The following is a 137,500-nucleotide window of genomic DNA, read 5'->3' as shown; positions in this document are numbered from 1 at the left end:
CATTAAGTTCAGACTTGGGTCCAATACATGAGGAATTTGATATGAATGGCATCAGCAGACACAGGGACAGAGAATGTAGTCAAATCAAATCTAATCTAATTTTATTTGCCACATGCGCCGAATACAACAGGTGTAGACATTACAGTGAAATGCTTACTTACAAGCCCTTAACCAACAATGCAGTTTTTTAAAGAAAAATGTAAAATAAAAAAGTGTTAATTAAGAAAAATACAGAGTCAATGTGTGGGGGCACCGGCTAGTCGAGGTAATTGAGGTCATATGTACATGTGGGTAGAGTTAAAGTGACTATGCATAAATAGTAAACAGAGTAGCAGCAGCGTAAAAGAGGGGGTGGGGTGTGGGGGCAGTGCAAATAGTCTGGGTAGCCATGATTAGCTGTTCAGGAGTCTTATGGCTTGGGGGTAGAAGCTGTTGAGAAGCCAATTTTTAGGGCCTTCCTCTGACAACTCCTGGTATAGAGGTCCTGGATGGCAGGAAGCTTGACCCCAGTGATGTACTGGGCCATACGCGCTACCCTCTGTAGTGCCTTGCAGTCGGAGGCCGAGCAGTTGCCATACCAGGTGGTGAAGCAACCAGTCAGGATGCTCTCGATGGTGCAGCTGTAGAACTTTTTGAGTATCTGAGGACCCATGCCAAATCTTTTCAGTCTCCTGAGGGGGAATAGGTTTTGTCGTGCCCTCTTCATGACGGTCTTGGTGTGTTTGGACCATGATAGTTTGTTGGTGATGTGGACACCAATGAACTTGAAGCTCTCAACCTGTTCCACTACAGCCCTGTCGATGAGAATGGGGGCGTGCTCAGTCCTCTTTTTTTCCTGTAGTCCACAATCATCTCCTTTATCTTGATCACGTTGAGGGAGATGTTGTTATCCTGGCACCACACGGCCAGGTCTCTGACCTCCTCCCTATAGGCTGTCTCATCGTTGTCGGTGATCAGGCCTACCACTGTTGTGTCGTCGGCAAACTTAATGATGGTGTTGGAATCATGCCTGGCCATGCAGTCATGGGTGAACAGGGAGTACAGGAGGGGACTGAGCACGCACCCCTGAGGGGCCCCCGTGTTGAGGATCAGCGTGGCAGACGTGTTGTTACCTACCCTTACCACCTGGGGGCGGCCCGTCGGGAAGTCCAGGATCCAGTTGCAGAGGGAGGTGTTTAGTCCCAGGATCCTTAGCTTAGTGATGAGCTTTGAGGGCACTATGGTGTTGAACGCTGAGCTGTAGTCAATGAATAGCATTCTCACGTAGGTGTTCCTCTTGTCCAGGTGGGAAAGGGCAGTGTGGAGTGCAATAGAGATTGCATCATCTGTGGATCTGTTGGGGCGGTATGCAAATTGGAGTGGGTCTAGGGTTTCTGGGATAATGGTGTTGATGTGAGCCATGACCAGCCTTTCAAAGCACTTCATGGCTACAGACGTGAGTGCTACGGGTCGGCAGTCATTTAGGCAGGTTATCTTAGTGTCCTTGGGCACTGGACTATAGTGGTCTGCTTGAAACATGTTGGTATTACAGACTCAGTCAGGGACATGTTGAAAATGTCAGTGAAGACACTTGCCAGTTGGTCAGCACATGCTCGGAGTTCACGTCCTGGTAATCCGGCCTTGTGAATGTTGACCTGCTTAAAAGTCTTACTCACATCGGCTACGGAGAGCGTGATCACATAGTCATCCGGAACAGATGATGCTCTCATGCATGCTTCAGTGTTACTTGCCTCGAAGCGAGCATAGAAGTGATTTAGCTCGTCTGGTAGGCTTGTGTCACTGGGCAGTTCGCGGCTGTGCTTCCCTTTGTAGTCTGTAATAGTTTTCAAGCCCTGCCACATCCGACGAGCGTCAGAGCCAGTGTAGTACGATTCAACCTTAGTCCTGTATTGACTCTTTGCCTGTTTGATGGTTCGTCGGAGGGCATAGCGGGATTTCTTATAAGCTTCCGGGTTAGAGTCCCGCTCCTTGAAAGCGGCATCTCTACCCTTTAGCTCAGTGCGGATGTTGCCTGTAATCCATGGCTTCTGGTTGGGGTATGTACGTATGGTCACTGTGGGAACGACGTCATCGATGCACTTATTGATGAAGCCAGTGACTGATGTGGTGTACTCCTCAATGCTATCTGAAGAATCCCGGAACATGTTCCAGTCTGTGCTAGCAAAACAGTCCTGTAGCTTAGCATCTGCGTCATCTGACCACTTTTGTATTAACCAAGTCACTTGTGCTTCCTGCTTTAGTTTTTGCTTATAAGCAGGAATCATGAGGATAGAGATATGGTCAGATTTGCTAAATGGAGGGCGAGGGAGACTCTGTGTGTGGAGTAAAGGTGGTCTAGAGTTTATTTTCCTCTGGTCGCACATTTAACATGCTGATAGAAATTAGGTAGAACGGATTTAAGTTTCCACTCTAGTGATGTCATCAGACAGATCTAAAGTTTAAACAATGTGGTCTAGTAGAAGAGGACCAATGGAAACTCCCCTTTGTCCAGGTGCCTCTGATGACCACAGCACTACAGCAAGTGCAGCTTTCCCAGTTAGCCCAGAAACAGTCAGCCTTTAAAGCAGTAGGAGAGCACCAGTTCTTCTCCTAAAGTAGTCTCTCTCTCTCTCTCTCTCTCTCTCTCTCTCTCTCTCTCTCTCTCTCTCTCTCTCTCTCTCTCTCTCTCTCTCTCTCTCTCTCTCTCTCTCTCTCTCTCTCTCTCTCTCTCTCTCTCTCTCTCTCTCTCTCTCTCTCTCTCTCTCTCTCTCTCTCTCTCTCTCTCTCTCTCTCTCTCTCTCTCTCTCTCTCTCTCTCTCTCTCTCTCTCTCTCTCTCTCTCTCTCTCCTCTTTTCTCTCTCTCTCTCTCTCTCTCTCTCTCTCTCGTTGGTTCCACCAGGCTTCCCCTCCCCTCCTTCTAAGTTCTAATACGAGGGTATGAATTCTCCTGCAGGGTGTGAGATCTGTGTTATGTTCCAGCATGCAGGCCAGGGGCCAATCAATGAAGAGGTCCTCTCCTATTGAGCACGTATTGATTATGAAGCACAAGAGTGATATCATCCTGGAACAACAATCCATAACAGTACACCCTGAGGGGCTGGACACACACACGCGCACACACACACACACACGCACGCGCTGAGAACAATGGAGGAACCACCTCACCCACCCTGCCATGAGTTATGAGACAAAGGGACCCCGGCAGGTTTCGGGCCAATGTGTGTGTATGTGTGTGTGTGTGTGTGTGGGGGGGTAGAGGGCAGTACTAATTTATTAGCTGAGACAGCAGTGGTCTCTAAAGTGGGAACAGGAACTAAGATGTCGTAAATCTTGATAAGACACAAGATACTGTACCTCTAGATCACTCTCTCTCTCTCTCTCTCTCTCTCTCTCTCTCTGTCTTTCCTTCTATCTTTACCTATCTCTTTCCATGTCTCCCTCTCCCTCCTTCTCGCTCTCTCTCCCTCTCTCCCTCTCTCCCTGCCTTTACATACTGCTGACTGAGTCACTTCACAACAACAACACCTGCTGTATATCTGTATGGCTGTGGGACTGTATGGCTGTATGGCTGTGGGACTGTATAGCTGTGGGACTGTATGACTGTGGGGCTGTGGGGCTGTATGACTGTATGGGTGTGGGGCTGTATGGCTGTATGGCTGTGGGGCTATATGGCTGTATGGCTATATGGCTGTATGGCTGTGGGGCTATATGGCTGTATGGCTATATGGCTGTATGGCTGTGGGGCTATATGGCTGTATGGCTGTGGGACTGTATGGCTGTGGGGCTGTGTGGCTGTATGGCTGTGTGGCTGTGTGACTGTATGGCTGTATGGCTGTGTGACTGTATGGCTGTATGGCTGTGTGACTGTATGGCTGTGGTCTGTATGGCTGTGGGGCTGTGTGACTGTGGGTCTGTATGGCTGCATTCTCTCTGTGTATTTTCAGTGCTTCTATGCTGTACTGTATCTTTACTCTCAAGAGCTTGTATTTTAATGTATTATTATTACATACAATTATATAAAAAACTTGATTTTAATCTATTTGCAAACTAATATATCCAGGACATTTAGTATAACGGATGGAAGAGGGTTGTCCCACTCTCTCACCGGTCATTACATGTCATTCCACATATTATGACATCAGACACCATCAATCAATGAATGTCTGTTTGCCCATGCCTGACACATCCTCAATAATGTGTCTGTGTGTCTATCTGATGAGGCTCATCAGTCCACCACTGGCCCAGTCAGAGTCAATTAAAACCTGATGGGCCGTAGTCCCACAGTTGAACAGACCACACACACACACTCACACGACACAAACTGGCTGAATCAACGTTGTTTCAACATAATTTGTTAAAGTATTGTGACGTGGAATCTATGTGTAAAATACATTGGATTTGAAAAAAGTCATCAACTGTTGTTTTGAGGGTGAAATTTCAACCCCAGGTTGGGGTTTTCAACAAACCTTGTATATAATATGCTGAATTTGTACCTTTGAAATTACGTTAGATCTGGGAAGCACCTCCTACTGGAGAATTAATCAATCTACAGCTACCCTTTGGTCTCCCATCCAGGGTTTTAACCAAGCCCTGCTTAGTTTTGTCACTGACTATTACCAACGTGCTATCGTGAGAATGATTATTGAGAATTCTCCACTTAAAAATTCTATAGATTCACGGTTGCTTTTGAAGTCAATTAAATTAAATGTAACCATACTTTATGAATCATATATCATCAATGATGCTATTTAGGCCTAGATCACATTTGAGAAGTCATCAACAGCTATTTTTTCAATTCAACCCATGATCCAACAAAAAAATAGACCTTGGGTTTCAAGCTTTGGTTGATTTCAAATTGTTTCTACAAATTAATCATTAATATGTTGGATTCACATCTCCATCTCAACCAAACATCTAAGTTAAAGAGTAGGACTAAATGTAACTTTATTTAAAGTGCATTTTAAGTTTGATTTGATTTAATCATATTCTTTCACTTAGATTTTTGGTTGAGATGGAGACGTGAATCCAACATATTAATTATTAATTTGTAGACAAACTGGAATTAACAGGCAGGTCGTTCAAGATTTACTTTGAAATCCTGAGGACGTCGGGAAATGCCTTGACAACCGACCACTAGGGGCAACAGTGAGCGCTATTACCATCAAGTAGGCCTGGGTTTAGTTATAATGTTCTGAACGGGAGTGGCGGATGTGTGTAATCCCAAGACTCCAGATCCAAAGGTTGTGTGTTCAATCCCAGTGGTAAACAGTCATTATTTTATATTTTGTTTGAACCCTATCCCAAAACCTTAACCCTTACCTTAACCATTCGGAATGTATGCCTAAACTTAATGTTTTAGTTTGGAGTAACTTCTAAATGTTATGTTTGGAGAAACGGAACGATGCGGAGCAGGAGAAGCAACCCAGAGTGTGAAAAACACTTAGAAATTTGACGTTTGGAGAAATGTGGATAAAGTCAGAATCGGATGTATATATAAAGGATATTATTTAAAAGCACCAGCTCACAGTCACCTAATAAACACAACATAGGACACCCTAGTCCCTCCAAAGGGCTCTGGTCAAAAGTAGTGCACTATATAGGGAATATGGTACCATTTGGGACTCATACATATACTGAACAAAAATATAAATGCAACATGTAAAGTGTTGGTCCCCTGTTTCATGAGCTGAAATCAAAGATCCCAGAAATGGTCAATTTCTCTCAACTTGTTTACACAAATTTGTTTACATCCCTGTTAGTGAGCATTTCTCCTTTGCCAAGATAATCCATCCACCTGACAGGTGTGGCATATCAAGAAGCAGATTAAACAGCACGATCATTACACAGGTGCACCTTGTATTGGGGACAATAAAAGGCCAATGTGTGCAATGTCACACAACACAATGCCACAGATGTCTCAAGTAAAGGGAGCGTGCAATTGGCATGCTGACTGCAGGAATGTCCACCAGAGCTGTTGCCAGAGAATTGAATGTTCATTTCTCTACTATAAGCCACCTCCAATGTCGTTTTCGAGAATTTGGCAGTACGTCCAACCGGCCTCACAACCGAAGATCATGTGTAACCACGTCAGACCAGGACCTCCACATCCGGCTTCTTCACCTGTGGGATCATCTGAGACCAGCCACCCGGACAGCTGATGAAACTGAGGAATATTTATGTCTGTAATAAAGCCCTTTTGTGGGGAAAAAGCCATTCCGATTGGCTGGGCCTGGCTCCCCAGTAGCCTCCCAGGCCCACCCATGGCTGCGCCTCTGCCCAGTCATGTGAAATCCATAGATTAGGGCCTAATTTATTAATTTAAATTGACAGATTTCCTTATATGAACTGTAACTCAGTAAAATCAATGAAATTGTTGCATTTATATTTTTGTTCAGTATAGTTTCCTGCTGCGCGTCATCTTGGCATTGGTCAACCGAGCATTCAGCATGCTCTGTCCATTCTCCATATTTATTCTATTAGCTGTGATCTATGGAGGTCAGCGGAGAGAAGACGGGAGAGGAGAGGAGAGGAGAGGAGAGGAGAGGAGAGGAGAGGAGAGGAGAGGAGGATGTGAGGTGAGGAGAGGAGAGAAGAGGAGGAGAGGAGAGGATGTGAGGTGAGAAGTAGAAAAGAGATGAAAGGAACATTAGGAGTTTTGTTCGTCTGCCCCTGCCATTGGCATATGGACCCTAGAGGTCAGCCAGAGTAGAGGTCAGACAGTGACACTGACCCACTAACAAAGCCCAGACTTCACTGATCAGTTGACATTGGTGGTCACAAAAATGCACACTGTTGTGCTGGTGCATTGCCAATCACATTAAGTTAGGCCTAATTTATAATTCTGAATGTCATGAATCTGCAGCTAAATCATGATATTAACAATTAATACCTTTAATGCCTTTATCAAACGCTGCAGAAAATGATTTCCATAAACGGGTCATGTGATGTGGGTGTAGAGAGAGAGACTCAGTCTGTGAGTGATAAATGTTACCAGAACACATTCTTTTACTGCCAGTAGCCTCGAGACGGCTCTCTGAAACTATAATTAGGAAAGTGTGTGTGCTGGCAGCCCTAGCTTGCTCAGTGCGTGCACAGGCAAGGCTCTCTCTCTTGTTGGGACTCTGTTACAGCTTAAAGCAGGGGTCTTCAATTTTTTCTTGCCCAGGGACCCCCTCCCAGGCAAAACGGCAACCCAGTGACCCCCATCATAAGTTAGCATTTTTTTAAAAATTATTATTAATGTCTTGACATCATCAGGTGAATGAAATGGTGGATAGTTTTTCATTATTGTGACCTCCACACATTATAATTGGAAGAGGAAGTGTAAACTCTAACATAACCTATTAGCTAGAAAGGTAACTCCAAACACACTTTCGCTAAAAGCAGCTGTTTAGCTGGTTAAACAAAGGTTAGGGTTACTTGCTGCACTGGTAGCCTATTAGCAGGTGCTTTTTCAAAGCCTGTGTCAGATACTCCAGTGAGTGTAATGGGCTCAATTGTAGGAGTTGAGAAGTAAAGTTGACATCATTAGAAAGAAGATATTCTCCTCTTTTCTACTGAAGGTATGTAATTCTAAATTCGTTTACTATGTTGTTGCTAGCGATATTCATAAAAACATTGAAATAAAAATATATTTTTTTCCACTTTAAAATGATTCCCAAAAAAATAAATGGACCCCCTGCAGTACTCCTGGTGTCACGGTTCAGACAGACGACAAGAGGACCACAATTGCGTCACACCAGAAAGTTTATTTAAACTTAAGGGGAAAGGGATGTAGGGAGTGAGTGAAGGCTCCAGGGGTTATCCCGTCCGATGTGCTGGGTCTGTGCCTCCCCCAGTGGCAGCGATGCGTCCGATGACGCCGGTGGTTGGTGGTCCAGAAGTCCTGGGGGGGGGGAGGAAACACAGACACAACGGGGCGGAATGAAACCAGGCAGCAGTACAGTTCAAGGGAAATCCAAAATACGTAGTAGCAAGGCAGAAGGCTGGTCAGAGTTACCGGGATTGAAGAGTAGTCAGGAGTCGTAATGGCAGAAGCAGGTCTGGATCTCCTGAGGCAGAAGAGTATCCAAAAAACAGGCAGGTCCGGGGTCACAAAACCAGGGTGAGCCAGAAGCGCGAGCAAACAGGTTCCGGGTGTGAGCTTTGCAGACGATCTGACAAAGGAGAGCTGAAAGACAGGGCTATAAATACTGGGAGAGGTTAGTGGGTAATGCAGCGCAGCTGGCAGAGTAATTAGAGCCGAGCAGAGCAGGGACAGGTGGAGCTAGTTAGGCTGAGTAGAGTGGTGAGCAGAGTGGAAGAAAATTAAGGTGGTAACCCGGTGGAGTGAGAGGCTCATGACACCTGGTTGAATACCACTTGCTTAAAGCTATAATCCTTAGTTGTTACATCAACTTTTTTTGACTTATAAACAGGGATGCAATTCATGGATTTTGGGCACTCGCCAGCTGGGCTAGTAGACTGCAATTTTTACTAGCCCGGGTCCAAAATATGTGCCATGCAATATTTGAAACGACAAAATGTCACTAGCCAGGCTAGCAGGTTATCTTAATTTCCATCCCTGCTTAAAAATGAATGATAGCCTATATACCCATTGATTCTTAAAGAATATAACTTAGAAATGCCTGATAGTTTAGTTCAACTCTCGTACCCCATCAGAACCGAAACTATAGCCTAAGTTTGTTTTACTCCAATGTTTGTGAACAAAGTAAACATAAACAAACACTGTATAGAAAAAATTGTTATAACTATAATTTTCATATCATGGATGGTCAGTCCTTGCATCCATAGCTCTGTCTATGAATTTGAGAGTGGTTACATTTCTTACATTTCTCCCTCAGCTTTTTACCAAAACAGAGAAGAGCGCTTTGTTATTGTTTCGATTAAGGCTTCTAGCTTTAAGGAATGTGCCAGATACACAATGATATCCATAAAATATTGTTCTGACTTCTGATAGTATTTCTGACACGTAGACTAGGCCTATATTCACCTCCAATCTCAAGACACAACTTTGGGTAAGAAATGTTGCCTACACCCCAACGCGCATCATGGGTGCCAACTTCATGTGTCATCATCATTGGAAAAGAGTGAATTTGAAGACAGTTTTTAACGTCCTCTTCCCCACACACACAGCGAATTTGCCAAGCTTCACACTCTATTGAGTTTAAATATGACACTTACTTGGCATTCTGAGTGCTCCAGATAATAGTTTCCAGTGATTTGGCGTAAGATGGTAACGTCGACCTAAATACCACAAAAAAGATCCAGAGGTAACACTTCAAGCACGCGACCCCTGTCATTCTCACAACCGGGAGATAGAGCGAGCCGATGAGAGCGTCGGACCGGCGTTGCGAGGGGCAGGGGAGCAGCCGCTATCTATCGCTTTCTTCTGTGGCTCGTGTGTTTGTCAGTCGGGTGCATGTGAGGTCGATGTTAGATACATGTCCCTCTGTCCGGTTTGTCTTCAGTACCTCGTTTAAACCTCCGCTTTCCTTGGTCGAACCGTCCGCAAAGCGCGCGTCAACAGCGGTTGGCTCTAAATTCCGGTTCTGAGAGGTTCAGGGCGGGAGAAAGCCAATGTGATCCCGTTGACCTGTAGCTGAGAAACGGGGGAATTCTTTCTTCTCGTCTTTGTCCCTTATGTCACACCGATTCGGTTCCTCGTTAAATCAGGTAGCCTATACCGAGGTCTCTTCGCAGGCTAGGCTATTATTGCGGTCAGAAGGGTAGCCTAACGGCCGAAGTCTTTGTCAGATGAATAGGATCTCCCAGCAACGCTCTCTCTACCCGTCGCTGTATTTCGTAGAATAGATGACAACACGCATCCATCAGTTAGAAGTCCATCAGCAGCACTCCCGACAGAAGACACTTTATCCGTCTCTTCCCCAGAGCAGGGAAACTGCGGTGAGTTAATGTAGTAAATATTTCATTTCCTCTCATCCGCTGCGCTCCCTTCTCCTTGTCTTTATTCGTCCTAGAACATTTGAGAGGTCCGATTGAGCTGGAGCCTGTATGCCTGCACGCACTGCCCGGATGCCCACCATGCAGCAGTTGGCCGGGCAGTAGCTATGTCCTCTTTGCCCCCGAGTCTAGAGTTACTTATTGTGCAGTAGGCTAGTAGACAAGGGACGCACAGTTAGAAGAGGTCTAGTCTACCAAGGGTCAGGACTTGCTTTCTCTTCCTCTGTCTCTCTCGTTCACTGCGTGGAGACCGACGTCCCCCGGTTTGCGCCTCTCCTCGAGCTAAACAGCTGTACCGTAACCTGACGCCCGGGCGCGCAGAGGACAGCCCACCATATCAGCCGCCGCAACCAATCAGATAGCTCGGTCCGAACTCCGGCAGCGGTGTGTGTGTTTCTCCAGTCCATTGCTCTGAAACCCATTTAAAACTTTCCCCCCTTAATAATTATACTGTACGTGTGAACATCTCAAAAGGAAACATGTAGGCTAATGCAATGGCCCACCCATTAGAAATCACATAGTGAAAAATGTGTACAATTACAACAATTTTTTTAATCTTTAGGCTATTTCAAGCATGTTTTATTCAAAAGGAGTGGTGTGAATTGATTCCCTGAATCTCAGTCTAGGCATCACAATGTCAGACAATGAACTTCATGGGAACCTATTATGTCAATACAGAACAGGGCAGGGTTTCCCAACTGGCGGCCCACACGCCGAATTTGGCCAACATGTGATTTCATTTGACCCGCCCCCCAATTTTTCGGAGAAAAATAAATCTGTTCCAAAGTATTCCCACGCATAATAGAGAGATATACACAACAATGCCAAAAGTATGTGGACAATCCTTCAAATTAGTGGATTCGGTAATTTCAGCCACACCCATTGCTGACAGGTGTATAAAATCGAGCACACAGCCATGCAATCTCCATACACAAACATTAGCCATGCAATCTCCATAGACAAACATTGGCAAGAGCTCAGTGACTTTCAACGTGGCACCGTCATAGGATGCCACCTTTCCAACAAGCCAGTTCATCAAATTCCTGCCCTGCTAGAGCTGCCCCGGTCAACTGTAAGTGCTGTTATTGTGAAGTGGAAATGTTTAGGAGTAACAACGGCTCAGCTGCAAAGTGGTTGGCCACACAAGCTCACAGAACGGGACCGCTGAGTACTGAACCTTGTAGCGCGTAAAAATCGTCTGTGCGTGGTTGGAACACTCACTACAGAGTTCAAACTGCCTCTGGAAGCAACGTCAGCACAAGAACTGTCCATCGTGAACTTCATGAAATGGGTTTCCAGGGCCGAGCAGCCGCACACAAGCCGAAGATCACCATGTGCAATGCCAAGCGTTGGCTGGAGTGGTGTAAAGCTCGCCGCCATTGGACTCTGAAGCAGTGGAAACGCGTTCTCTGGAGTGATGAATCACACTTCATTGTTCAGCATGACAATGCCCTCGTGCACAAAGCGAGGTCCATAAAGAAATGGTTTATCGAGATCGATTTGGAAGAACTTAACTTGCCTGCACAGAGCCCTGACCTCCACCCCATCGAACACGTTTGGGATGAATTGGAACGCCGACTGCGAGCCAGGCCTAATCACCCAACATTAATGCTCTTGTGGCTGAATGGAAGCAAGTCCCTTCAGCAATATTCCAACATCTAGTGGAAAGCCTTCCCAGAAGAGTGGAGGCAGTTATAGCAGCAAAGGGGGGGGACCAACTCCATATAAATGCCCATGATTTTGGAATGAGATGTTTGACGAGCAGGTGTCCATATACTTTTGGTCATATAGATCCTCCTCTCCACCCTCTCCGAGTTGGGCATCTCCGGCGCTGCTCACTCTTGGATTGCATCCTACCTGACAGGTCGCTCCTACCAGGTGGCGTGGCGAGAATCTGTCTCCGCACCATGTGCTCTCACCACTGGTGTCCCCCAGGGCTCAGTTCTAGGCCCTCTCCTATTCTCTCTATACACCAAGTCACTTGGCTCTGTCATATCCTCACATGACCTCTCCTATCATTGCTACGCAGACGACACACAATTCATTTTCTCCTTTCCCCCTTCTGATAACCAGGTGGCGAATCGCATCTCTGCATGTCTGGCAGACATATCAGTGTGGATGTCGGATCACCACCTCAAGCTGAACCTCGGCAAGACGGAGCTGCTCTTCCTCCCGGGGAAGGACTGCCGGCCTGTTCCTGTTCCTCGCACCAAGCCAGTGGTGCGCGTCGCCAGCCCGGCCCGGCCTGTTCCTGCCCCTCGCACCAAGCCAGTGGTGCGCGTCGCCAGCCCGGCCCGGCCTGTTCCTGCCCCTCGCATCAAGCCAGTGGTGCGCGTCGCCAGCCCGGCCTGTTCCTGCCCCTCGCACCAAGCCAGTGGTGCACGTCGCCAGCCCGGCCCGGCCTGTTCCTGCCCCTCGCACCAAGACAGTGGTGCGCGTCGCCAGCCCGGCCCGGCCTGTTCCTGCTCCCCGCACCAGGCCAGTGGTGCGCGTCGCCAGTCCGGTACGGCCCGTTCCTGCTCCCCGCACCAAGCCAGTGGTGCGCGTTGCCAGCCCGGTCCGGCCCGTTCCTGCTCCCCGCACCAAGTCAGTGGTGCGTGTGTCCAGTCCGGCACGGCCCGTGCCTGTTCCACCGGTGCCTGGTCCGGCACCGGTCAGCTGCTCCCCTCCGGAGCCAGAGCAGTCCGCTCCACCGGTGCCCAGTTCAGCTCCGGTCAGCGGCTCCACTCTGGAGCCAGAGCAGTCCACTCCACCGGTGCCTGATCCAGCTCCGGTCAGCTGCTCCACTCCGGAGCCAGAGCAGTCCGCTCCACCGGGGTCCAGTCCAAATCCGGTCAGCGGCTCCACTCCGGAGCCAGAGCAGTCCGCTCCACCGGTGCCCGGTCCAGCTCCGGTCAGCGGCTCCAGTCCAGACCCAGACGTCAGCCCCTCTCCAGGTTCGGGGTCTCCCACACCAGGGTCCAGACAGGGCTTGGTACTTCATGGGAGGAAGGAGAGGGGAAGCAGCGCGCCGAGGTCCAGACCAGACCAGGGGCACAACAGGGAGGCGGAGAGTAAGTGGTCGTCACGCCCTGAGCCGGATCTGCCTCCGAGGCGGAATGCCCACCCGGCCCCTACCCTGTTATGTTTATGTTGTGCGGTCGGAGTCCGCACCTTTGCGGGGGGGTACTGTCACGCCCTGACTCTGGGGACTCGTATTTGTTGAGTCAGGGTGTGTATTTTCTGTGTGGTATGTTTTCTAGGTTTAGATCTAGTACGTCTAGATCTATGTTGGCCGGTGTGGTTCCCAATCAGAGGCAGCTGTCGCTCGTTGTCTCTGATTGGGGACCATACTTAGGTAGCCTATTGGCACTAGTGGGTTGTGGGATCTTGTTCCGTCTTAGGTATTGTTGTTTGTGTACCTTGGACTTCACGTTTCGTTTCTTGTTTTGTAGTTGTTTATTCGAGTCAAATAAACATGTATGCATATCACGCTGCGCCTTGGTCCGTCCCGTCTGTAAACGAATGTGACAGGAATAGTATAACAGTAATCCTTCAAACCCCCCCATTAAAAAATTATAATTAAAAAAGGGTGGTGGCTGGCTATCCTAAGTTGAATGCACCAATTTGTAAGTCGCTCTGGATAAGACCGTCTGCTAAATGACTTAAATGTAAATGTAGTGTATGTGATCATATATAAATGTAAGCAAGGTTTGATTATTATTTTTTGGGTCAAATATTATATCTGTTTGGGCTTCTTGCGGTCAATTGACAAATTATTTGTAATTATGTTCCAGCCCCCTGACCATCCGCTCAAGAAAAAATTGGCCTGTGGCTGAATGTAGTTGATGATGCCTGCAATAGGCTCTGTCCATTGATGTTGAGGAAGAAATGCTAGACACTTAATTGATTATGTCTGTATCTGCGCCCCATTTGTGTCTATGTGTGTGTGTCTATGTGTCACTAGTGTGTGTTCACTATACGTTTGAGCCCATGCATTTTTATAATCAACGTTGCCCCCTAATGGTTGAGGAGAGATCAATTGATAGATCACCTGGAGAAAACAGACTAATTGTCACGATCGTCATAAACAGCGGACCAAGGCGCAGCGTGAGAGGCGTACATCTTTTAATGAGTACTATACACAAACAACAAAACGATACGTGAAGTCTAAAGGTTCACCAACGCAAACCTATACAGAACAAGATCCCACAATTAACTGTGCCAAACAGGCTGCCTAAGTATTGTTCCCAATCAGAGACAACGAGAATCAGCTGCCTCTGATTGGGAACCACCCTGGCCAACATAGATCCACACGATCTAGAACATAAACCTAGAAAACTAAACATAGAAGCTAACACCCTGGCTCAACATTAAAGAGTCCCCAGAGCCAGGGTGTGACACTAACATAATTGCAGAAGAAAGATAGCAGGAATTTACAGTTACACTGTAATATGTTTGGGGGATTAGTCATTGTATATTGAGTCCATAGATTTGTATTGTAGGTCTTCTACAGAGGGGCAAATCAAATTCACAGCAGGGCTGGAACAAAAGCCTGCACCTCTAGCTCTCCAAGACGACAGTTGACCACTGGATGCATCCCAAATGGGACCCTGCTGTTCCTTATTCCCTATGGGCTCTGGTCAAAAGTAGTGTTCTATTAAGGGAATAGGCTGCAATTTGGAACACAGACCTGTGGTCCACATTCTACATGAACAGAAACATGGTGCTACACCCCGAGACAGGTCTGTGGTTCTCTATCACATATTTACACTCAGCAAACACTGAAACTATGACCTCATCACTGCGAGACGTGGCCAATGCATGAGGTCAGCAGTAGCACAGTGAATAAAACCAAAGATATTCTAGTTTATTGCTTTCTGATAAAACCTATCCCAGCTGTCACTGGCCAGTCTCAGTAGCCTGTATACGTTTCTAGAAGGTTGATGTCTTACAGGTAATCCACTGTGCTGCTCATTGCATCACTGCTAGTATTCATATTGGTTTGTGCTATAGAATATGTGTTGTAGAAAGTTGTTTCCTAATCATCATTCTTCTCAGGACTGGAGTAGACAGATCGCTTCAAGCGGTTACCTTAACATCAGAAGCAGTAGCCTGAGACACTCGCTCAAATGTAAAAACTCTTGGTCAGCAACTCTTACTACTTGGTTAAGACATGATGTTTAGACAACAACGGCCTTCATCAGACAGACGAGTGGAGCCTCTCGGCATGTGTAGGGTCAAATGGTTAACCCCTCGTTATCTAGAGGAGAGGATTATGGGTAGGATGTGGCCTACTTGTGACTCACCCCTTCTAGCTGCAATCAATACCACACACACACACACACACAGTTGTTATTCGGGGGTTATGAGGCTCTGAAATTGTTGTTACAGTGATTCATGCAGCTTTGATTTCACCACAGCCACAATAAGAGTAAAATAAAACCACTTCCTGTTTAGAAGTCTGATTGCTGCCCAGACGTCCCCCTCTCTCACAGCCTCACTCATAATTGCTTCAGGAAGTATTCTTCTGATTTCACAGTTACTATAGTACCACCCCCAAAAAGTAACCTATTTATACAGTGGGGAAAAAAAGTATTTAGTCAGCCACCAATTGTGCAAGTTCTCCCACTTAAAAAGATGAGAGAGGCCTGTAATTTTCATCATAGGTACACGTAAACTATGACAGACAAATTGAGAGAGAAAAAATCCAGAACATCACATTGTAGGATTTTTAATGAATTTATTTGCAAATTATGGTGGAAAATAAGTATTTGGTCACCTACAAACAAGCAAGATTTCTGGCTCTCACAGACCTGTAACTTCTTCTTTAAGAGGCTCCTCTGTCCTCCACTCGTTACCTGTATTATTGGCACCTGTTTGAACTTGTTATCAGTATAAAAGACACCTGTCCACAACCTCAAACAGTCACACTCCAAACTCCACTATGGCCAAGACCAAAGAGCTGTCAAAGGACACCAGAAACAAAATTGTAGACCTGCACCAGGCTGGGAAGACTGAATCTGCAATAGGTAAGCAGCTTGGTTTGAAGAAATCAACTGTGGGAGCAATTATTAGGAAATGGAAGACATACAAGACCACTGATAATCTCCCTCGATCTGGGGCTCCACGCAAGATCTCACCCCGTGGGGTCAAAATGATCACAAGAACGGTGAGCAAAAATCCCAGAACCACACGGGGGGACCTAGTGAATGACCTGCAGAGAGCTGGGACCAAAGTAACAAAGCCTACCATCAGTAACACACTACTGCAGAGAGCTGGGACTCAAATCCTGCAGTTCCAGACGTGTCCCCCTGCTTAAGCTAGTTCATGTCCAGGCCCGTCTGAAGTTTGCTAGAGTGCATTTGGATGATCCAGAAGAGGATTGGGAGAATGTCATATGGTCAGATGAAACCAAAATAGAACTTTTTGGTAAAAACTCAACTCGTCGTGTTTGGAGGACAAATAATGCTGAGTTGCATCCAAAGAACACCATACCTACTGTGAAGCATGGGGGTGGAAACATCATGTTTTGGGGCTGTTTTTCTGCAAAGGGACCAGGACGACTGATCCGTGTAAAGGAAAGAATGAATGGGGCCATGTATCGTGAGATTTTGAGTGAAAACCTCCTTCCATCAGCAAGGGCATTGAAGATGAAACGTGGCTGGGTCTTTCAGCATGACAATGATCCCAAACACACCGCCCGGGCAATGAAGGAGTGGCTTCGTAAGAAGCATTTCAAGGTCCTGGAGTGGCCTAGCCAGTCTCCAGATCTCAACCCCATAGAAAATCTTTGGAGGGAGTTGAAACTCTGTGTTGCCCAGCGACAGCCCCAAAACATCACTGCTCTAGAGGAGATCTGCATGGAGGAATGGGCCAAAATACCAGCAACAGTGTGTGAAAACCTTGTGAAGACTTACAGAAAACGTTTGACCTGTGTCATTGCCAACAAAGGGTATATAACAAAGTATTGAGAAACTTTTGTTATTGACCAAATACTTATTTTCCACCACAATTTGCAAATAAATTCATAAAAAATCCTACAATGTGATTTTCTGGATTTATTTTTCTCATTTTGTCTGTCATAGTTGACGTGTACCTATGATGAAAATTACAGGCCTCTCTCATCTTTTTAAGTGGGAGAACTTGCACAATTGGTGGCTGACTAAATACTTTTTCCCCCACTGTATTTGTTGTAGGAAATGAGTCAGACAGCCTCCTCCTCTCTATCTGATCTCACATTGATGTGTTTTACACAAACAAATGTCCCTCCTGTGATGGCTTCATAGCCTGAAGGACTGTTTCCATTCTAGAGGAAGAATCTCTCACTCAGGCTACTGTCTGTCGTTAGGTCACTCAGGCTACTGTCTGTCGTTAGGTCCCTCAGGCTACTGTCTGTCGTTAGGTCCCTCAGGCTACTGTCTGTCGTTAGGTCCCTCAGGCTACTGTCTGTCGTTAGGTCCCTCAGGCTACTGTCTGTCGTTAGGTCCCTCAGGCTACTGTCTGTCGTTAGGTCACTCAGGCTACTGTCTGTCGTTAGGTCACTCAGGCTACTGTCTGTCGTTAGGTCCCTCAGGCTACTGTCTGTCGTTAGGTCCCTCAGGCTACTGTCTGTCGTTAGGTCACTCAGGCTACTGTCTGTCGTTAGGTCCCTCAGGCTACTGTCTGTCGTTAGGTCCCTCAGGCTACTGTCTGTCGTTAGGTCCCTCAGGCTACTGTCTGTCGTTAGGTCACTCAGGCTACTGTCTGTCGTTAGGTCCCTCAGGCTACTGTCTGTCGTTAGGTCACTCAGGCTACTGTCTGTCGTTAGGTCACTCAGGCTACTGTCTGTCGTTAGGTCACTCAGGCTACTGTCTGTCGTTAGGTCACTCAGGCTACTGTCTGTCGTTAGGTCCCTCAGGCTACTGTCTGTCGTTAGGTCACTCAGGCTACTGTCTGTCGTTAGGTCACACAGATTTTAGATTGGGGTAAGTGAGTGAGAGAGCGAGATAGAGAGGGGGGTGCAACGGGGTTGGAGAGAGAGAGGGTGGGATTTCAGCGGAAGACAGAGGGACGGAGGGGTTTGGGAGGGACAAAAGTGTGTGTGTGTGTGTGTGAGAGAGAGAGAGAGAGAGCGAGAGAGAGAGAGAGATATCGTACCTGTCTGAACCCACTTGCTCCCATCAGCTGTCAGGTCACTGTCCTGAGTCCCTGGATTAACGTCACTGTCACTGCCTGTCTCAGTGACGTCACTCCGGGACAGAACATAAACACACATACACATTTTACAGAGAGCACACACACCCAGGGACTAACTCTACATGTGAGGTTTTAATAAGAAGCAGAGGTTTCAGGGGCTCTCTCAGCTTCAAAGCACTCCTCCCCCCTCTCTCTGGTCCATCACCTCTAAAAACACCACAGAATAGCTTGGTGCATCTATCCCAGGTGAATAGCTTGGTGCATCTATACCAGGTGAATAGCTTGTTGCGTCTATACCAGGTGAATAGCTTGGTGCGTCTATACCAGGTGAATAGCTTGGTGCGTCTATACCAGGTGAATAGCTTGGTGCGTCTATACCAGGTGAATAGCTTGGTGGGTCTATACCAGGTGAATAGCTTGTTGCGTCTATACCAGGTGAATAGCTTGGTGCGTCTATACCCTGTGAATAGCTTGGTGCGTCTATACCAGGTGAATAGCTTGGTGCGTCTATACCAGGTGAATAGCTTGGTGCGTCTATACCAGGTGAATAGCTTGGTGAATAGCTTGGTGCGTCTATACCAGGTGAATAGCTTGGTGCGTCTATACCAGGTGAATAGCTTGGTGCGTCTATCCCAGGTGAATAGCTTGGTGCGTCTATACCAGGTGAATAGCTTGGTGCGTCTATACCAGGTGAATAGCTTGTGCGTCTTTACCAGGTGAATAGCTTGGTGCGTCTATACCAGGTGAATAGCTTGGTGCGTCTATACCAGGTGAATAGCTTGGTGCGTCTATACCAGGTGAATAGCTTGGTGAATAGCTTGGTGCGTCTATACCAGGTGAATAGCTTGGTGGCGTCTATACCAGGTGAATAGCTTGGTGCGTCTATACCAGGTGAATAGCTTGGTGCGTCTATACCAGGTGAATAGCTTGTTGCGTCTATACCAGGTGAATAGCTTGGTGCGTCTATACCCTGTGAATAGCTTGGTGCGTCTATACCAGGTGAATAGCTTGGTGCGTCTATACCAGGTGAATAGCTTGGTGCGTCTATACCAGGTGAATAGCTTGGTGAATAGCTTGGTGCGTCTATACCCAGGTGAATAGCTTGGTGCGTCTATACCAGGTGAATAGCTTGGTGCGTCTATCCCAGGTGAATAGCTTGGTGCGTCTATACCAGGTGAATAGCTTGGTGCGTCTATACCAGGTGAATAGCTTGGTGCGTCTATACCAGGTGAATAGCTTGGTGCGTCTATACCAGGTGAATAGCTTGGTGCGTCTATACCAGGTGAATAGCTTGGTGAATAGCTGCGTCTATACCAGGTGAATAGCTTGGTGAATAGCTTGGTGCGTCTATACCAGGTGAATAGCTTGGTGCGTCTATACCAGGTGAATAGCTTGGTGATGCTTGGCGTCTATACCAGGTGAATAGCTTGGTGCGTCTATACCAGGTGAATAGCTTGGTGCGTCTATACCAGGTGAATAGCTTGGTGCGTCTATACCAGGTGAATAGCTTGGTGCGTCTATACCAGGTGAATAGCTTGGTGCGTCTATACCAGGTGAATAGCTTGGTGCGTCTATACCAGGTGAATAGCTTGGTGAATAGCTTGGTGCGTCTATACCAGGTGAATAGCTTGGTGAATAGCTTGGTGCGTCTATCCCAGGTGAATAGCTTGGTGAATAGCTTGGTGCGTCTATCCCAGGTGAATAGCTTGGTGCGTCTATCCCAGGTGAATAGCTTGGTGCGTCTATACCAGGTGAATAGCTTGGTGCGTCTATACCAGGTGAATAGCTTGGTGCGTCTATACCAGGTGAATAGCTTGGTGCGTCTATACCAGGTGAATAGCTTGGTGCGTCTATACCAGGTGAATAGCTTGGTACATCTATACCAGGTGAATAGATTGGTGCGTCTATACCAGGTGAATAACTTGGTGCGTCTATCCCAGGTGAATAGCTTGGTGCGTCTATACCAGGTGAATAGCTTGGTGCGTCTATACCAGGTGAATAGCTTGGTGCGTCTATACCAGGTGAATAGCTTGGTGCGTCTATACCAGGTGAATAGCTTGGTGCATCTATACCAGGTGAATAGCTTGGTGCATCTATCCCAGGTGAATAGCTTGGTGCATAGCTTGGTGCATCTATACCAGGTGAATAGCTTGGTGAATAGCTTGGTGCATCTATACCAGGTGAATAGCTTGGTGAATAGCTTGGTGCATCTATACCAGGTGAATAGCTTGGTGAATAGCTTGGTGCGTCTATACCAGGTGAATAGCTTGGTGAATAGCTTGGTGCGTCTATACCAGGTGAATAGCTTTGTGAATAGCTTGGTGCGTCTATACCAGGTGAATAGCTTGGTGAATAGCTTGGTGCGTCTATACCAGGTGAATAGCTTGGTGCATCTATACCAGGTGAATAGCTTGGTGCATCTATCCCAGGTGAATAGCTTGGTGCGTCTATACCAGGTGAATAGCCTGGTGCATCTATCCCAGGTGAATAGCTTGGTGCGTCTATACCAGGTGAATAGCTTGGTGCGTCTATACCAGGTGAATAGCTTGGTGCGTCTATACCAGGTGAATAGCTTGGTGCGTCTATACCAGGTGAATAGCTTGGTGCGTCTATACCAGGTGAATAGCTTGGTGCGTCTATACCAGGTGAATAGCTTGGTGAATAGCTTGGTGCGTCTATACCAGGTGAATAGCTTGGTGCGTCTATACCAGGTGAATAGCTTGGTGCGTCTATACCAGGTGAATAGCTTGGTGCGTCTATACCAGGTGAATAGCTTGGTGAATAGCTTGGTGCGTCTATACCAGGTGAATAGCTTGGTGAATAGCTTGGTGCGTCTATCCCAGGTGAATAGCTTGGTGCGTCTATACCAGGTGAATAGCTTGGTGCGTCTATACCAGGTGAATAGCTTGGTGCGTCTATACCAGGTGAATAGCTTGGTGCATCTATACCAGGTGAATAGCTTGGTGCGTCTATACCAGGTGAATAGCTTGGTGCGTCTATCCCAGGTGAATAGCTTGGTGAATAGCTTGGTGCATCTATACCAGGTGAATAGCTTGGTGAATAGCTTGGTGCATCTATACCAGGTGAATAGCTTGGTGAATAGCTTGGTGCGTCTATACCAGGTGAATAGCTTGGTGCATCTATACCAGGTGAATAGCTTGGTGCATCTATACCAGGTGAATAGCTTGGTGCATCTATACCAGGTGAATAGCTTGGTGAATAGCTTGGTGCGTCTATCCCAGGTGAATAGCTTGGTGCATCTATACCAGGTGAATAGCTTGGTGAATAGCTTGGTGCGTCTATACCAGATGAATAGTTTGGTGCATCTATACCAGGTGAATAGCTTGGTACATCTATACCAGGTGAATAGCTTGGTGCGTCTATACCAGGTGAATAGCTTGGTGAATAGCTTGGTGCGTCTATACCAGGTGAATAGCTTGGTGAATAGCTTGGTGCGTCTATACCAGGTGAATAGCTTGGTGCATCTATCCCAGGTGAATAGCTTGGTGCATCTATCCCAGGTGAATAGCTTGGTGCATAGCTTGGTGCATCTATACCAGGTGAATAGCTTGGTGAATAGCTTGGTGCATCTATACCAGGTGAATAGCTTGGTGAATAGCTTGGTGCATCTATACCAGGTGAATAGCTTGGTGAATAGCTTGGTGCATCTATACCAGGTGAATAGCTTTGTGAATAGCTTGGTGCGTCTATACCAGGTCAATAGCTTGGTGCGTCTATACCAGGTGAATAGCTTGGTGCATCTATACCAGGTGAATAGCTTGGTGCATCTATCCCAGGTGAATAGCTTGGTGCGTCTATACCAGGTGAATAGCTTGGTGCATCTATCCCAGGTGAATAGCTTGGTGCGTCTATACCAGGTGAATAGCTTGGTGCGTCTATACCAGGTGAATAGCTTGGTGCGTCTATACCAGGTGAATAGCTTGGTGCGTCTAGACCAGGTGAATAGCTTGGTGCGTCTATACCAGGTGAATAGCTTGGTGAGTAGCTTGGTGCGTCTATACCAGGTGAATAGCTTGGTGAATAGCTTGGTGCGTCTATCCCAGGTGAATAGCTTGGTGAATAGCTTGGTGCGTCTATCCCAGGTGAATAGCTTGGTGCGTCTATCCCAGGTGAATAGCTTGGTGCGTCTATACCAGGTGAATAGCTTGGTGCGTCTATACCAGGTGAATAGCTTGGTGCGTCTATACCAGGTGAATAGCTTGGTGCGTCTATACCAGGTGAATAGCTTGGTGCATCTATACCAGGTGAATAGCTTGGTGCGTCTATACCAGGTGAATAGCTTGGTGCGTCTATCCCAGGTGAATAGCTTGGTGAATAGCTTGGTGCATCTATACCAGGTGAATAGCTTGGTGAATAGCTTGGTGCGTCTATACCAGGTGAATAGCTTGGTGCATCTATACCAGGTGAATAGCTTGGTGCATCTATACCAGGTGAATAGCTTGGTGCATCTATACCAGGTGAATAGCTTGGTGAATAGCTTGGTGCGTCTATCCCAGGTGAATAGCTTGGTGAATAGCTTGGTGCATCTATACCAGGTGAATAGCTTGGTGAATAGCTTGGTGCGTCTATACCAGGTGAATAGCTTGGTGCATCTATACCAGGTGAATAGCTTGGTGCATCTATACCAGGTGAATAGCTTGGTGCGTCTATACCAGGTGAATAGCTTGGTGAATAGCTTGGTGCGTCTATACCAGGTGAATAGCTTGGTGAATAGCTTGGTGCGTCTATACCAGGTGAATAGCTTGGTGCATCTATCCCAGGTGAATAGCTTGGTGCATCTATCCCAGGTGAATAGCTTGGTGCATAGCTTGGTGCATCTATACCAGGTGAATAGCTTGGTGCGTCTATACCAGGTGAATAGCTTGGTGCATCTATACCAGGTGAATAGCTTGGTGAATAGCTTGGTGCGTCTATACCAGGTGAATAGCTTGGTGAATAGCTTGGTGTGTCTATACCAGGTGAATAGCTTTGTGAATAGCTTGGTGCGTCTATACCAGGTGAATAGCTTGGTGAATAGCTTGGTGCGTCTATACCAGGTGAATAGCTTGGTGCGTCTATACCAGGTGAATAGCTTGGTGAATAGCTTGGTGCGTCTATACCAGGTGAATAGCTTGGTGAATAGTTTGGTGCGTCTATCCCAGGTGAATAGCTTGGTGAATAGCTTGGTGCGTCTATCCCAGGTGAATAGCTTGGTGCGTCTATCCCAGGTGAATAGCTTGGTGCGTCTATACCAGGTGAATAGCTTGGTGCGTCTATACCAGGTGAATAGCTTGGTGCGTCTATACCAGGTGAATAGCTTGGTGCGTCTATACCAGGTGAATAGCTTGGTGCATCTATACCAGGTGAATAGCTTGTGCGTCTATACCAGGTGAATAGCTTGGTGCGTCTATCCCAGGTGAATAGCTTGGTGCATCTATACCAGTGAATAGCTTGGTGCGTCTATCCAGGTGAATAGCTTGGTGAATAGCTTGGTGCATCTATACCAGGTGAATAGCTTGGTGAATAGCTTGGTGCATCTATACCAGGTGAATAGCTTGGTGCACGAATAGCTTGGTGCATCTATACCAGGTGAATAGCTTGGTGCATCTATACCAGGTGAATAGCTTGGTGCATCTATACCAGGTGAATAGCTTGGTGCGTCTATACCAGGTGAATAGCTTGGTGAATAGCTTGGTGCGTCTATCCCAGGTGAATAGCTTGGTGAATAGCTTGGTGCATCTATACCAGGTGAATAGCTTGGTGAATGGCACATACCAGGTGAATAGCTTGGTGCATCTATACCAGGTGAATAGCTGCATCATACCAGGTGAATAGCTTGGTGCATCTATACCAGGTGAATAGCTTGGTGAATAGCTTGGTGCGTCTATCCCAGGTGAATAGCTTGGTGAATAGCTTGGTGCATCTATACCAGGTGAATAGCTTGGTGCGTAGCTTGAACGCTATACCAGGTGAATAGCTTGGTGCATCTATACCAGGTGAATAGCTTGGTGCATCTATACCAGGTGAATAGCTTGGTGCGTCTATACCAGGTGAATAGCTTGGTGAATAGCTTGGTGCGTCTATCCCAGGTGAATAGCTTGGTGAATAGCTTGGTGCGTCTATACCAGGTGAATAGCTTGGTGCATCTATCCCAGGTGAATAGCTTGGTGCATCTATCCCAGGTGAATAGCTTGGTGCATAGCTTGGTGCATCTATACCAGGTGAATAGCTTGGTGCATCTATACCAGGTGAATAGCTTGGTGAATAGCTTGGTGCATCTATACCAGGTGAATAGCTTGGTGAATAGCTTGGTGCGTCTATACCAGGTGAATAGCTTGGTGAATAGCTTGGTGTGTCTATACCAGGTGAATAGCTTTGTGAATAGCTTGGTGCGTCTATACCAGGTGAATAGCTTGGTGAATAGCTTGGTGCGTCTATACCAGGTGAATAGCTTGGTGCTTCTATACTAGGTGAATAGCTTGGTGCGTCTATACCAGGTGAATAGCTTGGTGCATCTATACCAGCTGAATAGCTTGGTGAATAGCTTGGTGCGTCTATACCAGGTGAATAGCTTGGTGCGTCTATACCAGGTGAATAGCTTGGTGCATCTATTCCAGGGGTATAGCTTGGTGAATAGCTTGGTGCTTCTATACCAGGTGAATAGCTTGGTGCATTTATACCAGGGGTAACTACGCCATTCATTTCAGCCCAGATTTGTTTGGTGGAAAATAATAAAAAAATTTTTTTTATTTTTTTTAACACTCCAGGCCACACTTGAATGTCTGAAACTACACTGCTCAAAAAAATAAAGGGAACACTTAAACAACACAATGTAACTCCAAGTCAATCACACTTCTGTATATCAAAATGTCCACTTAGGAAGCAACACTGATTGACAATAAATTTCACATGCTGTTGTGCAAATGGAATAGACAACAGGTGGAAATTATAGGCAATTAGCAAGACACCCCCAATAAAGGAGTGGTTCTGCAGGTGGTGACCACAGACCACTTCTCAGTTCCTATGCTTCCTGGCTGATGTTTTGGTCACTTTTGAATGCTGACGGTGCTTTCACTCTAGTGGTAGCATGAGACGAAGTCTACAACCCACACAAGTGGCTCAGGTAGTGCAGCTCATCCAGGATGGCACATCAATGCGAGCTGTGGCAAGAAGGTTTGCTGTGTCTGTCAGCGTAGTGTCCAGAGCATGGAGGCGCTACCAGGAGACAGGCCAGTACATCAGGAGACGTGGAGGAGGCCGTAGGAGGGCAACAACCCAGCTACCTCCGCCTTTGTGCAAGGAGGAGCACTGCCAGAGCCCTGCAAAATGACCTCCAGCAGGCCACAAATGTGCATGTGTCTGCTCAAACGGTCAGAAATAGACTCCATGAGGGTGGTATGAGGGCCCGACGTCCACAGGTGGGGGTTGTGCTTACAGCCCAACACCGTGCAGGACGTTTGGCATTTGCCAGAGAACACCAAGATTGGCAAATTCGACACTGGCGCCCTGTGCTCTTCACAGATGAAAGCAGGTTCACACTGAGCACATGTGACAGACGTGACAGAGTCTGGAGACGCCGTGGAGAACGTTCTGCTGCCTGCAACATCCTCCAGCATGACCGGTTTGGCGGTGGGTCAGTCATGGTGTGGGGTGGCATTTCTTTGGGGGGCCTCCATGTGCTCGCCAGAGGTAGCCTGATTGCCATTAGGTACCGAGATGAGATCCTCAGACCCCTTGTGAGACCATATGCTGGTGCGGTTGGCCCTGGGTTCCTCCTAATGCAAGACAATGCTAGACCTCATGTGGCTGGAGTGTGTCAGCAGTTCCTGCAAGAGGAAGGCATTGATGCTATGGACTGGCCCGGCCGTTCCCCAGACCTGAATCCAATTGAGCACATCTGGGACATCATGTCTCGCTCCATCCACCAACGCCACGTTGCACCACAGACTGTCCAGGAGTTGGCGGATGCTTTAGTCCAGGTCTGGGAGGAGATCCCTCAGGAGACCATCCGCCACCTCATCAGGAGCATGCCCAGGCGTTGTAGGGAGGTCATACAGGCACGTGGAGGCCACACACACTACTGAGCCTCATTTTGACTTGTTTCAAGGACGTTACATCAAAGTTGGATCAGCCTGTAGTGTGGTTTTCCACTTTAATTTTGAGTGTGACTCCAAATCCAGGCCTCCATGGGTTGATAAATGTGATTTCCATTGATAATTTTTGTGTGATTTTGTTGTCAGCACATTCAACTATGTAAAGAAAAAAGTATTTAATAAGATTATTTCATTCATTCAGATCTAGGATGTGTTATTTTAGTGTTCCCTTTATTTTTTTGAGCAGTGTATATAGACAGTACGTGTAAATTATAATGGACATATATAACTGCCCTTTTTCTGGCCTGCAAATAGATTTTGACAAACAAATGGTAAAAAAACAAACATGAGGCCCTCAAGCCAAATGGTTTGCAAACCCCTGCTCTTCACAAATAAGCAGTTCTCTGAGAGCAATCTCTGACCCTCCTTTCCTCCTCCTCTTCTCTCCTCATTGTTTACATTTACATTTCAGTCATTTAGCAGACGCTCTTATCCAGAGCGACTTACAGGAGCAATTACGGTTCAGTGCCTTGCTCAAGGGCACATCGACATATTTTTCACCTAGTCGGTTTAGAACCAGCGACCTTTCGGTTACTGGCACAACGCTCTTAACCACTAAGCTACCTGCCTCCTCCACTCGCACATGCCCTGGGTCAACTACTCCCTCTCCTCTGTGTGTGTGACCTCTACCCCTTTACCTCACCTCTTCTGGACTTACAAACCTCACCTAGGCCTGTTGTGGTGACAGGATCCATCCACACACTAGTCTCTCTGCCAGCCTTACACAAGGACAAGAGTGGCTAATGCCCGTTTCACTCATTTACCAACTACAACGTCTATTCACCACACCTTCCTTTGCTCTAGCACTCCGTCGATACAGGGGGAAATGACTGAACACACCACAGGGTTCCCACGGCACAATATTGTTAGAACAGACATACTGTGGAATCCCTGACCTCTTCCTGCTTGTCTTCAGACTCAGTAAAACCACCTCTCTCTCTATTGAACAGAAATGCATTGATTCTTAGATTTAACATCCACGTCTGCTCTGATCCACAAAGTTTTTATTTTCTAATCCGCAAGATGTCTTTTTGTCTGTCTGTCTGTCTGTCTGCCAGCCTGTCTGAAGCCAGAGGAGACTAGTGAATATTATCTTCTCTCTGCCCTGACAACCCCAGCGAGATTACAACTGATTACTTATTTAATGATTTAACCCTTTGAGGTGCAGTGAGAGAGATTCTAGACGTGCACACACCAGAGCAGGGCAGTGAGAGAGATTCTAGACGTACACAGACCAGAGCAGGGCAGTGAGAGAGATTCTAGACGTACACAGACCAGAGCAGGGCAGTGAGAGAGATTCTAGACGTACACACACCAGAGCAGGGCAGTGAGAGAGATTCTAGACGTACACAGACCAGAGCAGGGCAGTGAGAGAGATTCTAGACGTGCACACACCAGAGCAGGACAGTGAGAGAGATTCTAGACGTACACAGACCAGAGCAGGGCAGTGAGAGAGATTCTAGACGTACACAGACCAGAGCAGGGCAGTGACAGGGATCATGGACACACACGTTTGAATAAATTCAGGGCTGAGAAAGGAACCTTTTTAGTTTCCCTACACAGCGGTACTTTGTCCTTCTGCAAGGAGGGATGAGAGAGATGTTTGATGGAAGGAGGACAGGCCTCTCCAGTACCGTATTGAATGGAACCCTTCCCTTTCTCCCTTCATATCCCTGTATCCCGCTCATCTCTTCACCCCTTTCCTTCCCTGCACCATTCACCAGATCACAGGCAGCAGCCGTAGCCGTAACGAGCAGCCATTGATCGGAGGTTCTTTTTAGCGCTGTGTTTAATATAGAGGCCTCCACAGCCTTTCATCTACTGCCAGACTCTCTCTTATAACAGCCACGGACTCCATCTCTCCCTCCACAGACAAACTGATTGCTCCCAGCATGGGAGAGCTGTGCTCTGCATAACTTGTAACTGTAGGTAGGAGATAAACAAACACAGGACTAGCACAACGTAGAAAGAAGATGGGAGCGCTACATGGAATGATACACTAGTTAGTAGAATACCAAAAGTGGGATTGAAGTTTTCTGTTGTTGAATCGACTCTGTTAACAGTAGCTAGGCATGTACAATATATACACTGAACACAGGCAACACAGGCTGCTCAGTCCATTAACAGTAAGACACACCATCTATATATACTGAACAAAGGCAAAGCAGCTCTGACACAGAGTCTCGTGACGGGGCCACCCTTCCAAACTTCGTCTCGTTGACTCATGAAAAGAACAAAACGTGAGACGCCTGGGCTTCAAAGGCTACTCTAACTGACACTTGATAAATTCATGCAACAAGAAAACCCAAACATTTTGGTGTCTGGGATTTATGTGCTTTCAAAATGGCCCCTTATTGCCTATATAGTCCACGGGGCTCTGGCCAGAGGTAATGTAGGGAATAGGGTGTTGTCATTTCTGAGGAGACATCACCCCCTTGTGGCGATGAGTAGCTGTGGTTAAATAAACTAAAATGGTTTATTTTCAAACAACGCTAACTGATTAAATAAATCACAGCACTCATGTCGACTTGGTTTACTTTTATTCAAAAAGTGACTGTCTCCAGACAAGTAAAAATCTGAGCGTGAGTGACAATAGGATGGGGAACAAACAATACCGCGGAAGTGTGTGTGTGTGTGCGCGTGTGTGCATATATTTATATATATGAGAAAAAAATTTAAACACATACATAATGGCCAAAAAGGAAAAACACAAATGAAAATAAAGCTTGATGTTTGTTTTATATACAGGAAGGTTAAAATAAAAGGAATTATACCAATGTAGTGGTAGTAAGTGACAAAACAAAAGCCACAGTAATTTTTACTCCAAAATATTTACTTACATAAAATAATAATTAGGTAAAAACACACAGGCTGTTATATCTACTTCATCAACGTCACATCTGGGCCATCTCTAATGTTTCCTGTCATCATAACAACCCCAATAAACACCTTTCATGGCTACCTCTGACATGGAAGAAAAGTAGTGAGAGAAAACGATTTAGAACCTGTCCAGAAACAACCCTTAGCACCCTAGTCTCATGATGCCATCCTTCCAAATCTCGTCTACAGGAGCTTTCCGAGGCTACCTCAACCCTAACCCCTAGGTGCTAGTGTAGATCTGAAGTAATCTGATGTAATCTGATGGGTATTAGCATTCCTATCAGATATACACACACAGGTGCCTTGGAGAGTCTAAGTATATAGGTATAGAATGACTAGAATGGGGAAAAAGCGCCCCTTAGACCACATCAATTTTATTCTAGCAATACAATTTCTATGGAGCTAGGGGCCGTTTCTAGAACAGGGCAGTTGATTTCCTTCCACTATAGCATGTTTAAGGCTCAGGCATGGAATGATTACAAAGTAGATAGATTTACCTCAGTAGACAAAACATTTCATTAAAACATTGACAACATAATAGTTCATGTAACATTTAAGCTTTGTCTAGCTGCCAGAGTGCTGCTACTGTTGAGAAATGTCCCAAATAGCACCCTATTCCCTATATAGTGCACTACTTCTGACCAGGGCCCTTAAGGAATATAGGCCCTGGTGAGGGCACAACAGGGAATAGGGTGACATTTGGGATGAAAACAATCTCAACCTTTCTATAGGATTATACTGATCACTGGCTTTAAGTTAGTTACACAGTTTTATATTGTGGAGTTTCACCACAGGACATTATTATTACTCATGATGTTGATGCTGTAAACCTTAAAGCTGAAATTTCATAAAGCCAGATTTTTTTTTCATGATGAGTCTTATCCAAACTAATTTACACGTAGGAAAAATGGTAGAAACCCCAAGACGTTAAGAAAAAAACAACATAAAAATACAAATTTAAAAATCTTCCGACACATGACTACCCATGCTTTTTATTTTAAACAGTTTTACTTACATTTCTGAAACCTTAACTTTTTAGGTTGAACATTTTAATTTAAAAAAAAGCACAGTTATAAAATCAGCACCGATTCATATATAACTTTATTTAAAATGTAGAGATAGCTATTTCAACACTAAATATGCTGGATTTGGAGAAATTTATTTTCTGTGTATTAACATGCTGCTTGCTTGTCTCTGAGTCAGCACAGTGGTGGCACTACCAGAGAGAAAATTGCCTCGCTGTCCGTCGGGAGAGAAGTCTCTACAGATAGGGAGAAGGGTCCAAATCTTTGGGTAAGCTTCGGGACTTGTGTGACAGCCTAGTTCCTTGTTAAACACTGGGGGGATGCGTCCCAAATGGCACCCTATATAGTGCACTACTTTTGAGACGCACCCTGGGCCTCTTCACAGCAACTACAGGGGTCCTCAGTCAGACTGAATAGAAACACCGGACCCACACACAGTCGGATATGACGAAGAGACCTTCAAGAAACTATCCTGAAGCATTTACAACAGTGTGGGGTTATTTCTACTCGTATGAAGGAATCTGCTCTTGGAAAACGGTTGGGCCCTTTACTTGGACCAAGGGTTGGATGTGTGTAGCTACATCCATTACCATTACAGCTGATCTATTCAACAGGTCACCAACTGAACCTCCAGCAGTTGTCATCACAACCACAGAACCAACAGATTCTACTGACACGGGGGAAAGGAAAACTAAAAAACAGAAAATAGCATAAAGACCATGTCCATCCACTACTACCACAGCACAGCTAGCTAGCTTTCTACTAACAATCTGTTTATAAATTACTACACCACACCGGGTTACTCACTATACTAGCATAGAGACAGGGTTAGAACACATTTAAAAATGAAAGGTTCTTACATTAGAACTCATTCCATCTCCATTTGGAAGAAAAATTAAACATTCTAGAATGATGGAACTTTCTTCAGACTAAATGTCTCGAGGATACCTCTAGGTTTGAAACTGGTTTGCCACCAACTGAAAAGGGAAAAGCTTACCCAAGGATTATAAAAGTATTTTGTTTTCATTCAGTCCCATCTGAGCAAACAACACTGTGTGTGTGTGTGTGTGTGTGTGTGTGTGTGTGTTAGACCATGGAGTATAAACCAGAGAAAGAAGACTTCTGATTTGCATCTTAACTTCTCCATGAATACAAAATGCCTCTCCTCTTCTCTCCGTCTACAAAGACCAGTTTAAAACATGGACACTCCAAGGACCTGCAGAGAGAAAAGGTGTAATTACACATCTGTAAAAGCACTTAGCAACAACATGTCTGTCTTATGCATTACTATAGTGAGGTTGAGCAAACCGTCCAGATCTCGTCTTGACTCGACTATTGGAAGTCTGGAGAACTTCAGTATTTGATTTCATGTTTGAATGTAGCGCCATATGTCACGCTTGTAATTGATTAGCTCTGAGTAGAAATTAAGCATTTCCTTGTTTTAGTCGGACAACATTTTAGTAGCCTATGCAGCGTTAGTTTAGTATCTTATGCATGCTAGCTTGTTGCATCACTAGACCACCGTACTCCACCCCTTTTTATCATCTTCCAGAGGAGAACTTCCCCAGGCTTTCCAACAGCAAACGTGAAAGGAATGTATTCAACCAAATGAGTCTTCCGCATTTAACCCAACCCCTCTGAATCAGAGAGGTGCGGGGGGCTGCCTTAATCGATGTCCACATCATCGGCGCCCGGCTCGTATATTCGAACCAGCAATCTTTCTGTTACTGGCCCAACACTCTTAACCGCTAGGCTACCTACTGCCCCAGAATGTGTAAAGCCTGGGCTTCCAAGGCTAATATTACTATAAAGCAGGGGTTGGAACCAACATTATTTTCGAATAATTTAGTTCTGAACAGAACCATAATATTTTTTTGTTACGTTCCACTGTTCTGACTAGCAAAATCAAGTTCTGAACCGGTTCGAAACCAAAAATAAATTAACGGTTTATATTGTTCCTTTCTGAAATATATATATATATATATTTTTTTTTACATATAGCGCAACATTAAATTACATCACCAATCATGCAGTTCGGATAGAGCAGCTTGCTATGGAGCAGACAAGCTATAGATCAGTGAGTTGTTTACATGCGTGATGGAAAGACAAGTGTCGGGCGCGAGATGCAACTGAAATGTTGTGGGTGAGGAGAGAGCGAGAGAGGGTGGAGGAGGTTTGGCTTGAAGCGCTGGGCATCTTGTTATGACATGCATTATCTGAATTAGGCCTACAGAGGAGCGGCTTCTATGAAGGAAATGTGAACGTCTTTGAACTGCCGAGAGTTGGCTTAACGTTGGACCAGAGCTAGCTGGCTAACAAGCTTGTGTACAGAGCGGCACCAGAATTAAATTAAAAACACGTCTTACATTTCTGTAGTTAATAAATCCAATGTGAAACGTGATAACAACAGTATCCTTAACTAGCATTGAAAAAGTGTATCCATTCTTCTCTAATTAAAACATTTCTGAACCACGCTTGTAACGTCAGTAGCCTACTGTAGCCTACGCTTTGGAGGGGCAGGTAGGGAAAGGGAGATACCTAGTCAGTTGTACAACAATGCATTCAACTGAAATGTGTCTTCCTCATTTAACCCAACCCCTCTGAATCAGAGAGGTGCGGAGGGCTGCCTTAATCGACATCCACGTCTTCGGTGCCAGGGGAACAGTGGGTGAACTGCCTTGCTCAGGGGCAGAACAACAGATTTTTACCTTGTCAGCAACCTTTCGGTTACTGGCACAATGCTCCTACCAGCCAGCCTACACACGCAATTATTTGCAGCTGGCAGGCAGACACTGGAAGAAGTTGAGTGACGGAGTGAGTTTTTAACCGGTTCTCATGCTTTTAAAATAACGGTTCTGTTCCGGAACAGTATAGATCATTCCCAGTTCTGATTCTGTTCCCTGAGCTAGGGCAAAAAACTAAACGTACACCCCTTGGGGTCCTGAGGACCGAGTTTGGGAAACCCTGCTATAGTGGATCGCCCGGACCGCATTTTACGCTCATAAACCATGTCCTGGGACGTTCTAAGACGTTAACTATTTGTTTACAATTTGTTCAGTCATGTTACCTCATTAGCTAGCTAACAACCTGGTAACTTTACAATAAATCCAAACATTTGGGGGCAAAGAAAGCAAGGAAAAGGAATAGCTTCTTCAGGAGATCAACGATCACAGCAATGAATCTCTTGCATGTCATCACAAACCTGACATTTTAAAGAGATAGTGTACAATTTTCTATGTAATGCATCTCAATAGGAAAATGGTGCTTTTACACAATGTAGAAAACAAATATTCTACAAATGACTTCGGAATTTCAATGACAGGTATTCATATCAACATTTGAGCTTTTATAATAAACTCTCTTTACATATTAGTTTATTTATATTTTTGAGCTTACGGCACATGGTTTGTTGGTTAAGGGCTTGTAAGTAAGCATTTCACATAAAGGTCTACACCTGTTGTACACCATGTGACAAATACAATTTGATATTCCCTGGCGGTCTCCCGTCTCAGTACTAACCAGGCCGATCCCGAACAGCCGTGTTTAGGGTGATGGCCACAAACGTAGTGGCGCCTCAGCACAGAGGTGCAGTGCTCGTTACCTGTTAGTTTCTAGGGCACAATATGTGCTTTAAACATAGCTAGAATTCATATAGGCTGTATCTAAATCAAAAAAAATTTAAAAGGATTTTCTGGTGCTCCTAAATTTCATGTGTTGTCCTAACTTTAAGTTGGGCGCACCAGTACTACCAATGAAAATGTTTAATTTAGAGCCGTGTATGTATAAGGAAGAGTATTACTACACAGTAATAATGGTGGAGTATAAGAGAAGAGGGAGTTACTTACAGACTCGTCCATGATGGAACCAGGGTCAAAGTAGTCTGGTTTCAGCTCGGATCTCTCTCTCCTGTTCTTAGAGGGGGGCTGGAGAAAGGAGAGAGAAACAAATATGAAATTATTTAAATTCTGCTTATATGAGCGGATTGTGATAATTATACACTGAGCAAAAAAATGTTACGCAACATGCAACAATTTCAAAGATTTTACTGAGTTCCAGTTCATATAAGGAAATCTGTCAATTTAAATACATTCATTAGGCCCTAATCTATGTATTTCACATGACTGGGAATACAGATATGCATTTGTTGGTGACAAACACCTTTACAAAAAAAAGGTAGAGGCGTGGATCAGAAAACCAGTCAGTATCTGGTGTGACCACCATTTGCCTCATGCAGCGTGACATCGCCGTCACATAGAGTTGATCAGGCTGTTGATTATGAGCTTTGGAATGTTGTTCCACTCCTCTTCAACGGCTGTGCAAAGTTGCTGGATATTGGCGGGAACTGGAACACGCTGTCGTACACGTCGATCCAGAGTATACCAAACATGCTCAATGGGTGACATGTCTGGTGAGTATTCAGCTCATGGAAGAACTGGGACATTTCTAGCTTCAAGGAATTGTGTACAGATCCATGCGACATGCATTATCATGCTGAAACATGAGGTGATGGCGGCGGATGAATGGCACGACAATGGGCCTCAGGATCTAGTTCCTCTGTGGAGATGGGAGAACCTTCCAGAAGGTCATCCATCTCTGCAGCACTTCACCAATCAGGCCTTTATGGTAGAGTGGCCAGACGGAAGCTACTCCTTAGTAAAAAGGCACATGACAGCCCGCTTGGAGTTTGCCAAAAAGGCACCTAAAGGACTCTCAGACCATGAGAAACAAGATTCTCTGGTCTGATGAAACCAATATTGAACACTTTGGCCTGAATGCCAAGCGTCACGTCTGGAAGAAACCTGGCACCATCCCTACGGTGAAGCATGGTGGTGGCAGCATCATGCTGTGGGGATGTTTTTCAGGGGCAGGGGACTGGGAGACTAATCAGGATCGAGGGAAAGATGAACAGAGCAAAGTAGCGAGATCCTTGATGAAAACCGGCTCCAGAGTGCTCAGGACCTCAGACTGGGGCGAAGGTTCACCTTCCAACAGGACAACAACCCTAAGCGCACACAGCCAAGACAACACAGGAGTGGCTTCGGGACAAGTCTCTGAATGTCCTTGAGTGGCCCAGCCAGAGCACGTACTTGAACACAATCAAACATCTCTGGAGAGACCTGAAAATAGCTGTGCAGCTACGCTCCTCATCCAACCTGACAGAGCTTGAGAGGATCTGCAGAGAAGAATGGGAGAAACTCCCCAAATACAGGTGTGCCAAGCTTGTAGCGTCATACCGAAGAATAATCTAGGCTGTAATCGCTGCCAAAGGTGCTTCAACAAAGTACTGAGTAAAGGGTCTGAATACTTATGTAAATGTCAGTTTTTTTTTTTTTATACATTTGCAAAGATTTCTAAAAACCTGTTTTTGCTTTGTCATTATGGGGTATTGATGAGTAGATTGATGAGGGGAAAAACAATTTAATCCATTTTAGAATAAGGCTGTAACAAAATGTGGAAAAAGTGAAGGGGTCTGAATACTTTCCGAATGCATTGCATCTCTGTGCATTCAAATTGCCATCGATAAAACTCAATTGTGTTCGTTGTCCGTAGCTTATGCTTGCCCATACCATAACCTCACCTCCACCATGAGGCACTCTGTTCACAACGTTGACATCAGCAAACCTCTCGCCCACACGACGCCATACACGCTGACTGCCGTCTGCCCGGTACAGTTAAAACTGGGATTCAGCGTGCCAGTGGCCATCGAAGGTGAGCATTTGCCCACTGAAGTTGGTTACGACTTCCAAAATCTCTAAAGCCGGGTGTACACTACATAATTTTGGCCCCGGTTGAGCTGTTCCAGACAAGTTTTTGAGATCAGAGACAAAATCCCCATGTCGTTGCCTACTCGGGGTGCGCGGCCGACACCGACGCTCGTTTAATGTGAGCAGGTCAATCTGAGGGCTACCGATCTCGTCTTTGAGCAGTCCCAGACGTCCAAATATTTTCAAACGTTTTGATTTTATCGGCACAAAATCTGCAATGCTCTTGTAGTGTGAGACGTGCAACGCCAATGAGAGCTGGCCAGAGAAGCCGTCAGTGAGATGACCTTGTTTCCCATCACCCATAATGTGTAGACTCAAGGAGCGATCACTACTACTAGTATGCGTCTGTACGTGCCTTTAACCAAAGCGTCAAATAGTTACAGCTCTGAAGTTCACAAGCAATGTTATTCAATTCATAATGTTGGCTATATATTTCAACTCTGTATGGCAAGCGTGAATGTCTGATTGAAAACGTTTGAGGCTGCTTTGAGCCACAGCTCGTTTTAAATACTTTAAATCTAAATCACATCATTGTTTTGGCGAGACAGCGTGGTATGGAGAAAGCCTTTACATGTTGGGTTTATATTTTTGTTCAGTATATTTAGTGTTTCTTGACAGAGATCTTTGTGGATCACCACATAATTCACTGTAAAAGGTTTTATAAACCAAAAGCCACATATGCAGTAAAAGGTCAAAGGTCTCACCAGGTCGATGTCCATGGTGTCAAAGTCCATGCCCTCGTTGAGGTCTTCCATGCGACCCTCTGATGACATCATCACGTCCTCTACGATAGGCTCCTCATCCTCCTCCATCAGTCCTGTACCACGCCGACTACACACACACCATAATTAGTACATTCAAACGACCATCAACATAGAGTAGCTGTACATCAACAACTGGTTAGTCCACAAACAGATATGTAAAGGAAGTAGCTCTTACATGACCTGTTGCAGGTTGGTCCTGAGCTCAGGGTTAGGGAGGGGTGTGTGTGTGTGTGTGCTCTTACATGGCCTGCTGCAGGTTGGTCCTGAGCTCAGGGTTAGGGAGGGGTGTGTGTGTGTGTGTGTTCTTACATGGCCTGCTGCAGGTTGGTCCTGAGCTCAGGGTTAGGGAGGGGTGTGTGTGTGTGTGTTCTTACATGGCCTGCTGCAGGTTGGTCCTGAGCTCAGGGTTAGGGAGGGGTGTGTGTGTGTGTGTGCTCTTACATGGCCTGCTGCAGGTTGGTCCTGAGCTCAGGGTTAGGGAGGGGTGTGTGTGTGTGTGTGTGCTCTTACATGGCCTGCTGCAGGTTGGTCCTGAGCTCAGGGTTAGGGAGGGGTGTGTGTGTGTGTGTGCTCTTACATGACCTGTTGCAGGTTGGTCCTGAGCTCAGGGTTAGGGAGGGGTGAGTGTGTGTGTGCTCTTACATGGCCTGCTGCAGGTTGGTCCTGAGCTCAGGGTTAGGGAGGGGTGTGTGTGTGTGTGTGCTCTTACATGGCCTGCTGCAGGTTGGTCCTGAGCTTGGCGTAGTTCATGGCTCTCTCCTGCTGCTGACGAACTTCCTCCTGCTGCCTCTGAGCCAGCATCCACGTCACCTGGGTACTACACACACACCACGACAATAGGTTAGACAACCACACTGGTGCTTCAGGTAGGTACATGTCAAGAGAGAGACAGACCGGAGGAGAGAGAATCTTACTTGTAGTCGATGGGTGTCTGGTGGAGTTGTGGGGTCTGGGGGAGTGTGTGTGGGTGAGGCTGCTGCTGGGAGTCTGAGGGGAGGGCGTACACTCCCATGTAGCTGTCGTCTCTCCCCCGTTTGGCCTCCTCCCTCATGTCCCCCGGTCCTCTCATCATGGTGGAGGTGAGGTGGGGGGAGGGCATCATCACTGGAGTCTGCATGGTCTGGTGTTGCCACGACACATCTGTACTGCCGCTACTGCTCTCCTCAGCTAGAGAACACACACCGTTAAACACACACACACACACACACACACCGTTAAACACACATGTGCTGCCACAACACATCTGTACTGCCGCTACTGCTCTCCTCAGCTAGAGAACACACACCGTTAAACACACACACACCGTTAAACACACACACACAAACACACCGTTAAACACACACACACAAACACACCGTTAAACACACACGTGCTGCCACAACACATCTGTACTGCCGCTACTGCTCTCCTCAGCTAGAGAACACACACACACCGCTACACACAGCTGCACACACACACACCGTAACACAATTCTGAAAGGGTTGGATGACTAAGAGATGCAGTGAGCACTTCCCAACCAGGCTAGGTGATTTCAGCCATAGAGCCTACATCATCTACCTACCAGGGGTAACAGTGTTTACAGAAGGAGATGACCTCAGACTGGGACAGATAAATACTTTTGATCCTCTCTAACATGGCCTGAACGCCATGAAGTGACTACAGTCTGACTTCCAGACTCTGGTCCTGTAGCTACCTTCAGGCAGTTTCCTCTTGGCTGCAGCGACGGTAGCGGTGGGAGTAGCAGCCTTGGTCTTCTTGGATCTGACCGACGACCCTCTGGAGGAGTAGCCAGAGACCACAGACATGTTGTCATCATCTCCGCCAGCCTGGAGGGAGTTCCTGTAGGAGATCAGAGGCAGCCAGCAGTCTTCTCTCTGGAGGGCCATCTGGAAGGTCATGAACCTCTCCAGATACATGTGACTACAAGGGAGAGAGGAGAGATGTTACACGCGTATACTGAACAAAATTATAAAACGCAACATGTAAAGTGTTGGTCCCATGTTTCATGAGCTGAAATAAAAGATACAGGAACAAAAAGCGTATTTCTCTAAAATGTTGTGCACAAATTTGTTTACATCCCTCTTAGTGAACATTTCTCCTTTGCAAAAATAATCCATCCACCTGACAGGTGTGGCATATCAAGAAGCTGATTAAACAGCATGATCATTACACAGGTGCACCTTGTGCTGGGGACAATAAAAGGCCACTCTAAAACGTGCAGTTTTGTCACACAACACAATGCCACGTCTCAAGTTTTGATGGAGCGTGCAATTGGCATGCTGAATGCAGGAATGTCCACCAGAGCTGTTGCCAAATACATTTCTTGAACATAAGCTGCCTCCAACACAGTTTTAGAGAATTTGGCAGTACATTCAACCGGCCTCACAACCGCAGACCATGTGTAACCACGCCAGCCCAGGACCTCCACATCCGGCTTCGTTAGAGACCAGCCACCCGGAAAGCTGATGAAACTGAGGAGTCTTTCTGTCTGTAATAAAGCCCTTGTGGGGAAAAACTCATTCTGATTGGCTGGGTTTGGCTCCTCAGTGGGTGGGCCTATGCCCAGTCATGTGAAATCCATAGATTAGGCCTAATTAAATTATTTCAATTGACTGATTTCCTTATATGAACTGTTACTCAGTAAAATTGTTGGAATTGTTGCATTTTATTTTTGTTCAGTATACACACACACACACCTTACAGGCATGTACACACACACACACACACACTACTAACATAAAGTCATCTGGGAGGTCCTTAAGGTCATGTGTCTGGGAGGGGAGACAGTGCTCTTGTCTTGCTTCATGACATCATACAAATGACATATCATACTAGTCATCACTTACAGACATCAGTTATCACACACAGGTACATGTGTCTGATTAGGAGAGGCAGGTGTACTTACACAGTCCTCTTGTCCTGCCTCATTAGTTTGGAGGAAAACTCAGAGAGGATGTCTAGGAAGGCCAGGTGAAGAGGAGGGTTGCCCTCTCCCTGGGGACTGGGCTCCTTAAACGCAAACTCTATACCATCCCTGGAGTGAGACAAGAGGGAGAGAGGGGTGGGAGAGGGTGAGAGGGTAGAGGGGTGGGAGAGAGAGGAGAGTGGGAGAGAGAGACAATTTTAGTTCAGAAAAATGGGAGGTATCTAGCAGCACATGTAGATACACACATTAATGTGGTCCTCTGTAGCTCAGCTGGTAGAGCACGGCGCTTGTAACGCCAAGGTAGTGGGTTCGATCCCCGGGACCACCCATACACAAAAATGTATGCACGCATGACTGTAAGTCGCTTTGGATAAAAGCGTCTGCTAAATGGCATATTATTATTATTATTATTATTAACTAGTCCTATGTACAGCTCACATCCATCATATGCTAATCATGTTCAATAGTTTTAATCATATTAAAAAGCTGGAGTATTTCTTATCTGCTGGTTATTTAAGTCTTGTGTACAATAAAGCTATCAAGAGAAAGAGAGATCAGAAGAGGACACTGACTTGTGCAGCATGGCGATAGCATCTCGTGTTTTGACCTGGTCCAGACCAAAGGTGAGAGAGAAACGTCTGGCCAACTCCTTGATCCCACAGAACGCTGAGGACGAGCGGTCAAAACCTGTCCCCAACTCTGACAACATCTCATTGAACAACTGCAGGAGAGAGGAAGAGAGAGGAAGAGAGAGGAAGAGGAAGAGAGAGGAAGAGGAAGAGAGAGGAAGGGAGGGATGGGTGAATAAAGAGATGGTTCTTTTAATCTGATTTTATTCCAAAAAGTCTGGCCTGCGGTCTGGAGATCTGGAATAAAGCTACAACCAAGACCTAGCTTGACTAAAACAACAGTGTGTGTGTGGGTGTAACCCACCTGTAGACTGAGGATGAAGGTTGTGTGTGTGTGTGTGTGTGTGTGTGTGTGTAACCCACCTGTTGTAGACTGAGGATGAGGGTTGTGTGTGTGTGTGTGTGTGTGTGTGCGCGTGTGTGTGTGTGTGTGTGTGTAACCCACCTGTTGTAGACTGAGGATGAGGGTTGTGTGTGTGTGTGTGCGTGTGTGTGGGTGTGTGTGTGTGTGTGTAACCCACCTGTTGTAGACTGAGGATGAGGGTTGTGTGTGTGTGTGTGTGTGTGTGGGTGTGTGTGTGTGTGTGTGTGTAACCCACCTGTTGTAGACTGAGGATGAGGGTTGTGTGTGTGTGTGTGTGTGTGTGTGTGTGTGTGTGTGTGTGTGTGTGTGTGTTAACCCACCTGTTGTAGACTGAGGATGAGGGTCTTGGCACATTGGATCTTGTCTATCTGTCTGGTCTTAGACATGGTCTCCTTGATGATGTCACCATAGTCATTATAATACTAGAGAGAGAGAGGAAGACTGTTCAGCCACAAGTCAGTCTCTTACAGGAGACAAAACAGGACTTCTGATCATTTGCAACCAAGCAGTACATGGGAATGACTCTGGTAATGATCTGGTGTGGAGGTTAAATGAGTGTCATAGGCAAGAAGAGGTAATAACCATAGAAATAGAATCTATAGAACGGGCCTACCCGTTCAAGTCAACGATGGGATAATGTGTGGACTGACAACCATTGCGAGTGTACCCATGAGTTTATCAGTCAAATTGCCAGGGTTCGAGGTTCCAAGTCCTTTCTATAGATTATATTTCTATGGTCATAACTGGGTAAAGACAGACAGGTGAGTGTTTCTCCATTCTTACCCTCATGTACTGTTTAAAGATGTCAGTAACAGACAGGTATTTAAAGGTAGGAGGCCATTCTTACCCTCATGTACTGTTTAAAGATGTCAGTAACAGACAGGTATTTAAAGGTAGGAGGCCATTCTTACCCTCATGTACTGTTTAAAGATGTCAGTAACAGACAGGTATTTAAAGGTAGGAGGCCATTCTTACCCTCATGTACTGTTTAAAGATGTCAGTAACAGACAGGTATTTAAAGGTAGGAGGCCATTCTTACCCTCATGTACTGTTTAAAGATGTCAGCGCCAGTGTTCATCTCTACTACGTTATAGATGATGAGTTTACAGTAGGCCGCCAGGAGGTTACGTCTCTTATGAAGAGCTTCTATCTTCGCTGCCTCGTCATCCTGCTGGCCATCTGTAGAGATACAACATAACAGATAAATAGTTACACAGACAGTCACTATCTTCGCTGCCTCGTCATCCTGCTGGCCATCTGTAGAGATACAACATAACAGATAAATAGTTACACAGACAGTCACAGAGCTCTTACGGAGAGCTTCCATCTTGCTGACCATTTCAAAAGGTAGAACCAGGTACACATACCACAGACCGGTACACATAGACAGGTACACATAGCACATAGACAGGTACACATAGCAGACAGGTGCACATAGACAGGTACACATAGCCCATAGACAGGTACACATAGCCCATAGACAGGTACACATAGCGAGGTACACAGACAGGTACACATAGCCCATAGACAGGTACACATAGCCCATAGACAGGTACACATAGTGAGGTACACAGACAGGTACACATAGCCCATAGACAGGTACACATAGCCCATAGACAGGTACACATAGTGAGGTACACAGACAGGTACACATAGCCCATAGACAGGTACACATAGCGAGGTACACAGACAGGTACACATAGCCCATAGACAGGTACACATAGACAGGTACACATAGCACATAGACAGGTACACATAACATCACAGACAGTCACAGGGCCAGACAGTAGTGTCATTCCTTTAGCAGGGTCTTGTTGGTTAGCTATGGCCAAACGAGCTATTTTCAAGGGCAAATAAGCAATCCTACTGGAAAAGTGTGTGTAGCAGTGTGTGTACCAGTGCTGCCGCTGTCATCGTCCTGGTCTATGAAGACATGGTGCAGTATGAAGGACAGTAGTTCTGTCTGTAGAGAGTCGTCAGGACTGTAGACCAGAGGTTCCAGCTGCTCTCTGCCTCCTGATACCATCTGATGACTGAAGACTAGCAACACATCACACAGGATGGTGAACGCCTGGGGGGGGGGAGAGACGGACAGTTGGTTATCAGTATTCTGCCTCCTTGGCCACGTCTTCCTCATCTCAATGGGGTTGCATGGGGATTCTGAGAATTTCATGAAAATAACCTGATTTAAAATCAGTAGGATGTAAATAGCTGCTACAGGACAGTACCTGTTCCTTGACGGTTGTGTTGACGTTGGTGAGGTAACGTTGACACATCAGACAGAACATCCTCATCTGTTTCCTCAGGCTCACCATGTCCTCCTACAAAACAATATTACGTGATCAAAACACATTCTCCTAGATTACATACACATGAGTGAACCATCAAAAGACTTGCTGTATAAGCCTTGACTAACTCCCCAACTGCCTCCCCAATGCCATTTTCCTAGCTACCAAATAATACCCAACTGAATGAAAAGGCTCTGAGCTGCCAGCCAGGTGAGAGGGGAGTGTTACATACCTTTCTGTGGCTGCCCTCTGAGACCTTTGCTAGGTGCCAAAGGATGACATAGTGGGTACACTGTAGAGCATGGACCACTATCTGCTCTGGCATGTCTCCGTTCTCAATGCCTGTGTTGAGCAGCTTGAAGTTACTGCTGAACAGATCCCACTGGGACAGGTCATGGGCACTGGGGGAGAGAGTTAAGAACCTCAGGAGCCAGTCCAAGAGAGAGAGGGAGAGAGAGAGAGAGGGGGGAACAGGAGAGGGGGGTTAGAGAGGAGAGAGGGGAGAGGGGTTGGAGAGGAGAGAGAGGGGGGGTTGGAGAGGAGGAGAGAGAGGGGGGGTTGGAGAGGAGAGAGAGGGGGGGTTGGAGAGGAGAGAGAGGAGGGGGGTTGGAGAGGAGAGAGAGGAGGGGGGTTGGAGAGGAGAGAGAGGAGGGGGGTTGGAGAGGAGAGAGAGGAGGGGGGTTGGAGAGGAGAGAGAGGAAGGGAGGAGAGAAGAGGAACAGGGAAGAAGAGGGAAGAAAGGAGAGGAAGGTTCTTTACTTGTGGAAGGCTGCGATTCTCTTGAGAGTAGACAGCACCTGGTAGGCATCATCTTCATCAGGCTCTTCACCCTGAACACAGAGATCAGTGTCAGTATCAACTACACACAAACTGGCCCACTCCCCCTAATTGATGTAAAAGGAATAGAGTGGTAGTAGAAACTCCCTCTCTGGTCAAAACAGCTTTCTCTCCCTCTGAGCTCTCTCCTCCTTATAGGAAGTCCTTTAACAGTCTGTTGAATGTCCACCAGTTCATTCTCCCGTCCCTCCCTCCCCCCTCCTTACTCATCACCCCCCCCTCCATCCTCCTCCCCCCTCTCACCTCTTGTAAGAAGTCTTCCAGGAGTCTGTTGAATTTATCCACCATTTCGTCCAGCAGCTGGGACCTGGCGATGTCCACCCTGTTAAAGATGGTGAACTCCTCGTTGCTGAGAGCGTGGTAGGTCTTGGAGCACGCCTCCAACACCTCTGTGTCGGTGTGCTTGTCCACGATCTCCCTGATCTGACGCAGCAACGCCTCCAAGTGCTAGAAGAAGAGAGGGCGGGAGTTGGGAAATATGTTTCAGAGACGTCTTGCAGTGTTATGCATTTGATATTTCACAACTTTTGTGCTGTCATTGTGCTGAACAGTGCTTTGAATCAGGTTAGTGTCGGGTTGGGGTTAGAGTTTGAATTAGACTATAGTATAGGGTTGGGGGTTAGAGTTTGAATTAGACTATAGTATAGGGTTGGGGGTTAGAGTTTGAATTAGACTATAGTATAGGGTTGGGGTTAGAGTTTGAATTAGACTATAGTATAGGGTTGGGGGTTAGACCTTCTCCAGTCGTCCTGTGGTGTAGATATCCAGGTCAAAGAACTGAGGAAGCTGCAGCAGGTTGGTCACCTTCTCTGTATCTATGGAGTACTGAAACAAACAGAGAGAGCACTCACACACAGTACTGCAGGCAGGGGAAACAGACTACAACACAGGTCAATTTGTAAGTAGCTCTAGATAAGAGCGTCTGCTAAATGACTTAAATGTAAAATGTTAATTAGAGAGGGTGAAGTTGTAGTGTCCTACCTTGGCCAGCAGAGGGGGTAATGCCACAGCAAACAGCTCTGTCATCCTGGTCCTGTCATCTAGCTGGGTCTTCTTCTCCTTTGCTGTCATCACCTGGCGGGGGGAGGGGGGGGGGGGACAAACACCGTTGTAAATACAACCCATATATGTTTATTTATTTTCCCTTTTGTACTTTCACTATTTGCACAGTTACAACACTGTACATAGCCATGACATTTGAAATGTCTATTCTTTTGGAACTTTTGTTAGTGTAATGTTTACCGTCCATTTCACTTTTGTTTATTCTCTATTTCACTTGCTTTGGCAATGTAAAACATATGTTTCCCATGCCAATATAGCCCATTGAATTGAGAGAGCGAGAGAGTTGCCGTTTCTCTGACCAGTCTAAAGAGTCTTACCCTCTTCCCAGTGCCGCGGCCTATGGGTGGGTGACACTCTGCAGCCTGGCGTACCGTACACAGCATTATCTCTATGAGAGCTGTCTCCTGTCTGTCTGTCAGGGCTATAAAAAACACACACACACACACATTAGAGGCCAGGAATAGCGGATATCGGTCAGAAGTCAAGTATAGAGGTCAGAGATCATACCTTCCTCCCCTGGTACGGGATCATCCAGTAGCAGGCTGGTCATACACTCCCAGTCCTTCAGCAGGTCTGCTCCACTCTCCCACAGAGAGTCCACCAGGTACGCTGCATGCTCATGGAGCTGAGATACACACGGAGAGACAGGCAGAGGCAGGGTGTGGGTGGGAGTATTTCTCCCAGTGAGTCTTGTAAGTATGCAGCATGTTCATTGAGGTAGAGACAGGGTCAGAGACAGTGTGTGTGTGTAGCGGTGTGTGTGCGCGTGTACCTCGCTCTCCAGGAAGAAGAAAACAGTCGTTTTGAGGAGGTTGGCGTTGGGGCTTTGTCTTCCTCTCCTCTTGGGGGCGCCCTCCTCTTCCGGCTCCCGCGTACTGAACAGTCTGAAGAGGAGAGAAGAGTCACTAGTATTAGATATAGAAAACGATATCAAATTACACTATATATACAGAAGTATGTGGACACCCCTTCAAATTAGTTGATTCAGCCATTTCAGCCACACCCGTTGTATTAAAATCGAGCACACAGCCATGCAATCTCCATATCAAACATGGGCAGTAGAATGGCCTTAATGAATAGCTCAGTGACTTTCAACGTGGCACCGTCATAGGATGTCATCTTTCCAACAAGTCAGTTCGTCAAATTTCTGCCCCGGTCAACTGTAGGTGCTGTTATTGTGAAGTGGAAACGTCTAGGAGCAACAACGGCTCAGCTACGGTGGTAGGCCACACAAGCTCACAGAAAGGGACTGCTGAGTACTCAAGCGCGTAGCGCGCAAAAATAGTCTGTCCTCGGTTGCAACACTCACTACTGAGTTCCAAACTGCCTCTGAAAAGCAACGTCAGCACAAGAACTGTTAGTTGGGAGCTTCATGAAATGGGTTTCCATGGCCGAGCAGCTTCACACAAGCCTAAGATCAACATGCGCAACGCTAAGCATATACATGGTTGTAAAGATGGGGAGAGGTCTGTCCGTAATAAAGAGATGCTCTGCTTTTTTGACACAACACTCCATAAAGCAAGTCCTGCAGGTTCTAGTTTTGTCTTATCTTGATTATTGTCCGGTCGAGTGCTGCAAGGAAAGGCCTAGTTAAGCTGCAGCTGGTCCAGAACAGAGCGGCACGTCTCGCTCTTCATTGTAATCAGAGGGCTGATATAAATACTATGCATGCCAGTCTCTCTTGGCTAAGAGTTGAGGAGAGACTGACTGCATCACTACTTTTTATAAGAAACATTAATGCGTGGAAAATCCCAAATTGTTTGCATAGTCAACTTACACACAGCTCTGACACACACACACTTACCCCACCAGACATGCCACCAGGGGTCTTTTCACCGTCCCCAAATCCAGAACAAATTCAAGAAAGCGTACAGTATTATAAAGAGCCATTATTGCATGTAACTCCCTTCCATATCATATTGCTCAAGTTAACAGCAAACCTGGTTTCAAAAAAACAGATAAAGCAACACCTCACAGCACAACGCCTCTCCCCTATTTGACCTAGATATTGTGTGTATGTATTGATATGTAGGCTATGTAGTTCTGTCCTTGAGCTGTTCTTGTCTATTATTGTTCTGTATTATGTCATGTTTCATGTTTTGTGTGGACCCGAGGAAGAGTAGCTGCTGCTTTTGGATCCTAGTAAAATATCAAATACCAAAGCTTCCGCTGGAGTGGTGTAAAGCTCACCGCCATTGGACACTGGAGCTGTGGAAACGCGTTCTCTGGAGTGATGAATCACACTTCACCATCTGGCAGTCCGACGAACAAATCTGGGTTTGGCGAATGCCATGAGAACGCTACCTGCCCCAATGCATAGTGCCAACTGTAAAGTTTGGTGGAGGAGGAATAATGGTCTGGGGCTGTTTTTCATGGTTCGGGCTAGGCCCCTTAGTTCCAGTGAAGGGAAATCTTAACGCTACAGCATACAATGACATTCTAGACGATACTGTGCTTCCAACTTTGTGGCAACAGTTTGGAGAATGCCCTTTCCTGTTTCAGCATGACAATGCCCCCGTGCACAAAGCAAGGTCCATACAGAAATGGTTTGTCGAGATCGGTGTGGAAGAACTTGACCGGCCTGCTCAGAGCCCTGACCTCAACCCAATCGAACACGTTTGGGATGAATTGGAACACCGACTGCGAGCCAGGCCTAATCGCCCAACATCGGTGCCCGACCTCACTAATGTGGCTGAATGGAAGCAAGTCCCCGCAGCAATGCTCCAACATCTAGTGGAAAGCCTTCCCAGAAGAGTGGAGGCTGTTATTGCAGCAAAGGGAGGACCAACTGCATATCAATGCCCATGATTTTGGAAGGAGATGTTTGACGAGCAGGTGTCCACATACTTTTGATCATGTAGTGTATATAAACCTCTCTTCTAGACACTAGTCCAGCCTAAATAAAACAGACTAGGAATATGTCTATGGCAGAAAACCAGATCCCAGATCTGCCAACCTCTCTCTCCTTCCTTCTGCTTCCTCAATTTCACGTGCCTGTACTCTCTGCACCTTCTCACACTCCCTTTCTCCTCCTGCTTGCTCTGTCTCCTTCTCTTATCCGAACCTCTCTACAGCACTGCTCCCTCTCTAGCTCTCGCTGTTCAAGGGAAGGAACCAGACATGGGCTTTTTAGCATCACATTTGACATCTCTTTTCCAAGAGTGATTTGATAGGACTGAAAAGAGAAAAGAAAGAATTGAGATAGGTGTGACAATGGATTCAATACAAATAAAATAAACGAATCCTACTTCTTGAAGAGGAACTCCCCGGCTGCTATGGCGACCGGTCGGTGGGCGGAGTAGACCAGGTGATAGACGCTTTCACAGTCCTCCGGGCTCAGTACTTCATCTGTACTACTGTAATACACACACACACACAGTACACATTAAACACATACATTAAACACACACAAATTAAACACTGATAGCTGAACTGAAGCAACTTACTGTAGTACCAGAGTGAGCAATTTTATTGCTTGTACTGCGACATCATACTCCTTGTCCAAAGTCATGGAGACAATGCGATCCTGTGTAGAGACAAAATGAATGATAAAGATTTCAGATTTAGCTGAAATACCTCTACTCAAAATCAACAGGGCATAATAGTGGTTTAGCCAGGAAATACCTCTAGTCAAAACCGCTGGGGACGCCCATATGAAAATGCACGAACGCACTACTGTAAGTCGCTTTGGATAAAATGGTCTGCTAAATGGTATATATGAAAGTTGAGCCTCGAGGTAACTAGTAGTGTATTGATGTGTCCACCAGGTGGCGCTCTGACCTTGAAGCGGCTGGTGAAGAGTTCCAGTCTGGTGTTCAGTTCTCTGTTGTAGTAGAGACCCTGCAGCGCTGTCAGACACTTCAGACGCACCTCGCCTTGCTAAAAGCACACACACACACACACGTTGGAATTACACACACTTCTAACTCACACATACAAACTCGTTGGAATTACACACACTCCTAACTCAAACACAACACCTTGCTGACAACGAAGGAACACTCTCTCCCTCACCTTGTCGTGCATGGTCCAGCCTACGTATTTCAGGTAGCTGTCGTTGAGGAAGGCGTCACTGTACAGCTTCATCCACATTCCAATCTCCTCTATAGTGATAGCTCTGATCTCTGCTATGGCATCACTGCAACACAACACACAACCTTCATCATATTCTCCATACAAAGGGATAACATATCTCAAATTAAATACATCCTATCTATCTATGATCATTAACTATGATGGAAACAATGTACAGGCCACATACCGATATCGGTGTACAAACACACCCTTGAATATAGCATTCATCATGTTTTCAATTTCGTCCTGATTTTCTTGAAGCTGAAATTAGAACAAGAAATCAGTAAGAAAACATTTTGATCAGGGTTCATCAGGCTGGACTTGATTATGCACCAAGAAATCAGGACAACCAAACCTTACAGAAGAGATAGCTAGTATAGATATGAAGGCATCGAGGTGTATAATTACACAGTGTAATGTTGTTCTGGTGTGGTTGTATTAGTAGTAGGAGCTGGCAGATGGAAGCCCAGTGGGACAGTGTTCTGTAAGCCAGGACACAGCCATTGATGCCAGCTCAACCACAGGGCCTAGCAGCTAGTAGTAGACCAAGCCTTTACTCTCTCTGACTGCAGGCTAACTGACTGGTCATGCTCCTCCGGCATGTCTTCAAGCATCCTCATCTTCTGACTGGAAAACTCTCATGAGGCTCCTGCACCTGGGTAACGTGTCTGTGCAGAGTGTGTTTTATAAAGCAGATTCTGAGAAGCAGCGAGAGCAGTCAACCCTAAGGAAAATGTGAGCCAAACCTTAAACCAAGGGCCCCAAGAAGCCTTACCCAGTTCCCCAACACCGACCCCTAACCCAGGAGGAGCCTAACCCTGACCTCTCACCTCTTTGCGTTTCTGCAGCAGTAGCTCCAGCCGGTCGTTGGCTCTCTTGGCGACCATCTTGTTTCTCTCCGTCTCGTATTGCCGCTGGGTGTTGTCCATGTTGATGCTCAGGTTCAGAGCTACATTCACCAGGGCTGTCATCAGTTTCATGGCTACACAAACACACAGTTAATCAGTGTACCTGTGTGCCCAGGGAAGAGGGAAATAACCGACTGACACAGACAGACAAATCCCCTCACCCACTCTCTCTCGCTCTCTCTCACCTGCCAGTGTGCTGGTGTGCCGGAAGGCTCGGACCTGTGAGTCGGACAGTCCCGGTGAGGAGGGATATGACCGTGTCCATGAGGTACTCATCATAGATTATGCTGTACTGACACTGTCTCACCAACACAGCAATGAACTCACAGAAACTACCCTTAAACTTCTTCCACAGTGGACCTGCCATGGTCAGAGGATAGTCACCACTGTCCTACAGAGGGGAAGGAGGAGGGTGGAGAGAGAGAGAGAGAAATAACGTTTATGGGAGTTATGGGTTCACTATATTGCATGCAACTCAAAGAGAGGGTAATGACATTTAAAACTGAATCAATCAACTGGTACATTTCAGAATGATGCGCACACACACACAAAACCTACCTCGTCAAACTCCTCTGTCATCCTCCTGATGATCTCAGAGTTCTGCATGTTCCGGAACATCTCTCCACTGACCACTCCTTTACAGCCAGAACACTGGATGAAGAAGTTGATCAGGTCTAGCAGAGCCATGTCCCTGTCGTTTTTATACGCCTCAATCCAGTCATCCACCACAGACTGAAGCCAGGACAAACAAAAGCAACAGAGTTAGACAATAAATAGAACTAAAACACAGTCACTGTGGTTTAACTGTAATAAAGTTGTTCTGGTCATTAGAATGGTTGATAATCGAATAAACTATTGGCCTGTTAAAGGCCCAAGCCACTTCTGTGTGTAGGCTCACATATAAACAAAGTGTTTCACACACTGGAAATGTTACATACACTATATATACACACACACAAAGGTATGTGGACACCCCTTCAAATTAGTAGATTTGGCTATTTCAGCCACACCTGTTGCTGACAGGTGTATAAAATTGAGCACACCGCCAAGCAATCTCCATAGCCAACATTGGCAGTAGAATGGCATTACTGAAGAGCTCAGTGACTTTCAATGTGGCTCCATCATAAGATGCCACCCTATCCAACATGAAAGTGCTAGAGCTGCCCCAGTCAACTGTAAGTGCTGTTATTGTGAAGAGGAAATGTCTTGGAGAAACAACGGCTCAGTCGCGAAGTGGTAGGCCACACAAGCTCACAGAATGGGACCGCCGAGTGCTGAAGCACATAAAAATCGTCTGTCTTTGGTTGCTACACTCACTAGAGTTCCAAACTGCCTCTGGAAGCAACATCAGCATAATAACTGTTTGTCGGGACCTTCATGAAATGGGTTTCCATGGCCGAGCAGCCACACACAAGACTAAGATCACCATGCGCAATGTCAAGTGTCGGCTGGAGTGGTGTAAAACATTCCGCCATTGGAATGCCGAATTGCGAGCCAGGCCTAATCGCCCAACATCAGTGCCCGACCTCACTAATGCTCGTGGCTGAATGGAAGCAAGTCCCTGCAGCAATGTTCCAACATCTAGTGGAAAGCCTTCCCAGAAGAGTGGAGGCTGTTATAGCAGCAAAGGGGGGGACAAACTCCACATTAATGCCCATGATTTTGGAATGAGATGTTCGACGAGCAGATGTCCACATACTTTTGATCATGCAGTGTATACACACACACACTGACCTGCATGGCGCTTTTGCCCATCTTGACGACCTCGAACAGCATCAGGTTCTCCATGCCATTCTCCTGGTAGTGGCCGTTCATCCTCCCTGCTCCACCCGCTCCCTTCCCTCCTTTACCCTTCTTTCCCTTCTTCCCCCCCTGGGACGGAGAGAAAGAGACAAGTCAATAATGGTGTAAACAGCATCATGTTTACTAATATGGCTTGGTGCGTATACAGTAGCTTGAGGATGAGGTGAATATTATGTTGTGGTGTGTATTGATGGGTTGCATGTTTTGTCACAATATTTTTTTAAAAGTTTGTTTTGAACTGATGCCCGACTGAGCATTCTACTCAAAGCATCGTCAAAGACCGCTGATGAAGATTTCATCAAAAGTGCATTACAGTGGCTTGGAAATGAACTCAGCAAAAAAAAGAAACGTCCTCTCACTGTCAAGTTCCACAGACATGTGACTAACAGAAATTGAATAATGTGTCCCTGAAAAAAAAAGGGTGGGGGGGGTCAAAATCAAAAGTAACCAGATTTGCCAGTTCTTGCTGTGAGATGTTACCCCACTCTTCCACCAAGGCACCTGCAAGTTCCCAGACATTTCTGGGGGGAATGGCCCTAGCCCTCACCCTCCGATCCATGAGGGAGGAGGATGTCTTCCCTGTAACGCACAGCGTTGAGATTGCCTGCAATGGCAACAAGCTCAGTCGGATGATGCTGTGACACACCGCCCCAGACCATGACGGACCCTGCACCTCCAAATCGATCCCGCTCCAGAGTACAGGCCTCGGTGTAACGCTTATTCCTTCGACGAATCCGACCACCACCCCTGGTGAGACAAAACCGCAACTCGTCAGTGAAAAGCACTTTTTGCCAGTCCTGTCTGGTCCAGCGACGGTGGGTTTGTGCCCATAGGCGACGTTGTTGCCGGTGATGTCTGGTGAGGACCTGCCTTACAACAGGCCTACAAGCCCTCAGACCAGCCTCTCTCAACCTATTGCGGACAGTCTGAGCACTGATGGAGGGATTGTGCGTTCCTGGTGTAACTCGGGCAGTTGTTGTTTCCATCTTCTACCTGTCCCGCAGGTGTGATGTTCGGATGTACCAATCCTGTGCAGGTGTTGTTACAGGTGGTCTGCCACTGCGAGGACGATCAGCTGTCCGTCCTGTCTCCCTGTAGCGCTGTCTTAGGCGTCTCACAGTACGGACATTGCAATTTATTGCCCTGGCCACATCTGCAGTCCTCATGCCTCCTTGCAGCATGCCTAAGGCACGTTCACGCAGTTGGGCAGGGACCCTGGGCATCTTTCTTTTGGTGTTTTTCAGTCAGTAGAAAGGCCTCTTTAGTGTCCTAAGTTTTCATAACTGTGACCTCAATTTCCTACCGTCTGTAAGCTGTTGGTGTCTTAACGACCGTTCCACAGGTGCATGTTCATTAATTGTTTATGGTTCATTGAACAAGCATGGGAAACAGTGTTTAAACCCTTTACAATGAAGATCTGTGAAGTTATTTGGATTTTTACAAATTATCTTTGAAAGACAGGGTCCTGAAAAAGGGACGTTTATTTTTTTTGCTGAGTTTATAATGACATTCAAAAAGTGGCAAATAATTAGTAGGAAAACCTTTTGATGTCACCAGATTTACTTTAGATGTAGCATAACGTTAGCTAGCTAGCTAACATTGAGTGGAGGCCAACGGATTTGAGCTCGCTAACGTTAGCATTGCTAGCCATTTTTGACTAGCTTTGCTAGCTAATGACAACATTGCCATCTCTCTAAATACATTTGATGACATGATAATGCTGGCAAAGTTCTTTCCTACTATATATTTGACTACTTTACCAATGTCATCGTATTTCCAGGCACTATAGTTTAATTTAGACTAAACAGTAGTTAGCTTCCATCCAGAATGACTGGGCGTATCACCATTTTAGGGCACAGCCAATAGAGGGCGGCTTGAGAACGTTCATAACAACGGCATGACGAGACCGAGTGACAGAGATGCAACCTATGAATAGCTTGAGGAAGAGGTTATAATGTCGAGGTGTATAGCTCGAGGAAGAGGTTATAATGTTGAGGTGTATAGCTCGAGGAAGAGGTTATAATGTCGAGGTTATAATATTATGTTGAGGTGTATAGCTCGAGGAAGAGGTTATAATATTATGTTGAGGTACAGTTGAAGTCGGAAGTTTACATACACCTTAGCCAAATACATTTAAACCCAGTTTTTCACAATTCCTGACATTTAATCCTAGTAAAAATGCCCTGTTTTAGGTCAGTTAGGATCGCCTCTTTATTTTAAGAATGTGAAATGTTAGAATAATAGTAGAGAATGATTTATTTCAACTTTTATTTATTTCTTCACATTCCCAGTGGGTCAGAAGTTTACATAGTATTTCAATTAGTATTTGGTAGCATTGCCTTTAAATTGTTGAACTTGGGTCAAATGTTTTGGGTAGCCTTTCACAAGCTTCCCACAATAAGTTGGGTGAATTTTGGCCATTCCTCCTGACAGAGCTGATGTAACTGAGTCAGGTTTGTAGGCCTCCTTGTTCACACACACATTTTCAGTTCTGCCCACACATTTTCTATAGGATTGAGGTCAGGGCTTTGTGATGGCCACTCCAATTGACTTTGTTGTCCTTAAGCCATTTCGCCACAACTTTGGAAGTATGCTTGGGGTCATTGTCCATTTGGAAGACCCATTTGCGACCAAGCTTTAACTTCCTGACTGATGTCTTGAGACGTTGCTTCAATATATCCACATCATTTTCCTTCCTCATGATGTCATCTATTTTGTGAAGTGCACCAGTCCCTCCTGCAGCAAAGCACCCCCACAGCATGATGCTGCCACCCCTGTGCTTCACGGTTGGGATGGTGTTATTCGGGTTGTAAGCCCCCCCCCCTTTCCTCCAAACATAACGATGGTCATTATGGCCAAACAGTTCTATTTTTGTTTCATCAGACCGGAGGACATTTCTCCAAAAAGTACAATCTTTGTCCCCATATTCAGTTTTAAACCGTAGTCTGGCTTTTTTATGGCGGTCTTTGAGCAGTGGATTCTTCCTTGCTGAGCGGCCTTTCAGGTTATGTCGATATAGGACTCGCTTTACTGTGGATATAGATACTTTTGTACCTGTTTCCTCCAGCATCTTCACAAGGTCCTTTGCTGTTGTTCTGGGATTGATTTGCACTTTTCGCACCAAAGTACATTCATCTCTAGGAGACAGAACGCGTCTCCTTCCTGAGCAGTATGACGGCTGAGTGGTCCAATGGTGTTTATACTCGCATACTATTGTTTGTACAGATGAACGTGGTACCTTCAGGCATTTGGAAATTGCTCCCAAGGATGAACCAGACCTGTGGAGGTCTACAATTTATGTTCTGAGGTCTTGGCTGATTTCTTTTGATTTTCCCATGATGTCAAGCAAAGAGGCACTGAGTATAAAGGTAGGCCTTGAAATACATCCACAGGTACACCTCCAATTGACTCAAATGATGTCAATTAGCCTATCAGAAGCTTCTAAAGCCATGACATCATTTTCTTGAATTTTCCAAGCTGTTTAAAGAAACAGTGGAACTTCTGACCCACTGGAATTGTGATACAGTGAATTAGAAGTGAAATAATCTGTCTGTAAACAATTGTTGGAAAAATTAAGTGTGTCATGCACAAAGTAGGTGTCCTAACCGACTTACCAAAACTATAATTTGTTAACAAGACATTTGTGAAGTGGTTGAAAAACAAGTTATGACTCTAACCTAAGTGCATGTAAACTTCCGACTTCAACTGTATATAGCTTGAGGAAGAGGTTATAATATTATGTTGTGGTGTATAGCTTGAGGAAGAGGAGGCCTGGTCGTACCTTTCCTTTGGTTGGGTTGATACTGACATCAGGAGCCTCAGAGAAGTCTGTGTCTGAGGAGAAACGGGTGTCTGAATCCCTGGCAAAAATACCCACACATTAGAAACAGTCTGCTGCATGCCGGTTGACACACACACACACACACAATGGAAGTAGCCACTTACTGAGGATAGTGGAACTCCGACGGTAACTCTGGTGCCGCTATCATTTCTCTAACATGTCTGATCCAACTCAAATAAGAACAGACTTCAGATCCTCAGTGTCCACAAGGCAGTGGAACGGTAGCATAGGACTTGGAGGAGAAAACAGAAGGGGAAGAGAATGCATGGGTATTGGGGTTACATTCTGAGAAGACAGGAGAGAGAGGAGTTGTATGATAACCTGCTGCTGAACTTCTACAACATAAACACTGCATTACCCTGAACAGGCCTCAGTATCAGCCAGCGGCTCTTCACAACAACAACAAAAATAACACAGTACTGCTTTCACATGGTAACAGGGGGCGGGCTCTATCCCTCCTGTCATGCACAACTGTGAGCTCATTGGTTGTCTCGCTCCTTGGGTTACAGGAAACGTCAGCCCAGGGCTGGACATTGGAACGTCCCCCCATGACCATATAAAGGAGTGTCCAATTCATCCTCCGCTAGAGATCCTAACCAATCAGAACGAAGTATTAACACTCGTGGACATATACAAGGCAAACAGCAGAGAGCAGAGAGAGTGGGATACTCAACCAAATTATGACATTAAAAACAAAGAAATATTATCTAATAGTTTGTATATAAAAACTAAAAAAATGGCATCAACAACATTGTCAATACTAGTATGTCGTCAGGACAGGTGTTGCACTACAGGACGCTAAAGTGAGCCTAGCAGCGACCCTATCCTGGGTGTGCCTTAATGACGGTCGGGTCATTCGGTACTATGAAGGATTACAGTAGAGGTGTGTCAATCAGAAAATGAATTGTAACGACCAACGAGAAATGAATTGCACGTGACTGTACAATAAAACTGCTCGTGTCTGTATGTAACCGGTTTGTGCTTTTTTGCTGGATTGCAGGTTGTAAAACGTTTTTTTTTGGGGGAAGTGGGGCATCTTTACCCTGATTAACCAGTGAGAATCAGAAGTAAGGAATGGGAAATAGGTGGATTCAAACTCAACTTTAAAATGCTAGCTAGCTAAGAACTTTATCCCATGGTCTCGAATTAGAACGCGTGACTTCCAATACACATTCGACAATTCCAATGGACATTCGACTTATTTCATTGATAGCTAAATTCATACATAATGCGTTTGAAATGGGGTCAACTACAGCTACATGCTAGCAGTGTATTGTACAATAATACAATACAACTGTATTGCAAACCAATAAAATAGCATTAGCTAGCAACATACTGTTTCTTATATTGCACAAGCGGAGACACTCGCGAGACAGTATTCTGGTTGACTAGACGCGAAGACTTGACGATGGGGACTGAAAAAGTGGCGCCAAACTCGGGTGCCTGGGCAACACAAAGCGCGTTAAAAACTATATTAGCGATAGCTGCCAACGTCGAAATAACCGACGGAGAGCATCCTTAACTATGCTAGCTACCGTTGGCTAGGTAGTGTGACAGCCGCTCTTGGGCTTGGTCAGTGACGGCCACTGTCAAGAATTGACACCGGTATTCTGGCGAGAGGTTGCCCGGATTGGCTTGCCAAAGAGCTAGCCAGCTAACGAAGCTAGCTAGCTAAACATGAGCTGTCATCAGAACGTCACCCTTTACGTACATGAAAATAACAACTTGTCTTCTGTGGCTAACGTTAATCCAATAGTTAAAATGGTATCCTTCAAGTAACGGTAGTAACCACTTTTCTGTAAACTAACTAGTTACAGTACAAACAAGGCAAAAACACTCGGGAAAATCTCAATCTTGACTGGGCAGCTAACAAACGTTAGTTTAGCATAGCTGCAGCTTAGCTACCATTCTCCATCTTGTTAAGTTAGCTAGCTAGTTTCCTGGCTAGTTAGCTAACTAGCCATGTTAACGTTAGCTCTAGCCCGTTAGCTGCAATCGAACGGAGTTCGGATAGCCAGCCATCTTCTCAATAAAACAGTTGCTATTTAGCTAGCTAGCTAATACAGTGTGGCCCTCAAAGTCCGTGTAAAATCTAAATTAGCTTGTTTATGCAACACACTTGTTGTGGAGCAACAATACAACCATTTAGTTACATAAAAACACCTCGTCCTTACGTCCTCCATCTTGCTTCGGGAGTTCCGATACGTTACCTACCGTTAACTCCCCAGCGGAAAAACATTTATTGTATGTAAAAACACTTTTATATATTAGCCTAGTTAACTAACTAGCTACGTTTTAGTGAAATTGGTCTACTTTCCGGTATGCGTAACACAGATTCACGATAAACTAGACAAAAAGTAGCCTACACAGCGCCAGCGGCTAGCTTACGACTTTCCGTAGCTAGCAGCCTCCGCACTTCTAGCCTATGTTTGCTAGCTAGCTACCAACAAAATTGCTACAAACCAACTAACTTCGAGATTCCATTCCGCCATTTTATAACTTACCCCGTTATTGAATTTATTTCCAAACGAGTCACTACTTTGTTGAGTCGTTGTCTGTTCTTGTATTGATATTACCACGATTTCCGCAAATGAGTTTGAAACTGGCGGTCAGAGGCGGTTTTGGACGCTCTCTCACCCCGCCACTTGCTCCGTAGTAGGGTTTGTTGTTTCGACGATGAGGGGGGAGGAAAACTCTTGGTGCACAGCTGCCCTCTAGCGGCCAGATGAAATACATCCGATGCCCCGTGACCGTGAGTGATCTGACATCTAGCGGTTATTTACAAGGTGTGCAGCTGCCAGCAAGTACGTGACAGATGGCTCGGATGGCCCTCTCGACTGAGGTGAATAAATAAGCTACGCTAGCTAGTAGCTACCACAGCCAGGTCAGCTCTAGCCTCTAGTTATCTGTCAGATAGCAATATGAGGTGGCTATTATTACTATCCAGTGGCGACCCGTCATTCAGTGCGGGTGGGGCAGAGCCCCACCTGTTTTGAGCCCCACATTTTTGGCAAAAAAATAAATATAATCTATTTATTTATTTTGGGTGGGGGGGTTGCCTGGTTTGCATGTTATTTTGGCATTAAAACGTGTCACTTATAAGTTTGCAAACAATGTTAAAATAAAATACATTATTGAGTTAATAAAGCCACATACAAACATGACCTCTTTTTTGCTTTCTTCAGTAATCAGCTCCAAAATGCAGGTGTTTTAGCCTAGCTCAGTGCTTTCTGTGGTGGTGGGGCAGCCAGTGGAAAATACGGAGCGTAGGGGTTGGTAATGTTCTCTAGTTGACCCGTGATTGGCTCAGTGTTCTGTCACTTATGGGGACACTACATCACTGCCAAATCTAAGGTTAGAGCTAGAAAATTCAAGCCCCTTGGGTGCTGCCATAGAGTTACATTAGAAGTGCCCATCCAAAAAGGCTCAAGGTCATTGGCCACAGATAAAATTATGTCAAATCACGTTATATCTACAATAGCTTTGATTGGACTGGTCATGTCAACATCATACTTTCAAAATCTTAGCTAGCAGTCATCATTTACATTTTTACATTTTACAAGTCGACAATCTACTGGCAAATCCTTTTTAATCCTTGTCATATGAAGAGAAATAATGAAGAGAAATTATAGATAAAACGTATCGGTGCTCATCGGCCATTGGACATAAACATTACACAACAAGTTGGAAATCGCAAATTCAACAGTGAGTGGTTTGCAAAGCAATCACTAGCCTGCTATTTAGTGGAGTTGGTGTGTGGTCCCAATTCTGCGTTTAAGGGTCTCTTTTCCAAACTTACAATGATAAACATTCAACATTGGCCTTGTTGTCAATCCAGCATGATTTATTCCGCACTCAAAACAACTCTTAACATGGAACTGGGAAATCTGACTTCAATGAGTTCAAGACAACTGGAAACTCTGGAAAAAACGAGCTCCAACTGAGAAAATAAGTTTCAAACTGTCATTGTTTTTTTCCGAGTTCCCAGTTGTCTTGAAAGCACCATAAATACAGAGAATGCCAGACTTTGATGACAAACGTTTGATGATAAAATGTGCCCACGAAGGACTGCCCCCCACCTTCCTGTTCAATTGAGCACAGCACAAGAAGGCAGTGTTGCCAACTCCTCAGTAAGGATAGTAGCTATTGGCTGTCCTAAAAGTCGCTAAATTACGTCATCACCTAATTTGCATAATTGGCCATGTGCATGTAATTGTGATGGAAGCTGTAGGAGAGAGGAATAACGTCGTGGGAGAGACAAAAAGTGAGTAAAAAACACACTACATTTACATCCCGCCCTGGCTTACATTCAGGGCGGGATGTTAATGTAGTGTGTTTTTTACTCACTTTTTGTCAGCCAGTGGCGGCTTCCCGCATGCGCGATTCATTTGCAGTCTGGACGCGGGAGGGGTGAACATCTCCTGCTCTGACTGCAGCTGGGAGGGACTGCTGCGCGAAGACTGGGCCGCCTGTGAGTGCTTTGGGACGGGACGGGATGGGACGGGGACGGGGGTGGGGTGGGGTGGGGTGGGGCCCGCTGCTCGTTGAGAAGAGTAAGAACGATACGTGCTTTCACTTCAGAGATCTCCAAAAGTCACTAGATTAGTTGCTAATCGCTTTTTTGAAAATGTGTCGCTAGAGCGGTCTGAACACTCACAAAGTCGCTAAGTTGGCAACACTGCAACAAGGTGAGTCCAAAAATGTATTGTACGCTGCTGCATAAATTATGTAATATGCGAGGGTGATATGTATACTGTAGCTAAGAAAGTAATACTAAGTGTATGTTGTGTAGTAAGCTGTTAGTATTGTTTAGTGTTGTGTAGTGGCTTTGCTGGCATGCATCCCCAACATTTGTTTGTTTGTTTGCCCCACCAACATTTACATGCTAAAATCGCCACTGTTACTATCTAACAGCTGTTGTTTGTATGGAAATGTTTTGTAGCCTTTGTTTTGTCCCGTTTCAGAAGTAAATTAAATTGGCTAGCTTTCGCCAGTTGATGTACTGTTAGCCAGTTGATGTACTGTTAGAAAGAGAGCTGGCCAAAAGTTGGCTAACTTTAGCTATTATTTTGCCTCAATCACACTAGACCTGACTCGAACGATGAAACCAGATGGCAAAATGATTGAAGATTGATATTCTGACGATTTTTTCATTGCAATGTGAGTTTTATTAGTCAGTATGGCAACGTTATTGATCTGTCCCTACTTTTCACACGGACACAGTAATAAACAGCTCTAACGTTACAGGCTTCACTATCATGGTGCACAGTAGAGGTCTGCGCAGGACGGATTTCTTCATCCCGCTCCCGCCGCACCCGCTGGCTTTCTGTCTGACTCCCACCAACTACTGCAAGAACTGGTCCCAAACACAACCGCAGTCCCGCAATGTTATTTTTTACATGCTGTCTAGACCGGGCACGAAGGTGGGTCCGTGTGCGCCATCGCGCGCATGTTGATTTTGTACATCCACACCAGACGCGATCCAAGACACGCAGGTTGAAATATCAAAACAAACTCTGTCCCAACTATATTTAATTTTGGGACAGGTCGAAACAAATGAAACATTCATGGACATTTAGCTAGCTAGCTTGCTGTTGCTAGCTAATTTGTCCTGGGATATAAACATTGGGTTGTTATTTTACCTGAAATGCACAAGGTCCTTTTTTTCTGGATCTTTGTAGAATTTGGACCCATTTTGAGTCACACAGAATTGGGTACTCTACTCCGACATTGAATCCACAGATAAAATGAGAAACTAATAGTTTCTAGCAATCTTTCCTCCTTCAGTAGTAGTAGTAGCAAAGATTTGTATAACTAAACCAAGATAGACCACAGCCCGTCGTTTCAAACGGGAACAAATTAGTAATAGTGGGCAGAACAAGCAAGGAGGTGGACAGAGCCAAGCACGAGCTAGCGAGATCGTATTGGCGTGTTCTAGCATACGTTTGCATATTTCCGTTAGGGAACGCCTACTCTGAAGTGTGCGTGTGCAATAACTAAATTCGCCTTCGCACGCCTACTAAAAAATGCACATTTATTTTTTTTTGGCAAAGGGTAAAGTCTACAAAACTTAGTCCACTCTGTTCATGACAGATTCTAGTTTTGGGAACAGAAAACGGTATTGAGATTAAATGTTTCATTGATGAACATTTGCAGAATGACGGCTAAAATCCATCTCATTCCATCTTCTCCCACCGCCGACCACTGGATTCCTCTCAATACCATATTTGGTGGAAACGCCAAACAGATGCTTCACATTTATACATCCGGTGAGTGAAATATCTGTCTCATTCTATATGTGGTATGAGTCTTCTTCTTCTGTGGACTTTTTATATCAATTGGCAACCAACTTTAAGGTGCATTACCACAACCAACTAGACTGGAGTGTGGACCTCAGTTAATCTTTCAATCACCCACGTGGGTATATGCTCCTAAAAAACAAGTTATATTTTAACACCTGGCTACACAGACGCTGGTTGACGCGCTCGAGCAGTTTAGAGGAAATTATTGAATAACATGTATGTGTACATTTATTTTGCAACGCTCGTGGTGTGGTCAGAACATGCTGACCACACCGCTCTTGTTATGTGTGTGAGCATTTCAAAATAAATGTACACATACATGTTATTCAATAATTTCATCCAAACTGCTCGCGCGGGTCAACAAGCACATGCGTAGCCAGTGAAACTGAATTGCGGTGCACTCAGAAATGTCATTCCTCAAATGGAGGTGTAATACACAAAAGGGGACATATTTGCATATGGTCTTGTGAAGGCTGGCTGAATTCTGTCAAAGAGTATATACTTTTATCTCATCATGTCTACAGATTCTCCCTTCTCCCTGTTTTTGTTTGCTTGAAAATGTTGATACTGGAGATTGTTATCTGGAGAAACTGTGTAACCAAGCATTTATAGCAGCTAAGTAATACATTGCCATTAATTGGAAGGTTGGTTATCCTTCCACAATGTCAAGTTATGTATCACTAGATTTAATTTATTACAAGATTAAGGGTATACTGGGAAACTTTCATAAGGTCTGGATGCCTTATATGGAATACAGTACGACTAAAGGACTCTGTATTGAAAACATGCCCACGTCAGGGGAAATACCTATTTAGACAATCATTAGCTGCTGGGCTGCTCAGTCCTGGCCCTGGGGGTCTGCCGCCTTGTGGTTTGTCACTCTGGCCTTGGCCTAACACACCCAAAACCAATAATGAATGTTTCACTAAGATCCTAAAGCTGAGTAGGGTGTGTTGGGTTGGGGCACTGCAGGGTGGTGGACCCCTATGGACAGAACAGGGTGACCCAGCTATATTGTGTGCAAGTAAAAATAGCTCTACAGTACTATTAGTCCTATGAGATTAATTATATGGAGGATTTGCTGTTTCTGTGTGTTAATGTATATTTGAGGTGTATGTGTGTTTTTTTGTTTATTTTTTATTTTTATTTTTTATTGTTTTAGGGGGTAGATCAGCTTTAATATTGCAGATAGATTGTAACTTCCATCAATGTAATTGTCTGCATCACTTCCAATCCCCCATGTTTTTTTTTCTCTCGCAAATATATATATATATATATATATATATATATATATATATATATATATACATATCCTTGAAATTTTTTTTTATTTCCCTTTATTACTTTCCAACCCCACCACCCCTTCCCTAATTGGAGTAAACTAGTGAACAACAATGCTTAGGCCTCTACTTCCAGCTTATACATACTATATACATTTTATGGACACAGTCAATTTTACAATAATTCTATTTTGTTTGTTTTTACTCCTGAACTTCCTCTACCCTCAACCTCTCCGATCATTTTCATGATGTCCACCCGGTTTGATCTATATGCCATATCTTTCTAACTGTGCTCTTTCACAAAAGCTCTCAACCAATAACCTATATACTTATTATGGACACAGTATGCTTTACATTATTAGTTATCTTGTTGTTATTAGTTGTTGTTAGTTGTTATTAGTCCCATCCTTCAACTTCATTCAACACCACCCATCTATCTCTTAACACCATCCATATTGGATTTCTATTTGACATATATCTTTCAACTGTACTGTGATGTTTTACAAAAGTTCTGAACCTTTCTATTCTCATAGTTTCTACAGATTATACATTGAAAATAAACATTTTTGCTAAAAGTATTATTATATTATTGATCAATTGACTATGACTTTTCAGATCACCCAGTAGTACTATCTGCAGGGTTAGCTCCAGGTAAATATTGCAATCCTTTAGCCATTCCTGGACCTGTGTCCAAAAACAAGCTACAAATGGACAGTACGAAAACAAATGATCTAATGATTCTTCTCTTCGCAGCAAAATCTGCAGAGCTGGGAAGATGATTGTATCCCCCATATAAATAACATTCTATTGGTAGCAATAATTTTATATAATAATTTAAATTGAAAAATTCTAAGTTTTGAATCCGGTGTCGTTTTGCATATCAGTTCATAAACACTATGCCATGGAATCGGTACGTCAAAAATCTCTTCCCAACAATCTATATGGGACGGCTGTCAATCCTTTGGTCCTTAAATGAAACTGGTCTACTTTTTTATTTATCACAATTTTCTTCAATTATGTTCTTTAATGCAAGGCCAACAGACATGTTCCTTTCTTTTTCCCCCTTCCACTTTCCTCTTCCATTGTTGTGGTAATGCTGCAATTATTTGGTTGTAATTTTGGGTAGAGCAGACATTTCCATATGTTTTTGTTATTGTTAGCTGCATGTGCGACGTAACTCCACCAGTCCTACCCATGATATCATTTACGAAGATTATACCTTTTTTTTAAATGTTGTCCAAAAAAAAAAGTTTTTTTATCAATTAGTATATTTACCACAATATTTGTTGCATTATTTGTTTAGTCGTTTCTGGAGGATTAAATTGAAATTGCAACCAACTTTCTATGGCTTGTTTTAGAAATAGTGATATTTGGGAGATTATTTCCTTTTCAAATAACTGAAAGTGAGAGGTTGTAATCTGAATAAAGCGAAAAAGGCCATTCTTGAACATTAGGTGAGACAATCTTACTAATTTGCTAGAGAACCAGTTCGGATGTAAGTATAACTTTTGTATGACTGAAGCTTTTAGTGATAGGTCTAATACTTTAATATTTAATCATTTCTGTCCTCCGAATTCATATTCATTATATAAATAGGCCCGTTTTATTTTGTCTGGCAATTTTTTTCTCATATAATTTAAAAAATTGTTCGCTAGGCGTAGGCAAGACCATAAGTAAACTGGGATAATACTAAAGAGTTAGTCAGGGTGATTTTTCCACAAATTGACAGGTATACAGTGGGGGAAAAAAGTATTTAGTCAGCCACCAATTGTGCAAGTTCTCCCACTTCAAAAGATGAGAGAGGCCTGTAATTTTCATCATAGGTACACGTCAAAATGATCATTTTTTCCCCCAGAAAATCACATTGTAGGATTTTTAATGAATTTATTTGCAAATTATGGTGGAAAATAAGTATTTGGTCAATAACAAAAGTTTCTCAATACTTTGTTATATACCCTTTGTTGGCAATGACACAGGTCAAACGTTTTCTGTAAGTCTTCACAAGGTTTTCACACACTGTTGCTGGTATTTTGGCCCATTCCTCCATGCAGATCTCCTCTAGAGCAGTGATGTTTTGGGGCTGTAGCTGGGCAACACAGACTTTCAACTCCCTCCAAAGATTTTCTATGGGGTTGAGATCTGGAGACTGGCTAGGCCACTCCAGGACCTTGAAATGCTTCTTACGAAGCCACTCCTTCATTGCCCGGGCGGTGTGTTTGGGATCATTGTCATGCTGAAAGACTCAGCCACGTTTCATCTTCAATGCCCTTGCTGATGGAAGGAGGTTTTCACTCAAAATCTCACGATACATGGCCCCATTCATTCTTTCCTTTACACGGATCAGTCGTCTTGGTCCCTTTGCAGAAAAACAGCCCCAAAGCATGATGTTTACACCCCCATGCTTCACATGAGGTATGGTGTTCTTTGGATGCAACTCAGCATTCTTCGTCCTCCAAACACGACAAGTTGAGTTTTTACCAAAAAGTTCTATTTTGGTTTCATCTGACCATATGACATTCTCCCAATCCTCTTCTCGATCATCCAAATGCACTCTAGCAAACTTCAGACGGGCCTGGATATGTACTGGCTTAAGCAGGGGGACACGTCTGGCACTGCAGGATTTGAGTCCCTGGCGGCGTAGTGTGTTACTGATGGTAGGCTTTGTTACTTTGGTCCCAGCTCTCTGCAGGTCATTCACTAGGTCCCCCTGTGTGGTTCTGGGATTTTTGCTCACCGTTCTTGTGATCATTTTGACCCCACGGGGTGAGATCTTGCGTGGAGCCCCAGATCGAGGGAGATTATCAGTGGTGTTGTATGTCTTCCATTTCCTAATAATTGCTCCCACCGTTGATTTCTTCAAACCAAGCTGCTTACCTATTGCAGATTCAGTCTTCCCAGCCTGGTGCAGGTCTACAATTTTGTTTCTGGTGTCCTTTGACAGCTCTTTGGTCTTTGCCATAGTGGAGTTTGGAGTGTGACTGTTTGAGGTTGTGAACAGGTGTCTTTTATACTGATAACAAGTTCAAACAGGTGCCATTAATACAGGTAACGAGTGGAGGACATTGGAGCCTCTTAAAGAAGAAGTTACAGGTCTGTGAGAGCCAGAAATCTTGCTTGTTTGTAGGTGACCAAATACTTATTTTCCACCATAATTTGCAAATAAATTCATTAAAAATCCTACAATGTGATTTTCTGGAAATTTTTTCCTCAATTTGTCTGTTATAGTTGACATGTACCAATGATGAAAATTACAGGCCTCTCTCATCTTTTTAAGTGGGAGAACTTGCACAATTGGTGGCTGACTAAATACTTTTTTCCCCCACTGTATACCTTTCCATGGTAGCAAGATCTTATCTATTTTTGCTAACTTTCTATTACAATTTATTGGAGTGAGATCATTTATTTCATTTGGGATATGTATTCCGAGTATATCCACATCACCATCAGGCCATTCTATTGGTAAACTACATGTTAATGTACACATTTTATTTTTTAGTGATCCAATACATAATATAGTACATTTATGATAATTTGGTTGTGATCCAGAGAGGTTAGAAACTGTATCTAGATCCTCTATGAGGCTGTGGAGGGATTCAAGTTGTGGATTTAAAAGAAAACATGAATCATGACACCTTTGTGTTTAAGCCCTGGATTTCGAATCCCTTGATATTATTGTTGGATTTGATTTTAATAGCTAACATCTCGATGGCCATAATAAATAGATATGCTGATAGTGGACAACCTTGTTTCACTCATCTTGACAGTTTAATACTTTCTGAGAAATAGCCATTATTTACTATTTTACACCTAGGGTTACTATACATGATTTTAACCCAATCTATTAGAGATTCTCCAAAATTGAAACGCGCCAGGCATTTATATATAAACCACAGTCGTACTTTATCAAATGCCTTTTCGAAGTCTGCTATGAATAGCAGGCCTGGTTTCCCAGATTTTTCATAGTGTTCTATTGTTTCCAGTACTTGCCTTATATTATCTCCAATGTATCGTCCATGTAAAAAACCTGTCTGATTAGAATTAATAATGTCCGACAATACCTTTTAATTTTATGCGCTATACATTTTGCTAGAATTTTTGCATCACAACACTGAAGTGTAAGGGGCCTCCATTTTTTTTAAATGGACTGGATCTTTATATTTTCCACTTGTATCCTGTTTCAGTATTAATGAAATCAGACCTTCTTCTTGAGTGTCTGATAATCTACCATTTACATAGTAGTGGTTAAAACATACTAATAACGGTCCTCTGAGTATATCAAAAAAGGTTTGGTATACCTCGACTGGTATTCCATCCAACCATGGAGTTTTTAAGTCTTTAATTGCATCCAGAAGTTCCTCCTCTGTAATTTCACCTTCACATGAGTCTTTCTGTATGGCTGTTAATTTTACATTATCAATAGAAGAAAAATCTCTACAATTAGCAAAACATATGCTTAAAGTACTTTGTTTCCTCCTTCAAAATATCATTTGGTGAATCATGGGCTACTCCAATTATTTTTGGTAGCATTCCTATATTGACGATTAAAAAATAATTTGGTGCATTTCCCCCCAGATTCCATCCAGTTTGCTTTATTTTTATAATATATTACACTTGATCTTTCTTGAATAAGTTTCTCTATTTCTTTTTGTTTTTCCTTTAAATTATTCTGAGCCTCTATGTTACAGTTTTTATTGCTATCTATCTGTTCTGTTAGACTCTTTTGACCTAAATTGCTTTTGTGAGTACTGATTTGCATGGCCTCTAAAGGCACATTTAAAGGTGTCCCATACAATAAGGGGATTTGCTGTACCTATGTTATGTCGGAAAAAATCAGTTATAAATTCCTGTAATGTATATGCCAATTATATGATGGTCTGACCGCATTCTGTCCCCTATCAACACTTTTTAAACTTTTGGTGCCAACGAGAATGACATAAGAAAGAAGTCAAGACGGCTAGCTTGATTGAGTCTCCGCCATATATATCTCACTAGATCAGGATATTTAAGCCTCCATATATGTACTAGTTCTAATGTAAGCAGGACATTCACGATTTCCTTAAGAGCATGAGGGTGATTGTTTGTAGTGGGATTTCCTTTATGGTCCATTGAGCTATTTAAAACGGTATTATAATCTCCCACCATAATAATAGAGTCTTGAATTGCTTGCAGGGTTGATACTTTATTATATAAATTGTCAAAGAAGTGTGGATCATCATTATTTGGTCCGTAAAGGTTAATGAGCCATATCTGTTTATGGTCCAATAACATATTTAAAATAATCCATCTACCTTGCGTATCTGTTTGGACAATTTGCACATTCGGATCGAAATTACTGTTAATTAATATCATCACCCCTTTTGAGTTTCTTTGCCCAAGGGAGAAGTATATTCCACCCCCCCAATTCCTTTTTCCACGCAACTTAATCTAGAATTGTTGAATGATATTATATTCCTTCTCTTTGAGCCATGTAAATATTGTTTTTCTTTTGTTATTATCTGCAAAGCCATTACAATTATAACTGGCTATACTTATTTCACCACATACCATAATGAGAGCCAAGTTTCAAATCTATTTATCATTATATATGTTTGTAATTTTACCAATAAAAAATACCATAGTGATTGAGTGTCCATATAGCTGTACCGTGATATTTGCATTGCTACTAAGTAACCCTCCAATTGTTCTCCACTAATTCCCCCGCTAAAGCCCCTCCCCATCACAAGTTGGGCCGTCATCCCAGTGATCGGCATACCACCCCTGTCCCTCCGGATCCCTAGGGCCCCGAGAGGCCAGGACCCATCCATCGAAAACAGCACACAGTGCCACCCACAAAACAGAAGCAGGTCAACCGCCAAAATAATTTCCAATGCTCTCACCTCAATATATATACACTGCTCAAAAAAATAAAGGGAACACTAAAATAACACATCCTAGATCTGAATGAATGAAATAATCTTATTAAATACTTTTTTCTTTACATAGTTGAATGTGCTGACAACAAAATCACACAACAATTATCAATGGAAATCAAATTCATCAACCCATGGAGGTCTGGATTTTGAGTCACCCTCAAAATTAAAGTGGAAAACCACACTACAGGCTGATCCAACTTTGATGTAATGTCCTTAAAACAAGTCAAAATGAGGCTCAGTAGTGTGTGTGGCCTCCACGTGCCTGTATGACCTCCCTACAATGCCTGGGCATGCTCCTGATGAGGTGGCGGATGGTCTCCTGAGGGATCTCCTCCCAGACCTGGACTAAAGCATCCGCCAACTCCTGGACAGTCTGTGGTGCAACGTGGCGTTGGTGGATGGAGCGAGACATGATGTCCCAGATGTGCTCAATTGGATTCAGGTCTGGGGAACGGGCGGGCCAGTCTATAGCATCAATGCCTTCCTCTTGCAGGAACTGCTGACACACTCCAGCCACATGAGGTCTAGCATTGTCTTGCATTAGGAGGAACCCAGGGCCAACCGCACCAGCATATGGTCTCACAAGGGGTCTGAGGATCTCATCTCGGTACCTAATGGCAGTCAGGCTACCTCTGGCGAGCACATGGAGGGCTGTGCGGCCCCCCAAAGAAATGCCACCCCACACCATGACTGACCCACCGCCAAACCGGTCATGCTGGAGGATGTTGCAGGCAGCAGAACGTTCTCCACGGCGTCTCCAGACTCTGTCACGTCTGTCACATGTGCTCAGTGTGAACCTGCTTTCATCTGTGAAGAGCACAGGGCGCCAGTGGCGAATTTGCCAATCTTGGTGTTCTCTGGCAAATGCCAAACGTCCTGCACGGTGTTGGGCTGTAAGCACAACCCCCCAACTGTGGACGTCGGGCCCTCATACCACCCTCATGGAGTCTGTTTCTGACCGTTTGAGCAGACACATGCACATTTGTGGCCTGCTGGAGGTCATTTTGCAGGGCTCTGGCAGTGCTCCTCCTGCTCCTCCTTGCACAAAGGCGGAGGTAGCAGTCCTGCTGCTGGGTTGTTGCCCTCCTACGGCCTCCTCCACGTCTCCTGATGTACTGGCCTGTCTCCTGGTAGCGCCTCCATGCTCTGGACACTACGCTGACAGACACAGCAAACCTTCTTGCCACAGCTCGCATTGATGTGCCATCCTGGATGAGCTGCACTACCTGAGCCACTTGTGTGGGTTGTAGACTCCGTCTCATGCTACCACTAGAGTGAAAGCACCGCCAGCATTCAAAAGTGACCAAAACATCTGCCACGAAGCATATGAACTGAGAAGTGGTCTGTGGTCACCACCTGCAAAACCAGTCCTTTATTGGGGGTGTCTTGCTAATTGCCTATAATTTCCACCTGTTGTCTATTCCATTTGCAAAACAGCATGTGAAATGTATTGTCAATCAGTGTTGCTTCCTAAGTGGACAGTTTGATTTCACAGAAGTGTGATTGACTTGGAGTTACATTGTGTTGTTTAAGTGTTCCCTTTATTTTTTTGAGCAGTGTATATAGCTATTTAAAAATATATATCTATTCAAATATCTTGCATATCTTATTTTCCATCATTATCAATTAATATGCGTAATAATGTCAGCAGTTCAAGCGTACAGTGCCTTGCAAAAGTATTCATCCCCTTGGTGTTTTTCCTATTTTGTTGCATTACAACCTGTAATTTCAATGGATTTTTATTTGGATTTCATGTAATGGACATACACAAAATAGTCCAAATTGGTGAAGTGAAATGAAAAAAAATAACTTGTTTCAAAAAAAATATTAAAAATAACGGAAAAGGGGTGAGTGCATATGTATTCACCCCCTTTGCTATGAAGCCCCTAAATAAGATCTGGTGCAACCAATTACCTTCAGAAGTCACATAATTAGTTAAATAAAGTCCACCTGTGTGCAATCTAAGTCACATGATCTCAGTATATATACACCTGTTCTGAAAGGCCCCAGAGTCTGCAACACCCCTAAGCAAGGGGCACCACCAAGCAAGCGGCACCATGAAGACCAAGGAGCTCTCCAAACAGGTCAGGGACAAAGTTGTGGAGAAGTACAGATCAGGGTTGGGTTATAAAAAAATATCAGAAACTTTGAACATCCCACTGAGCATCATTAAATCCATTATTAAAAAATGGAAAGAATATGGCACCACAACAAACCTGCCAAGAGAGGGCCGCCCACCAAAACTCATGGACCAGGCAAGGAGGGCATTAATCAGAGAGGCAACAAAGAGACCAAAGATAACCCTGAAGGAGCTGGAAAGCTCCACAGCGGAGATTGGAGTATCTGTCCATAGGACCACTTTAAGCCGTACACTCCACAGAGCTGGGCTTTACGGAAGAGTGGTCAGAAAATTGCCATTGCTTAAAGAAAAAAATAAGCAAACCCGTTTGGTGTTCACCAAAAGGCATGTGGGAGACTCCCCAAACATATGGAAGAAGGTACTCTGGTCAGATGAGACTAAAATTTAGCTTTTTGGCCATCAAGGAAAACACTATGTCTGGCGCAAACCCAACACCTCTCATCACCCCGAGAACACCATCCCCACAGTGAAGCATGGTGGTGGCAGCATCATGCTGTGGGGATGTTTTTCATCGGCAGGGACTGGGAAACTGGTCAGAATTGAAGAAATGATGGATGGCGCTAAATACAGGGAAATTCTTGAGGGAAAACTGTTTCAGTCTTCCAGAGATTTGAGACTGGGACGGAGGTTCACCTTCCAGCAGGACAATGACCCTAAGCATACTGCTAAAGCAACACTTGAGTGGTTTAAGGGGAAACATTTAAATGTCTTGGAATGGCGTAGTCAAAGCCCAGACCTCAATCCAATTGAGAATCTGTGGGATGACTTAAAGATTGCTATACTCCAGCGGAACCCATCCAACTTGAAGGAGCTGGAGCAGTTTTGCCTTGAATATTGGTTTGAGAAGTCAATGAGAGAAGTGAACAATTCTTCCTTAGTTGTTCATTTTCTCGAAATCTAAAGGCACAACCTAGATTCGAGCAAATGTCTTAAGTAGTTGAACATGTTATTACTCCAACCTCGTGAAAGTGACAAACTGACACGTTTTCATTTTCGTCAAAAAACAACTTTATATGGAAGGAGTGCCTTTGATTTGACAGCCTGCACATGCGCAGTTCGTCGCGAGACGACCGTTAGACCCGATGACGGGTTTCTGCGCATGAGTTTAGCTTGCCAACGTCGCCATGACATCGCCTACACGCGTGATCGGGGATTTATATTGGAGAAGCAGTTTCCGCCTATCTTCATACTGTACTATCATTGGCCCTGCAGTCAATGGGCTTGCCGCATCTCAATACTAGAGAATCTCAATTGCATTTCCTTGACTCGGCAGGTAGCTTAGTGGGTAAGAGCGTTGTGCCAGTAACCGAAAGGTCGCTGGTTCTAATCCCCGAGCCGACTAGGTGAAAAATCTGTCGATGTGCCCTTAAGCAAGGCACTTAACCCTAATTGCTCCTGTAAGTCGCTCTGGATAAGAGCGTCTGCTAAATGACTAAAAATGTAAAAATGTAAACAAAAATTGACTCCTCCAAATCCATTGGAGGAGTGGGTCAGAGGGGGGGGGGGACATCTGGAGTCAATATATCTCAATTGAGATTATCCCATTGTGGGACGAATAATCTACCTCCCTTCTCTCCTTTATTAGAACTGTTTCAGATTCTGAAGATACATATAGTGTAGAAATGGCAGAGACCTATTTTGGGACTTTCCCCTATCTGGCTCTTTTATAGAAGTGGGGATGAAGGAAAGCAGACAAGGGGAGGAAGCCACTTTAGAAAATTGACATCTACCCAAAGAGGGTAGTCACTAATCTAGATACCAGTATCTGCCTGGCCTTCAAGAAAATAACTAAGTGTTAATCGCGTTAGCAGCGTTAGTAACGTTAGTAGCATTAGTGCTAGTAATGTTAGTAGCATACATGAAAGTACAGAAAGGAAAAGACAAGTCACAATATTTTTTTTAAACATTATTTTCCCCCCAATCTTGGTCAAACAGGAGTTGCACTTAAGTGCAAAGGAAATATTAATTTCAGAACAACAATATTTGGATGTGATCTCCATAACTAAATCAAATAATTAAGTGGGTATGTCAGTTATATCTAAATAATGGAAATTGATCCAAGTCTACAATTAATCTATGTATTCACACAGAGCACACAATGAATCATAAGTGTCCAACGCTGAAAGCATACTAGTTGGCCTAAGGAACATATGTTTCGGAACCCTCTGGGCTTCTATTTCAAAATCCTGTAATTTTCAAACCAACTAGAAACAAATGATTTGCAAACCAATAAGGAAAGCCCAGTCAACAACTTCATAATATTAAGAGAAATATGACAAAAACATGGAAATGGCGTGATAGTCTGAATAAAGAAAATATACACACAATAAGTAAATGAGACTATTTGAAAAGGCACTGTTGATAGCTGCAATGGTAGATCATGGTACTGTACAGCGGAAGTACCAGAACTGTGGGTAGATGGAGTACAGCCATAGACAAAAAGTTGCATGTTCGACTCATGTCGGGACAACGGTAGCATTTTAGCTAACCCTATCCCTTTTCTTAACCTTTGCCTTATTCTCCTAACCTGCTACGTAAAGTCACTTCTGTCTGTAGCTGTACTCCATCTAGTCTCAACCTTAGTTTCTCATCTTGGTATGAAGATTCAACAGAGGCCCATTGCCTCTTGGGTATTGTAGTTTGCGCCTCACTGATACATCGCATAACAAGGAACTGTTATCTCTACAACAATCATTGAAAAATAAAATCCCCACACTTTTCATGATTCTCTTATTCATATTTACAGTGGTCCTCCTCAAATATAATATATCTTTATGTACAATTTTGCAGTAGGAAAGCATGTGTTTATAAAATCATTGAGAAGGTAAAGCAGCATTGCCATTTAAAAGAGTCTTATCCTCCTGGGCCCGCATTCATTAAGCGTCTCATAGTAGGAGTGATCCTAGGTCAGCACTCCTACTCAGACGCTTTATAAATCCAATCCCTGACGCCAGGTTGCATGTTAGGAGATGTATGTCTTGATCTTCTGTGTGATGGCTCCACAGCAGATGGGACACTTGTCAAGGGCCTCGGAACACTCCTTGCAGACGACCAGGTGCCCACAGGGGATGAAGACGATGCAGATGTCTCTGTCCATACACACTTTGCACTGTTTCTCCCTCTGCAGCTTCCGTAGCTTCTCAAGGGGATCCTCTTCTGAAATAGGGGAAAAACATCAGTTGGTAACCGAGCACAATAAAGTAGTTAGAATACTGAACAACACAGTTTGATTCTGTTACTTCTATAGGCAAGCCTCATGTAGGCCTACAGTGTGAATAGCATTGTTACTTCTATAGGCAAGCCTCATGTAGGCCTACAGTGTGAATAGCATTGTTACTTCTATAGCCAAGCCTCATGTAGGCCTACAGTGTGAATAGCATTGTTACTTCTATAGCCAAGCCTCATGTAGGCCTACAGTGTGAATAGCATTGTTACTTCTATAGCCAAGCCTCATGTAGGCCTACAGGTTGAATAGCATTGTGATTTTATTGTGATTGACTGGAATATGCAGATGGATATACTAGGTCAAATTGCAAAACCTGTGGAATAAATTCAGGAATTTATTCGATTTATACTGTAAACCTCATTACCAGTTGTGATAGAACAGTGCCCTGATATAATGATACTAGCAACCATTGCTAAGAGTTTCCCCTTATGAGACACATACCATGGTTCTCTAGGGTCTCTGCATCACTGTCAGGGTCTCTGTTAAAGCAGTCCTGCAGCAGAGTCTCCAGGGTGGAGTGGCCTGTCCCAGCCCTGCGTATCCTCTCCAGGATAGTCCTCTCTACCAGGGCAGGCTCCAGGCCCATCTCTACCGCCCTCTGGGCCATGGCTGACCGCAGCACCCCTGCACAGAGAGAGGGAGAAGATTGAGCCAGTACTAGTATGTGTAGGAAATAGCACCCTATGAGAGAGAGATAGAATCTAACAATACGTTTGGCTAATGTTCCAAAACTTAAATAAAAAGTGAAAGGGGTACAACTATTTTCATGTTACATCAAATTATTTGTTTTACCCGTCTCATGACTTGAACATCCATTTAGGTGACTTGAAGCCTGGAAAATCAATAGAAGGAAGGAATTTGATATGGTAGGAGTCATGCGAGGATGGGTGCAGTTTAATATGTTTGAGCGCAGGTTTAGGGGTTAGAGGTCAGGGTTAGGAGGATGGAGACTTACAGCATTGTTCCAGCCAGGACCTTGTAGCTGAACGCTGCTGACAAACTCCTGTCCTTTCTCTGCCAGCAGAAAACTGCACCTGGATTAAAACATGACATGCAACATTAGTGACTGGGAGAAGAAGCATGCATATGGTTGTTTACTTTCTACGGTGTGTGTTTTTACCCAGGATAGTGTTTGGCGTGCTCCTCCCAGGGATCCTCGTTCTGCTGCCAGCCCTTCAGACCTCCACCACAGCGGAAACACACCACACGGTCTGTAGCTCCTGCACCAACACAGAAACACACACAGACACACTTAGGTTAAGATCAACCCAGACACACACTGGTTAGGATATGTACCCGGTCCCCTCTATATCAACTCCTCCCTGGCCCTTTTACCATTGAGTAGCAGGTAATGGTAATAATAAGTATGAATTGTATTTGTTAATTACTTTTCTCACAGCCAAAGCTCTAGTCTACCCCACTCCCAGGTCTCACCTGTGTTGTAGAAGCCTGCTCTGGCCAGCCTCTCGTGGTCAATAGGGTGCTGGATTCCTGCAAAGCTGCCTAGCCTCTCCTCAAAGCTCTGCATAGGGACCCGAGGACCCGGGTGTGGCCTGGTCTCCCCCACCTCCCCCCCACTCCCCCCCTGAGAGGGGAGGTTCCCCACATCATGCCCCAAGATGAAGAAGCAGTAGGGGAAGTGTTTGGAGTGCTCCCCCCACGCCGTGTCCCCAGCCTCCCAGCCCCCCAGCATCCCTCCACAGCAGAAGCACTGCACCCGGTCGCTCTCCCCCAGATAGAAGAGCCCTGCCTGGACCAGCTCTCTAGGCCGGACCGGGGATGTGGAGGGCCACGGGCCAAAGGTGTTGAGCCGGGAGTCTTCGCTGGCCATGTGCGGGGCCATGGGGTAGGTGGTGTCGTCCACCACCTCTCCCGTCCTCAGGCGGAACTCCATGTCCTCAGCGTCTTCGTTGTAGGGGGGTTCGTTGGTCAGCATGGCACCTTGAAGAGAGTTAACCCTGGAACGATGGGTGCAGCTCAGGAACTTACAGGTGGGGGAGACCTGAAACATTGCAACAGTAGTATGATAATTTGGTAGAAATATGAGATAATGTTAAAAAAAAGAAGGTTTTGCACATCGTCGGCATCCCGCTTCTCATCCTCACCTCCGCGTGCCTCTCCACGGGTGCGTCCCCTCCACACCAGTTCTCTACAGTCTTGTGGCAGCTGAAGCAGCGCACCTTGTCAGCCTGTCCTGTGAAGTAGAACCCAGCGCGGGCCAGCCTCTCCGCTGACACCTGCTGGGCCAGGGGGGAACCCCGGAACGAGTCCAGCCGCATGTCCATCATGGACCAGTCTACTGCGTGGTCTGATTCCAGATCACCATCTCTCCCGGGGCCTGACATCACCACACAGGGACAGGGCTGGACTGCCTTGGATGGATGAGCTGAAAAAAATAACTATAAAATAAATAAAAAAGTCATTTCCGGAGGTGCTAGTGAGCAAGCTATCAGGAATTTGGACAGACACCATGTAAATGCATAAGTTTGACAATAGAGAGCATTGTATTTCCTAAAGTGGCACTAGATGGCAATATGCACATTGCTATGGATATTGGGACGCTGTACCTTTAAGACAGTAAGGAGTGTGTGGGAGGCAGGAACAGGCTCCGGGATATGCTCTCACACTACCAGACTGCCCTGCTCACCACAGGAACACACACACACAAAGACAAATGTAATGAACACTATTATTTTAAGTGAGCACTGGGCTCAGTTTTCCATTCTTTCCCATGATCTGCTCTTCAAAACAAAGCTCAGCATTTTGTAGGAAAGGAGTTACATAACGCTTACTTTGTGATTTGAATCAATCAGCCCTCTGAGTAATGTATTGCAACACAATTAATATCCAGCCTTATCAATGTTGGGCTACTGTAGGCTAGGTGTTATGGTACTTTCACACCTAACACACCACACATCCCCAATGGAGGATCAGGAACCGTTGTCAGTTAGAACAATCAGGTATTTCACCTCAGGCTGTATTCACCAATCAAATATTATCCAATCCCATCACTGTTCCTGCTATCAACAGTAATGCAATCAGTTACATACAGTACCTCGTTGCCATGCCTTGTGTTAGGCTAGATAAGTTGGCTATAGCAGCAACAGAAAGGCACCTGGGCTACCAAACATAGAATTATAATTTCTATGGAATAGAATTAGGCTACTATGTCTATTCTACCAAACAACCAACCAATATTGGTCATGCTGGTTTTAATATTTTGTATACCTGCAGTCCCCATTGCGGCAAGCAAGGCAAGCTTCAGAATTAAAAATGCAATTAGACTGGAGGTTGTCATGGTTTCACAGGCATCACTCTCACACTAATATGAACTTGGCATATTGCTGTGAAAACAGACATGTAGATGAGTAAATATGTGATGATGTCCTTGGAAAGTTTGCTGTATCCACTCATCCCCATATTCTCGCTGACATCTCCAAAAGGCATACATTCTGGAAAGTTCACAAGCTCTTGTTTGTGTCTATAGTAAGACAAAAGCCCCAAACATAAAACATATAGGTTGACGCGGATCGCAATGTGCTGCCCATTGTCCTGTTTGACAGCTGAATACTCTGCTGGGCGTGGATGCGCGCTGTCAGGGATTACGCACTCTTCCAATGCTATTTAGGACATTGTTAAATAAAACTAAAACAACGTTTCGTCTAATAACGAATACTAACAAGGCAAACGTTAAATGTCTATAGTGCACTTTGATCAGTCGATATTGAGAGCTGGTTCGCCATAGACAGTAACGTAGTACGACCGACGAGCTATCAACCGTAACAGTTGAAAATGCATCGCAAAGACATACCCAATACACATACCTTGAAAAAGCTTGGATGTCAACTAGTGCCTCTGAGGTCTTGGATGCTGCCTGTCTCCTTCCCAAATAAGATCGATCACCCGTATTTTGACCAGACTATTTGACCCTGGTTCCAGGAAGTAAGTTCAGCGTTGGTGTTGTTCTGCGCACCAGTACAGGCGCAGCCCACCTGACCACTATAACGGAAATAGATAGTTTATGACGTAAAAAGAAGGGGGGAAAGGGGGGGGTATTCTTGCGTACTTTTGCTGCGTTTATGTTCAAGTCAGAACTAGGAAACTCGGACATTTCCGACTTGCTAAATGGTTGAACGGAGCACGTGTATAACTACAACCAGTTAGCACACATGTTCCACGGAGGGTCGAGTGTCTGCGGGTTTTCGCACCTCCCTTGTATTTGATTGACGAATGAAGGTCACTGATTAGTAAGGAACTCCCCACACCCGGTTATCTAGGGATTAATTGAAAGAAAAAACAAACACCTGCAGATACTAGGCCCTCCATGGAATGAGTTTGACACCCCTGACTAGGCAAGTCGGAAATGTCATAGTTTCCTAGTTCCGACTAGTACGTGAACGCGGCATTTACATTGCATTGCGGTCGAAATTATAAATGAGAAATGTGGAAAGCATGAGGAATAGGCTGTTTTGATGAAAGTGGATGTATGGACAGAGATGTAGGCTATACCAGAGACGAAGCGAGAGGGTTTACTCCACCCAAAACCTGTCCACGAAAATAACGCCACGAAGTTAGGAACTTTTGTATGTAGGTCAATGAGAGTGTAGAATTTGGTCAACAACTTTTTTTAATTGCTAATTTGCTAGGTGAGGCTTATTTAATTGAATATAAGTTTCATAATGGCTAGGGTATTATGAATGCACTGATAGAAGTGGACGCACGTGGCATTTCGGGCAAGTTTGAAATAGATATATATTGGAGTTGTGCCTGTGGTTCACACCTATTTGCCCTCTCATTGGCTAGAATGGTCACACCTCGCCTCCCTTCCGTCTTTGAGGACATGTATTTCCATTGTTAGAGCAGTCACTCGACTATCTTGTCAATATAATAGATCATTTTGGCTATACGTTGACTTTCAATAAGGGACTTAAAAGGGCCAAGGCTGCTTTTTATTTGTCTTCATCCAACCGATTTTTATTTTATTTTATATGCTCAAATCTATGCTCAAACCAATGATCCACCTTTTGTTTCTCCCATGGCTACACACACAGAGCGAGAGAGAGATTTTATAAACCCTGACCAAAACAAATGTGATATGGGAAGAACATGGGCATTTCCGTGGTTTTAAGGGTGAAACGGCACAGATCCTTCTTTCTAAAAACCACCCGACTTTCTGTGAAGTTTACACGTTAGGCCTATGTGACATCGGAAATGTGATGCTGTCATTTATTTACATACTTGGAGTTGTTCATTAATCCAAACATCCTCTTACCCAAAATGTATTTTTATGACCGATTCAATGAACGAATTATTATTTATTACATTTCTATAGCGCTTTTCTTAGAATCTCAAAGCGGTTCGTGAGGAAAAAACAAAGCAGCAATATATCAGGACAGGTCAACCAATAGAGGCCAAGTCTTTGAAAGCTGCATCCTCTGAAGACTGAGAGGGTCAGTTTATGGCTTGAGCAGAGGGAGCTGGTCAGAGGATGGTAGATAATGGTGATGGAGTCTGCTGATGGTCTTGTAGAGGGCAAGTCTGGGAACCAGCCTGACTCTTATACAGTGCTTGACGTGGACTGAAATAGGTGCTTGTACTCATTTTGGGTGCCTGTACTGTTTACATTGTAGGTGCAGGAGCTCCGCAATACGTTTGAGCTAATATTCTATAAGAGGAACAGGAGCTCAAGCAGTAGAACATTTGAGGTGCCGTTACTCAGGTCCTGTAAGCTCCTGCCCAAGTCAAGCACTGCACTTATAGCCACTGGACTTCTCCTCGTCCACTCTGTGTAACACCCACTTGGGTGATGCCTCAGCAGCTCTGGGTGCCAGAAATCTCACCAATCAAAGTTCAGAATAGTAGCCAGTCGTCCTCACTATGAGCCCTCTGCCTCAGCACTGCTGTATCCCTCTATCTTCCATTCCTCTCATGCTTCAGGCGACTCCTCAAATGATGTTCTCAGAAGATCAGGAATTGGCAGCCAGGTGAAACAAAAAAGCTGGTACTGTGTCCAGATGCATTTTTCAAACAACAATATTAGCCAGCTAGCTAGTTAGCCAAGCCAAAAAGTGTTAATTTGTCAGTCAATCTGTAAATCCGTGGCTCAAAAACACTACATATATGCAATAAAAACTCACTGTTATAAAAAGATATCCACAATTAAAAACACCTAAAAAATAACTCACATTTACAGGAGCTCTGCGCTTAGGCTGGCAACCTGGTCTCAGAGCATTTCGTATTATTATGTACGTAAATCGAGATGCCCATTTTATATGATATGTTACCTTTTGTATGGTATGTATTAATTTGTGGGTGTCCATCACCCATTTCGTATATGTTAAGAATTAAAATTCGTATTATATGTTACGAATTTACTAAAAGTACAATATATTACGAATTTGAAAAACATACAATATGTTACGAATTTGAAAAATGTATGATATTTTACAAATTCTAGCTAGGTAGCTGTCTAACGTTAGCTAGGCTAGGGGTTAGGGTTAAGGTTATAGTTAAGTTTAGGAGTTAGGATAAAGGGTTAAGGTTTGGGTTAGGGGAAGGGTTGCTAAGTAGTTACAAAGTAGCTAAAAAGTAGTAAGTAGTTGAAAAGTTGCTAATTAGCTAAAATACATTGAACCTTGAATCATGATTATTTCATCTTCTGATTTAATCAAGCCGATTGTTTTCCTTTTCAAGTTTAGGTGACAAGCTGATGGGACAGAACCTCTGCTCAAATATCGGCTATATTATGAAGCACCTTAGAACTTGTAAATGTGCGCCAGAAGCGCACTCTGTCCCAGGCCTATCCAAAAGGCCTGAGGATGTGCCTCAAGCTGCAGAACCTTCTACAGTTCATGTGGAACAGGAGATCCTACAGCGGGCCTCAATGGTTGCCATACATCCGCGACATCAGACAGCTGTAGAGCGAGGGCTTCTACTGAGTTTATGTCGGTGAAACCGAGATTCCAGAGGGTCACCGGTGACATCTCCACGGCAACGGCCGCCTCGCGAAGCAGACACACCTGGAATGTCATTCACGCGGGAGGTCAGAGAGGATACGCTAATAGTTTATCGAATCCCATTGTGACGCAGAGGGGGACACTATTTGGCCGGGGGACATTATTTGGCATGACAGGTCCTCTGGAATTACAGTGAGGGAAAAAAGTATTTGATCCCCTGCTGATTTTGTACGTTTGCCCACCGACAAAGAAATGATCAGTCTATAATTTTAATGGTAGGTTTATTTGAACAGTGAGAGACAGAATAACAACAAAAAAATCCAGAAAAATGCATGTCATAAATGTTATAAATTGATTCGCATTTTAATGAGGGAAATAAGTATTTGACCCCCTCTCAATCAGAAAGATTTCTGGCTCCCAGGTGTCTTTTATACAGGTAACGAGCTGAGATTAGGAGCACTCTTAAAGGGAGTGCTCCAAATCTCAGCTTGTTACCTGTATAAAAGATACCTGTCCACAGAAGCAATCAATCAATCAGATTCCAAACTCTCCACCATGGCCAAGACCAAAGAGCTCTCCAAGGATGTCAGGGACAAGATTGTAGACCTACACAAGGCTGGAATGGGCTACAAGACCATCGCCAAGCAGCTTGGTGAGAAGGTGACAACAGTTGGTGCGATTATTCGCAAATGGAAGAAACACAAAATAACTGTCAATCTCCCTCAGCCTGGGGCTTCATGCAAGATCTCACCTCGTGGAGTTGCAATGATCATGAGAACGGTGAGGAATCAGCCCAGAACTACACGGGAGGATCTTGTCAATGATCTCAAGGCAGCTGGGACCATAGTCACCAAGAAAACAATTGGTTTCGGGTTTCGCGGGGTACGTTCATCACCTGCCCGAGGCCCCGGTGGATCTCATGCCACAAGCGCACGTACGGGCATGAGCTTCTTCAAATCCTGTACAAACACTATGACACATTCAAATTCACAACCAAAATAGAATTTCATGTAACTTGTTACAGATTATCAATTTATTTGGAACCAAACAAATGCAATGAACTTACAACCAAATCACATTACACATTGACAGTGAAACATGTTTTAAATAGGCCTGGATATTAACATATGTAGACAAGGTGATTAATTTCATCAAGTTGTTAAGACACCAACTTATTACATCTTTTAAAAAACAAGGTTTAAGAAGACAAATTTCTAGAACAGTTTCAAACAACATAGGTTCCTCTGGTAAGTAGCTGTAGGGTACTATCATGGTCAGTCTCTGAGATACCTCCAGTCCAGTCAGAATAGCTCTTTCCTCCAACAAAAATGCTGCCATACAGACCGCATCTCAATATTCCACAGTGGCCTCCTCTCCTCATCTCAATATTCCACAGTGGCCTCCTCTCCTCCCCTCAATATTCCACAGTGGCCTCCTCTCCTCATCTCAATAATCCACAGTGGCCTCCTCTCCTCATCTCAATATTCCACAGTGGCCTCCTCTCCTCTCCTCAATATTCCACAGTGGCCTCCTCTCCTCTCCTCAATATTCCACAGTGGCCTCCTCTCCTCTCCTCAATATTCCACAGTGGCCTCCTCTCCTCTCCTCATCCCCTCTCCTGCCATTCCAACTCTCTCACTCGCCTCACCTCCTCTCCTTCATCTACACTGATCTGTAACTGGACTGGTGGAAGTACCCCCCCCCCGCCGGACTAGAATATAGAGGATAGGTCAAAGCAATATGGCAGAGTTTATCCTGTTTTCTCAAATCAGTGGAGATGAAGGAGAGATTAGGAGAGGAGAGGAAGCCCCTTTAGACCACGGTCGACTGGATCTTCTCGCTGCTTCAGTGTGTGATCAGATGGATCAGACGTTTCCTCCTTCTACGATCCTCCGCAGCAGTGTGGCCAGACCTCCTTTAGAGATCTGTAATGGTGTCTTCTCCTCCTTGTTCTCTATGTAGATGCTGGCTCCGTTCTCCACCAGGAGTTTAGCTGCCTCCACACGCTCCTCGTCACACGCCAGGTGGCTGGGGGAGACACACAAATATATAGCATGGTGTAAAAAGTGTAGAAAACAGCGTCAACACACACACACACACACAGATTAAGCACGGCGTAAAATACACAGCATCTATAACACACACTCCAATGCTTACAGTGCAGTGTTTCCCTCAGAGTCCTGTATGTTGGTAGAAGCGCTCTGTTTGAGCAGCAGCTGGATCAGACGGCAGTTGCCCTTGGTTGAGGCTCTGTGTAGGGGAGTAGACGCCAGCTTATCTGTGACATTAGGGTCCGCTCCACTCTCCAACAACAGGAGGGCGATCTGTGAAGAAGACCAACCATTTGCATTACCAACCAACATAACATGTTATACAGTTCTTATTTTCTGCTTTAATAGCTGCAGAACTACTGTAGCAAAGCCAGGGGAACATACTTGGTTCTGGCAGGGATTGAACTAGCAACACTCAATCCCAAAACGGAGCTAATAGTCACTGTGCCAACTAACTAACCCACTTGGTATTGAGTAAATCAGATCGCTTCAGAACAGTATCCGTCTGACATTGTGGACCCAGTGTTGGTGTACCTCATATCTGTCCTTGGAGGCAGCGTAGTGCAGAGGGGTGCAGCCGTTCTGGTTGACTGAGTTCAGCTGGGCTCCTTTGTTTATTAGTGACTTCACTATCTCCTCTCTGCCTGCAGATGCTGCGATGTGGAGGGGAGTCCAACTGGCCTGGGGACAAGAGATGAGACATCACTCTCAGATGGACACAGTAACTTCTTCTTCTTCTAGGATAGTCATGTAGTGATAGGCGGCAGGTAGCTTAGTGGTTAAGAGCGTTGTGCCAGTAACCGACAGAATAGACTTGCATGTAGGGGAAACTACTACCAAAGATACTTATAACCAACTCCCCTAGTCATCTGTGCTACTACACTATGGTGACATTCAACAGATCAAGCATCTACAGTACTTACAATATCAAATTATTGCAACGCAACAAGTCAATATAATTGTCCAATGCTGCAGACAATGACTTTGCAATATTTACATCATCTTGTAGGTTGACTTCTACCCCCAGATCCAGCAGAAACTCAACGATCTTGACGTGTCCAGCCGAGCAGGCCCAGTGGAGCGCAGTCCTTTGGTCCTGGGAGAGGGGAAAAGCACAGGAGACCGGAGGAATATGGAAGGGGACATGTGGATGTATCAGCAAATGTAGCTAGTTAGCTCACTAGCTAACTGACTGCTGCCTGAAGCAGCTAGCTAGCTGGTAATTAATTTCAAGTGATGATCATTTACCTGGTCCGTTTTGCAAGCGAGCGATTTATCCGTTAAAATGCTTTTCTTTAATTTGTCAAATTCACCAGTGAAGGCTAAATTACAGACTTCCACATTTGAAACAGTTTGCTCCATCATGAAAGATAGCTAGCTCAACTCACTACGCGGTAAATTGGACTGAAATAAACATCAACATGACTCAGGAAATGTACCTAGGTTCTATTTATTTTGAATAAACATGATCTATGACCAGCGGAAGTAATTACGTCACACACTTGTCGACTGAAAAATAGTGTTGAATCACACACATTTTCATAAACATCGTGCTTTTGAAGTTGCATTCTGTAGTATTTGATATATCTCTCAAATGTAGAAATTGCCTGTCCATTTGACGACGAGGAAAGACAACAAAAAGTATACAGCTATGGCTGCAACAGTTGTAAGTTTATCTTTCAGCTAGCTAACAAGAATAAGCTAACTAGCTACCCTCGTGTTCTTTATTGTAGCTACGTTTTTAGTTGTTGGGTTATATTTGTAAAGATACCTAGCTACACTACTACACTTTCACAAACCCTAAATGTGAACAGCAGACACTGGGGCCACCAATGCAGCCAGCGTGATTGGACAGTGGAATCCGGTTTGAACCAATGATTTATATATATACACCATTGGTTTGAACCAGCAACCCTGCCAGTTATGATATGATATACTTTATTGTCCCTGCTTCCACATAAATATATAGAATCAATTGACACAGCATACACCCCACTCACTCCCCACCCACACAAAAAGTAAGTAAGTTCATGCCAGGCAAGGATGCAGTTCCACATGATGAAGGCCTAGAGGCACTGGAACTGCCTACCTACAGGCCTTCATCATGGTGAACTGCCACCTACCTACAGGCCTTCATCATGGTGAACTGCCACCTACCTACAGGCCTTCATCATGGTGAACTGCCACCTACCTACAGGCCTTCATCATGGTGAACTGCCACCTACCTACAGGCCTTCATCATGGTGAACTGATACCTAGTGACAGGCCTTCATCATGGTGAACTGATACCTAGTGACAGGCCTTCATCATGGTGAACTGATACCTAGTGACAGGCCTTCATCATGGTGAACTGATACCTAGTGACAGGCCTTCATCATGGTGAACTGATACCTAGTGACAGGCCTTCATCATGGTGAACTGCCACCTACCTACAGGCCTTAATCATGGTGAACTGCCACCTACCTACAGGCCTACATACCTAGGGACAGGCCTTCATCATGGTGAACTGATACCTAATGACAGGCCTTCATCATGGTGAACTGATACCTAATGACAGGCCTTCATCATGGTGAATTGATACCTAATGACAGGTCTTCATCATGGTGAACTGATACCTAGTGACAGGCCTTCATCATGGTGAACTGATACCTAATGACAGGCCTTCATCATGGTGAATTGATACCTAATGACAGGTCTTCATCATGGTGAATTGATACCTAATGACAGGCCTTCATCATGGTGAATTGATACCTAATGACAGGCCTTCATCATGGTGAACTGATACCTGGTGACAGCCTTCCAGCTCAAGTGCACTACTACCTCCTGTGCCATAATTTGAATTAGATCTGAGGATGACTGGTCTCCCTGTAACCCAGGGATGGGCAATCATTTCGGCTCGAGGGCCACATAGAGATTTCAAAATTCAGCGGAGAGTCAAAAGCAATTTGCGAGCCAAAAAAAGGCAATTAATTTCAAGACTGATAGGCCCATTATAATTTCTACATACTTTATATCTAGTTTTAGATGTTCAAGAGTGGCCTGGAGGTTTAAACCCCCCCGGGCCAGATTGAATGGGCTCGCTGGCCGTATGTTGCCCATCCCTGCTGTAACCCTTGGCCCTGGAACAGCAGGATCGCTGTGGTCTGACTCTCAGAGATCCTATTGAATTCAATTATTTTATTATATGCCATTTAGCAGATGCATTTATCCAAAACGACTTACAGTCATGCATACATGTACAAACAGGTGGTCCCGGGAATTGAACCCTCTACGCTGGCGTTGCAAGCGCCATGCTCAACCAACAGAGCTACAGATGATGTAATTCTATGGTCTGACCATTCCCCCCAAAAAAAAAATCTAAGGCATATCTCTCTATTGACCAAGTTGTTGTCAATGGCTGTCATTCAATCAATCACACTTCACACTTTGTCCCTTCTCCAGGATTTCAGGACCCACGTTGACGCGTCATGCAGGTATTCAGAGGAGTTCACCAACATATATTATGACTGCATGGACAAGAAAAGGAGGGTAGGTACTGATTCATCTGGGCTCTGTGTGAATGCACTGAACCATACAGGTTACACAGGTACAAACACCTCCCTCAGTATCCCTACTTTGGAAAACACTTCTTTGTGAGCGCCTTGAAATATCTCAATTGTAGCTAGATAGCTAACTCCCTACTGTTGATCTTCACCCAGAACTTGATGCGGCTCTACCTGGACAAAGCGACCCTGGTCTGGAACGGGAATGCTGTGTCAGGGCAGGCTGCTCTCGGGGAATTCTTTGAGTCGCTTCCCTCTAGCGAGTTCAGTGTCCAGACTCTGGACTGTCAGCCAGTGCACGGTGACATTCTTTCCCACAATTATAATTTTCTAAACTATTTACATTGGCCCCTGTAGCTCAGTTGGTAGAGCATGGCGCTTGCAACGCCAGGGTTGTGGGTTTGTTTCCCACGGGGGGCCAGTATGAAAATGTATGCACTCATTAACTGTAAGTCACTCTGGATAAGAGCATCTGCTAAATGACTAAAAATGTTTTTTTTAATTGTAACTGAAAAAAATCGCTATAAACAATTATTGACTCGTATTACACATGTAAAATTAGACATACAAATTAAACATGGGAACATGTTATTTTTTTAAAGGAGATAGAAATGTATAGACCCAGAAAATATTAACTAAGTCACAATTATTATATTGTTGACACTAAACAGCATGTACTACCTTCTATCTAGGATATCCACATTTAGAAATGCTTCTTCAGATGGATCTACCATTCGGCTATTAGACCGTAATCCAGTTTTTTGATAAACTTGGATTCATTGAGATGCTGCCTAAAATGTATAATGCTGACATTTACATACCAAAATATATAGTAGTCCAACAACTTTAGCCTCGTTCCATCATCCTGATCACACAATATAGAAACAGAATGTGATCTTGCGTGATCAGGATGGCGGAACAAGGCCTACACCACTTTCCCCTCCTTATATTCCCATACAGAACAGGCAACCCAGGGCCAGACCACGCTGCTGGTGGTGACGGCAGGACAGGTGAAGTTTGACGGACAAAAGCAGCGCTACTTCAATCAGAACTTCCTCCTCACAGCCCAGGCGTCGCCCACCAGTGATCAGCCTGTCTGGAAGATCGCCAGTGACTGTTTCCGCTTTCAGGACTGGAGTAGCTGAGGCCTACTTTAATCTGGTTTCAGGGTCGTGTTCATTAGGGCACACAATAGCTAAACAAATTGCAACGAGCTACGAAAACAAGCATTTCTTATTGGACACGTTTCAGTCTGTTTGGTGCCTAATGAGTACAACCCTGCTTTAAGATTAGGTCTTTATTGTAATGCCAGTTACACTGTGTACCTAAAGACTTTTGTAATAAAATAAATACGAAGTAGTCAAATACAAAACATTTTTATTCACCAATGTCCCCAAAAGCATGTGACCCCCAGAATGGAATAAATAACAATTTTTCAAACAAAGACGGAAAGTATTTGGAGAAAGAAGTGGACTGGACTCTCAAATGTTAATTACAGACCTGCTTACTGTTGTGACATAACGTGAAAATATCTTACTATCCTCATAACATTACTTTGAGTATTCAGGTAAAGACATCTATTGCTATTGCCCATGTGGTCTATACTCCTGGCCAAATAATATATTAAATATCTGCTATTTTAAGTTTCCTGAGTGACACATTTGGTGTGACATATGCAAAGCGATACAACCAAATAACATATTTGATAGGAATAGAATGTACAAAAAATAAAATAAACCGAATTGTTCAAGTCTGAATGCTTATTTAGTCTTAAAATATACATTGGCTTTTCTAAAGCAATGGATGGACGTAACATGATTCTAAATAAATATAACCAAAACTTAAGACACTGGGAAGTGAGAGCACGGGAAGGCACAGTAATGTCGCTACTGCCATCTTACCACTATAGGGCAGCAGAACATTCTCAACTACATAACATGATATATAGGTAGAGAGATGTGTGTATATATATATACACATACATACATTGGCCAAATCTGATGAGCAACAACGTCTTTACAGAACCCACAGAGAGAAAGACTACATAGATATTAAAAAATACATCAGTTACAAATCGGGTACAAAGAGCTTAGGTGGAATGGCAGGTAAGCAATGACTTGGAATGGTTCCATTTCCTCAATGTTCCATTTGTTTGTTAGTGAGAGGACTTTTCTAGAAACATACACTTCTATAACGCTGGATCAGCTTCAAGTTTGATTTCCCAATAAATAAATTTCCCATCTACAGTTCAGACTCATCAGTGTCTTTTCCTAATGACAACGATGGAGGTCAGAACTGGACGTGCTTGAGTGCAATGTTTTTTACAAGTACATTATTAGCACAAATAACTGGCTAATAGGGATATTCTTTATATACACACCAAGAACAGTAGCCTGGGTACCGAATGGTTTCTCATCATCGCCGTCCCAAATTACACCCTATTCCCTTTGCAGTGCACTACTTTTGACCAGGGCACATAGGGCTCTGGTCAAATGTAGTGCACTACATAGGGAATAGGGTACCACAAGATGCCGACAAGTCAGCTGAAGCAGAAACATGACTGGCACGGACTGAGGCTATATAAACTAACAGTGGAATGTTGGCGACTTTGGCTTAGGTCAAGGGTTAGCCAACCCTCCTCCTGAACAGATACACTGTGTGTATGCTTTTGCTCCAACCCTGCTCTATCTAACACAAAATTCAACTAATTGGCTACCTGTAACCAAGACCTTGATTAGCTGAATCAAATGGGTTAGAGCAGGGCTGAGCGAAAGCCTGCACACCATGAATCTCTCAAGGTCTGCGCCCCAAAATGGAACCCTATTCCCTACATAGTGCACTACTTTTGACAAGAGCCCTATTGGCATTAGGTGAAGTTTTAGGTCATTACATTACTGTCTCCCATACATCCTCTCTATGTGCTGAAGATAGTGGTTCTTTAACTCTTTCCTCTTCAGCTTGAAGGCATCAGTCACCAGGCCTGTCTCAGGGGTCCAGGGCTCTGGGCTGAGGTGGACCTTCACTGGGATCTCAAACCTCTGGAGGTTAACTAGAGGAGGAAGGAAAGATAAAGGAGAGGAAAAAGAAAGAGAGAGAGAGAGAAAGGTCATTACAAATCTGACAATAGCTATGCTTCCATTAACTTTTTGTCAACATTTAGGAAGTTTGCATAGAAATTGGAAGCAACAATTACCTGCCATGGTGCATTTCCCTTGAACTGTTATCCTATTAGGCAAATTGGCATTCATAAAGTGGCAACAGCCTGTATAGAGCCACACAGTGGAGGTGTCATAATACCCATCAAACAGGGAAATGGTTCAAATCGTTTTTCCAATTTATTTATTTTTTTTCCATAGGGAATTTTAGAAACACTTAAAATAAGAGCTGTGTTTTGTGTAGGCTTACCCTGGCATGACGTTTTGATAACCATGTAAATCTCTCTCGGACAAGGTGACTTTTATCAATATATTCATCTCTATTTACTCTCAGATTGGAAAATGCTAATTAGCATCAAAGTAGACATCATGCAAAACTACAAATCCCTACAAGCTCCTGCACATCATCTCTAGCTGATATCTTTGCTAACAGGTTTTGTGTCAATTTAAAATTTGCACAAGACAGTTCAAATAATTGTCAATTTAAAGAAATGTAGCCAATTTATTCATTACTACATTTAGCTAACATTAGATCGTTAATCCAGAGATTCTTACCTTTGCCTCGATTCGGCAGTCTCGTCCAGATCATCATGGCATCTGTAGTTCTTTATGATAGCCACATTAGCAGCTAATTAGCGTTACATTTTCTGGGGATAAATACAGGCGACTATATTGCTAAAAGTCACCTTGTCCTAGAGAGATTTACACAGTTATCAAAACATCACGCCAAGGTAAGCCTACACGTAACACAGCCCTTATTTTAACTGTTTCTAAAATCTCCTTTGGGCAAAATGAATCGTGGAAAAGCAAATTGGAACCATTTCCCTGTTTGACCTCAAGGTTTTATGGGTATTATGACTCATACTGTGGTACTCTATACCCTGCCCACCTACCGATCTTTAATGTCTCAGGTAGCCTGCAAAAACCAGCACGGATAGATTGCAAAAATGGACTAATATTTGCCATCTTCCAATACAGTAATTCTCATGTGCCTACTTATCACCACGGTCCGTGCCATGGTGTAACTTGCACTGACGCAGGCCTAGCTGGTCTGAAACAATTTGATGGTGAAACTTCAAATTGCAATGTGAAGCAATTCAGGCATTCCTGAAAGTCAAGACAATCCTTGTCCTGCAAAGAAACACGTTTTATTGTTGAATAAATGGATTTTGCAAGCAGTAGGCATTTAGAATGAAATGTGGAGTGGAGCTTTATAGTTGATAACATAATGTGCCCCGCGTACCTTCAATATTATCCGGCCATCATAATTTATTAGAAAAACACAGTTTCCACCATCATTTGTCGCAATAAAGGAAGTTCCACAATATAAAAATCCACCCGTCGAACGTATAAAAATGTATTAGATCTTTCGAAAATGTATCCTACATCTGCCATTTCCATCACACGTCGCAATTTTTTTTTTGTTGCATAAACCTGGGTCAATGGAAACCTGCCTAGTGAGACGAAATCAATCCAAACATCTAAATCAATCTAATGGACATCAGGGTTGTATTCACTAGACCAAACGTAAGAAAACAGACAGAAACCTTTCCCAATAAGAAACCCTTGTTTATGTTGCCAAACGTTTTGCTACGGTATGCCCTAATGAATAGGACCCAGGGGTTCTTACTTGAAGTGGCCACCTCCTTGATCTCTTTCAGCACCTCCTTCTCCATGGCAGGGTGGGTGCACACCTCCTCCCAGCTCCCCTCCACTCCCCTCTGTCTGGCCAGCTCAGTCAACCTCTTCTGGTTGGGTACCACAACACTGATCACATAGTTCTGCTCACTGCAGGGGTTAGAGGTCAGAATGGATCCAAGGTCAGAGTTCATGGGTTAGAAGCACCCATACAGGCTGAGAGATCTGAAATAGCTGGAGTTACAAGTTGCCAGTAAGCACAGCTTTAAGACCAGTTCACCCTCTGCAAATGTAAACCTCTACCACTAGAGAGGTGAAACTGACCTCAGATCAGCATCTAGGGCTAGGGCTCACCTGTTAGCGTAAGCACAGATGTTGTCGATGAGGGAGCAGTTCTTCAGAGCAGCTTCTACTTTCCCCAGAGAGACGTATTCCCCAGCCTGGAGCTTCACTAGGTCCTTCTTACGGTCTGATTAACAATAACACACACACACACACCACAATGCAAGATATTGCTTTAAAATTACATATTTTACAGGTGCTTTAACTGTTAAATGACATTTGCCCACTAGATTAGAATGTATATGCCTATGATGGACAATGAGAAGATCCTCCAACGGACACAGGTTACATACCCACTATCTGTAGACATCCGTCAGGGTGGATCTCTCCTATGTCTCCTGTACAGAACCACCTCTGACCCTTCTCGTCCACAAAGAAGTCCTGGTTGTTACTCTCGTTCCTATAGTAACCCATAGTGATGTTAGGCCCTCCAATCAGAATCTCCCCTCGGGGGTGAGGCTTGTCCTGATTGGTGTAGCCTCCCTCCAGCCAGTCCCTGAGTCGGATCTCACAGCAGATGACAGGAGCTCCGACTCTACCTGTACTTTTGTCTGCCACTGGACAGAGGGAATAGAGGGAACACAACCTTTAGTAATGCAGGTAAAGCAAAGGCTTTCCATACTACCCCCACCTGCCCGCCTCACTCCATACCCTCCCCTTACCCTCTGTGATGGTGCCAGCTCCACAGGTTTCAGTCAGTCCGTACCCCTGGCCCACAGGACAGCAGAAACATATGTTCATAAACCTCTGTGTGGCGGAGGAAAGAGGAGCCCCTCCAGACAACATCAGCCTCACCCTGCCGCCCAGCAGCCTCCTCACCTTACTGAACAGCAGCCTAGACACAGACACACAGAACTGTAAACATACACCAATACACTCTACTCTAACACTCACTGAGATTACTTCTGTTTAATGTATGATTCCCTATCTGGATACATGTCTTGTTATTTTAGGTGATTTATACTGAATCATTTCACATGCGAATAATACTTCTCCTCTAGGTTAATGTGATCGTCAGAAAACATGTTTTAATACAACATATCACATGTTAGTCATGAGGTAAAAAGTGTTGTTACGCGTTGCAGAGAGGAGCATCGTAGCCCCTCTTGACCTGCTCCAGTTTGTAGTTGTATCCCAGGTTGAACAGCGTCCTCTGAATGTAACTCATGTCCCCAACCTTACTCATCACGTTCTTATTGATGCGGTCCAGGATTTCCTGTTCAAACAAACAAACGGTACAGTAAACCAGAGAGAGATATGGGTCGTCTTACCGGTACAGTAAACCACAGAGAGATATGGGTCGTCTTACCGGTACAGTAAACCACAGAGAGATATGGGTCGTCTTACCGGTACAGTAAACCACAGAGAGATATGGGTCGTCTTACTGGTACAGTAAACCACAGAGAGATATGGGTCGTCTTACTGGTACAGTAAACCACAGAGAGATATGGGTCGTCTTACTGGTACAGTAAACCAGAGAGAGATATGGGTCGTCTTACCGGTACAGTAAACCACAGAGAGATATGGGTCGTCTTACCGGTACAGCAGCCATCAGAGTTGGTTTCAGCACAGAGCAGTCTCCTCTACTTCCCCTCTTTATCTTAGTGGACTGGAGAGAGAGGAGAGGACATCAACATAGGACATCAACATAGGACTGGAGAGGACATCAACATAGGACTGGAGAGAGAGGACATCAACATAGGACTGGAGAGAGAGGAGAGGACATCAACATAGGACTGGAGAGAGAGGAGAGGACATCAACATAGGACTGGATGAAGAGGCTTAAAATATTTTCTGTGAAAGTTTGCAGACAGAATAACAGGGAAACCACTGATTAAATCAAGCCTTCATTACCTGGTCAGAGAGTGTCTGAGGGGAGGAGTAACCGATGGGACAGCCGTACGCCATGCAGGAGATTTCTGCTGTCATTTCCAACACATGGGCCAGAGGGAGGTAGGCTATATAGGTGTCTTTAGGACTGAGAGAGAACAGGGTTAGCGTTAGGGTCAGCGGTTTAAGGGTAGGATGCAGGTTGGCTGTATAGGAGTCCTTAGGACTGAGAGAACAGACATTATAATACTGCATGGGGTCAGGGGTTAGTGTAAGGCTTTTAGTGAGCAGGTATGTATGACGTTAGGCCAGACGAAGAACAGGGTTAAGGTTAGGGATACAGTTGGAGCATGGGTTCTCAAAGTGGGGTCTGCGGACAGATATATATATAGTACGTTTTGTTGTTGTTTAAATGAATATTACTAACAATGAATTTTGGCCAAGGGATCCGTGGAATATGTTTAGAGTGTGTAATAATAAATAATAATAATGCCATTTAGCAGACGCTTTTATCCAAAGCGACTTACAGTCATGCATACATTTTTTTGTGTATGGGTGGTCCCGGGGATCGAACCCACTACCTTGGCGTTACAAGCGCCGTGCTCTACCATATTAATACAATACAATGTAATAATATTAATCTACAATTTCTGTTCTTAACCCTGGGCAACATGGGCCTGAGAGGCTCACAGGGATATTGGTATCCACAGTACACCACCAATTCAATATTTTCAAATCAATACTTCTTGTATTCCCCCCCATAAATGCAGTGTAATTTTAAAAACTGCAAAGTTCTCTCTGCCTCACGGAAACATTTGTAGAATTGCAGGGTATTAGCTTTAAAGCTGCAACAACTAAAAAAATCTCTGTCCCATGAGAAAATGTGTAGAATTACAGGAAATGAGCTTGAAAACTGCAACATTTTCTCTCCGATTCAAAGAGGCCCGCCTTTAAAATGTTCCTTCCCAGGGCCTGAGACTTGGTTCGTTCAGCCATGCACTGCCGATGTCATATTTACATCTACATTTTTGTCATTTAGCAGACGCTCTTATCCAGAGCGACTTACAGTTAGTGAGTGAATATTTGTTTATATTTTTTCTCTTCTCCATACTGGCCCCCCGTGGGAATCGAACCCACAACCCTGGCGTTGCAAACGCCATGCTCTACCAACTGAGCTACATCCCTGCCGGCCATTCCCTCCCCTACCCTGGACGACACTGGGCAAATTGTGCACCGCCCCATGGGTCTCCTGGTCGCGGCCGGCTACGACAGAGCCTGGATATTAAAACTCCTTGTATGCTATTTTTATCTCACTCGAGTTGTGTTCTGATTATGAGGGGGTCCCTGATGAATTTTCTATCACATATTTGAGAACCCCTGAGTTATGGGTATGGGTTAAGGGGGTACCTCTGGAGGCAGGGAGGGAGAGAGTCTATTCTCCACCCTGTAAACAACTAAACCCAACTGTCACTCACCCCAGGCCAGGGATGCGTTCACACTGTCCGGTCATTCCAGCAGTGATGTTGCTGTGGACGACCATGACTCCTTTGGGTCTGCCTGTAGAACCACTGGTGTACATCACTACAGCCAGGTCTGATGGCTGAGGACTCACCACCGGCCTAGCCACTGTAACAGAGAGTTGTTGGTTCAACAGGTCTCACTTCACTGTAACAGACACAGTCATTGGTTCAACAGCTGTTACACACCTGATTCGGCCAATTAAGGTCTTGATAAGTAGTTGAATCAAGTGTTTTAGTGTTGGTTTGGACCAAAACCATGCTCTAACATTATGTGTCATTTCTAGCGTTCCTCATGCAGTACTCTGGTGTTACTCACGGTTGTCAGGCTGTGCCCCCAGCTCCTGTACTGATGCCATGCTGTGGATGGTGAGACCAGGTGGGTATCCCTCTGTACTGACCCTCCTCTGGTCTACAGAGATTATGTGTTTCAGCTTGGGGATCTGAGCGAGAACACCCTGTGAAGGATAGAGAGAGGAGAAAAGTTAATTTAGTTAGTAGAAATGCATACCTGGCTGTGACTCCACTCTCTGAGGGCGTCTCTGGGAGCGTTGGGATTTGCAAAAAACACATTTCCGATTCAGACATGTGACTTAGCTATGGTTGGCACATAGTCTCAGACAATTTAAAATAATTGCAACGCATATGTGAAAGACTGAAAATTGAGGCTAGTTGACACATACGTTTACATTATGAACACCTTCCTAATATTGAGTTGCACCCTCCCTTTTGCCCTCATAACAGCCTCAATTCGTCAGGGCATGGACTCTACAAGGTGTTGAAAGCGTTCCACAGGGATGCTGGCCAATGTTGACTCCAATGCTTCCCACAGTTGTGTTAAGTTGGCTGGATGTCCTTTGGTTGGTGGACCATTCTTGATACACACGGGAAACTGTTGAGTGTGAAAAACCTGCAACGTTGCAGTTCTTGACACAAACCGGTGTGCCTGGCACCTACTACCATACCCCATTCAAAGGCACTTAAATATTTTGTCTTGCCCATTCACCCACTGAATGGCACACATACACAATCCATGTTTCAATTGTCTCAAGGTTTAAAAATCCTTCTTTAACCTGGCTCCTCCCCTTCAACAGGTGACATCAATAAGGGATCATAGCTTTCACCTGGATTCACTTGGTCAGTCTGTCATGGAAAGAGCATGTTTTGTACACTCAGTGTATATTCTGTCAAACCCTCAACTCTGCGGCACCACCATGTTTCAACCCAACTGATCCATTCTAGGTACTAGGTTCTAGGGTTCTATGTTCTAGGTCAGGTGGTTCTAGCTCACCTTCAGTGTGGTCTCCAGTAGTTCTGTGCTGGTAATGAGGTGTGTGACTCCCGTCTCGTTCAGTCCAAACACCACCGCCTCCTCTCCCAGTGTCGCATAGAACGTCACCACTGTGCAAACACAGAGCAACGTCAATGCACTTTGGACATCGTGACATAGGGTCATTTTCTACCTCTTCTTCTAGCACAGTACTTCCCGGACTGATTGGGAATTATGCACATTCTTGAATTATATACATCCTAATTCTGTGAATTACTGAACTGGGTACATGACGGAGTACTGAACTGGGTACATGACGGAGTACTGAACTGGGTACATGACGGAGTACTGAACTGGGTACATGACGGAGTACTGAACTGGGTACATGACTGAGTACTGAACTGGGTACATGACTGAGTACTGAACTGGGTACATGACGGAGTACTGAACTGGGTACATGACGGAGTACTGAACTGGGTACATGACGGAGTACTGAACTGGGTACATGACGGAGTACTCTGAATTTGTATGAATGTATTTGTTATGTGCTGACCTGAACAAAATGAATTTCCTTGTTAGCGAACAAAAGGCATTCTAATCTAATGGAAATTAATAAACTGGACCTCTATTTAAATATATCTTCATATTTTATAGATATCCCAACACCAGGCCAACATGACTTTGATTAATCAAACTTTCTGGAAAGAAAGCCCTGTTGTTGTTTCGTTGGCTACAACTACTCATGTTGAGCCTTCTATTTCCTCCCAGAGTGTGCCCCAAATGGCACCCTATTCCTTATATAGTGCACTATTTTAGGTATTTTGGGAAGCAGCCCCAGTGTGCAGTACTCACATGGGAAGTTGTGTCTGAAGCAGGCCTGAGCAGAGATCATCCACTCAGCTCTGGTCTCACAGAAGATGGCAACCATACTCTTAGGCTGCTGGCCCAGTGCTGCCAACCCACTGCCCATGTAATTCACTACAGAGTCTACCTGCTGGTAGGACAGCCAGCGGTACTCTCCCAGAATCAGCTGCAAGAGAGGAGACAATGTCACCTGTTAGTCTATTTGCATATTACATTTTAGTCATTTAGCAGGCGCTCTTTTCCTATTTGAATAGAAGAAGAGTGTGCTTCCTTGTTTGTTTATTTTAGGTCAGCAAGAGCTGCGTGACGATAATGTGTTGCGAAGAGAGACAGCTTTATGTAGACATTTAGAAGACATATGTAGCTTCATGTGAACTGAGCACAACAATACGCATATGTAGCACTGTGACGGGCGTATGTAGCACTGTGACGGGCGTATGTAGCCCTGTGACGGGCGTATGTAGCACTGTGACGGGCGTATGTAGCACTGTGACGGGCGTATGTAGCACTGTGACGGGCGTATGTAGCACAGTGACGGGCGTATGTAGCACAGTGACGGGCGTATGTAGCACAGTGACGGGCGTATGTAGCACTGTGACGGGCGTATGTAGCACAGTGACGGGCGTATGTAGCACAGTGACGGGCGTATGTAGCACAGTGACGGGCGTATGTAGCACAGTGACGGGCGTATGTAGCACTGTGACAGGCGTATGTAGCACTGTGACAGGCGTATGTAGCAGAGTGACGGGCGTATGTAGCACTGTGACAGGCGTATGTAGCAGAGTGACGGGCGTATGTAGCACTGTGACGGGTGTGTAGCATTAAGACAGGTGTGACAGTAGTCCCCTGTAGCTCAGTTGGTAGAGCATGGCGCTTGCAACGCCAGGGTTGTGGGTTCGTTTCCCACAGGGGGCCAGTATGAAAAATGTATGCACTCACTAACTGTAAGTCGCTCTGGATAAGAGCGTCTGCTAAATGACTAAAATGTAAAATGTGTAGCATTAAGACAGGTGTGAAGCATTAAGACAGGTGTGTAGCATTAAGACAGGTGTGTAGCATTAAGACGGGTGTGAAACATTATTGCCGCATTCAAATACTAATTGGAACTAGGAAACTCTGACATTTCCGACTTGCTAATTGGTTGTAGTTATACGCGTGCCACTTTCAACCAGTCAGAAATGTCAGAGTTTCCTAGTTCCGACTAGCACGTGAACGCGGCATTATGACAGGTATGTAGCATTAAACAATGACAGATATGTAGCATTATTACAGGCGTGTAGCATTATAACAGGCTTGTAGCTTTACGACAGGTGTATGTAGCATTACGACAGGTGTATGTAGCATTACGACCTTTACGTTTTAGTCATTTAGCAGATGCTTTTATTCAGAGCAACTTGCAGGAGCAATATGACAGATGTATGTACCATTATGACAGGTGTATGTAGTACTATGACAGGTGTATGTAGCACTATGACAGGAGTATGTAGCACTACGACAGGTGTATGTAGCACTACGACAGGTGTATGTAGCACTACGACAGGTGTATGTAGCACTACGACAGGTGTATGTAGCACTACGACAGGTGTATGTAGCACTACGACAGGTGTATGCAGCACTACGACAGGTGTATGCAGCACTACGACAGGTGTATGCAGCACTACGACAGGTGTATGCAGCACTACGACAGGTGTATGCAGCACTACGACAGGTGTATGCATGTAGGTTACCTTCTTAAAGACCTTTCCGCTGGGCTGGGGCTCATTCTCCTCACTCAGTACCTCTCTTGTCCCTAGACAGTCAGAGTCCCCAAAGCGCTGCACGGCTTGTTGGAACAGTTTGTCCAGCGTGTCTTTCCCAGGGAAGTCTTCTGTGGCCAAGCTCTGGAAGCGGTCTACACAGCGGTACGGCCCCTCGGAGTGGCCGGAGGTGGAGCGAGCCTTGACCCGTGTGGCCTGCGTTCTCTTCTCCCCAGCCCCGGTGAGGTAGTACCAGGGCAGGAAGGAAAGGAGGGAGTACAGCCACACCAGGAGGTGGAGGGGGAGGAGGAGCAGGGAGTGGAGCTCTGATTGGAGACCCATATTGGATGGGGGGGTCAGGGGTTAAAGGTCAGGGTGTCAGGTAGAACCTGAGAGGAGATTATTATTATTATTAGGATTATTATTATTATTAGGAGATGAGAAGAGGATCCTTATCGATGCCAAGGATCCACTTTAGGCTGATGCCGTCTGGTTCCAGTCCACTCAATTTAAACAGAGTAGGCCTAATGTTGGAACAGAAAATAAAAGGTATTAATATATGTGAAGAAAAAGGGTAAGTGAAAACAGACAGAGCAGTGATGTTCAGGTTGGATGTATCAATAACATAATGTGGTTAGGATTCTCTTACCTACCTGTTCTAGGGTTTTTACACCAAACCGTAGTTAACTACTACATGCCGGAGGCTCCATTAGAAAGGGAATGGATTCCCATTCAACATCATTTTCCCTAAACCCTTACTCTAACCCTAAACCTAACTCCTAAGCCTAAAATAGCCTTTTTACACGTGAGAACCGGCAAAATGTTCTCACTTCTCTGAATTTTGGTTGATTTACTGTTCTTGCGCAGACTTTTGGTACCCAAAAGTATGGTAAAATGTGTAGACACACGGCACCTCTCTCCCAGTGCTGGCCTCTTGCTCCTCAGGTTAGCTGTCCTATGTGATGACAGGGTGCAGCCAGAATCTGGAAATGAACTCTGCCTTCACTCCTCCAATGCCTGAATTATCCCACTCCCTCTGAACAACCACCAACCCGGTCTACTGTGCTCTGGGTCCTCATATAGGCTACCCCGGCCGGCTGTGTCTCATTAGTCTGAACTAGCTAGCTTCCTTTCCTTGTGTGTCCTCCCCATGATCACTGATCGGGCAGTAGGGCAGGACAGGTGATAGCAACATCGTGGGAACACACCCAATATACTCTCCTGAAGGAGATGAGGTGAAGAAACCACAACATTATTGAGACCCAGCCCCTGTAACCAGTTGACTCACTGACCAATGTCCACAGCTCAGCCAACTGAAGAAGATCGAGCCAGTCGCGACCAATGATATCATCTTCCCAGCTCACCCCATGATGAGCTGATCAGGGTCAGGGTACTAGGCTACTCCAGGTCATGCTGACTCACTCTTTAAGCCATCATAACTGGCTTAAACATCAATCCTGGATAGCATCCTTTGATTTGACTACACACTGACAAGTGGACTCCAGAGACAGACACAGAGCTGAAGTCAGTGTTGTTGCAATACACAGAAGTCGTGATCTAAATGTGGGCAATATGATTTTCTTTCATCTTCTGAATCAAGACTAGGCATGAGACTAGACGTGATCTATTTATATGGGTCGAGATTATATCATGTGATGCATCCATCATGCAGCAGCAGTCAACATAATTTGGTTAAGAAAGTTGCCACCTGACTGCAATTCAAATGTACACCACTACAGTCACAACGTTGCTTTACACGCAGGTGCAATTAAAATAGGGCAACATTTCAACGCTGCTTACTGCGAGTAGGCCAGGCTATTGGTAAACCGAAAAAACATTTTAAACGACTGAAAGTGATACTGCCAACAGTGTTCTTCAAATTCCCAAATGTGACAGACAGTCCAGAGGGCCACACGCATTACAAGAAGCCAGCGCTGTCGTTGGCAACAATCGCTACATTAGTTTCAGTCCACTGACGCTACAAGTAAACATATTTTGATCTTCAAAATATACATCTTCTACGCGCTTTCATTTTAGCAGTCGGCTATGTTAGAGAAGGATGCAGACAGCTATATATATTGGCCATTTAAATTAACCTTCTCAATGATCTGCATACGGATTACGCTGTTAATAAGATTATAGCAGCCAGCTAGTAATTGATACCCCCTGTTTACCTGGCAAGCTCGTAACATTCTTACCTTCAGCAGCCAAGCCCGATCAGTCGATCTCTTTTGCCAGAACGAATTGACCGAAAGTTACCTTTTGTGATCCCTACCAGAAAGGGAACCCGGAAACAACACGTCATCTGATTCCATATTTCTGGGCCAATCAGCTGTCGAAGCGGGATCTTACTTCCTGCTTCTAGGTTCTTCATTAAATTAGTTGTATTATTGAATTGATCTAACTTTAGGTTATTAAATTACCTGGAATGTAAGTGGTATACCGTTGGTTGCATGAATGAAAAGCGAGGTAATGTAAAAACTTTCATTTTATCGTGTATGTTCCCGAGAGCAGTGGACAACTTTGTATCCTAAGTAAGTTTCTGCAACAAACACAACTCAATGGGCATTCATTCACAGACATTTTACAATGTTTGTTAATTGACCACCAGTGTACAAATTTCACCACCTTTTATTTACAGACACGAGTACATACGTGTTATTAGCCTCTGTCTCTTTACAGAGTATTTCATTGTTACCTTATGTTGTGCCATAACCAGGACATGAAAAAGAATTATGCAAGAAATGAAGAAAAGCTGCAGAGAAATTGAGTGATTGATTGTGCCATCCCCTCTGAGAGAAAGCAGTGTCCCAATGTCAAAGTGAAGAGTAGTGGGTCTTTTCCTTCCGGTCATTTCTTTCCTTCCACCATGATGATGTGGTAGCCAAACTTGGTCTTGACGGGGGGGTCTGTGTAAATGGGTTTGTCCATGGTGCTGTTGGGTAAGGCGAAGGCAGCGTCCTGGAAGGGTCCAGTCATAGACCCTCTTGTCATCCAGCCCAAGTCACCCTGTCACAACCAGGGTAACACTACATTCAATATTGCCACAGTCACACAAAGGCTAAAACAGGGGTGTCTTCAGGTAGTCAGACACTGTTGCTAAATGTTTTCAGGTAGGTCCCTCCCGTTTCGTTGCTTTTGCGTCTGTTTGGTTCCTAGAGTAAACGGTTTCCGTTGCAAAAAGTTTTGCAACAGACCAAAAGTTCCACAACAGTCTGCGACTAATGAATACACCCCCCAGTTCTCTCACCTGAACAACAATCTTGAAAAACTGTAATAAGTGATAGACAGCAAAACAGAGAGAGGATGCCATCCAGTGGACCTTTTAGGTACTAGCAGACAGCACCCCTTTCAGCTACATGATAAACCAATGCACATTTGAGTGATTGTAAGGGTTAATGTATGTTAGTTGGTGCATGGGAACTGCTCTCTTACCCCTTGTCTGGCTTTGTCTTCACTGTACTGTGAGGCCACTTCACTGAAGCGAACCCCAGCCTTCAGTTTCTCCATCGCCTCCATGCATTTACCATGTTTCTCACACAGGATATGTCTGACCTGGGGAGTACATCAAAACAACAGTTAGTCAATTTAGCTAGCGGTCTATGCTTACATGTGAACACACACACTCTAGTCAAAGAAGGTACAGTATGGTGTACCTAAAATGTAGCATTGCAGAGACTAACGAACATAGCTAGCTACCTTAACAGAAGTGCCTCCTTTTATCGCCTTCTCTTCTTGTTTTCCTTTGTCTCCACCCCCTGCAGCTGCTCCACCTGAATGATAACGTTCAACATAATAACATGACTTACACAGAGATCGCTACCTAGCTGCTATCTAACTGCCACTGAACTGCACACAGGCTGTGTTGTACAGTTGGTTAGCTAGTTAGCATGTTCCTCATGCCTATTCGATTTAGTGAAGAATAAACTAACCTTTGCCTCCCTTGCCACCTTTTCCCCCATCCTTGGCACCTTTCCCCGCCTCCTTGCCACCTTTCCCCTTAGGTGGCATTCTTGAAAATAGCCTTTACTGAAAATGAATGGGACAACTGGAAAGAGAACTGCCAGCTACTACAAGGCACGCGTTTCTTCTTCTTCGGTAGGGTTTATCTGCGATTGGCATCCAACGTTATGGTGCATTACCGCCACCTACTGTACTGGAGTGTGGGCCAGCGACAGGGAGAAACAAAATCCTACCTGCCAGCCCCGTTGTTCTTAAAAAATATAACATATTTTAGACTATATGTAATGACGGAAGGTCTGCTCAATCCAAGATTACAACCAATTGATTACAGCATTACCCCAAAAATAGAGGAGGTAGGTGGCAGCGGGAGGAGGTAGGGAGGTCTGTCTGCCCAATATAACGGATCAAAGCTGGAAGAGGAATAAAAATAGCATAAATAGGAAAGTATACCAGTTTCAGTTGAGGACCAGGATGTTGACAGCTGTGCCATACAGATTGCAAAATATTTGGGAAGAGATTTTTGATGTACCGATTCCATGGTACAGGGTGTATGAGTTGATATATAAAACGACGCAAGATTCAAGACTTCGTGGTTTTCAGCTAAAAATATTGTACAGAATTCTTGCCACCAATAAAATGTTGAATATTTGGATACAGAATCAATAGACCATTTGTTTTAGTATTGCCCTCAGGTAGCCTGTTTCTGGTCTCAGGTTCAGGAATGGCTGAAAATGCATAAAATTGATCTAAAATTGACCCTAGAAATAGTATTGTTGGGAGATCGGGAGAGAGCTGGTCAGTCAATAACTAATATACTAATACTCTTAGTAAAATTATTTATCTTCAACTCGCCATCTGTGGATTCTATTTGATTAGATGGATTCAAATTGGATGTTAAACATCACAGCATAGTTGAAAGATATACAGTGCATTCGTAAGTATTCAGACCCCTTGACTTTTTCCACAATTTGTTACGTTACAGCCTTATTCGTTACAGCCTTATTATCAATCTACACACAATACCCCATAATGACAAAGCAAAAACCGTTTTTTTGGAAATTTTGCAAATGTATAAAAACTTAAACAGAAATACCTTATTTACATAAGTATTCAGACCCTTTGCTATGAGACTCGAAATTGAGCTCAGGTGCATCCTATTTCCATTGATCATCCTTGAAATGTTTCTACAACTTGATTGGAGTCCATCTGTGGTAAATTCAATTAATTGGACATCTCTGGAAAGACCTGAAAATATCTGTGCAGCGACAATCCCCATCCAACCTGACAGAGCTTGAGAGGATCTGCAGAGAAGAATGGGAGAAACTCCCCAAATACGGGTGTGCCAAGCTTGTAGCGTCATACCCAAGAAGGCTTGAGGCTGTAATCGCTGCCAAAGGTGCTTCAACAAAGTACTGAGTAAAGGGTCTGAATACTTCTGTAAATGTGATATTTCAGGTTTTTATTTTTAATACATTTGCTAAAATTTCTTAAAACCAGTTTTTGCTTTGTCATTATGGGGTATTGTGTGTAGACTGATGAGGGGAAAAATAATTAAATCAATTTTAGAATAAGGCTGTAACGAAACAAAGTGTCGAAGAAGTCAAGGGGTCTGAATACTTTCCGAATGCACTGTATGGTGCATAGAAATCCGAAGAGGGTGGCCAGCAGAGATAGGTGGGATGGGCTGAGGGAAACTGAGGGAAACTGATGTTTGGGATGTGGAACTAGAGACAAGTGAGAGTGGAGTTTCTGGGCAGGGGATAGCATTGAAGGTCAAAGATTAAAAGTCAAAACAAAAAGTACGTTTGAATGACACTGAGGGGCAGTGTTGTTACAGCTAACGCCTGTTTGACTGAATGCTTGTTTGCCTGAGGCTGATGCCACGCAGGTGTTTGTACACACACTCTCATTCAAACGCACACACACATATATGCACTCAAACATATTCAGTTGGCCTTGCTGTTATGATTGTTGTTGTCCTTGATGTCTTTTGTTTTTTTGCATTGTTGTTTTTTGTTTTCCTTTGTCTTCCTCTTTTTTCTCTTTTGTTCATGTTGGTGCATTGGGGGACGGGGGCCTTGGGGTGGGGAATGGAATGGGGGGGGTTCTCTGAGGGTTGAGGGGCAGCTCTGGGGGAACTGTGGGGGGATCTTGGAGGGCTGGTGGCCTGGCGGTTGGGAGCTTGGGCCGGTGGCTGATGGGTCTCTGGTTCGGGTCCCTGTTTTTTACCTTGTGTGAGATCTGTCGACATGCCGTTGAGCAGGGCGTTGACCCTGTTTGCTTCTGTGGGTCGCTCTGGATGGGAGTCTGTTAGTATTTAGTCAGCCACCAATTGTGCAAGTTCTCCCACTTTGTTATATACCCTTTGTTGGCAATGACACAGGTCAAACGTTTTCTGTAAGTCTTCACAAGGTTTTCACACACTGTTGCTGGTATTTTGGCCCATTCCTCCATGCAGATCTCCTCTAGAGCAGTGATGTTTTGGGGCTGTCGCTGGGCAACACGGACTTTCAACTCCCTCCAAAGATTTTCTATGGGGTTGAGATCTGGAGACTGGCTAGGCCACTCCAGGACCTTGACATGCTTCTTACGAAGTCACTCCTTCATTGCCCGGGCGGTGTGTTTGGGATCATTGTCATGCTGAAAGACCCAGCCACGTTTCATCTTCAATGCCCTTGCTGATGGAAGGAGGTTTTCACTCAAAATCTCACGATACATGGCCCCATTCATTCTTTCCTTTACACGGATCAGTCGTCCTGGTCCCTTTGCAGAAAAACAGCCCCAAAGCATGATGTTTCCACCCCCCATGCTTCACAGTAGGTATGGTGTTCTTTGGATGCAACTCAGCATTCTTTGTCCTCCAAACACGACGAGTTGAGTTTTTACCAAAAAGTTCTATTTTGGTTTCATCTGACCATATGACATTCTCCCAATCCTCTTCTGGATCATCCAAATGCACTCTAGCAAACTTCAGACGGGCCTGGACATGTACTGGCTTAAGCAGGGGGACACGTCTGGCACTGCAGGATTTGAGTCCCTGGCGGCGTAGTGTGTTACTGATGGTAGGCTTTGTTACTTTGGTCCCAGCTCTCTGCAGGTCATTCACTAGGTCCCCCCCGTGTGGTTCTGGGATTTTTGCTCACCGTTCTTGTGATCATTTTGACCCCACGGGGTGAGATCTTGCGTGGAGCCCCCAGATCGAGGGAGATTATCAGTGGTCTTGTATGTCTTCCATTTCCTAATAATTGCTCCCACAGTTGATTTCTTCAAACCAAGCTGCTTACCTATTGCAGATTCAGTCTTCCCAGCCTGGTGCAGGTCTACAATTTTGTTTCTGGTGTCCTTTGACTGCTCTTTGGTCTTGGCCATAGTGGAGTTTGGAGTGTGACTGTTTGAGGTTGTGGACAGGTGTCTTTTATACTGATAACAAGTTCAAACAGGTGCCATTAATACAGGTAACGAGTGGAGGACAGAGGAGCCTCTTAAAGAAGAAGTTACAGGTCTGTGAGAGCCAGAAATCTTGCTCTGTGAGAGCCAGAAATCTTGCTTGTTTGTAGGTGACCAAATACTTATTTTCCACCATAATTTGCAAATAAATTCATTAAAAATCCTACAATGTGATTTTCTGGATTTTTTTTCTCTCAATTTGTCTGTCATAGTTGACGTGTACCTATGATGAAAATTACAGGCCTCTCTCATCTTTTTAAGTGGGAGAACTTGCACAATTGGTGGCTGACTAAATACTTTCTTTCCCCACTGTAACTCTGCCCAACTGAGTAGGAGAATCTGAGCATTTTCTGCGCCCTGGAGACTATGTGATGGCAATAGACTACAGAAGAAAGAGCTGGAAAGACCCCATGTGGAGGGGCCCGTACCAGGTGTTGTTGGTTACCTCAATGATGGTAAAAGTGGGAGAGATCGATACTTAGATCCATGTTTCCCACTATAGGAGTGTTCCAACCCCAGGAGAGGAAGACGGCCCGCCATTGGGTAGCATTGTTGTCTTTTGTGTTTGTCTGTGCTTATGTGTCCTTGCAGCAGTAACTCCGAGCTTCCTTATGGGTAGGCTGATAGAAGGACACTCTTCGCAGACCGATGTCGATAGATTGAGAGGGACTCTGGCTGATCCGGAGACCCTAGTGACGGAAGAAGGTTAACAGCTAAAGTGACCATACATCATCGTCCCGGTTACACCAACGGCGGTACGGATAGAGGGGAGCGCGATCGGGTATCATCTAAACCATTATACCAGAGGGAGGGAACTGATGACTAAGAGACCACCAAGACTTTCAAGACCTCCAAGACCTTCCAGACCGCCGAGAGATTCCAGACCTCCAAGACGCACCAGATATCCTCATCATTGATTTCTCTGCACTTGACTAGTTCCCTGAGAATAAGGGGAATGGGGTACTGATAATAGTAAAGAGCAGAAGAACAAGACATAGAAAGGATATAGACAGGATTAGAATGTATATTCCTGCACAGGCAGGAACCATAACTAAAATACAGAAAGGGATCACTATTAAAATACAAGGGTTAAATGGTTATTGGTGTGGGAAGAACCAGCACAAGGAGTATGGGGAAATCACATGGGGTAACGGTGACCTTAAGATAATAAAAGAAAAAGACAGATGGATCATAGACATAAGGATAACAGTTCAAGACTTAGATAAACAATTTGATGTAGTACTTCGTGTTAGAGTTCCAGGGGGAAGTGTTGTTGGAGTAGTTATTCCTTGGGAAAGTGCACTAAACCCTGTACATGTTAGAGCCATACCAAATACAGAAGAAAGGGAATGGAAGGAGCCGTTAAACAATGATTGGTATAGATGAGTACAATATATTACACTTCAATTAAATAAAGAAAATAGTCTAATATGCACCACATCTCCGTTTAAAGAATTAACAGTAGTTCAAAATCTTCACAGTTACCAGGGCTGTGTGCTAGGATTCAATCACAACTTTTGTAATATTTAGGATATTCTAACTGTAAACAATTTTATAATCAACCAGGATGAGGAGAGAAGTGTAAGCAATTGTTAGAATATGAACAAGGAAAAGGGAAACACCAGAGCAATATCAAATAGACTATGAGGAAATATAGGAATGTTACAATAAAACAATTGGGTTATATAATTTGGGAGAATTCAAGGGAAAATGTGAAACTAGGGGGCGTTTAAAAAAAGATAGCCTTTGGAATACAGGGACCCCTCAAAGAAAAATCTATCAGGCAGCAGGATCAAGTATTAGAAATGGGTATTAAGAATGAGTGATGAAACATAATGATTTGTCATATAGTCAATGTTAATATGGATGTTTTGGATTGGAAATTAACTCAACTAAACTTTTATGATCTGTCCTTTCCTGAGGTTACTACGGATGATGTCGTAATGCATAGCAGAGATAATTCGGTCCAGAACGGTGTAAACCTCAATAAAAACCAAAAACCCTCTACACGGCTGAAGAGGAGCAATAAAGGCGTTGAAGACGTTCCTGTCCGACACCACCTCTGCCAGGAGACCTGAATCCAGCATCAAATCAAAGCAATCAATTGCCTTCTCTTTTGTGCCTTTTCTCTCAAGAATGTGACAGGAGTCCATGTGGAGTGAGCAGGAAGAGAGAGGTCTATGCCAATACAACGTTCTTCATAGTTTGGGTATACTGGTTGGCAAATGGACAAAACAGAATGGGGGTAGAGGTGAGGTGGTTCAGGTGTGACATTGGAATTGGGACATTGCCATGGGCAATCCAATATGAACTATGAAGCTATCTGAAGAACATAATGAAGACGCCAGAAGATTGAGTGCCGGTAGAGGAAGGGAGTGTTAGTTGAGGTAGTATGTTGATTAAGGAGGTATTATACACTGCTAAATGTATAGTAATTTAGACTAGGAATGCATTAAGATACTGATCTGTTGTAATTCTCGTTATGAGGAAGTTAATGCTAGAATTATGATAATGTAAATATACATTCCGCCAGTGTCAATATGTGCCAAGGTGAGAGTTTTAACTTTGAATGATGGAACCAAGGTGACTAACTAAGAATTGTCATTCTAAAGTTGTTTTGGGTAATTAATTTGATTATGATTATGAATTATAAGTGGACTGATTGATCTGAATAAGTTATACATATTAATGCCTAATGATGTCGACATTGCAATTAATGGATTAGATATTGATATTGATTCTTTTGATCGTCTTGTGATATGGGTAAAAAAGGTTATGTAAGCTAAAGATGTTGACACCATTCTTAACATGTCCTAGATATTATTGTTAAGATAAAGTTGCATATTTTGATGTGTTAGGATACTAACACATATATGGGAAATGCTACAACTAAACAAAAGTGGGGAGCAATGTTTACACAGATGGCAATCATGATAGGCATATCACTTGTAGTAATGGGAATGGTATTTTGCTGTATACTACCTCTGTTAAAATCATTTTTTGATCCAAACCACAGTAAAACAAATGACTGCACAGACCATTGTTACTAGTTCAGCCAAAGAAATACATCCAATTCAGGGAGCTCCAGGACAGTATGTAAATGAATATGGGACATTTTGTAAATGTTAAAGGAGGACCAATGGACTGTCCATTTGGGAATTCTGAATGTTTGTATGGAGTTGTTCCTGGGGGTGGATGGGCTTGCCATGGTTACAAAGCCCAATATAAACATGTGGAGGTTAATTTAGAGGAAAACCTTCCAGACTTGTAACCAATACCTGACTGGGCTCTGGGACCTCATCAGGATGGGTCAAGTAATGAGGAAGATATATTGGTTTAAATATGTGCATGTAAAATGTAACTACATATGGCAAGGCTAAAAATAAGTAAATGCACATGCTTACATTCATTTTAAAAATTAATATTTGTATTATTGGGACTTTGTTGGAAAGTCCCAAAGAGGGGATTATATAGAAATATTTTATGTATCATTATTTAAGGCAAATGTAGGGAGATGCCAAAGGTAAAATATAATAAACATGTTTGATATTTTATAATCCAGATGCATGCTTAAATAAGGAATATAGCCATGCAGTATATAACTGAGTTATTAAATGAATGTATGTGCTCTTTCACAAAAGCTCTCAACCTATAACCTATATACTTATTATGGACACAGTATGCTTTACATTAGTTCTTTTTTAAGAAGGGGCCTGAGCCACGCAACCAATAGAATGATAGAAGGAGAGGCTACATATAGAAAAAGCATTCATGACCTTTTGGAGTGGACATTGTGTGACAGCTGGACGTTGAAAAAGAAGGGTGGTGCAGAACTAAAATAAGTTAGGAATTTGCCATAAGGGGGTAACTGTATATGCCATGTAAGCATGTTTGTGCATTTGTGTGTGTATAAAAGGGAGCGCTAAGCCAAAGAGACACAGTCATTCCATGGAACTGCTCGGCTTTTGTTATTAGATAATACAAGTCTAATTTTTGTATTCACAAGCTCCAGTTTATTGAGAGATATTTTTGAGTTGACTACTTTTGAGTCAAATATTTATACGACAGTAACTGTGGCAGTTCACAGCCCAAACTGATTTGAGGTTGCATAACACAGGTAGCAAGTTAAAAAGATTTATTCCAGATACCGGGCCAGGTCCAAATCCCCGTCATTCGCATTAAGAAAAGACGCCGATACAGGGGACGCAGGTCCAGGTGCCTTGTTAAAATTAGTCGGCGAATGGATAACCTGCCTCTACCATCCGTCCTATTGGCCAATGTGCAATTATTGGAGAATAAACTGGATGAGCTCCGTTCAAGACCATCCTACCAACGGGACATTAAAAACTGTAATATCTTATGTTTCACCAAGTCGTGGCTGAACGACAACACAGATATAATACAGCTGATGTGCGAAATCAAATATTAAGGAAGTCTCAAGGTTTTGCTCGCCTGAGGTAGAGTATCTCATGATAAGCTGTAGACCACACTATTTACCAAGAGAGTTTTCATCTATATTTTTCGTAGCTGTCTATTTACCACCACAAACCGATGCTGGCACTAAGACCTTACTGAACGAGCTGTATAAAGCCATAAGCAAACAAGAAAATGCTCATCCAGAGGTAGCGCTCCCAGTGGCCGGGGACTTTAATGCAGGGAAACTTAAATCCGTTTTACCTCATTTCTACCAGCATGTTACATGTGCAACCAGAGGGAAAAAAAATCTAGACCACCTTTACTCCACACACAGAGATGCGTACAAAGCTCTCTCTCGCCCTCCATAATTCTATCCTCCTGATTCCTGCTTACAAGCAAAAACTAAAGCACGAAGTACCAATGACTCGCTCAATACGGAGGTGGTCAGATGGCGTAGATGCTAAGCTACAGGACTCTTTTGCTAGCACAGATTGGAATATGTTCCGGGACTCATCAGATGGCATTGAGGAGTACACCACATCAGTCACCGGCTTCATCAATAAGTGCATCAATGATGTTGTCCCCACAGTGACCGTAAATACATACCCCAACCAGAAGCCATGGATTACAGGCAAGCTGCTGCTTTCAAGGAGCAGGACTCTAACCTGGAAGCTTATAAGAAATCCCGCTATGCCCTCAGACGAATCATCAAACAGGCAAGCATCAATACAGGACTCAGATTGAATACTACTACACCGGCTCCGACACTCGTCGGATGTGGCAGGGCTTGCAAACTATTACAAACTACAAAGGGAAGCCGAGCTGCCCAGAGACACAAGGCTACCAGACGAGCTAAATGACTTCTATGCGCGGTTCGAGGCAAGCAACACTGAAGCATGCATGAGAGCACCAGCTGTTCCGGATGACTTTGTGATCACGCTCCCCGTAGCCGATGTGAGTAAGACCTTTAAACAGGTCAACATTCACAAGGCCGCAGGGCCAGACGGATTACCAGGACGTGTACTCCGAGCATGCACTGACCAACTGGCAAGTGTCTTCACTGACATTTTCAACCTGTCCCTGGCCGAGTCTGTAATACCTACATGTTTCAAGCAGACCACCATGTCCCTATGCCCAAGAACACCAAGGTAACCTGCCTAACTTGCCTCCTGAGTGGCGCAGTGGTCTAAGGCACTGTATCGCAGTGCTAACTGTGCCACTAGAGATCCTGGTTCGAATCCAGGCTCTGTCGCAGCCGGCCGCGACCGGGAGACTCAAGGGCGGCGCACAATTGGCCCAGCGTCGTCCAGGGTAGGGGGGGGAATGGCCGGCAGGGATGTAGCTCAGTTGATAGAGCATGGCGTTTGCAACGCCAGGGTTGTGGGTTCGTTTCCCACGGGGGGCCAGTATAAAAAAAAAAAATGTAATCACTAACTGTAAGTCGCTCTGGATAAGAGCGTCTGCTAAATGACTAAAATGTAAATGTAAATGACTACCGACCTGTAGCACTCATGTCTGTAGCCATGAAGTGCTTTGAAAGGATGGTCATGGCTCACATCAACACCATCATCCCAGAAACCCTAGACCCACTCCAATTTGCATACCGCCCCAACAGATCCACAGATGACACAATCTCTATTGCACTCAACACTGCCCTTTCCCACCTGGACAAAAGGAACACCTACGTGAGAATGCTGTTCATTGACTACAGCTCAGCGTTCAACACCATAGTGCCCTCAAAGCTCATCACTAAGCTAAGGACCCTGGGACTAAACACCTCCCGCTGCAACTGGATCCTGAACTTCCTGACGGGCCGAGTAGGTAACAACACATCTGCCACGCTGATCCTCAACACGGGGGCCCCTCGGGGTGCATGCTTAGTCCCCTCCTGTACTCCCTGTTCACCCATGACTGCGTGGCCAAGCACGACTCCAACACCATCATTACGTTTGCCGACGACACAACGATGGTAGGCCTGATCACCGACAAGAATGAGACAGCCTATAGGGAGGAGGTCAGAGACCTGGCCGTGTGGTGCCAGGATAACAACCTCTCCCTCAACGTGATCAAGACAAAGGAGATGATTGTGGACTACAGGAAAAGGAGGGCCGAGCACACCCTCATTCTCATCGACAGGGCTGTAGTGGAGCAGGTTGAGAGCTTCAAGTTCCTTGGTGTCCACATTACCAACAAACTATCATGGTCCAAACATACCAAGACAGTCATGAAGAGGGCACGACAATGCCTATTCCCCCTCAGGAGACTGAAAAGATTTGGCATGGGTCCTCAGATCCTCAAAAACGTCTACAACTGCACCATCGAGAGCATCCTGACTGGTTGCATCCCCGCCTGGTATGGCAACTGCTCGGCCTCCGACCGCAAGGCGCTACAGAGGGTAGTGCGTATGGTTCAGTACATCACAGGGGCCAAGCTTCCTGCCGTCCAGGACCTTTATACCAGGCGGTGTCACAGACTGTTCTCTCTGCTACAGCACGGCAAGCGGTACCGGAGTGCCAAGTCTAGGTCCAAAAGGCTTCTTAACAGCTTCTACCCCCAAGCCATAAGACTGCTGAACAGCTTATCAAAAGGCTACCCGGACTTTTTCCATTGCATTTATTTTACGCTGCTGCAACTCGCCGTTTATTATCTATGCATAGTGACTTTACCGTTACCTACATGTACAAATGATCTCAATTACCTCGACTAACCTGTACCCCTGCACATTGACTCGGTACCGGTACCCCCTGTATATAGCCTCATTATTATTATTTTATTGTTGCTCTTTTATTTTTTACTTTAGTTTATTTAGTAAATATTTTTCTTAACTCTTATTTTTCTTAAAACTGCATTGTTGGTTAAGGGCTTGTAAGTAAGCATTTCACGGTAAGGTCTACACCTGTGGTATTTGATGCATGTCACAAATAAAATGGGATTTGATTTGAAAAGAGTAGAGAAGATATAGTACTGTCACGGTTTCGGCCGAGGCTGCTCCTCCTCCTGGTTCGGGCAGGCTTCGGCGGTCGTCGTCCCCGGAGTACTAGCTGCCACCGATCTATGTTTCATGTTCGTTTGGTTTGGTCTTGATGTTGTACACCTGTGTCTAGTTAGTCCTCGTTAGTGTTCTATTTAGTTCTCGTTGTGTGTGTCTGTGTTTGTGTGTGATTGCTATTCTGTTTCGTGTTGGAGCTACTATTTTCCCTCCAGTGTTTTGGAGAGGTTCTTTTGCAGATGTTAGTGCGACGTTTGTTTTGTCGCCTGTATGCGCCGTGTATTCGCCTTCGGTCTTATTGTGCTTATGTATTTTGTGAATATTGCACTAAAGCCTTTGGACTGAGCCTCTGCGTCCTGCGCCTGATTCATACACCACACCCACCTTCAGCACCCGTTGACAGAATCACACACCACCATGGCATCAGCAGGATCGGCAGTGACGCCTGTGTCGCTCGAGGAGCATATCCGTGGGCAAGATGGCCAGATAAGACAACTGGAGTTCGCTCTACAGGACGTGATCAACACATTGCACCGATGGGAAGCCAGCAGGGTACCCACACCTCCACCTACCCTACCCACCCCATCGGCCGGTCCACCAGTCCCAGGTCCGGAACCCAGGAGGATTCGGCTCTCGCTCCCGAGGGCGTATGACGGAACAGCTGCCGGGTGTCAGGGGTTCCTCCTGCAGGTGGAGCTCTACCTGGCCACTGTACACCCGGTGCCCTCGGGACACGAGAGCGTTTCCGCCCTCATCTCCTGTCTCTCGGGAAAGGCGTTGGAGTGGGCTAACGCTGAGTGGAGGAAGATGGACGCCAACACCATCTCCTACGCCGAGTTCTCCCGCCGCTTCAAGGCCGTGTTTGACCATCCACCTGAGGGCAAAGCGGCGGGGGAGCGGCTAGTCCACTTGAGACAGGGGAGGAGGAGCGCACAGGCGTTTGCTTTAGAGTACCGGACTCTAGCGGCGGATAAAGGGTGGAATGAACGGGCTCTCATCGTCCATTTTCGGTGTAGCCTCCGGGAGGACGTTCAACGGGAGTTGGCCTGCAGGGATACCCATCTGACTTTCGACCAGTTGGTCGATATGTCCATCCGTTTAGACACCCTGCTGGCCACCCGTGGACGTCCCGAGGGGGGTCCGTCCATTCCGCCCTGCGGCACCTCCGAGCCGAGCCCTATGGAGCTCGGGGGTGCCGGCGCTAGAGAACGGAGGAAGAGCCCGAGGGGGCCTGTCTCCTGCACCAAGTGCGGTCGTGGAGGGCACACTGCGGCCAGGTGCTGGGGAGGGTTCTCCGGGGGAGAAGACAACAGGCCACGCACTGGGGGGGCCTCCCAGGTGAGTAGACGCCCCACTTACCCAGAGCTTTCTGTTGCGCACTTTTGTATACCTGTTGGTTTTCCACAGGTTGCACCTCATTCCCAGCATAAGGCGCTAGTAGATTCAGGCGCAGCTGGGAATTTTATTGATCGAAAGTTTTGTTTAGAGTTAGGGATCCCTCTCTTACCTGTTGACAAACCTTTTCCCGTTCATGCCTTAGATAGCCGCCCTTTGGGATCGGGGTTGATCAGGGAAGTCACAGCGCCACTTAGGATGTGTGCGCAGGGGGGTCATGAAGAGACTATACAGCTGTATCTGATCGACTCTCCTGCGTACCCAGTGGTGCTGGGAATTCCCTGGTTAAGCACCCATAACCCTGCTATTTCGTGGCAACAGAGGGCTCTCGATGGGTGGTCTGCTCAGTGTGAGGGGCGATGTCTGGGTGTTTCCGTGGGGGCGACTTCGGTGGAAAGTCCAAACCAAGTGCCCGCACTGCAAATTCCGCCTGAATATGGGGATTTAGCTCTTGTGTTTAGCAAAACTAGGGCGACGCAGTTGCCTCCCCCATAGACAGGGGGATTGTGCGATTGATCTCCAGGCAGGAGCAGCGCTCCCACGGAGCCATGTGTATCCTTTGTCTCAAGAGGAGAGAAAAGCTATGGAGACTTACATAGCCGAATCTTTGAGACAGGGATACATTCGGCCTTCCACTTCCCCGCCTCTTCGAGTTTCTTTTTTTGTGAAAAAGAAAGATGGAGGGTTGCGCCCGTGCATTGATTACCGTGGTCTCAATCAGATTACTGTGAAATACAGTTATCCACTCCCTCTGATTGCGACCATGACGGAGTCATTGCATGGGGCGCGGTTTTTCACAAAATTGGATCTCAGGAGCGCGTATAACTTGGTGCGCATTAGGGAGGCGATGAATGGAAAACAGCGTTTAGTACCACGTCAGGTCATTTCGAGTATCTTGTCATGCCATATGGGTTGATGAATGCTCCATCAGTCTTCCAATCCTTCGTAGATGACATTTTCCGGGATATGCAGGGACAAGGGGTGGTCGTGTACATTGATGATATTCTGGTGTACTCGTCTACCCGAGCCGAGCATGTAACCCTGGTGCGACGTGTATTGAGGAGTCTGTTGGAGCACGACCTATATGTCAAGGCAGAGAAATGTCTGTTTTTCCAGGAGTCGGTCTCCTTTTTGGGTTATCGGTTGTCCGCGTCAGGGGTGAGAATGGAGGTGGATCGTGTGTCCGCTGTGCGTAATTGGCAAACTCCAACCACTGTAAAAGAGGTGCAGCAGTTCTTGGGCTTTGCAAATTACTACCGGAGGTTTATCCGGGGTTTTGGACAGGTGGCAGCTCCCATCACGTCCCTTCTGAAGGGGGGTCCGGTGCGCCTGCAGTGGTCAGCTGATGCGGTAGGGCCTTTGGGAGACTGAAGGACCTGTTTACGTCGGCTCCGGTGCTGGCGCATCCGGATCCCAAAATTCCCTTTCAGGTTGAGGTGGACGCGTCTGAGGCTGGTATAGGGGCCGTTCTCTCTCAACGGTCCGGCTCGCCACCTAAACTCCGCCCCTGTGCTTTTTACTCCAAAAAGCTCAGCCCGGCGGAGCGTAACTATGAAGTTGGGGACAGGGAGCTGTTAGCTGTAGTTCAAGCCCTTAAGGTGTGGAGGCATTGGCTTGAGGGGGCTCAACACCCTTTCCTCATTTTGACTGACCATCGGAACCTGGAGTACATCCGGGCAGCGAGGAGACTGAACCCTCGCCAGGCTCGATGGAGTATGTTTCTCACCAGGTTCGTATTTAAAATCACGTACATCCCTGGGTCCCAGAATCGTAAGGCAGATGCACTGTCCCGGCGGTACGACACGGAGGAGAGGTCCGTTGAGCCTACTCCCATACTACCGGAGTCTTGCCTTGTGGCACCGGTGGTGTGGGAGGTCGATGCCGAGATCGAGCGAGCGTTGCGTACCGACAGCAGCCCTCCACAATGTCCTGAGGGTCGGAGGTACGTTCCGCTCGAGATTCGGGATCGACTCATCTACTGGGCTCACACGTCACCCTCCTCTGGACATCCGGGTATTGGCCGGACAGTGCATTGCCTTAGCACTAAATACTGGTGGCCTACTTTGGCTAGGGATGTGAGGGTTTACGTCTCCTCCTGCTCGGTGTGCGCCCAGTGTAAGGCGCCCCGACATCTGCCCAGGGGTAAGTTACAGCCCCTACCCGTTCCACAACGACCATGGTCCCACCTCTCGGTGGATTTTGTAACAGACCTTCCCCCTCTCTCAGGGGAATACCACCATCCTGGTCGTTGTGGACCGGTTCTCTAAGGCCTGTCGTCTTCTCCCTATGTCGGGTCTTCCTACTGCCCTACGGACCGCTGAGGCCCTATTTACTCACGTCTTCCGGCATTACGGGGTCCCCGAGGATATAGTGTCTGATCGAGGCCCCCAGTTTACCTCCCGGGTGTGGAGAGCGTTTATGGAGCGTTTGGGGGTCTCGGTTAGCCTTACCTCGGGGTACCACCCGGAGAGTAACGGGCAGGTAGAACGTGTCAACCAGGATGTGGGTAGGTTTCTGAGGTCGTATTGCCAGGACCGGCCTGAGGAGTGGGCGCGTTACATTCCCTGGGCCGAGATGGCCCAGAACTCTCTCTGCCACTCCTCTACCAACCTAACCCCTTTCCAATGTGTATTAGGTTACCAGCCGGTTCTGGCACCATGGCAGCAGAGCCAGATCGAGGCCCCTGCGGTGGATGATTGGATGAGGCGCTCGGAAGAGACGTGGAACGCTGCCCACGTCCACCTGCAGCGGGCCGTCCCGTCGTCACAAGGCGAGCGCCCGATCTCCACCGCAGTGAGGGGCCGGTGTACGCACCCCGGAGATCGAGTCTGGCTCTCTACCAGAAACCTACCCCTCCGCCTGCCCTGCCGGAAGCTGGGTCGGCGGTTTGTGGGGCCCTTTAAAGTCCTGAGAAGATTGAACGAGGTGTGTTATAGGTTACATCTACCTGTTGAATATAAGAATATTAACCCCTCGTTCCATGTGTCTCTTCTCAGGCCGGTGGTAGCTGGTCCACTCCAGGACAATGAGATAGGAGAGACTCCTCCGCCCCCATTGGACATCGAGGGGGCTCCCGCGTACACCGTTCGGTCCATCTTGGAGGACTCCAGACGCCGGATGGGGGGTCTCCAGTATCTCGTGGAGTGGGAGGGGTACGGCCCGGAGGAGCGGTGCTGGGTGCCGCGGAGGGACATCCTAGACCCATCTCTCCTGTCGGAGTTCCACCGGGACCATCCCGCGCGCCCTGCTCCGCGTCCTCCTGGTCGTCCCCGAGGCCGGGGTCGGCGCACGGCTGGAGCCGCGCGTCAAGGGGGGGGGTACTGTCACGGTTTCGGCCGAGGCTGCTCCTCCTCCTGGTTCGGGCAGGCTTCGGTGGTCGTCGTCCCCGGAGTACTAGCTGCCACCGATCTATGTTTCATGTTCGTTTGGTTTGGTCTTGATGTTGTACACCTGTGTCTAGTTAGTCCTCGTTAGTGTTCTATTTAGTTCTCGTTGTGTGTGTCTGTGTTTGTGTGTGATTGCTATTCTGTTTCGTGTTGGAGCTACTATTTTCCCTCCAGTGTTTTGGAGAGGTTCTTTTGCACATGTTAGTGCGACGTTTGTTTTGTCGCCTGTGTGCGCCGTGTATTCGCCTTCGGGCTTATTGTGCTTATGTATTTTGTGAATATTGCACTAAAGCCTTTGGACTGAGCCTCTGCGTCCTGCGCCTGATTCATACACCACACCCACCTTCAGCACCCGTTGACAAGTACCTTGAAGTGTGAATATCTGTGTGTAAGACAGGGAGAACACCCTCCTTCAAAATACCTTGAAGTGAAGTAAGCAGAAATCTGAAGCGGTTTTGGTTGGTTCCGTTGTGGAGGCAGTGGAACTGTGGAGGGTGCTTGAAAAGTAAAGAAAGAACAAGAGTTAAAATTGATGCACTTAGTTAGTTAGTTGGTTAGTTGGTTAGTTAGATAAGCAAGATGCCCCTAATCTATTTGTGTTCCATAGCATGGGTCTCGGGGTTGCAGAAGTTGTTTCAGAGTATGGCTGCATGTCCCAAATGGCACCCTATTCCCTATTTAGTGCTCTACCTATGGGCCCTGGTCAAAGTAGTGGTCAAAAGTAGTGAACTATATAGGGAATAGGGTTCCATTTGGGACGCAGAGTAGTGACAGAGTATGAGATGGTTATCTCTGCTACCTCATGATTTCCTGTCGTAACCTAGAAATGTTTTCCTTTGCATCATATTCTCATCTAGATCCATTCACACATCCCCATGATAAGGAAATTCAGCAACACTTGGAGGACAATGTAATTAAATAAAAAAGCTTCTTTATTGCTAAAAGTAGAACCAGCGCGTTTCGGATTTTTGGCCTTTATCATGTTGTTTAAAGCTGAAACGCGCTGGTTCTACTTTTAGCAATAAATACACTTTTATTTATTTAATTCCATTGTCTTCCAAGTGTTGCTGAATCTCCTCTCCACTTCAGTTTGCTCCTCAATTCATGCACCTTGTATGGCAAGCGAGACAACAGCATTGATCCCTTCTCTTTGCACATCCCCATGAGGACAAACATCCTCCCAGACACAAACATATTGCACATAATAATGATCAACATTTGATACAGCGGTGGAGGGAACAACATTCTGTGCTACTTTCTACTGTCCAGAGAGGAATTAGCTTTCCAACTGTTGAAGGTTGTGCATCACAGGAAGTGTGTGCAATCAATGGATTGCACTACATTTTGGTTTGAAAAACCCCTAAAAGTGCACAGTAATAAGCCCCTCCCATGCTGTTAAATCATAGGACTTTCATGTCCTTCTTCACACCCAATAGGCTTTATTTAGCTCAACTGTGACCAACTGGAGTTGCTAAACAATTAGTATCACTCGTTCCTCCTACGCACATGCATACACATATAGGTGACATACAGTGGGGAAAAAAAGTATTTAGTCAGCCACCAATTGTGCAAGTTCTCCCACTTAAAAAGATGAGAGAGGCATGTAATTTTCATCATAGGTACACGTCAACTATGACAGACAAAATGAGAAAAAAAAATCCAGAAAATCACATTGTAGGATTTTTAATGAATTTATTTGCTAATTATGGTGGAAAATAAGTATTTGGTCACCTACAAACAAGCAAGATTTCTGGCTCTCACAGACCTGTAACTTCTTCTTTAAGAGGCTCCTCTGTCCTCCACTCGTTACCTGTATTAATGGAACCTGTTTGAACTTGTTATCAGTATAAAAGACACCTGTCCACAACCTCAAACAGTCACACTCCAAACTCCACTATGGCCAAGACCAAAGAGCTGTCAAAGGACACCAGAAACAAAATTGTAGACCTGCACCAGGCTGGGAAGACTGAATCTGCAATAGGTAAGCAGCTTGGTTTGAAGAAATCAACTGTGGGAGCAATTATTAGGAAATGGAAGACATACAAGACCACTGATAATCTCCCTCGATCTGGGGCTCCACGCAAGATCTCACCCCGTGGGGTCAAAATGATCACAAGAACGGTGAGCAAAAATCCCAGAACCACACGGGGGGACCTAGTGAATTACCTGCAGAGAGCTGGGACCAAAGTAACAAAGCCTACCATCAGTAACACACTACGCCGCCAGGGACTCAAATCCTGTAGTGGCAGACGTGTCCCCCTGCTTAAGCCAGTACATGTCCAGGCCCGTCTGAAGTTTGCTAGATTGCATTTGGATGATCCAGAAGAGGATTGGGAGAATGTCATATGGTCAGATGAAACCAAAATATAACTTTTTGGTAAAAACTCAACTCGTCGTGTTTGGAGGACAAAGAATGCTGAGTTGCATCCAAAGAACACCATACCTACTGTGAAGCATGGGGGTGGAAACATCATGCTTTGGGGCTGTTTTTCTGCAAAGGGACCAGGACGACTGATCCGTGTAAAGGAAAGAATGAATGGGGCCATGTATCGTGAGATTTTGAGTGAAAACCTCCTTCCATCAGCAAGGGCATTGAAGATGAAATGTGGCTGGGTCTTTCAGCATGACAATGATCCCAAACACACCGCCCGGGCAACGAAGGAGTGGCTTCGTAAGAAGCATTTCAAGGTCCTGGAGTGGCCTAGCCAGTCTCCAGATCTCAACCCCATAGAAAATCTTTGGAGGGAGTTGAAAGTCTGTGTTGCCCAGCGACAGCCCCAAAACATCACTGCTCTAGAGGAGATCTGCATGGAGGAATGGGCCAAAATACCAGCAACAGTGTGTGAAAACCTTGTGAAGACTTACAGAAAACGTTTGACCTGTGTCATTGCCAACAAAGGGTATATAACAAAGTATTGAGAAACTTTTGTTATTGACCAAATACTTATTTTCCACCATAATTTGCAAATAAATTCATTAAAAATCCTACAATGTGATTTTCTGGAATTTTTTTTCTCGTTTTGTCTGTCATAGTTGACGTGTACCTATGATGAAAATTACAGGCCTCTCTCATCTTTTTAAGTGGGAGAACTTTTGGTGGCTGACTAAATACTTTTTTCCCCCACTGTAGGTCACCAGTAAAGTCTGAAACATCTCTGGTTGTGTCTCTAATGGTACCCTATTCCCTATATAGTGCACTACTTTTGACCAGGAGCCATAGCTCTATGGTCAAAACTAGTGCACTGTAGGCCTCCCGAGTGGCGCAGCAGTCTAAGGCACTGCATCGCAGTGCTAGAGGTGTTACTACAGACCCGGGTTAATTCACAACCGGCCGTGGCCGGGAGTCCCATAGGACGGCGCACAATTTGCAGAGTATTGTCCAGGTTAGTGGAGGGTTTGGCTGGGGGGGGGGGCTATATTTGTCTCATCGCGCTCTAGCGACTCCTTGTGGTGGGCCGGGTGCCTGCAGGCTGACCCCGGTCGCCAGTTGAACTGTGTTTGGTGCGGCTGGCTTCCAGGTTAAGCTGGCACTGTATAGGGAATAGGGTACCATTTGGAAGGCATCCTCTGTATTTGCTTGCTCATTATGGAAAGGGAGGAAAAACAGGTGGCTATGTGGGGAGGGGACGGCGATTCCAGGTAACATTTTGATCTCCCACGTATTTGGAATAATGCGATATCTTTAGATATCTAACGATGGATTGATCTAAGAAGTGAACACAGCAGCTCCCTCTATTGTTTGGGAATTTCACTCACCGTGATGTGATATTATCCTTCCATGTCCCATGGCTCTATCTTCTCTATCGATGGATATATCTCATGGTGAGGTCTGTGTGATAGACATGCTTACGTGATGGGTTCAAGAAATTAATGGGTTGCGATCGGAAAACTGTTGCAGGACTCATATCATCACACAATCTGTCATCTTTGAGGTTTCTCACAATGTAGGTACACACCCACACACGCACATTTACATTTACATTTTAGTCATTTAGCAGACGCTCTTATCCTGAGTGACTTACAGTTAGTGAGAGAATACATTTTTCATACTGGCCCCTCGTGGGAAACAAACCCACAACCCTGGCGTTGCAAGCGCCATGCTCTACCAACTGAGCTACAGGACACACACACACACACACACACACACACACACACACACACACACACACACACACACACACACACACACACACACACACACACACACACACACACACACACACACACACACACACACACACACACACACACACACACACACACACACACACACACACACACACTCACACACACACACACTCACACACACACACTCTCACACTCACTCACTCACTCACTCAAAGTACTACAGTAGAGACCAGATAGACAGGATGAGACCTACTCTCAACTCTCCTGTCTGAGTCATGAGAAAACTAGGGATGTCTTCCTATCATCACACTATCTGACATCAGAAATACCCTCCGCTCCCCTATGTTCTGTACCTTGCCACTCATCTCTCTGCTCACACACTGATTGTGTGGAGACAGAGGTAACAAACATCACCTTCTGACTGTTGACTGGAACTTATGGCACCTTTCCGATTCCAACGACGTTTAGAACCGAGCCATCACACGTAATAGGAATAATGATACGGTTAGAGATCTGACTTTAAACTGAGCATCATCTCAGCACCCAGAATAACCAAATCAGCTACTCAAATTTGATGCGAATTTGAAGTTAAACATTCAATGACAAATCAATTCAATGATGTCAGCCATTGTCACAGAAATCAGGTGGTGCACATACCAACATATTGGGGCATACTCCATTCAGATACATTGTATTGTATTGTAGAATAGCTAGAGAATAGCCTTTTGGTTTGAGGGAGGGTGAGAGTTCTCTCTAGGGGTGAGGCAAACCCTGTACTAACCCCAACCCTGCCATAGAGGATTTTGAAAAGACCTCTGATAAAGTACGACTGGAATATATATATGTAAATGCCTGGATTTTTTAAAATTTCGTTGAGTCTCTTATTCAATGGATAAAAGTAATGTATTCGTTATGGCCATTGAAATGAAATTACAATCAGATCAAATATAAGAACATTAGGGGATTAGAAATCCAAGGATTAAAAACAAAGATGTCCATGTAAGCCGATGACTCAAGTTTTATATCAAGTCCACAAGCTGGATCCCTGCGATGTCTCATTAAAGATCTTGATAACTTTTCTGGCCTCTCTGGACTAAAACTCAATGATGATAAGTGTACCATATTACGTATTGATCTTTAAAAGACACAACTTTTACATTAACCTGCAGTTTTTACAATAGAATGGGCTGATGATAAAGTAGACATACTTGGTATTCATATCACAAAATATATCAATTAGCGCTCCACAATGAATTTCAATAGAAAATTTGTAAAAATAGACAAGATCCTGCAACCATAGAGAGGTAAATACCTGTCTATTTATGGAAAAATTACACTGATTAACTCATTAGTCATATCTCAGTTTACGTATGGTGCTGGTTACTCCTGACGACTTCAAATCATATGGGGATTTTTTTTCTCTCACTTTATCTGGGACGCTATGCGTGCCTATCTGTATATTGAAATTGAACTGGGTGGGCTGAGATTATTCAATATTAAAGCACTAAACCTCTCACTAAAAGCTTCACATATACAAAAGTTTTACTTAAACCCAAAATGGTCCTTAAGTAGATTATTAAGAAAAGCTCATCCCTTGTTTAAAAATGGCCTTTTTGCCTTTGTGCAAATTGCCACTTCTGAATTATACTCCCGAGTGGCGCAGTGGTCTAAGGCACTGCATCGCTGTGCCACTAGAGATCCTGGTTCGAGTCCAGGCTCTGTCGCAGCCGGCCGTGACCGGGAGACAAATATGATGGTTGAACTCAAATGTACTGGTTGATAAAATACATGTATTTATGGAAAATATTTTTGAGAAGCGTAGAAATCCGAAGAGGGTGGCCAGCAGAGATAGGTGGGATGGGCTGAGGGAAACTGAGGGAAACTGATGGTTGGGATGTGGAACAGGAAATGAGAGGGAGGGAAGTTGCTGAGTGAGAGGTACAATTACGGTAAAAAATACACACACACATGTAAATAGTGCCACACATGCACACAAACACCCACAGTTGACCTGTTTTAATTGTCCTTGTCTTTTGTTCTACATGGTTGTTTTGTTTATCTTCTTCATCGTAGTTGACCAATCAGCTGGTCGTTTGGTTGGGTTGGACGGGGATGGTGGCTCGGAGGGGGTGGAAATGGGGGTCATTTGGGGGATGGTGGCTCGGAGGGGGTGGAGATGGGGGTCATTTGGGGATGGTGGCTCGGAGGGGGTGGAGATGGGGGTCATTTGGGGATGGTGTCTCGGAGGGGGTGGAGATGGGGGTCATTTGGGGATGGTGGCTCGGAGGGGGTGGAAATGGGGGTCATTTGGGGGATGGTGGCTCGGAGGGGGTGGAGATGGGGGGTCATTTGGAGATGGTGGCTCCGAGGGGGTGGAGATGGGGGTAATTTGGGGATGGTGGCTCGGAGGGGGTGGAGATGGGGGTAATTTGGGGATGGTGGCTCGGAGGGGGTGGAGATGGGGGTCATTTGGGGATGGTGGCTCGGAGGGGTGGAGATGGGGGTAATTTGGGGATGGTGGCTCGGAGGGGGTGGAGATGGGGGTAATTTGGGGATGGTGGCTCGGAGGGGGTGGAGATGGGGGTAATTTGGGGATGGGGAATGGAGGGGGAGTTTTCTTGGTGCGGGGGTCTTGGATGATTGAGCGTTGGGCCGGTGGCCGAGAGATCGCTGGTTCGGGTCACCAAGTCGACTGGGTGAGGGATATGTCGATGTGCCCTTGAGCGGGGCACTTGACCTGATTGCTCCTGTGGGTCGCTCTGGATGGGAGTGTCTGCTAAATGACTAAAATGTAATGTAAATATTGAGCAGCTTCACTGCAGGTGGATTGTATGTTTTAAAATTCAATAGAAAAAATATTTTAAAAAAACACTACCAAGGATGGGGAAACCCTCTTACCCCCGATGTCATACCAATATTATCTGTATGACCTTCAATATCTTTCGACCGCTCTGGTTTCCCCATAGGACCATTATTTTAATCTCAAGATGACCATGTGAATCTATGTAGGCTATCACTGGTAATCACAGTGACTCACAGCTCTCTGGGCCTTTCTACCCTGGTCTCTTATCTGCAGTGAGAGGATCTCTATATTTCACCCAGAGAAAAGATGGCCACCACGGCTAGCCTGACCACAGTGACTCACAGCTCTCTGGGCCTTTCTCCCCTGCTGGGTTATCTCCTACATCACTGATGATGATCCCTGTGGGTTGGCAACACCACTGAAACTATGATGTCAACTTTAGCCATGCTGGACATCCTCAATTGAGAAGAGTGACTGTGCTATTTCTGCTGTGCTGTGAGAATGAACATGGTGACACAGTGATGCATCTCAAATGGCACCCTATTCCCTATACAGTGCACTACTTTTGACCAAGGCCCATTTGGGACATAGCCCATATCTCTGGGTTAGAGCCAGGCTATATAGTTACTGTAGACCTACTTCATGCCTCCATAGAAGGCAGACCTGGGTTTAAATAGTATTTGGAATAATGTAACATATTTTATCTGTGCTTGATTGATCTTGCCTGGCTCAATGGACTGATAGAGTAGCCCCAATACTGCAACCCTGCCCTGAACCCCGCCCACCTGGCATTCCAGGCAGGCCAGAGCAAATGCTCAAACTATTTTAAATATTTAGAATAATATTTGAACCAAGATCTAATAGAATCAAGCAGAAACACCATCCTATTTTGCTTCAGCCTATAACTATAGGATGACGTTGTTGCTTTAACCAGTGTGAGGCTCTATCACTACATGGACATAATAGTGAATTAATGTAATCATTCTAGACTTGGTTATGGGGGTGTGCATGCATGAGCGATAAGCAATTACATAGCCACTCTGAGGGCAAATGAAATTAGAACAAACGCGTAAACACACATCATAACAGAAACACATGACACAGAAGGCCTGGCTGACACCAGCTAGAGAGGGGACAATTTATTCATCAGAATTTGTAATGGAATAATAATGAATAAAACATTTTAATTTATTAGAGCATGCTAATGGAGACATACTGTACATGCATATGATTAAAGTACAGGAAATGTAGATGTAGTATCAACTTGAGTGTGCACTCGTCATATGAGATATAGTCAGACTAATGGAGGAGATGTGTGAGTGGGTCTAGATGTGAATATGATGCAAAGAAAAACATCTCTAAGTTCTGACAGGAAACCTGTCAGAGATAACCATCTCATAGCTTGCTTCCCAAATTGCACCCTATTCCCTAGATGAGCCCTGGTAGAAGAAGTGCGCTGTAGGAGGAATAGCGTGCCATTTGGAACATAGTCTAAATCTGGCACAGATTGCCATGTGTCCTGACCAGGTTCATGAACCATGCAATAATCAAAGACTCTCTAGGCGGCAGCAGCTCAGATTCCTTTATCATTTGAATTATGCAATTGGAATTGGGTTAAGGTTAGGGTTAGTTATTCAAATCTTGGCCCAACAGAAAATGAAATGGAAGAAAATAAATCTAACCCACAAGAGCTGTCCCTATCCCCAGACTGATCAGCAGTGTGGCTGAGATGGTAGTCCCTGATAAGGTTTCATAGAGAGACCACAGAAACTCTGCTTCACGCAGGGTAGTTTTAGTACACTCTTCCTCACACACTAGAGAAGGCTGAGAAACCCCACATTTCTTCACTGGAAAGTTACTTTTTAGCTGACAAGACTGAAAGCTTGGCTGCATCTGAAATGGCTTCCTATTTCCTATATTGTGCACTACTTTTGCCCAGAGACCATAGGGTGTCATTTCAGACCCAGTGTGCAACTTGCCTGATCTGTGAAGTGCAGCCGGTGGTTGGCCTAGAGTCATTTCATGGTAGATTTGTCTTATTGGCAGATGTGCAAAATGGTTTCAAGCATGGTCAGAGTGCTTCACGCAGGCTTGAGAGGCACAGCAAATGTCTGTCTGTGCAACCAGATAAATATAGTATTATCTTATCTCATTGAGGTCCACTGACTACCAGTGGTGGAAAAAAGTATCCAATCGTCTTACTTGAGTAAAAGTAAAGATACCTTAATAGAAAATGACTCAAGTAAAATTGAAAGTCACCCAATAAAATCCTACTTAAGTAAAAGTCTAAAAGTATTTGGTTTTAAATACTGTATACTTAAGTATCAAAAGTAAATGTAATTGCAAAAATATACTTAAGTATCAAAAGTAAAAGTATATATCATTTCAAATTCCTTATATTAAACAAACCAGACGAGACCATTTTCTTGTTTTTTTAATTTACCGATAGCCAGGAGCACGCTCCAACGCTCACACTGTTTAGTGAGTCCGCCAGATCAGAGGCAGTAGGGATGACCAGAGATGTTCTCTTGATAAGTGTGTGAATTACACAATTTTCCTGTCCTGCTAAGCATTCAAAATGTAACGAGTACTTTTGTGTGTCAGGGAAAATGTATGGAGTAAAAAGTACATGATTTTCTTTAGGAATGTAGTGAAGTAAAAGTTGTCAAAAATATAAATAGTAAAGTAAAGTACAGATACCCCAAAAAACTACTTAAGTAGTACTTTCAAGAATTTTTACTTACAGTTGAAGTCGGAAGATTACACACACCTTAGCCAAATACATTTAAACTCAGTATTTCACAATTCCTGACATTTAATCCTAGTAAAAATCTTAGGTCAGTTAGGATCACCACTTTATTTTAAGAATGTGAAATGTCAGATTAATAGTAGAGAGAATTATTTATTTCAGCTTTGATTTATTTCATCACATTCCCAGTGGGTCAGAAGTTTACATACACTCAATTAGTATTTGGTAGCATTGCCTTTAAATTGTTTAACTTGGGTCAAACGTTTCGGGTAGCCTTCCACAAGCTTCCCACAATAAGTTGGGTGAATTTTGTCCCATTTCCTCCTGACAGAGCTGGTGTAACTGAGTCAGGTTTCTAGGCCTCCTTGCTTGCACAAGCTTTTTCAGTTCTGCCCACAAATGTTCTATAGGATTGAGGTCAGGGCTTTGTGATGGCCACTCCAATACCTTGACTTTGTTGTCCTTAAGCCATTTTTGCCACAACTTTGGAAGTATGCTTGGGGTCATTGTCCATTTGGAAGACCAATTTGCGACCTAGCTTTAACTTCCTGACTGATGTTTTGAGATGTTGCTTCAATATATCCACATTTTCCTTCCTCATGATGCCATCTATTTTGTGAAGTGCACTAGTCCCTCCTGCAGCAAAGCACCACCACAGCATGATGCTGCCACCCCCGTCCTTCACGGTTGGGATGGTGTTCTTCGGCTTGCAAGCTGCCCCCTTTTTCCTCCAAACATAACGATGGTCATTTGGCCAAACAGTTCTATTTTTGTTTCATTAGACAAGAGGACATTTCTCCAAAAAGTACGATCTTTGTCCCCATGTGCAGTTGCAAATCGTAGTCAGGCTTTTTTATGGCGGTTTTGGAACAGTGGCTTCTTCCTTGCTGAGCGGCCTTTGAGGTTATGTCGATATAGGAGTCGTTTTTACTGTGGATATAGATACTTTTGTACTAGGGGTCTAACGATTCGTTTTAACAACGATTCGATTTGTATCACGATTCGTGGTTGTCGATACGATTCAAGGACGATATTGGTTCATTTAGAACGATACGATCCGAAACGATTCAGTGACTTGAAATCGATTCAGTAACCTTTTAGCCAAAAATTCAACCAGTGTGACTGAAATAAATACCTGGATACTGGACAGTGCAGGTGAAGTTTCCTAGATTCCTGTTTCTTGTAAGGACCGCAATGGTGGCTTGATAATTTCTCGCTCGTCGGCTTCTCCTCTGTCGTCCGCCATGCTATGTTTTGTTGTCTTTGCACCTTTGCGCTGCTGCTGGCGCGGGGCGATGACGTCACGGATAGGCAGACTGAATCGAGTAATGTTTAAAGCCTTTATCATTAAAAGTGCTGAGAAAAAACATCCATATAAAGTCTGACGTGCTTAAATCCAATGGGTTATTTCCTAGTATCGATACAATCGATTTCTTACATTTTAAAACGACGTTAGATTGATATATGTTGTCCAAAAGGCCAACTCGCCGAGCACAGATCGATGTAGTTGGATCATAGGAATATAAATCGATACATCGATGTAGTAGATGGATCGTTACACCCCTATTTTGTACCCGTTTCCTCCAGCATCTTCACAAGGTCCTTTGCTGTTGTTCTGGGATTGATTTGCACTTTTCACACCAAAGTACGTTCATCTCTAGGAGACAGAACGTGTCTCCTTCCTGAGCGGTATGACGGCTGCGTGGTCCCATGGTGTTTATACTTGCGTACTATTGTTTGTACAGATGAATGTGGTACCTTCAGGCATTTGGAAATTGCTCCCAAGGATGAACCTGACTTGTGGAGGTCAACAATTTTTTTCTGAGGTCTTGGCTGATTTCTTTTGATTTTCCCATGATGTCAAGCAAAGAGGCAATGAGTTTGACTCAATTGACTCAAATGATGTCAATTAGCAGTGGCGGCTCCTGAAAAAATTCTCAGGGGGGGCAATTTTTCTGATGATTTAGGTGACCTACACACATTTTAAAAAAGATATGTCCAGCAACAACATGAAGACAGGGGCAGCATATACGTCAATACCAGAAGCATTTATTGACTGATCTCAAAAGTGTTGGCTTACAAAAGCAAAATAAGTTATCACAGTAAAAATAATCAAGGGTGTTCTTTCACATTCCTCAACACTGCATAAACAATATGCATTTCCATAAAACACCTCATCTAATTGTGCCACAAAGTTGACAAGTCCAAGAAAAATACCAGGGTTGGTGGAGCCCTCAGTTTCATCTTTGCCTCGCAAAGCTAACTCAAACACTCCGCAAAAACTTCACACACTGGATTAGCCGGCTGAGGATGTGGCGGTTCTTGCTAACCTCATCGTTGTGGCGGCGGACAGCTAGCCTGTATCCCTCATCCAGTTGAGTGGCAATGTTCACTCTCCCCAAAGCAGACAATCTCAAACAGCTATCCATGTGGGTCTTTGACAGCTCATGTTTCTTAATCTTTTCTGAAAGATGGTGCATGTCCGTTACACCAGTCGCTGTCCAAGCGGTGCTGTCTGCCGTGCCGCCTTCAGGGTGAAAGAGTAAGCAGGGGTAGCAGAAGACTGCATTAGCTACATCGCAGCCTGCTAGCCAGGTTTTTCGTTCGTACCAATTTTTGGAAAATCCTCGGGTGTAGGACTTTCCCCCTTTAGTAGAAACCTGTTGAATTATTAAATTTGTTCTGGGAGGTCCTAATTGTTTCGTTGCCAATTTATCTTGATTTGTTCGCCGACAAAAAGGAACTTCTTTCAAAGAGACAATCGAGTTGCACTGAACGCTAGCCATCTTGACAGTAGTACTTGAATTGATTGACGCTGCTACCCACTCTTTTCTTAGTTACGTTCATGGTTATGTTACGTATGACGAAAGCGCGTAAGTGCAAGCCCTCCCGGAACCCATAGAGATTGTATTGAAAGCTCTGATATTTGAAAAAAAAATGATTTTACATGAGAGTCTATGAGAGACTTCTGGGGCGATTTTCAACCTGACTGAAATCGCCCCAAAAGGGGCGGGGCCATTTGAAGCACGACTTTAGCCTGATTGGACATTTAGTGGCAGATCAGACGTCTAGATTAGAACACTGATAACTACTGTTGCCGTGATATAATTGATTAGAAAAAAAATCCCTTCCTTTTCCCGTTTGGCAGTGCGTCGCCCATATCGCCCTAATGAACACACCGCCCCTGCTCCAACCTAAGTGTATGTAAACTTCCAACTTAAACTGTAAGTACTTTACACCACTGCTGACCACCACTTCCATTTGTAGCCTACAACTCAAGGTGCATCTCTGGGTCATCTCTCATTCGCATAAGAGGTCAGAGTTCCATATCTTTAAAACTCCTCCACAAAATGTTGCACAAACTATCAGAGCCTATATTTGATGAAAGTACAGTGCAATATATTGACTGTCCATAGCTTTGCCAGTGCAAGATCGGGATCTCTCTCACCATGTGCACACTCTCTAAAAATACATCTGCTGTTGATGAGCTGGAATGAGCTGGAATGAGCTGGAATGAGAGAGCAGCAGTTCTAAACAACTTTAATAGATTTTCATTTAACAAGTCAACATTTTGTTAACATACATGGTCCTGGACACAACACCATGAAACGATCTATCATAATCATCAAACATCTTTATCAGATTCATATATGAATGAATATCATCCCTGACCATTCATTCCTGTGGTGATGATGATGATGATGATGATGATGATGATGATGATGATGATGATGATGATGATACTGTGTTTTCCTTGATCTCTCCGACCAGGGCCTGGTTTCTGGGCCGTTTCAGTGACATCACGGTTTCTGTACACCCTCTCACAACAACTTCCTGTTTGTTTGCCATAAAAAGCATCAACGCTGCTGATCTCTATCCTCACTTCACACATTCTACTGGGACCGACAGACCAAGAGAAACAGAGAGAAACAGAGAGAAACAGAGAGAACCAGAGAGAACCAGAGAGAACCAGAGAGAACGAAAGAGAGTAATAGACAGAGAACTAGAGATCACAGTATGAAAATGATGAAGTCTGTTGTCGTTGCTGTTGTGTTTCTCAACATGCTGCAGCTCTGTCTGGGCAACAACTTACGCACAGAGATCCTGGAAGACTTGAGCAGCCTCACTCTGGGGAACTTCTTTTTTGTAAGTATATATACAGTAATAGGCTTAGTAATGTTCCACAAATGGCACCCTATTCCCTATATAGGGCACTACTTTTGACCAAAGTAGTGCCCTATATGGGTAAAAGGGTGCCATTTGGGACGCACACTTAGTTGAGCTCAAAGTTAAGCTCACTGATGTGAAGCTCAGTTGGTAGAGCATGGCGCTTGCAACGCCAGGGTTATGGGTTCAATTCCCACGGGGGGACAGTCTGAAAAAATGTATGCACTCACTAACTGCAAGTCGCTCTGGATAAGAGCGTCTGCTAAATGAGTAAAATGTAGTTGGGTGGTGAGTTCCAGACTGTGTCCATCATCGTGGCTAGTCACAAACCGCAGGGCATTGGTTCAACAAGAGATGTTATCTAAAGTAAATAAATACACAGAGACAATGAGATGATTGGAGGAGTTGTAATATACTGCCATTCTGAATGTAGCCTCTGTCTTTCTTATCTAATGAGACTGTTTTTATTCCATCATACAGCCAAAGATGTACAGCGTACCAGCACCAGCAATGGAGGAAAAAGCAGTAAGTCATCTATCCTTCATCAATCAACACACACACACGCGCACGCACGCACGCACGCACACACACATGTCTGTAGTGTATGCATAACTCACAACTGTTGTCTGAACTGTGGTCTGATCAAGTCTCCTCATGTGTTAGCTGCAGTGTGAGTGCCAGGGGATGTTTGCGACTAAGCTGAATCTTGTAGTGAACAAGGTGAAGGCCCGGACCGAGGAACACAAACCACTTCTGAAAAGACTGCAGAAGAACATCCAGGTTCTGCCTCAGAGCTTTGCCCCTGAGGTGAGTTTCTGAACTCTGGCTGTTTTACACACAATTTAGTGAAGTGTTTTGGACAGGTCAGTCCCTATGGGCCCTGGTCAAAAGTAGTGCGCTATATAGGGAATAGGGTGCCATTTGCCTCTGTTTAATACACACTGCTTATTGAAGTGTTTTTGATAGGTCACTCCCTGAACACTATCTGGATGCGTCCCAAATGGCACCCTATTGCCTATATAGTGCACTACTTTTGACCAGGGCCCCTTGGAATAAGGTGCCATTTGGGACACAGTCACTGTTTAGTGAAGTGTTATTGACAGACGGAAGCACTCAGTTCAGGTCCATCTCCGGCACAGTTCTGCTCACTTCAGGGCATGAAGGCTACATACTAATGGCTCAATGATTTATATTTTTAAGGAGGCCAGTATCTGCCCCATGAAGAACAGAACGAAGCTACATCTTCAACCGAATACTATTGTTCTACAGGCGTACAAACATTTCCTCAAGAACCTGAATGAAAAGGAATGTTAGAGAGATAGTACCGTAGAGATAATTAGATTATCTCTATATTTTATAGATGGACCTCTGGTTAATATCTCTCTTTGTAACAGAAGTAATGATTATTTATAGACCATTCTCAGGTTTAGGTTGTTCATGTATGTTTCGATGTACTGCTTACTGATTGGATCAATATATATTTTTTGAAAGGTATTCAAACTTATTTTTTTATGTATTTATTTAAACAAACACATTTATTTGTTAAATTATTACTTTTGAAATATGTCTTAAAGATAACAGTCAGTGTTCTTCCCATGTCTGTTTGTAGTAAGACTAAAAACGTTTGCTTGATATACGGTACTATGTACTTCATCATGAAAAGCATGATTGTTCTCAAAAAAGATAATTTTGTATTTAAATACAGAATGTTTCAAATGAATGTACTAATTTTATATGTATTGATTATGTATTTATTTATTTATTCTATACTGGTTGAATGTGAATGAATCCTACATTTTAAATCGTAAAGAACTTACATCAGTGATGTGTGATCAACTGTATTTTCTTATAGAAAATAAAAATATATTTTTCAAAACTTTGAGGTGTTATGAGATAGCTCCTCAAGTAATTTGATTCTTTATGCTCAACCATAAATGCTCCTGTAAATCACTCTGGATAAGAGTTCTCTGTTAAATAACTAACATGTCAATGTCAATTGTTGACATGCGTATGTTTTCTGTTGGCTGTGAGTGAGTGATAATGGCCATAGACAATGAAATGCATGGCTGATACATTCCTCAATAACTTGCTCCAATAGTATAAGAAATGTTCTATTATCACCCGGTGTGTGTGTGAGTGTGTGTGTGTGTGTGTGTGTGTGTGTGTGTGTGAGTGGGTCAGATAAGATTGTGGGTAACGGCATGTATTTTCTTGTACATCATAAATCTGGTCTATACAGCCACTGACTATTGTACCACAGCAGACTCTGTGATGTGTCCTCTTCTGCTTCGGTTGGGGGTTAGGATCACGAAGTCGACAAGGCCAGTCACCACAGGTTGATATGACATGCTACCTGTTCCTGTGGACTTCCAGTCACTACTTAGCAACTGAGTGAGTGAGGAAGATACATGTGTGCAATTGTGTTCACTGTTTCCAGCAATCAGTAAATACTACTGCACAACATTTAAAATCCCCCCCATCATATGGAGGACTAAAAGTGCCACAATTAAATAAATAAATACACCATTAAATAATTACTTAAATGTGTCATTAATTAATTAAAATTAGAATTAAATACATAAATGTGTTATTAAATGTGTCATTAATTAATTCAAATACCGATTCATTTTATGTAAAATACATATATAATAATTTCACTATTTACATTTACATTTCATGGTCCTGCGTTGGAGTGCTTCCTGAATTACTTAAAACTGTCAAACTGACCCATCAAAAGTTGGTAGGCGGAACCTAACGCCTGATTGGTTACCCTCTGCATCAAGCCAAGACAAATCAATTCGGATAATGGATTGATGCAGAGCTACTGAACACATTCCAATACACTGGGTGGCGCTATTCACCTCTACGTTGGTTTAGTTACACGGTTAAACAGAACTTTCATTGCAACGGCTAAAAAATCAAGAGAAGACTCGGTCCTGCTAGCCCCAATGTTGAGACGCTGTGTGAGGTGCAGGACAAAATGTCTAAAAGTTGCCCGGAGCTGCTGAGAGAAGCAGCGAATTTGATTGAGGAAGCTCTGAGCAGAAGTCCAACGGCTCCCTGCGGCACCGGTGACTCCGGCAGCTCAGTCACAGCAGATACCGGCCGCTCAATCACGCACACCTGTCCAAGGTAAGCTAAGTAATTTCATGTTAGCCAGGTGTGCTACTATTTAATGATTCGGGACACACGTGTAGGTTAAATTAGATCGACTCGAACATGTATTTGCATGCGGTATTATGATGCTTCGTGCGTGACACGTTTATTGTTAATGGGGGGAAGCATAAACCTAGCTAGTTCGCTAATCGGCTAAATGGTGTTAGCTGGCTTGAGCATCCCAAGATAGAAGTAGAGGCTGTTTTAGCTGACTGGTGACCATTGAGCTGTTACGTTTTTCTGTGTTGCAGCGGAGGTAGCAAGGCTCTTTGCGCCATATAACATTGGAGCCAGAAGGAATATGACGAGACGACCAGCACAAGTCCAAGTTAGCCGAAGAAGCTACACACACACTGTCTGTTGTTTGGCTGACCACAATGCGGATAAAATTCCAAGCGTACTGTTTAAAGCTGAACTTTTACTTCAGGACTTGGAGAGCAAAAGTAACATTTTCAGGTCAGTGCGAAACTAGGCATTTACCAAAAGTAAAAAAAAGTTTGTACTGTCTGTGGCTTGTTGAAATTATTTGCATTTCTTTTTATAGTGACTCAAACTTAATTGGTGTTCATAGTGTCAATAATAGTTATCACAGGCTTATTTGCTTAATTTAAGGTGAGGTGAGTTATGATTTTGTTTTGTTTTTTCTCCAGGGAATGACCACGATCCCATGGTTATAACAAATAAACTGATGGAAGTGTTTCGAAGCTCCAACAAGGGGGAGGCTTTGAATTTCTAAAACTTGTAGGATCTACTCGCAGTCGAAATCTTGCGTTGCTTCAGTGTCCCAGCACTGGATACACCCTTGCCTATATGAAAGATCCATCGACGATGATTGGACAGGCTACAATCTACATACGTCCACTTCAACAGGATCTACCCTTAGATTGTGTACATACATTTACAGAGACTTAGTTTAATACATAATCAAAACAAAGATTACTGGTGACTTTTAATCATTAATTAAAAGCCATTTGTTGTTGTTGTTAGGAGAGCTCACGTCCTGCCTCTGGTCCAGTCATCCCCTGCATCACTTGTCAGAAGGAAGTTCCCTTTTCAGAGATGAAGCTGCACAGATTGAGCTGCAATGGGTATGTACTTCTTAAAGCAATGCAAGGGTAGCATAATTTATTTTATTTGGGAATATGTCTCTCTTATTGTTGTGCACACAAATAGCGAGTATGACCATCATTTCAATTGTGTTAACTTCAAGGACACCCATGCAGGAATCAGAAAGAGAACAAGAGGAGGCCAAAGTGAAGAAAATGATAGTGAGACAGCCCTAGTCAGTGACAGTGTTCCAGTGAGGCCTGAAACATCAGCTGAGAGTGCAGTAGTACCGGCAGTGATTGTCAACGAGGAGTTGGATCGCAAAGAAACAGACAGTGGTTTGTGTCATCACAATAGTGTTGCTATAAGATTGTGTGTAACTGAAAAGTTAATAGAAAGATAACACCTGTAGGATATAATTAGATAAGATAATACAGTTACAGACAACTAACCACTTAGTCATTATATCCACAATATGATAGTTATTTATCCGAAATCTAAATGTGGAAGATATTTTGTGAATGCACCAATTGTCAACCTTACAATATCGTTGTAATATCGACATCAAGGTGTTAGGTCAAAAATGTGATATTTGATTTTCTCCATATTGCCCAGCCCTAATGTCAATGCATACACAGTTCAGATGAATTGACACAAGTTCAGTGTCTTTGAAAA

General features: G+C 44.6%; 7 protein-coding genes and 1 long non-coding RNA gene across 15 annotated transcripts in view; 2 read left to right on the top strand and 6 right to left on the bottom strand.

Annotated features, from left to right (window-relative positions):
- Positions 1 to 10,229, bottom strand: part of LOC121539580 (ephrin-B1) — a 96,296-nt gene extending 86,067 nt beyond the window's left edge. The window contains exon 1 of the mRNA XM_041848188.2: positions 9,163 to 10,229. Coding sequence (XP_041704122.2) covers positions 9,163 to 9,281 — 119 coding nt within the window. The 5' untranslated portion in view covers positions 9,282 to 10,229. The remainder of the gene's footprint in view (positions 1 to 9,162) is intronic.
- An 18,546-nt stretch (positions 10,230 to 28,775) lies between these two features.
- On the bottom strand, positions 28,776 to 58,119 carry LOC121539569 (cohesin subunit SA-2). Its single transcript, XM_041848164.2, is given in 33 exon segments — positions 28,776 to 31,373; positions 34,003 to 34,080; positions 36,627 to 36,753; positions 37,396 to 37,503; positions 37,601 to 37,853; positions 38,380 to 38,606; positions 39,592 to 39,720; positions 40,185 to 40,333; positions 40,926 to 41,027; positions 41,645 to 41,784; positions 42,502 to 42,676; positions 42,834 to 42,926; positions 43,126 to 43,294; positions 43,653 to 43,723; positions 43,974 to 44,177; positions 44,466 to 44,555; positions 44,712 to 44,804; positions 45,110 to 45,213; positions 45,300 to 45,417; positions 45,565 to 45,676; positions 48,041 to 48,148; positions 48,239 to 48,318; positions 48,573 to 48,671; positions 48,807 to 48,930; positions 49,054 to 49,127; positions 49,697 to 49,848; positions 49,960 to 50,011; positions 50,013 to 50,165; positions 50,333 to 50,506; positions 51,509 to 51,646; positions 55,359 to 55,437; positions 55,523 to 55,650; positions 57,923 to 58,119. Coding segments are annotated over 32 exon segments (3,843 nt in total). The 5' UTR covers positions 55,567 to 55,650; positions 57,923 to 58,119; the 3' UTR covers positions 28,776 to 31,349.
- A 2,386-nt stretch (positions 58,120 to 60,505) lies between these two features.
- Positions 60,506 to 88,574, top strand: LOC121539557 (NTF2-related export protein 2-like). Of its 3 annotated transcripts, XM_041848151.2 has the most exons (9): positions 60,506 to 60,578; positions 60,666 to 60,841; positions 61,575 to 61,687; positions 75,403 to 75,487; positions 83,936 to 84,006; positions 84,295 to 84,504; positions 86,727 to 86,813; positions 86,984 to 87,128; positions 87,788 to 88,574. In XM_041848151.2, exons 7-9 carry the CDS (start codon positions 86,796 to 86,798, stop codon positions 87,970 to 87,972), a joined length of 348 nt encoding a protein of 115 aa, XP_041704085.1. In that variant the 5' UTR covers positions 60,506 to 60,578; positions 60,666 to 60,841; positions 61,575 to 61,687; positions 75,403 to 75,487; positions 83,936 to 84,006; positions 84,295 to 84,504; positions 86,727 to 86,795; the 3' UTR covers positions 87,973 to 88,574. The 3 variants fall into 3 exon arrangements, with proteins under 3 accessions (XP_041704085.1, XP_045067027.1, XP_041704076.1); XM_045211092.1 differs by lacking the exons at positions 60,506 to 60,578; positions 60,666 to 60,841 and having other exon boundaries at positions 61,480 to 61,687; XM_041848142.1 differs by lacking the exons at positions 60,506 to 60,578; positions 60,666 to 60,841; positions 61,575 to 61,687; ... (1 more) ...; positions 83,936 to 84,006; positions 84,295 to 84,504 and adding an exon at positions 84,849 to 84,951.
- Positions 73,292 to 78,300, bottom strand: LOC121539527 (E3 ubiquitin-protein ligase XIAP-like). Of its 4 annotated transcripts, none has more exons than XM_041848100.1 (9): positions 78,103 to 78,300; positions 76,846 to 76,917; positions 76,384 to 76,677; positions 75,713 to 76,280; positions 75,399 to 75,498; positions 75,234 to 75,312; positions 75,071 to 75,110; positions 74,720 to 74,902; positions 73,292 to 74,208 (listed from the first exon to the last, which is right to left on the bottom strand). In XM_041848100.1, the coding sequence occupies exons 3-9, from the start codon at positions 76,621 to 76,623 to the stop codon at positions 74,015 to 74,017; spliced, it is 1,404 nt and encodes a 467-aa protein (XP_041704034.1). In that variant the 5' UTR covers positions 76,624 to 76,677; positions 76,846 to 76,917; positions 78,103 to 78,300; the 3' UTR covers positions 73,292 to 74,014. The 4 variants fall into 4 exon arrangements, with proteins under 4 accessions (XP_041704034.1, XP_041704026.1, XP_041704051.1 ...); XM_041848092.1 differs by having other exon boundaries at positions 76,384 to 76,664; XM_041848117.1 differs by having other exon boundaries at positions 73,292 to 74,205; positions 76,384 to 76,664.
- On the bottom strand, positions 82,814 to 84,752 carry LOC121539550 (26S proteasome non-ATPase regulatory subunit 10). The gene is made up of 5 exons (XM_041848129.2): positions 84,534 to 84,752; positions 84,283 to 84,381; positions 83,820 to 83,966; positions 83,392 to 83,558; positions 82,814 to 83,262 (listed from the first exon to the last, which is right to left on the bottom strand). Exons 1-5 carry the CDS (start codon positions 84,648 to 84,650, stop codon positions 83,100 to 83,102), a joined length of 693 nt encoding a protein of 230 aa, XP_041704063.1. The 5' UTR covers positions 84,651 to 84,752; the 3' UTR covers positions 82,814 to 83,099.
- Positions 88,188 to 101,462, bottom strand: LOC121539508 (long-chain-fatty-acid--CoA ligase 4). 3 transcript variants are annotated; one of them, XM_041848080.1, is made up of 14 exons: positions 101,378 to 101,462; positions 99,171 to 99,703; positions 97,432 to 97,609; positions 96,601 to 96,710; positions 95,629 to 95,767; positions 95,268 to 95,418; positions 93,817 to 93,940; positions 93,500 to 93,571; positions 93,039 to 93,178; positions 92,625 to 92,797; positions 92,256 to 92,519; positions 91,975 to 92,089; positions 91,613 to 91,770; positions 88,188 to 89,876 (listed from the first exon to the last, which is right to left on the bottom strand). In XM_041848080.1, the coding sequence occupies exons 2-14, from the start codon at positions 99,519 to 99,521 to the stop codon at positions 89,719 to 89,721; spliced, it is 2,133 nt and encodes a 710-aa protein (XP_041704014.1). In that variant the 5' UTR covers positions 99,522 to 99,703; positions 101,378 to 101,462; the 3' UTR covers positions 88,188 to 89,718. The 3 variants fall into 3 exon arrangements, with proteins under 3 accessions (XP_041704014.1, XP_041704004.1, XP_041703997.1); XM_041848070.2 differs by lacking the exon at positions 101,378 to 101,462 and adding an exon at positions 99,829 to 100,246; XM_041848063.2 differs by lacking the exon at positions 101,378 to 101,462 and adding an exon at positions 99,833 to 100,246.
- Positions 101,463 to 101,794: 332 nt separating this feature from the next.
- On the bottom strand, positions 101,795 to 103,291 carry LOC121545829 (peptidyl-prolyl cis-trans isomerase NIMA-interacting 4). Its single transcript, XM_041856687.1, has 4 exons — positions 103,112 to 103,291; positions 102,879 to 102,952; positions 102,615 to 102,734; positions 101,795 to 102,188 (listed from the first exon to the last, which is right to left on the bottom strand). Exons 1-4 carry the CDS (start codon positions 103,188 to 103,190, stop codon positions 102,030 to 102,032), a joined length of 432 nt encoding a protein of 143 aa, XP_041712621.1. The 5' UTR covers positions 103,191 to 103,291; the 3' UTR covers positions 101,795 to 102,029.
- Positions 103,292 to 136,484: 33,193 nt separating this feature from the next.
- On the top strand, positions 136,485 to 137,026 carry LOC121545826. Its single transcript, XR_005996304.2, has 3 exons — positions 136,485 to 136,666; positions 136,766 to 136,866; positions 136,989 to 137,026. It is a non-coding gene; the product is annotated as an uncharacterized LOC121545826 (long non-coding RNA).
- Positions 137,027 to 137,500: the final 474 nt, after the last annotated feature.

Source organism: Coregonus clupeaformis, chromosome 35, assembly GCF_020615455.1.
Source record: "Coregonus clupeaformis isolate EN_2021a chromosome 35, ASM2061545v1, whole genome shotgun sequence".
Lineage (NCBI taxonomy): Eukaryota > Metazoa > Chordata > Actinopteri > Salmoniformes > Salmonidae > Coregonus > Coregonus clupeaformis.
The sequence above is the reverse complement of the archived record's forward strand: the minus strand, read 5'-3'. Positions and strand labels throughout refer to the sequence as shown.

Excerpts from the sequence above, each read along its gene's own strand:
- LOC121539527 (XM_041848100.1), bottom strand. The coding sequence starts at position 76,623 with ATGTCAGGCCCCGGGAGAGATGGTGATCTGGAATCAGACCACGCAGTA. Across the intron at positions 75,111-75,233 it reads GTCCTGGCTGGAACAATGCT|GCTTCAAGTCACCTAAATGG; the intron begins GTAAGTCTCCAT and ends TTGATTTTCCAG. Across the intron at positions 74,209-74,719 it reads AGAGACCCTAGAGAACCATG|AAGAGGATCCCCTTGAGAAG; the intron begins GTATGTGTCTCA and ends CCCCTATTTCAG.
- LOC121545829 (XM_041856687.1), bottom strand. The coding sequence starts at position 103,190 with ATGCCACCTAAGGGGAAAGGTGGCAAGGAGGCGGGGAAAGGTGCCAAG. Across the intron at positions 102,953-103,111 it reads AGGTGGCAAGGGAGGCAAAG|GTGGAGCAGCTGCAGGGGGT; the intron begins GTTAGTTTATTC and ends GTTATCATTCAG. Across the intron at positions 102,189-102,614 it reads AAGACAAAGCCAGACAAGGG|GGTGACTTGGGCTGGATGAC; the intron begins GTAAGAGAGCAG and ends TGGTTGTGACAG.
- LOC121539550 (XM_041848129.2), bottom strand. The coding sequence starts at position 84,650 with ATGATGGAGCAAACTGTTTCAAATGTGGAAGTCTGTAATTTAGCCTTC. Across the intron at positions 84,382-84,533 it reads TCGCTTGCAAAACGGACCAG|GACCAAAGGACTGCGCTCCA; the intron begins GTAAATGATCAT and ends CCCCTCTCCCAG. Across the intron at positions 83,967-84,282 it reads AAGTCAACCTACAAGATGAT|GCCAGTTGGACTCCCCTCCA; the intron begins GTAAATATTGCA and ends TCTTGTCCCCAG.
- LOC121539508 (XM_041848080.1), bottom strand. The coding sequence starts at position 99,521 with ATGGGTCTCCAATCAGAGCTCCACTCCCTGCTCCTCCTCCCCCTCCAC. Across the intron at positions 95,768-96,600 it reads TACTGGAGACCACACTGAAG|GGTGTTCTCGCTCAGATCCC; the intron begins GTGAGCTAGAAC and ends TATCCTTCACAG. Across the intron at positions 95,419-95,628 it reads GGGGGCACAGCCTGACAACC|TGGCTAGGCCGGTGGTGAGT; the intron begins GTGAGTAACACC and ends TCTCTGTTACAG.
- LOC121539557 (XM_041848142.1), top strand. Across the intron at positions 86,814-86,983 it reads GCATGGACAAGAAAAGGAGG|AACTTGATGCGGCTCTACCT; the intron begins GTAGGTACTGAT and ends ATCTTCACCCAG. Across the intron at positions 87,129-87,787 it reads GGACTGTCAGCCAGTGCACG|AACAGGCAACCCAGGGCCAG; the intron begins GTGACATTCTTT and ends ATTCCCATACAG.